The 127,529-nt window shown below is 36.5% G+C and overlaps 1 protein-coding gene across 4 annotated transcripts; it reads left to right on the forward strand.

Annotated features, from left to right (window-relative positions):
• Window positions 1-19,965: 19,965 nt before the first annotated feature.
• Window positions 19,966-75,061, forward strand: FAM222A (family with sequence similarity 222 member A). 4 transcript variants are annotated; one of them, XM_072415379.1, is made up of 3 exons: window positions 19,966-20,981; window positions 52,168-52,288; window positions 68,165-75,061. In XM_072415379.1, the coding sequence occupies exons 2-3, from the start codon at window positions 52,207-52,209 to the stop codon at window positions 69,406-69,408; spliced, it is 1,326 nt and encodes a 441-aa protein (XP_072271480.1). In that variant the 5' UTR covers window positions 19,966-20,981; window positions 52,168-52,206; the 3' UTR covers window positions 69,409-75,061. The 4 variants fall into 4 exon arrangements, with proteins under 4 accessions (XP_072271480.1, XP_072271481.1, XP_072271484.1 ...); XM_072415380.1 differs by having other exon boundaries at window positions 19,966-20,530; XM_072415383.1 differs by lacking the exon at window positions 19,966-20,981 and adding an exon at window positions 25,328-25,831.
• The last annotated feature ends 52,468 nt before the right edge of the window (window positions 75,062-127,529 follow it).

The raw sequence follows: 127,529 nt of genomic DNA on the forward strand, positions 1-127,529 counted from the left end.
AAGAGAGAGAACAATGAAGAAGGGACCCATAAGGAAAGGTACTTCAGGTGCTAAATTTGGGGACTGTCATTTCAGTCCCGAGACCCACTCTGTAGCAGATGCTTCTCTTGCTGAATGTCGATGAGTCTATCTTGGATACCAGAGGTTAGCTGTCAGCGCTGACAGTGATCTACTGCTACTGGATTTGAACTGCCTGTATCTGACACTCTGGTACCCTAATACTCTCTCTTACATGTTGAGTTACAATAAATTACCCCTGGACAAAAGATGTGTGAGCCCTTTTGATTTTTTATGCTACACTTCAAGGAAGAACCAGGCTGCAAAGTATTGACTGCTATGACACATATGTGAACAAAAATCATGACAAACACTTCTCCTCGCTACAACATCTTCAAATGGTCCTTTTCCAGGTTTGGGATCTTTGGCCATCTTGATGACACAAAGTTCATTTTTTTCTGGCAGCCAGGAATTGTACACTGAGCTGTGCATGTCCAGCTCCGTATGCATTATGGGGAAGACTACAAACAGACAGGTAAGTTTGTTTTATTTCAGAATGGATACAGCCTGTCCCTTCTGCAATAATGAACTGCATGTATTTTTTAGTATATTTCGGCTTTTAAAAAAGTGCTCTGCTACCTAAACTGATTCATTGTTTTAATGGCCTCCAAGCTAGTTGGATATTTACTTTAACCAAGCAAAAAATGGCGGCTCAGACAAATACTGCCAATACATTTATTAGCGAGGGAAATTGTAGCACTGAACCCTTCCACTGCCAATAGATAGTTTTTATTAATTGCACTGAACATGTAGTCATGTATGCAGTCAGGTTTTTGAGAGCCAGCAGCTCCCTGTAGGTTCTGGATAGTGTGTGGGACATCTGTGGATTTATGGCAGAAGGTGAGCATACATCATAGGAGAGACACAAGCACTTACACCCAGCATGAATCTTCATTACTGGTTACTGTGTAGAGAAAAGCTCCTCAGTCTGAGCACTTTGGGATCTCCATGGAAACGGTTCATCTTGTGCAATATTGGATGATGATAATGAGTCTGTCAAAAAGTTCTGTTCCCTTTTTCCCTTAAAACTATAAGTAACCCCTTCTTTTGAAGATATAATATTACTTGTTAGTTTTGAAGAGAAAAAAATGAAAGACTCTAAAGTCTGTCATTTAGTCAGCATGTCCGCTGCACTCTGTTCCATTATGTCCAAGGAGAACGCCAGGACACAGGAGTGAGTGCTAATAAAGTCTGTAATCAGAGTAAATGGGACTCTGAGAAACCTTGTTAAACAATAATATCTTTATCTGTTTTTTAAAATGACTATTTCACCGAAAAAAATCAATATAAAAATACTTGCCATGTACACCTACATGTCCCACCACCAGCTACTCAAACTTTGGCTTTCTTGCAGAGCAAAGCCTTTAAGGGCCATCAGATTAAATCACAAACTCTGGTATTTGAAGCAATAACTCTACTACTATAAAAATGTAATGCACCAAAATACGTCAATGCCAAAAAATGTTTTGGCACATTTATCCCTTAAACGTACTTAAAAAAACTATTATTTTGTAATATTTATACCCTCTATAAGTTTGTAACTTGTAACCATCCCAAAACTAATAGTTCCCAATGCTATAAAACAGGGGTCAGCAAACTTTTTTGGCTACAAGGCCATTTTGGGAGGTCAAAAAGGCACACTAGGCCGGACTCTCTCTCAAGTCTCGCGCTGATGGCTCCACCACCCAACAGGAACACCCCTGAAGGGAAATACTTCTCCTTCGCAATGCATACAGAGGGGAGGGAATGTCCCCTTACCCCGGAGGAGGAATTGTTAACGCCGGCCACGGTAAATAGGGAAGGAAGGCATAACAAGGAGGTTCAAGAGCCGCATGCTGCTCTGGAGCCGCTGGTTGCTGACCCCTGCCAGCCGGGATTAGGCCAGATCAACCAGGGGGACATTAGGCCGGAACAGACTACTGGCTAGGCCGTATCTGGCCTAAAGGCCGGAGTTTGCCTACCCCTGCTTTAAAATGTCAGCACAATATAAAATATATTTCAGCACCATAAAAAATGCTGTCTAATAAATGTTAACATTTTAATCACAATGAACTTGGCACCATTTTGAATACACTGCATTATGATAATAAGTAATAATAAACTAAATAGATGATATACTAAATACAATTTATTATATGTACGTTGTGGTGTTATGCAAAAAAAAAAAAAAAATAGAGCCTATTACAGCCTATTTATTTTAAATGGGGTAGCTATGGATTCTGATTGATTGCTTCATAGTTTTCTACTTTCTAAACATCACAAATGTATCCTGCAATTATCTACAAATTAGAAGAAAGGCTTACAAATCCTTTAGGTATGCAAACATGTGATCTTTAGTTAAATATTAATTGGTTCTTTTATCATTAAGTAGAAATCTTAATGAGTTAGCCAAACCCTGCTTTCTAATATTACACTCACAGGAAAGAAGTTTTCTACTCTCACATTTGAATTATACATCCTGCTCAATATTCTAAATCTTCTAAATTCGCTGTACACTGTAAGATACCATGTGTTTTTGTCAAGGCATTATCAAATAGAATATTGTTGTTCACAGCTATGTGATTGATGAGACTCTTGTTTTCTACTTCCTGGAACTGGGACCTTTTTATAGCTGACAAATAGTTAACAGTTAGGTTCAAACAGCTACTAGTGACAGCCATCTGGTACTAAAACTTCAACCTTACACTAGGGGCCTGTTTACATTGCTTTTTCTTTTTCCAGTAATGCATGTTTTATTGAAGATGCATTTTAATATGTGCTTAGTTAACATTTACTGTATTCTCAGCAGCTTTTTTTTTATTTTGCATGTGGGTGCCTTCACCTGTACAGACCCCCTCAAAAGAAGACATAATAGAAAAATAAAAACACAATGTGCATTTTATTCATCTACAACATGGAAAGTTTAATTTATAATCTTTTTCTAAGTTTGCATACTGACTGAACCGATACAAGAATTAAAAATGCAGTAAAACAGTAGGCAGTAACATATATAAAAAATGAGTATTACTACCAGCCCATAGGACCCCATGATAAGCAACCATAAATAAGGTTTGAACTTTTTTGCAAAAAGAGTTTATTGTTAAGTCCCAAGATTTTCGGTTTCATGATTTCAAGATGAAATTTGACTATACCTGTCCAAAGCACTGATACAGAACATTATTAATTGCTCAATATACTAACTCAACAGATGTGTAATATATTCCAACCGTAATAGCTAACATTATTTATATATACTGGTAAAATGTCACAGTATTATTAGCTCATAGATAAGATATATGTACTCATATATTGTTATATCTGCAGCACTCCCCATTCACAACAAAATCAAATAATCATATATACCATAAATTACAAGTGATAAATAAGTGATAATATGTAACAATCATAATTTTTTGGTATTACTATGGATGTTAAATATATCACATATGTATCACTTGGTATAGTAGTTTGATTTTGTTGTGGATATACTATAATAATATACAGTATAATTTTAGGATAGACAACTATTAACATTAACCTCTTTATGGCTGCAATCTGTAGATAAAAGTTTACAGCAAAACATTAGTCTTCACTCCACCTTTGAACTAGGAGAGGGCCCTTGTATGCACTATTCCTTTGGAGATTACACTGTCAGTGGCAGCTGTCCTTCCTAAACAAAGGATCAAGAACCCATCAGCATGATCAGTCATGTAATCACATGCCAAACAACCCAACATGGTGATCATATGCAGGCTAAAAGAACATTTATTGCACAAGGTTCACAGGGGCAGGGGCTACCATTTCTTTAATAGGGTAATAGAAGTAAAAACTTGATACATTTTTATTTCTATGTTACTATTACCAAAAACTAATATATTAGTATTAATAAATTAATTATTGTTTTAATAATATAAGCACTATGTTTTTAGCACAGTGTTCCCTAATAATCAGAATCCATCTTGTCCTAGTAAAACCTCAGAATAATCAATTCTGATTGGTAGCTATGGATTTTTGCACTTACCAAATAACCATTAAAAAAAAAAACTCTTTATAGAATGTGGCCTTGGGTGAAGTCCTAGTCATGGACAGTGCTTAACACATATGTACAAAACAGAACATGCTGCATACAACACAGCGCATTAAAACCTGAAACAAGCCGCAAGATATTTTAATAGATCATTGTACCCTCCAATGCTGAATAAGGAAAAAAAATAATGTACATTGGCTGGTGTGAACATAAAAACATGCAAATCAATGCAATGTGTTAATGCACTTTAACATAATGTGCTAAAAAAGCAAATTAACGCATGTCAACGCTAATGCATTTAGCATGCATCAATAAAATATGATATGGATCCAGCTCCAAGAGAATAGCAAAGAACTATTTGAGACAGCTTTTGTTGCAGCTTTTCTGAAGTTTCTCTTTAATAATGTTTTCTAGTGTTTACATTTTCTGAAAGTATTGACCCTTTAGGGATTTAGGGCCGGAACCATTTGGCCTACCTGCAAATATATTTTATAAGGGCTCATGTTGACATGCATTTCCTGCAACAGTAAAACCTGATTGAGCTGTGCACACGGCTGTTTCGAAGCTGCGTTTGATTTTCGATGAAGTTAATAAATGCAGCATGTCCCATACAGGATGCTATTTATTTCCAAATGAATTTACTATTCAAATGCAAATGGGTTTGATATCAAACACAAATGCATTTTAATAGCAAACAGCATTTGAAAAGAATCCTTGTGGATGCTTACCCAACAATAATAGGCTCTAGATTCTCCCTTAGAATAATAATGCAAAGAACCAAAATGGTGGTCGTTGCGGCTATATTTGACATTTACCTCCATGCAAGAACACTGACACATAGTGCAAAATTCCTTTTATGCTATTGTGGCTTTTTCTCCATTAAATGTACTACCAGGCAGATCAGCAACTAAAAGGTCTGTCCTTAATACCTTCCTGCAATGTTTTCATGAAAGAAATGTATGTTATTAAACAGTGAGTGCTATAAGACATTGAAAGTGGGAATAATCTTCCTGACTGCCTGAAGGCATATGTTGTTATAAATGATTACTGATGTCTGATTCCTCACAGAGATATATAATGAGAAAATGTGTTTGAAGTTACAGATCTTCCTAGATGCCAGTGGAAATGTAGGGTATGTTTTATCTCTCATTCCTCTGACTCTCTCCACATCCACATCTAGAAAGTGGTTAATAGTTCACCTCAGTTTCATATAGGTTTATTGAGTGCAGATATCTCAAACATCAATAAATTAAATTACACATGAAAGACTTACTATGGCAGTCATAATGTTTAATTACGGAATATATTTATTTTGCCACATGCTGATATTTTATAGGTCTGGAATATTAGTTTGTTTTATTAAATGTGATCACAACTAAAACCTGAGGTCTGTGTCCAATACACCCCACAGAGTGCATCAACACTGCTCTGGGATCATGGGAGGACACTTTTTTCCCCAGCTAATCCTGATACTTAAAACATAAACCCAGGGGTGCTATTGTGATCCCTCCTCTAAAGAGAAGAGCCACCCAGGTTCCCCCACCAACCTGGAGCATAATGCTCCTGACGAGGGCTAGGTACTAAGCCCACCCAGCCAAAGCTGTGTGAACCAAACTATACCTGCCTAGCTAGAACCAGGCAGGACCTGTTCTTTGCTGGCTGACAAAATCCTGCCCATTATGGAGGACACATGTTGGATCTTATTGGAGACCAAGTCCACCACTGAGCCTTGTCTGAGAGTAACAATCTGACTGTCCATTGTTAACCAGCACAAAGCAACTTAGTGCATTAGTACAAAATGTAAAAATGGTCAAATCCTTTATTTGGTATGGAGACCGAATATTAAGCACATAATGTAAAGCTCCACACAGTGTGTGTCAAAGGCTGCAACAAGTAAAATAGAGTCCATCTCACTGTCTTGTCCACCCCTTTTTTTTTATTAGATTTCAGAGGCTTGTGAGTATTACCAAGGGCAATTAATATACAAAAACAGTCTGCCTAGAAACGCCCAAAGTGACAGCCGTTCATCTACATAATTACAATATTTGCCTGACTCCTCTGCTTGCATCAGAGCCAGACAGAGGGCTCCTAAATGGAGAAATAAGGCAAGTTGCAGTATTGTTTTCTGGTGGTTGTGTACAGTACCCTGCCTGCCCTGTCGTACCAGCAAGGATTTTCCTGAATTGCACAAAGAAGGACAGTGACACAACTGCATGATATGCTATCAAAATGGAATGGTTTCATTAAAAAAAAAATCATTCCGATGAAGGATGGGGGAAATGGGGAAAGCAACTTATAAGAAGATTCAACTTTAAACATCAGGTATAGAAAAACATAGAAATAGAGAGACTGACCCCCCAGGCCAGGTTTCTTTCAGTCTACGCACTGCTGTAATTCCGAGTGTGAGTGCTCCAACATATATGAGAAGGATCACACTTTAAAAACTGTTGTGCAAATACTATTGACAGGAAACATAGCATGTGTAATATTTAATTTTGCCAATAGTTCCAGTTTCAGTCAAGACTTTCTAGTTTAACCCAATTAACTATACCTTGACCAAAAGCATTGGACCCAATCTGCTGTCATTAAGTACCTGTATCCAATCAGGAAAAACAAGTATGTATAACTTACTGATTGCAATGGTACACAAACAGCACATTCTCTGTTTACATAAATAAGAAACCACTACGAATTTATATCAAAATATATGTTTAAAAGTTGAGTGAAAATCACATTCATGCCAAATTACAATTAAAAATAAAACATAATAATAAATTATATTTGAACAAAAACCCACGCATGTAAGCTCTGTGGCTAATACCCTCCAACTACATTATAAGATTATGTTTGAAATAGCTGCTGAAATATCAAAGATGGAAACGTAATTTGTATCGAACTACGACTAAAAATATTACAAGCTCATATTACGTCAAAAAGACTTTTATCTCTTTGCCTGTTACTATTCAAGACACATAGGAAGTAATTGAATTAGAATGAAACATTACTAAACAAGATAAACCATCACTACAGATGTTCCTATAGACTGATCATGTTCTTGGCCATTTGAAAAAATGTGTAAGAAAGCAAATGAGAAGAGCCAACTGTCTAGTGAATTCAACATATCCCTCTCACGCTTACTTAAAAGGTTTTTAATGGAATAACTACTGTCATGCCAAAAAAAGACTGTCATCTCTGCAGGGGGTGGTTCATGGTGGAATGAAAGATGTATGCAATTAATTACATTAGATGAAGGATTTTGCATTTCAGATACAATGTCACTCACCTCTGTTCTGCTCCTGATGGTAGTATCTGAAGCTGGGGAAGGTAATATACTTTTAATTCTCCAAGATTGTAAGCTCTTCGGGCCCCTGTGTCACTGTCTGTATCTGTCTCTCGTTTGCAACTCCTTTTATGTACAGCGCTGTGTAATATGTTGGTGCTGTTTATTATTATTAATATTATTAATAAAAATAATTCTATGTTGCTCTACTCTGAATGGCAGAAGAAACAAAGAGGCAGCAGCTACTGAAGGAACACCTTAAGGGGGCATCTGCAAGAAGGAGGGTAAGATGTTGGGATCCATACAATATTTTTTTTACAAATAAACAAGCATTGAACACGGGGTGTACCCATGACAAAGGATTTGCATAGCCCCCTAGGTTTTCCCAAAGAATGAACAGCAGAGGTGCTGTAATAAACAACAATTTCACAATAGCATTATGAATAAAGGGTGAGAATAAGCCGCTACTTTAGGTTTTGTCTGGAATGCTGGTGTTGCACCCTGTACTGATTTAGTAAGACATTTAAAAGTGCTGGGTGCATTCCATTCAATCAATCTGTCGCTATGTTAGTGCTGCTCTGGTATTGCCTGTGCCTCTCATTACCCCACTGCCTTTTTTAACCTAATGTCTCCCAGGCCCTCAGTGATCCTAGTGGCTCCTATGACCCTGCTTCAGGTGCCATGCGGACTCCCATGGTGATCTTCATATCCCTGTGTTCTAATTGCTGCATCTCCAGTTACTGACTTCTTGTTGTATGTTATTTTGTTGACCTTTTGCTTGTTTCAGAGTTTGTGATCACTTGTACGTTTTGATAACTTGGTCTATGGTTGCCTTCTTTAGTGTGCCTATGAGCTGCAAGGTAGGAGCCTTTCACAGCAAACTCCATCACTCCTTGCAGGGTGCTCTGGAAAGCATTGGGAGCTCCATAGATTATAGCACATAGCACCCACACCCAGTAAAACCTGATTCCAGTTTATCCTTATCTCAGCACATGACACATCACTATTTTATATATTGAAAAATGACATTTTCATTAGCAGTACTTTTAACAGCAGAATCACCAATTAAGCAGTAATTGATTCCACTGAATATTTGCAAGTAGGTTTCTCTGATCCACAAAAAGTAACTCAATTTAATAATCCAAGTAAACATGATTTATGAATTGTATGATTTATCAGTAAATTTGACAAATTTGCACACACACTGTAAATCCATGAGAAATCAAAAATTATTTTGCAAATATGTTTGGTTTCAAAGTTATTTACTGATTTCAAATTTACATTTTTCCCAGCACATTCAAATCAACTTTCTGATGATTTTATTCTGTCAAAAGCAAGCTTCTAGTACATGAATACGTAATTTAGGAGGCCAAATCAAATATGTGTAGTGAGTGATTGACAATTAATGTTGCCATTTTTCTATGAGATGCAAATTGTAAATAACAAATATAACCTGAACAGTAGAAAGCAAAAAGATATTTACAAATAAGGTTAATAACCTTAATCAAGTAAATTTTTAAATTATGCTATTGATTTTGTACTAATCTAAGCTAATAATTATTAAAACTATATTTTCAATTAAAATATTATGTGGAGCCTTAACATGTGCAACAAATGCAACATAATTTTTTGCAGCCATCATGTTTTCTTCTGCAGCATGTCTGCTTTCAAATTATGGGTAAATGTTTAGGGTGTGTTTAAGTTTTTTTAAAAATATGCAATGTGCATATGTGAACAAACATATTCAGGCAGTTAACAGCTAACTTTATTTATTTATTAACATGTTTCTATACATATGATTTATATATTTTTTTATTACTTTTTAAAAAAATTATGCTTCTAAACAAATCCATTCAATAAAGCGGAATTATACTTAAAAAAAAAAAAATCACATTTACCTTTACTTCTGCAGAGCCCTCGACCTCTCTGGAGCTGTCTTCGATTCAGTCCTGCCCCGTCCTGTAATTTTCCTTCATCCTGGCGTGACAGTGCGTGCATGAGGATGACACTTTTTTCCAATTGCAGAGAAAAACCCTGAGATTGGGCATGGGGGGATACAACAGTCAGAAGCTTGCCATTCAGTCTTTAGTGCCACAGCCTTCTGTGGGCTTCATCACCAAGGCAGGGAAGATCTGGCTTAATCACCGGTAGACCGCAAGGGTTGCAGTTTAATAGACGCGTGGATGGGGGTATTTTATGGTAGGGGGGAGGCCTGGATAGAAGGCATCTGTACCAGCAGGCTGCATTTAGGGCACAGTAGACTTTGAGGGAAGTAGAGAGCACAGAGAGCACAGCCACCACAGCCAGTCAGGAGGTGGGTCAGCTCAGTCAGGAGCAACTAAAGGTTTAGCAGTGGTTGAGAAACACATTGTGCCTACTGTAACCCCCATGACCCCTATTGTCTTCTTGAGTCTCCTGAAAATTCTATGACCTCCAAGTGTCTTTGACCACTATGACTTTTAGTGTTTCCATGTGCCTCTCAAGATTTCTGTCACCTAGTGTTACCCCTAGTGCATCCTGTGATCTCCCTGACACCTTATGTTCCAACTGACCCTATGTGCTCCTACATACCTTCTTGCCACTTCACCAGTTACCAACTATGCCTTTTCCAAGCTATGCCTGCTTGCTGCCCATCCTGAACTCTTTGGCTTTGTCTGTTGTACTGGCACTTTGTTTTTATCTGAATATTCTAGTATTTCTGAGGAGGGTATTGGGTGGCAGTGGGTATTGTCCACAGTGAAACCAGTTATCCTTCATAGAGTGCTCAGAGGAACACAGGAGACTCCCCAAACATATCTGCTCTGGGAGAGATGATTCCCATTGACCAGGTGCTTGACAGTTTGATTGAACCATGTCTAAGTTTTTGCACTTATCTACTGATGTTAATTGGCTACTCTGACAGTTACTAAACACCTATGAAATAACTGAAGTCCTGGTGCTACATCAGCTTCATGAACTCTCAAGTAGGTTGGACCAGCTACCACTTCAGCAGCCAAGCCATTGAGACAGTATACAGTACATTCCAGTACAACATCCCACTGTGGTTTTAACACTACACCTGCCCTTATGCTTATTTCTCTAGGATTTCAAGTGGTGCCATGGTTTTATTAACCAGTGCCATATTCACTTTGAACTCTATTTACGGATCTTTTCATTGATCATGCTTAGGTGGCTTATGATGTCTTCCTGATGACCAGAGAAGTGTTTGGGCTCGTCCATGCTGGGATTGCAGCCTACTTAAGCCTTTTTAGGAAAAATTTAAGGAACGAGTTCATCCCTCCTCAATGGCTAGTGATCTGCTTTATCTTTGCCTTAAATCTTTAAATGCATAACACTTCCCGTGCTTTACCAGTTACTACCGACAAATTATTAACAAATACTTAGTGCTCGTTGCTCCCATCACCTCTTACACTGGTTCAGCTTCTTATTAGGGCAAGGCATAACTGTGCCTTCTATTTAAATAATAACAATTCTTTTTGAGGGTTTGAAGTTGCTGCTTGTCAAACTGGCTCTAGAGAAGTGACCATAACTTTTAGAGGGTTCCTTCTCATCTTAATTCACAATACTTACAAACCACTAAACATCTAAATCCTTGGTAAGTTCATCTGTTCCCTGTTTTTCTCTTGTTTCGATTTTACCATCACCTTTGAGTCCAGATCCACTAATTTTCCCCACCTTGGATTAAACCTCTCTCCAGCAATATTCTATTGACTTGGGTAAAACCCAGGTGCCACCTGAGATGAGAATAAACTCCTTTACTGTGCCGTTAACTCCAACCTATCTGAACATCCTGAAGTCACCAAGCTCACACATTCCTCCCCCACCATTATTGATGGATTGACCATTATGGATACCCACCGAGCTATGGACTCACTTTTCTATTTACTTCATTCGCTGATCTTGCAATCTCAGGTGGTGGCACTGGGTACTTGATAGGGCTCTGGGCTGGATTTTACAGAAGCTGGCTGTACAAAATAAAGGACTATACATATTTTCAGATGCAGCCTAATGCATGGAATAAACAGAATGCATAATTTGCAATGAGGTTTGTTCACATCAATGTTCTTTGTGTGTTGTGTAAAGGTCCTGCAGTTTCATTTTAGGTGCATTGATCTGTTTTATAATTTAGTCCAAGTGAATCAAATCAATGCAACAAGCATAATAAATTCATCTCTGGTTTGAACCCAGCCTAAGCATTTCATTTTTTTAGCCTTAAGAGACTACAATTGACTCATCCCTGTATTTCTGCTAATGTGTACTCCTGATATTATGATGCACTGGGTTCAGGAAATATCTTAAAATCTATATTTAAATGAGGCCAAATTTATGATATTTATCAACATAGCCTTAAGCACTTATGCTTTTGTATGCTTGACTCATGTGTTCTCCTCAAATGGCAAATGAACATTTTAGCTCATAACAGATCAGAAACATTATAATTTTATGGGACACCAAGTTGAATTTCTGTTTCTTTCAAGGCATATATTAAAGAACATCCCCTGCTATTCTAGAGCTGCTCCTAGGGCACCATAAGGGTCAGACAACATATTCACTGATTTCTGTCTTGTGACATGTCATCCCCGCATCAGCTCTGGGTCATGCAGGAGGCCTACAAAATAATTAAATGTTGACATACTGGGATTTTGGGGTGTAAAGACACTCTGGTATGATAAGTCCATGGGTTGACAACTGCAGGACTTGATTTATTAAAAAGAATCAAACTGCTCAGCCAGAGTGATTGTCCATTAAAAAGCAGATCGCAAAGAAGCACACATCCATTACTTAAAGGGGATGTGTCAGAAAAGAGTGCTTGGAGGTGCAGTAGTTCACTAATTAGATAAAGTGCAGGGTTTGGTTGAACCTGATGAGTAATGCTACAATGTAATGCAATATTTATTCTGGGCTCAGGCATTTTGAATAATTATCTGTAAAGCTTGGAGACAAAGTACTGCACAGAGCTCAGTACTATAAACTTTTAGCTTATGACTTTAGAGGTAGTGATTGAAATAGATGGCAATTTGTTTCTATTGCTTGTCAGTATCATATACCACTAGTGACACCCATACAAAAATGCTATTTCCTTGGCTGTCATGTTAATCTGGAATAATTATGTGAACATGGAGCTTTGACTTTATTTTGATTTTTTCTAATCTGTATACATATTCAAGGTTAGTGTTCTGTTCACAAAAGAAAGTCAGAGGCATTTAAGCAACTAGCATTTTCAGGAAGAGGTCAGCAATGTCTGAATGTGAACAAACTGTGCAGGTCATAATCATTTTGACCTGGCTTAGAACGCATTGTGACCTCTTTATTAAACACATTGCATATTGGGATAATGGATTCATCACATTCTAATAGCATATGTCCTTGTAAAGGCTATAGGAATAATTGCTAATATTCAAGGCAAAGCAAGAGTCTCAATTATAGAGTGACCACCAATAACCCCAACTGCACCTATCATGACTTTCCTATTTTCTGATGGTGCATTTTCTAGTTTTATTATTTGTTGCTGATCTTATCCCGACTTTGAACACTCTGCCCTTGGATACCTTGCCTGGCTGTTCGACTCCTTTGTATGACCTTTTACCTGCTCTTGTTGCCTTGACTTTGCTTGCTACCACTTGGCCCTGGCCTGGTGCATTGTCACTCCTTATCCTATGGAATAGCGTCTTGTTCTTGCCCGTATCTGGCTAAGTTCCTATTGACTGGGTCAGCTGGGTTAATTTTCAGGTGTAACAATGCAGTCCTTGCTGGAAAAATCCTTATTTGTCTGTCCCAAATGGAGTTGCCTTTTTTGCTGCAGAGTCTTAATTTGGGCTTATTATGCACTGAATGTCAAGCTTAAAGGGAATCTGTTACACACAAAAGATACCTTGGACATGCAGTGATTAAATAATTAGATATAGCAACATTTTGCCAAGCATGCCAGTGGTTTGATTATTGTTTGGATATAAGACAAAATTATCTTTGGGAGCAGCCCATGTTAAACAGTTATCAGCAGTGTCCAGGCAATGCCAGGCATTCTGAGTTCCTACAGCTTCCACATAGCTTTCTGCTTAGGTCTGAGGGTTTAAAAAATGGCACAGCAGCTGATTTCTTACTGCAGATTACTATAATGGCAGCATAAACTTGCAAATAAAAGTGCATTCCGTGGTATATCAGCCTGTGCTACAACTTTGGTATTTTGCTGTTTGTGAAATGTTCGCTTTTTTATACCTAACAGAGCCCTAGGGGTGAGGGATGCCTTAAAACTTGGATGAACAACCAAAATATATTATAGCCCTTTAAAATGTCCAAAAACATCTTTTTATGGCAGTAATTATATTACCAATATACTTGAAGTTAAAATCTAGCTAAATCATTTTTTTCTAAGTTTGAATAGGCTGTGAAAGTTAGAAACTATGTTTTTTTTATATACTGCTGTCTGTGTTCTCAGTGAGATTTCACCTGTTTCTAGTGTCCAGGCACAAGCAAGCAGAATTATTATTATTATTATTATTATTATTATTAATAAACAGTATTTATACAGCACAAACATATTATGCAGCATTGCACCTCCTCTATACACGAAAGGTTTAATTTACCAAGCTACTATACCAGAATAAGGATCCTTATATAAATTAAGGTAAATTGAGCCCTAATGCCAGCAATACAAATCTAGCAGATGTCCCAACCCTTACTTAATAAATAAAAAGCTTTTTGCCTGTCTAGGTTCCTATTAAACATGCTCTGTTTTCCACAATAAGCACAAATGCACCACAAAGTCCTGAACTAGAAAAATGTTACAGGTTTTCCTATATATTACTCCATTTTAAGATATTATTGGATAAGATTAAATATTTTAAGGACTTTTGTCAATGAGTTCTATTGTAAAATTGTTTTTTTCTAGGGGAAGTTGGTCTTTGGACTGGTTCTGTTGGTGTTTGCATTGACTTAAAGTGACCCTGCCAGGTCTTTTTTTTCATAAATCATGTTTCTTGTAAGAGAAAAGGTAGAATTGCCATTCAATTCATAGAGACTTGTTAGGGTCTTTTTTTTAAAGAAAACATTTAAATAAAGAAACACATCTTATTGCAATAGCATTTTCCGAGTTCCTTGATACAAGCACGCAGCAAGTAAAGTCAGAGTGATGTTAGAACTTGTCTTTTGTATATTTATACAAGGTTAGCTACATTTTAATTCGCATGGCAGACAGAAGCCAGCACTTTTAGAAGGATATGTTAATAAAGACAGCCTATATAATTCCTCAGTACTGTTTTTAAAAAAAATTAGGGAGAAGCTTACAAAACACCAAATAAATTCCCTGTGCCAGCACATATAATTTCCTAAAACTTATTATTGTTCAAAAATAGATTGAGACCTTCCCTCCACCCATGATATAACCAATATCCATCTTCATGGAAATCACAGGATACAGAGCTCCAAATTCTGATTAGTTCATTCATCATATATAACCAGACATGATGTACTGCACTGTTGAATACAGACAGCAATACTTGAGAAATCATACCTTATATCAAGCCTATCTTTATGAGATGGATTTTATTAATTAATTATAAATATGTCAGTGTGGTATTTCTAATTGTCATTTTCTGCAATTTCCTCTCATTCACCTTTATACATGAACAGTCTCACTTTCTACAAACAAATACATTTAAGGAGCTGCAATAGATGGGAATTTATATGTGAATAAGTAAAATGTATGAGTAAGTTCCAGAAATCCCCTTGTATAACTAGAAACATCTGTTCATACATCCCAAGTCCCATGTCAATTATTGAGACCCCTGGGAAATGTGCAGACATAGTGAGCCACTAGGATACAGACCTCCAGAGTATCTACAGCATCCCATGGGCCATAAACACAGAGATATGCTGAGCAGAGAAAAAAAACTAATCCGAAAACAGGCAATTTAAAATGCTATATAATTAGCTAGCTACGTGTTAATTACAGCAGTTAAACAACACATATAGCCATGTCATACATACATATGGCTGAGATAGATAAATGAATCGTTTTATACCTACCAATAAACCAAGGCACATGGTTGGAAAGCTCTATATAATAAACATAACATATTGTCCAAGGATACACTGACAAACTACTGTCATACTGATAAATCATCGCAGTGTACAGCTTGGCTGCTCCACTGACTGAAGCGTAAATAACATTTATTAATGGACCATTAAACCCAACATGCAACGTGTTCCAATATGTTCCGGGAACATTTAGAGGTATATATGTTGAAATTCCTTACCATTTTAATGGGAAATAGAAAAGATTTTCATCATTTCTTTTCCTAACTACCTTTAATATCATCAATACCTAAAGGAGGTAAAGACAACCTTTAAAAATAGCAACACATAACTGTAATAATTCTAATAACAATATTATGGCAATAATAAAAATAATGACAATACTAGAATGTCACTAGTAATATCAAATATGTTCCCACCAGAGAGTGTTAAGGTTAGGCTTGAGCATGATCAAGGCCTAAATGGGCAATTGCCCAGGGTCCCCACCTTCTCTAGGCCCCCAATTGATAAAAGGGGGTATGGGAGCCTGGAATGCTGTGGATTGCCGGCCCCCAATATTTGCCCAATGCCCATCCCTGAGCATGACAATCAGGCAACTAGCACGGTCTTAGTAGTCAGTCATGCCATACAACAATATATGTATATAAATATATACGGATGGTATATTGAGTACAAAGGGGTGAAGGTAGGTGTGCTAAGAATGATTAAAGAGATGGAAAACATTTAGATCATACCAAAGGTACGTAGAAAAATGTCCTAAAGTCAGGCCAACAGTTTTTATAACATTAGAATTCTAAAAATAATCATTGGTACACGGCTGATGAATAATATATTTCAAAAACTAAAGGGCTTGCGTTATGTTGACAGAGAAACATAAACTGGTAATGCAATTCACTGATTTTCTTCAATTAGACTTTTACAAAAAGTGACATCTGTCAGCCATGCTAATGGAAAATATAACATTAATGAAAATAACAGCCACATGTCCCCAGGTATTACATGTAACAGAAGCATTACATTATAAAGAATATAGAAAAACAATTAGAATATCAGTTTCTTGAACATCCACCAAAAGCTGGACATAGGATATAGAAATGACATGACGCTTGTTGCAATCTTTAATTCCATTCTGTAATTGACACAAACAGTTGCAATAGGGAACACTCAGAAAGATATATCATCCTCCATTGAAGTAGGTTAGAAATCACCATTGTTCTGCTGTGCTGATGTTTCATATGACACTTGTTATTGGGAACATACACAACAGACACTATAAAGAGGAAACATTTATTTTCAAGGCCTGTTTGGTTGGAGGTCATCAGTTTTCCTTCTGGATAATCTAAAAGATTGTCACACCATACAGAAAGATTGTGTAACATCCTCACATGCATGGAGAGCAATGAGGAATCACAGAACGTGGATTGCATAGTGGACATGCCGGTCAAGTGGATCATCAAACGGTCTGGTGTTTTTAAGCAGAAAGAACAACTCTCTTACAACAAATTTACAGTTACTGGGTAATGTCATTTTACTTTCAAAACTATTTGCCATTTGTATGCAGCTTCTATTGTGATCCAGGTACATACAGTAAGTCAGTGCACATTACTCGGTAGGTGTTTTTACCCTTCCCTACCGCAGTTATGCGCTTTTACTAAGCTGTCTCTAGCCTGCTGATTGTTCTAATTCAGCAGCACAGACACAATGAGCCTGATTTATTAAAGCTCTCCAAGGCTGGAGAGGATACACTTTCATCATTGGAGCTGGGTGATCCAACAAACCTGGAATAGATCTGGTCCAAGATTTGAAACATTTTCTAGCAAATAGGAAATTACTTCCAATCCAGGTTTGCTGGATCACCCAGCTTCACTGATAAAAGTGTACTCTCTCCAGCCTCAGAGAGCTTTATTAAAACAGGCCCAATGACCTGATGTATCAAAGTTTTCCAAAACTGGGGAAATTACACTATCATAGGAGAACCTGAGTGATCCAACAAACCTGGAAAGGATCTGGTCTAGAATTGAAAACATTTGCCAAATAATAGCCAATGTTTTTGAGAAATCCATTTCACGTTTACTGCATGGCCCATGTTCCTCTATTTTCACTAGTCTTGGAGAGCTTTAATAAATCAGGCCCTCTAGTAAAATCATCAGCTCTCAGTAGTAAAATCATGGTAATGTGCACTACGGCACAGCCTGAAATGCTTAGAGTGATGTCCTTCACTTCCTAAGTAGTCCTCAAAATGGGATTACAAGACAAATATATACATGTAGATTTGGGTAATTATACATGTAATATTTAAAAGGCACTGTCCCTCTGTCTTCAGACAGTTTTCTCTTGAGTGGTCAACATAAAAGCTTTTGGAGCCTCAGCTGTGACCCTTGGCATCACCAAGTGGCTGCACATAATATTGAATATATGTTCTATAATAATGCACTCTGTCGTCTCTGATAGAATAAAGAACAACAAATCCATCCTGGCACCTTACTATACAGCTGCAGAGCTAGTAATGAAGATTAGATTGTCAGCTCCTCTGGGGGACAGTTAGTGGCATGACTGTGGACTATGTAAAGCACTGCAGAAGATGTTGGCCCTATATAAATGCATGGATAAATAAATTACAGAACTTGGAGGAATGAGCAGTTGCTGTGCTTATCCAGTGGACAGGGAATCATCCAAGGAGAAAGAAAGAAAACAATATTACAGTAAATCATTCTATACAACGTATGTTCACAAATATAGCTAAACTCCTGGCGAATGGATGAATCCAGTTTTACTTACCAAACTCTTTGCATTTTTATTTGTATGTATCTCTATATGGATGTATGTAATACAGAAGGCTTTTAAGAAAGTGAAGTGAACTCTTCCAAAGGGACCATAGAGAATAAAAAAAATCCTATACTTTTTTTTTATTCAAAAACATGTTTTAGTTTATTTGAGATGTTCTGAGTAGAGGTAAAAAAAATGGAAAGAATCTGCGTCAGCTGGAATTTCGTCGGATTGGTTGACATCTGAAATCTGACCGGAATTTTCTAGTTGGGATTTGGATTTAAAAAGTTTTAAAATTCTCATTCTTGAAGTAAATCACAACAATTATTTTCTTAGCCGATTGTAGGAACCTTGGGGCAGTCTGAACCCATTTTCTTCTGTTTCATAGGTAGCTTGTGTATTACTGCAGCATCCTATCACTGTTTTGGAGAGCTTAAATACCAACTTCTGAACTGACCTTGGAATAAAACTATACAACCACCACTAGTCCTGAGAAAAGTTGAGTGGAAGTGTCAGAGCTCCTCCCTTGATCTCTTTGCATGGGCTTTGCATTCTATTGTATGATTTGCTTTAACAGACATGCATTGGACCTGATTTATTAAAGGCCTTCAAGGCTGGATATGGACTAATATGGGAAAACCTGTGTGATCCTAAAAAGCTGGAATAGATTTTTTTAAATTATTTGCTATTATTTGTCAAATGTTTTCAATCTTGGACCAGATCCAAACACGGTTTGCTGGATCATCCAGGGTCACCATTAGTAATCTATCTTCTCCAGTCTTGAGATCTTTAATAAATCAGGACAGTTGTAATTTAATCCATGCTCCAAAACCCTTCTATTGAAATGGAATATGTTGATTTGGCTCATCAACAGTAAATTTGAAACCTAGAACAAAAGAAACCACTGCATCATCAGATTGAGGATGTTTTCTTCTTTCAGGGTCATTTCACACCACAACAGTGTGCTGTAAAATAAATGCGTCTCAATGTATATAAAAAAAGCTACAGGCTACATTTACTGCATCACCCGCATGCTTGGTGTAGTTGCTTTGGGACACTCATCAATGATTTGGGTTTCAACCATTACTATTATGATTGGCTCTCCCATTTTCACCCCTCAAACATAAGCTAGGGAGAAAATAGAAAAGCCAGCCCCTGGTTATCATAATACAAGACCATTGGGTGTTTATTGTCAGTCTTGGGTCGCAGGAGAATCTTTTTTATTATGATTATTTTTTATTAAACAGGATTTATATAGCACCAACATATTATGCAGTGTTGTACAATAAAGTATAAATTATTATAATAATATAATATATATAATATATATATTAATATAAAATAAATTCTTTGTTGTAGAATGCAGGTCAGAATTTTATATTTAAAAAGGAGCAATTGTAGAAATAACTGTTGAAAACTAATGGAATATTGCGGTTTGAACACTTTTCATTCCCCCAGGTCCCCCCCCCCCCCCCCCCGCCCCCATCCACGTGGGCACAGGGTGTGAATATACGTGTGTGTCGGGGCAGAATATAGTTTTGCACCGTCTGACAGCCGCATGAGATCCTTGCGCAGCCTTCCCGTCCACAAGCTGGGATTTAAATTTTTCCGCGAAATAAACGCGTGGCTGCTCCTTCCTCCCAGGGGCTCCACTGGGACGCCGAGCGTATCACCCTGGTAACCGCCTTTCCCCGCCTCCCATTGGCCCGCCTGCCCGACACAGCCCTATATCATTGGCGGCCGCAGCAGAAGAGGCGCGGCGGGGGCGTGTCTCCCACAGAGGAGACAGAAGCATCGTTTCAGTTGCCTGTCAGTTCCCGACGTGCAGAGCAGCTGAGAAGATCCTTCATCCTGCATGCTGCACGGGCGCACAATCGTCCGGCTCATCCATCAATTCCTGCACGATCGGGGCATTTCTCTGGTGTCGGCGGGGAGATCCGGGAAATCGCCGTCAGCACTCCGCTCTGAATGTCTGGGGGAATCAAGCTGCTAGCAGGCATCCAAGAGCAAAGCCAAGGGGATCTAACACACAGGAGAGGATTAAGTGGATGTTGCAGGGTGCAGATCGTTCTTATGCAGTGCTGAAGCCCAGGAAGGAGGAGGGGGTCAGTGCACATCCTACGCTCCTGCCTATGTCGGCGATATTCCTGGATTAGCGCTCGTCTGTGGCTCTCTTCTCTCTGGAAATCTATAGCTCATCTATTTTGTTCTTTCTGCTGCCCAATAAATTGCTGTGGAGTTTACAAGAATGATAACAAAGACATTTTTCTTTCTTGCCTGCTAATATTTAAATTCATTTTTCTATTGTTTTTTTTCCTGATTTTCTGCTGTCATCGTGATATGAAAACGCTGCCCCGGAGGCTTGAAAATAAATTGAATTTTCACTGGTAAGGAAAAAAAATAGAGATTAATAAGACACGGGGGCTTTCTGTGCAGAAACTGGAGTGCTCCTGGATTTTCCTACTGATCATTTGTACTGCTAATTGAAGAGTTCCTCACATCTGCCTGGAGATTGCATTTTACTTTAATTTTTATTTATGGTTTTATTTTCTGCTTGGATTAATGTTCCCAACTTTCATGTCAATGCACAAACAAGCCCTGACACTTCTACCCATGAATGGTATTTGAAGGCAATCTCCAAGCTCACCCCCTGTTTATGGTGATTTGCCATCTCAAGGCTTTTTGTTCTTCCTATTGGCTTTTGCTGGAAGATTAAGGGATTGGAAGGAGTATTTTTGAAGACCTTATGGCTTGGATTGAGTTTTAGAGTCCTGCATAGACTTTTTTTCTTTTCTGGATCAAAGGCACTAACAGCAGAAAAGAGCCTGGAGATTTATGGTAAATATTGTCAGGGGTTGGCTTTGCTGCTCTTTAAAATGCAGAATATTCCTAAAGTATATTTTCGGGGCAGAATACAGCAGATGGTGGATTTTCCTCCCAGCTATCTGGTTTTTCTGAATGCTGGTTTAAACTAGTTGCTTTATCTTAATCGTTACCCATCTGTGTATAATTAATGGAAATGTACATGTTTCCTCTTCTATTTCTGTTCTGAACTTTTCAAATGCAAATGGTACAGATTAAAGGTGTCTAGAAGAAGTGGCGAGAAGGCTGTGATATAAGGATTGCATGTTTGGGCAAGGCAGGGGGTCCTGTATGTGCTTTAATTATTATTAAACAGGATTTATATAGCGCCAACATATTACGCAGCGCCGTACATTAAATAGGGGTGACACATTTATTATGCTTTTCTTTTAGGTAAGGAGATGTGTCAATTTCTGGTGCTCAAGTCCCAATCATGAAAATGTCATACAATCTTTAATGTGTTTTAGGCTTTTTTTTAATCTACAGCTTTCATTAATATAACATCCTGCCAAGAAGATCCTGTTTCAGTCACTTTGTTTTGGGGTGACTACACTCTAGTTCGTCTTCCAAACACTATCATGTGTTGTCACATGGCTCCTCAGTTATCTGCAAATGTCATGATCAGGATAAAAAAAGAAACAGTATAACAGAGAAAGGCAAAAACATGTTGATTGTTTGTTTGATACACAATACTTTAGCAAACTTATCATCCAGTCCTCGTTTACTTTAATAGTATTTGTCAAAGTTCTTTGTTGTAGATTATGATTGTTTGACATTTCTGATTTCTAAACAAATATGGTATGACATCTATGGGGCCAGATTTTATGGAAATACAGGTAAAAGTCTAGATCAAGGTTGCTGAAGGTAGCAGCTTCAGTTTTTATAAATAATCTCCTTTTGGCTGCACTGTGTTCAGTAATCTTTTGCACACAATCTAAAGCAGTGATGGGGGTAGTAGGTCATTAGGCCTTTGTCTGGTAGGATTTATTGCACAGCCTTGTCTGTAATCTTTTGCAAAACTCTTATGTTCCAGCAAGCAAATGTAAATATTTGCAGGGATATGTAGTGGTGCTTCTATATCGCTGCAGTCCCTGGTTTAGCTCTGATGGTAAGGTTACCCAAGACAATTTAATGTGACAGCCCTATAGTGTGTCTACAGTGGAAGTTGATATATGTGAACTTTGTTGCTAGCCCACAGGGTTTATCCAAGGAAGTTTTGTTCATAAAGCCAGCTGTGTTTAGGAAGGATAGAATTCGCCTCATTGCAGCTTATCTATTTGTATTTCTCATTTGGTTTGCCACTCCTGCATGCGGCTGAGGATACAATATTTTACAGTCTTCTGAATTATTACTGAATGGTTGTACTTTAAAGTATATGCGTGAGAAGGTATTTTTCCCTATCTGTGTCATAAAGTCGAGGGCATAAAGATGAGGCATGTGAGTGCCGGATAACAACATGACCCTTATGCAGGGTTTACAGAGTTTATTTTGCCTTGTTTCTTAGGTTTGTATTTTAGTGTTGATAATCTTGGACTTTAACCTTTGGTATTTTAAAGGTTTCCTGGTTTTCCCATAAACATTTACAGTGTTTTGCTGGTAGTAGTAGCCCTCAGAAAAATATTACTAAAAAATACCTGCACTTAAAGTTGAACCTTCCAGAAATCTAACCTTATTCACCCCCTCCTTCTTCTTCAATTCTATCTTCATAATCTGATCAAGAGGCCTACCAGCAGCTCAAGGCTCGCTGTAGCTGAGCCCATTGGACTACCTACTGCTGCTGTGCCTTGGCATTGGCAGCCAGAGAGAACCTGGAGCTGCAGGTAGGTCTACAGCCCACGTACATGTCTACGGTGGCAATGGGGGCATTTCCATGTCTATGGTGGCAATCAGATGCCCACAGGCTGACCTCTCCAAGGAAAACACTTTTTATAGGGTTGAAAATTTGAATCCGTTTACTATTACTTTTTCTCCTGGTATATAAAGATGCCTTTCCACCTTCCATGTCCACTGACATATACTTGTTAGGTCAACTATTTTACATTTATGGAGTGTTGTGCATTGTTCAGTCACATGTATGTATACAGGGAATTAGTGGAATAAAATTAGGGTGTCCTTGGCTACCCCTAAATAAACATTTCCTTTCCATAGTTAACTTCAGATGATGCTACTCAATAGATCAGGCAGTATTTATTGTCTAGTTGTGCTCCTCGTATATAGAACGTATTGAGGGGATCTGCAAAGTATAGATATAAATGATTCTATTCACAAATGTGTATTTTCCCACATTTATTTATTCAGCGTTTCCAATTTATACATCTTTTAGGCATATTGTTCACATCATTCCCATTCTCCCAAAGGATCTCACAATCTAATGTCCCTTAATTACTCCTTGACATAGTTATGAGATGAAGCCAGAAAAGCCACTTGTAGGTCTTTAAATTATAGAAAGATGCTAGATGTATGCTTAGTCATAGACTTGTACATCTGGAGTTTGTCAATTCTGCAAATAATATTTTGTATTGTTGCCAAGTCATTATTTTAACACCTAACTTCCATTCCTAAAAAAAAAAAACAAATAAAGTATTTTTTATTGGATTTTATTAAGCCACCTGGAACCTAGAAAGCTCTGGTATTTATTTTGTATACTTGTATTTCATGAAGATGAATGGTACCAGTAGGACTTTGTACTTGTATTGCCGTTTTAATCATTTTGCTTTTTCTAGTATCTTTCTGTCCCCTGATATATAAAATAGATCTTACCCTTCACATTGTGCTGACCATTATCCAGGTATTTTCATTTCCTTGCATTGTCTTACCTACCAGTAGATTTTTGTGATTGATGTCACCTTTTATTGACATAGTTCCTGCATTCATTCTGCGGGATGTGCATGGTATTCACACTTATCTTTACAAACAACACGAGTTCTGTGTACTTCAAATGTGACTTTGACCTTCCTTACAGATGTGTTTTCAGATAGTTGCTGCATATCAAACTTATTATATCAAAAGTCATACGAAATGCATACAGGTCATATGCAGCCCAGAAATATTACAAGTCTTCAGGTTTTGGGGGACAGTAATCAGTTTCACCATACAAAGCCTCTCACTAAACTATTTGTTTAATAAATGTAAATTTGTTGTTTTATTTTTAATAATGCATTGAAATTTGAAAATTAGGTGGTTAGTTTGTCTTCATTTGTGAGTGAACCTCAAACTGATAGAATTTTTTCACCAGTTACATATTGGGATGATGAGTTATTTTCCGCAGTGAACCACAGTAAATCCAATAATAAAATGTAAAAAAATCTAACATGGCATTATCATTTAAAATCATCATTTATATATTACGCGGTGGTTCTGTCACCTTCTGTTATGGGTAACACTATTCTGTTCCCCATGAGCTTTTAGAGGAGACAAGTGGTTGTTCTGGTGCTAAAAGAATCTCCTGCTGTTGTCACTTTCTGGAAGCCTCTCCCCAGCAATGACCTGCAGCCACCGCTGTACTATATGCATGTAACAAGCTGATGGAACATTGAGATGCAATAAAAGATAAAAGGGGTAAAAGCAGCAGGTTTTCCAAATAAATATTTACATGGTTATTAGACAGTGCTTCTAAAACACGTCACCTACTTAAGGTATAATCTCTATTGACTATAATAAAATCTGAATTGAGAAGAATAGGTTCACTCTACTGTGAGAACTTTTGTATGGGGTGTTCAGTGTTGTGGAAGGTAATGTATAATGGTATATATTCTAGCCCTATTGTTTTAGCTTGGGCCCATTCAGCTGTCAAGGGGTTACATTTTTTTTACATATCCTAGCACTCTTATTCTACTTTAGGCCTATCCAGCAGTGAATGGCTTAAACCACCTTTATATAAGTTGGTTTTCTTGTTCTACTTCAGCACCTATCTAGCTGTCAAGGGGGTTAAATTTTCTTTTTATATTCCCTTGTTTTAGTTTAGGCCTGCCCGTCATTGAATGAGTTAAACCCCCTTTGTACAGGTTGGTTTTCTTGTTCTAAGACAGGATCTATCTACCAATGGGTTAAATTATCTGTATACCGTATATTTTAGCTCTTGTTCTAGTTAAGGCCTGCCCAGTAGTGAATGGGTTAAACCCCCTTTATACAGGTTGTTTTTCTTTGTTCTAGTACAGGGTCTATCTATCTACCAATAGGTTTAATTCTTTATACAGTATATTCTAGCTAATGTTCTAATTAAGGTCTGCCCAGTGGTTAATGGGTTAAACCCCCTTTATACAGTTTTATTTTCTTGTTCTAGTTAGTGCATGACCTATCTGCCTGTCAATGGGTTGAATTATCTTTATACAGTAGATTCTAGCTCCCTTGTTCTAGTTTAAGCCTGCCCAGTGGTGAATGGGTTAAACCCATCTTTAAATAGCTGCTCCTGAAAAGGATTTTGAGTGAATTGTCCCATCATTGTGAACCTGGTGATAAATTCCTGGCTTTACTTTTACAACAGGAAACCTGGTAATTTTGTTTTATTGCTGTTTGGCTGCTAATAGCAATTGCTTCCCCTGCAAGAGAAAAGAAGAGATGAGATGGCAGCATATTTCAAAGGAGGAGAAGTACCATACCAAGAGGTCATCCTCTGAATGCAAAGGGCTAGGAGGCTCAGGGGAGATCTCAAAAAAGACTACTGTACAAAAAGATTAGTTGAGTAATTGCACAGCTTCCCGACAGAAGCCATGGAATAAAACTGGAAGAATGAAACAATAAGTGACTGTCAGGTGTGACGTACCCGACAACTGCGATGTGTCATACACAACTCAACAAAGCAGTTTGATGCCGGCCATGTAGTTAAGGTCAGTCATTGGCGGAAAGCGGAACGCCGCAATATACACAGTAGATATACACAAAGTTGTTTTTGTTGTTTTGGCTTTTAGTTTGATTTTCAGGTTTCACTGGATTGAGCATTTTCAACAATTAAAAAGTTTTATGCTATAAAAAGAAAATGCTTATTTCTGTGACTTCATGGTGTGAACAAGCTGTATTTATATATCCTAATGTAGGGAAAATGTTAAGGAATTTCTGACATCCTAACATTCTTAGATTTAAACTACTGTATGTGAATAGGCCGGGTAGAATGGGTTAGATGTATGTCCAAAATTTAATTTAATTTTTTTTATTTTTGGGTAGAGGCAATGGGCCTTCACCATCATAGTAGACCAGATAGATGCTGAATTGTGTAGCGTCTCTTAATTACAGTGAATGTGCAACAAGAAAAGTAATTGGTTAAGGGAGATTTTATGTGATTTCCTATTTAGTCCTAGCAGTAATGTTTCCGTCACTTTGGGACCTATTATAAAGAGGTGAATTTGACATTCATTAAACATTCTCTGGTGGAGAATCAGTACTGCCATTGAAACACATGAAGATTCACCACCAGGGAAAGTTTTAGTGGATGTCAGATTTAATGTTTTATAACTAGAACCCCTAGTATTGTGGGAATAACAGTTTCACCAGAAGGTAATTGAGAAATACCAACGAGTGAGAAACCGGGATTCAAGTCTTCCACATTCTTTTTTTGATGTTCAAGTTTTTTTTCCTTACTTTGTTCTGAAAACAGGATTGTAATTATTAGACAAGTTTTAATGCATTGGTGTAGGCTAAACCATTTCCCTTGGATAGAAAATGATTACATTATGTCCCTATGTACTTTTTTTTTTTTGCTAAACACTTTTTTATAAGCATTTTTTTATAAACTTTTTTATTGAAGGATACATCAAAGAAAAATTATAATAGCAATGCCACAGTCAGGGTTACAACAAATGAATTAATACAAAATATACAGATATTTAGAAAAAAAAAAAAATAGAAAGCAACAAGCAGGCAAGATAAGTAAACACTTTAGTTAAAAACATTTTTATTGTACTCATGAACTTTTTTTTATTTATTTTTAACTTTTGATACATATTTTACATTTTTATAAGCTGTATATGTATTGAAGCAGTATAGTCATCTATTTATTTATACATATACATATATACACATTGTACCAATGGGCTGTCTAAAAATAATGATCTGTATCAAGTTGGTAGCGTGTAGCAGTTTTTAGAATATTCTTACTGCCAGTTGTGTTTTGGGTCCACTTTAGTTTGAGGCACTGCTGTCCCTTTTTTCTTATTTTTTTATTCTTTTCATGCATCTGCAGTCCTTTAATCGAATTCTGTGCCTGCTTTAATAGGTATCAGTCCTTTCCACCTAATAGGTACCATGATGGGTTTAGTTTGTGTTTGTTTAGCTGGAGATTTAATGGGAACAGGCAGTTAGTAAGCATCTTGATGAGCATGCCTGCAGATGGGTCATTCCTTCTTTTGTCTGTCCTTGTTTTGCTTCTGAAGGTAGACACAATAAAACTCTGTTCTGCCTTTCAACCTCAAAACAGATAACAAGCCAGAGAGGAAATGAAAGGGCTTTAATGGCATATGGCCTATTAACCATTTCAAATCAAGTAGAAATTGAAAACTCTGCTTGAGGCTGCCTCCATTTACTCTGGCTTACAATATTATTTAGAAGTCTAGCTGTCAGAATTTTTTTGTGTGTGAGCAGAATATTAAGACAAGTGTTTGTGTGTATATATATAATATAAATGATATACAGTATAATATATATAATATATATATATATTATATATATATATATATATATAATATATATATATTTGATGTTTTAAGATTAAATAAATGCAGTGGCTCTGGCAGGTAGTTAAACAGCCATTTACCAGACCTTAGTATATCATATATAGAAAAAATATTTTTGTCTGTGTTTTGCGCTGTTTTAAGTAGTTTTATTTTGGTTGTTGCATTTTGTATTTGGGAAATGCATGGATGTGAGAAACATCTATAAGGTTCCGTGTCACTGCTGCACTTGATGCATTGACCTGCATTCTGCAATTCAAGTCAGTTGAAATACATTTCAAAAACATAATGCATCTGTGCAACAATCGTTCAGGCATATCTCATAGTTTGCACTAGCCTTCAAGCTATTATTTGGATCCAGCTGATGTTTACTACTAAAAGAAAAAGTTTGTTTAGAAATATTAAAATGAAATATCCAAGGAGATTAACATTTTTTTAAGAGTAGAATGAACAAATGGAAGATCTTTAATTCTGAAAATAATAAACTATAAATCCTTCCCTTTGCATTTTAAACTGAATATGAAATAATTAAGTAATTTATATTTGGGCTGCTTGTTGTTTTTGCATTCATACTGTTACTCCATAAAATAATTTCATAAACTGAACTATTGTTGCTTCATATTATACAGTTCTGTTTTGCTTGTTTATACAATCACATGTATGATATTGGTGATATATGATGATAAGATGCTCACTAATAAACATCTAGAACACATTGGCTCATTTTGCTCATAGCTTAGAGGGTTTTTTTTTTCTTCCCTGCGACTCAGCCTGGTTGTGCCTCTAATTTACCTGCAGACCAGGACTAAATGGCTACGATTTATCTATTGGAAGGGAGCTTAAGCCTGTTTGGCATGTGCATGGTTTACATTTAGCATTATGTACACGGTGTAGCTTTCTAAGAATCCAAGTGGTTTTCTGCGATAAGACTGATACAAGAATCCGGTATTCCGAAATATATACAAATCTGTTCAAAACTATTAATTCAGAATGTGTAGTGTTTAAGAGTCTCTTGAATAATTTATCATTGTGTGTATCCAGCTTTAGTTTTTAATTTGGACTAACTATCCTAAAACTATTGTTGGTAGAAGTGTCACATTGTGATACAAATATTTCTGCAGTAATGCACTTGTCTAACACTTTATTAGTCTTTTAGGTCGGGTTTAGTTCTGGCAGGCTGTGCAGTGTTTTATTGGAGCATTGCAAGTGTGTTGTCTTCAACACTTATGAAATGATCATTTATTATGAGTATGTGTGGTTTTTGTGTACCCTGTTATAGCAGCTACTTCGAAACTTGTCCATACTGAAAGACAAGGCACCGTGCCCAATTCAAACTAGATTTGTCAAATTTCAGCTCCGCATTTGTACTGGCAGACTGCAATCTTTTGGTGTCTGACAAGGATATCAATATATTTTTATAGAAATATTTTTATTTCACACATCACTCTCTAGGATCCAGAAAGCATCAGATGATGTCTGTAATAACAAATCATTAACACGTTTAGCTCGATCATAAGGTTTTTCTGTATGGCCTTTATAGGGACCTTGAACTTTGAGCTCCAGCTTTGATGATATATTGGCATTCTTGTTTGGGTAATGAGAATATCTAGGGATAAAGGCATGCAGGTATTTGTTCTGTCAAAGAATTAAGAAAAAATGTAAAACTTGTCAGTGCATTTACTGGCCTGTTGGTTTTAGTTTACACATGAAAGTTTATAAATTGATTATATTTGATATAAAATCCTAATTTTGTGGACATAATATACAAAATGCATTCTAAAAGTTCTGTAGAAACCAGGGCATGTATCAAGAGACTCTAATTAGTGGTGCTGATTTAGACTTTATGTTTTGTATTTCTCTGTAATTGGACTGTACTACTTAGTCCTAAAGTGCACCTGTCACTATTTAAATTAAACTTTACTGCATACTCTCTTCAGTAATGTTCCATGCTTCTGCATGATGGCCCAGCTGTTTCTGCAAGCCAGGTACCTGCAATATTTAAATTTTAGCTTTTACAAAAATCAGTCCAAAGGTTTGCCCCCACCTAATCTAACAATAAAGTGCAGGACCTTTGCTACAGATTGCAGTGTTGCGTTCTTCAGCTGTCACATTGGTAAAAAATTATACTCAATGCTTGGAGGCCCCGAGACAATCTGCAACTGTAGTCATATGGGTGGGTTGCAAGAGATTATTTTGATTTGCACTAGTGACAGGTGTTCTTTAACTGCCCATCCTGTTCTTTGCATCTATGGAGACATGTCACTGATCACTCCCTAAGTAAGCTTCAATTCCCATGATTATCAGCTGCAAGCTGGCAAGAGAAACATAGCAGAGAGGCAATTTGCAGACATCCTGTCTAGTGTCACCTTTTGCCTTTTATGATAATTAGGATTGTCCTACTTACTTTGCTGATTTTATGGTGGCAACCTTTTGTCTGGCTCTTTCCCCAGATCTTGATTAACTGCCTATTCTGATAGTTATATAGATGTCTCGCTTCCATCCTGTACCTTATTTAACAAATGGCTATTTCACATCTGTAGCCTTCTGCGTGCACTTCACCCCTCCCAGCTACTTACCAGCCCATGGCTGTACTATAGCACTTCTTTAGAAAAGTGCTTTTGCTGATGGCACTTTCCATGCACATCCTCTGCCGACCTTCCCCCCTTCTGTTATTCTTAAACTAGAGATTTCAGATCCTGAGCAAGTCAAGTGTTACCTTCTTCAATGTCTAACCTGACAGGAATGGCAGCTCTGTCGCATGCATATAGAATTCTTTCATTATTTTGTCACTGGGTGCAGGTTAACCTATTGCTGTTCAAAGTAAAACAAATGCCATTGATCTGTATTGTGGTCTATAGCATTTGCAGCTACATTTTAGGCCTTGCTGGTCAACACTTTATGTGTGGCAATGGTTGTAAAACCTTCAGTAAATAGTAATGATTTCCAGTTCATTTATGAACTGTTGGTCGTTCAAAAAAGTGATGGTTATATCAGCGGGTCATCCCTTTTAATAATGGGGCAAATGCAAGGCTAACAGTTATTTCCAGAGCTTTGTAGTCAGAATATATTCTTCTGGCAAACCAATTCCACAGCCCTGGTTATTTCTTTAGAAGTAATGTTGTTTTTCAAGTAATTAGAATGATCACCAGCTTTTTAAATGGACCCACTTAGAATGAAGCACAAACTGCTTGGATATTGTGCAGCACTTCTATAAAGAAGTATAAGTCAAATCATACTTTACGTCTTTTTTGTTGTCTTTTACCAAAAGAGTAGGCTTACTTTGTGTGAGATAGCTCTAAGCTCTTCTCACAAACGTCTCGAAAGTTTTATATCTCTTTGTAATTTCTCTTTTTAGTTGTCATGTAAATATCATCTGAAACTATTCACCCTCCCAGAAATTTCTCTTCTGTTTTAGTATGTCTACTAGTTTTGTCCAAAACTTTTGTACATAAGGTAAAGCCCGGCTTATGGATGTCCTCATTGACTTCCTGATTTACGTTAACTTTTTTGCAAATGTTGAAAATCTGAGGTTGGTTAGGGAAGTATGGTTCCTTCATTTATTATTATAATATGATTTTGTAAAAGAAGTGTAAACCCTAATGAGCTTGTCCCTGTGTATTTGCACATTGTTAAAGACAACTGTGGGATGACCGTTGTCCCATTTAGCCTTTCATTCAAAGTCTGTGGGGTATCGCCAACCATGGCTGCCTGAGGTTTCCCAACCATTTTTATATCATTTTTAGTATATTGCTTTTATAGGGATCTGTAGCATATTGCCCCTTACTTTCTATATAGACTGAACATGGACAATCACCACTGGACCTTGTTCATGTTTGGGGCTCCCCCTGAAGACTTAATCTACCCGCCTATACAATGGCTCCAGGTCAGTTTTAGGCTAGTTGTTTTTTACTCTTATCTCATTATAACTTACATTACCTGTTTGAAATTGTGCTATATATTGTCTCTTCTTCCTTGCTGTAAAATCTTTCACTTGGGTTTTCATCATTTAACCTTTGGTAAACAAGGTAAAGCTTTTTCATTATGCCAGAGTGATTTTGCTGCCTTTGATGTGGTTAGATTTCAGTTACTCAGTAGCTTTGTGACCTTAAGGCAAACCTCTTAATCTCTTTGAACCTGGGTCAAAATATTGTGTTTGTGAACTCTTCAGAAAAAGATTTACCCAAAATTATATATATAAAATACGCTTAATTTATTATATTTGTTTTAACTTAGGGACAAACAGGCATTACATTCTGTGGTTTGTTTTCCTTTCTTTCTAGTTGCATGGCTGTGTTGCTTTGTCCTATCATCTTATTAGAAGGAATTTGGAGCAGTAATACATTTTACTAAACTTCCAGGTATGCAACATCCTCCATCGGGTTCTGCATTCTGTTCATTGGCTGCACCTGGATGAATGAACTCCTTATGCATGCTCCGAAATTGTACAATGGTGTACATCGCACAGGAGATCCAGGACAGGGATATACTATTACACATCTGTATTTTAAGCATACATTTTTATTTTAAAGAAACCCTTTCACCAACATATCATTGCAGATGAAAAATAATATTTAAAAAACCTTTGGCATTTTTTTTCCTTTTCATAACAGATTATGTAGTTGCCAGGAGAGAAGAGAAGGGGAATAATATACAGTGTCATTTAAGTGTCTGTTTGGGCTGCTAATATCCCATCCAAGATGGCGGCACCCAGCATTGCTCTCCAGACTTTAGTATAGATATACAGTGGAGGCTTTTATAGGCAAATAATCTGCATAAACTTCATTAAATGCAAAAAATCCAATGGAATGCTTTTGTCTTGGATAGGGGGCCTTTTAAAGTATACAAGTAACTTGAGTGGTCCAGCCTGCTAGGATATTCCTTTACTAAGATGTATATTTAAACTTTGTATATGGGTAGAGTGATAAATGAAGCCTTATCTGGATAAAGTGACCCTGCTGATGGTGCTTTGTGAGTGTCAGACCTCCCTGCTTCTAGGGAGGGTACACTGTTTTACTGCTTTGGTTGCTAAGTTATACCAATCCATGGTTAATTAGCTTCAGCCCACTTGGCTGGTTGCAAGCAATTTAATTTTAAAGAGAGGCGTATAATTAATATTAAACCTTATACTGTTTACTGACTTATGAAAGTAGTGGAGGAGGTTGATACTCCGGAAATACTTGGGTTTCAGTAAAAATAAAACGCACACCAGCAAAACAAATACTTTCAGTTTATAGGTCAGAAAATTAAAGTTAAATTTTTTTTTCTTTGTTTAGCACAATATACCAAGTTGTAACCTTCCTCGCTTGTTCATGCAAACTATCTTGATAACTTACCAGTTAGCAAAGTTATATTGCATTGTCTCCTTTTTTCTCCTGTGATGTCAAAAAAATCATTGTAGATGTTTAAAGCAGAACTCCTCCAGTGAAATAAAAATCAAGAGACCCCATTACCCCCTCATTTATACACATCCGTAAATCCAGGCATCGTCTGGCTGGTCATGTGACATCTTTTAGGCTTGTTTTTTGGGGTGGCAGTGGCCAGTCTTCAATATTCTCATCAGTATTGTACTGTGAGTTCATGTAAACATGGTAGCACACCTTTAAATGTATGTCCATGACTCCTAGGCACAAAGGAATTGGGTGAAATTGACAGTGGCAATAATTTGGCCCAGAAGCATTAATAGACGGGCCTTACACATTTACATTGGTATTTTTAAATAAAATATGTCTTTAATTTTTTTGTATTCAGATCTGATGCCTGAAAAGTGCACAATAAAATTATCATTATCACAGCAGTATTTTTTTTTTTGGTCTGGATGTAGAAATTGGTCAGTTTTGCCATAGGAAGTCATTGTGTATGAAGGTTTTGTGATAGTCCACAAGCTGTCCCCATACCTAATTATAGGCTTTTTTTAAATCGTGTTTTACAAAGGGCCATGAACGTGTTTTGCAAGCATCCATAGTTTCACAAGATAAGTCATCATTACTTTCAAAGTCATTTTGGCCTTTCGTGTTTTGAAGTCTGGTTGTTTTCATTAAGCTAATTTTCTCCAGTCCTTGGTATCTACTTGGCGATTTATGCCTTGCCTTTTGTTAGATGCCCAGTGTGTGTATAATGTAAGAGATCCTCTGCCTAGTGAATGTATCCTAACTGCTCTAAAACATTCCCAGCAGGCTCTTGTCAGATACAGGTCATTAACTTTCTTTCATTGAGAGTTTGTTTACACGGCGGCAATAAACAGTATGTGCGCCGCTGCTCCCTAGAAATTCGGACGGATCGCACATAGATGGTCTTTTGAAAGCAAAACCCCCCCAACTATTGCATGGCAGTATATATACAAAAGAATATTAACCTTGTGTACAGTGTTGGGAAGAGAAAGGCCACCTATACAGCAAAGCGCTAGTGATACATGCTCTCATATATCAGGTTTATTTTATTTTCCATATTTATGTAGTGCCAAATTATGCAGAGATTTAGAGTACATTGAACCATTCATATCCGTTCCTGTCGCAGTGGAGTGTGCTATATAATGTCTCATCAGCAGTCACACACTCACTCATACCCTCTTGGGCCAGTTTTAGGTTGAGGGCAATTAATCAACCAGTGCTTTTTGTTTTTGATTAGGGAGGGGAGGGGGGAGCGATTGAAGGAAGCCCACACAAATACAGAATGAACATACAAGTGCCATAGAGAGGAATTCCTGGTGGGATTTGAACTCAAAACCTCACAGCTACAAAGCATCACTATGCCACCATGCTGTCTGGATTTTATTAGCCTTCGCTTCGGTCAGGCAGTATATTTGTTAAACTTGGTTGTTAAATTTGTTCATTCCCATGAAAAAGTGGGTGCATTGCACATTTGTGGGCACAGGCAAAATGATTTTGACAAGTGGCTCTAGGATTTTATGGGTGATATTTAACTTGGTCAGCGATATGCAAGTATACCCGGCAGAGCAAAAGGTACATTCATACTTTATATAGCGCCATTATATTACATAGTTCTTTACACACTCCATAGTCATGCCACTAACTCTTCCCTGGAGGGGCTCACTGTTTAATTTTCCTACCGTATTAACACATTCTAAGGTAATTGGCCTAACTGCATGTTTTTGGGGTGTTTTCATTTAGAAATACCACTTAAGATGAATTACATTTTGTTTACTTTTGCTTTATATCTGACTACAACCCTTCAATGGTCAATTTGGGTATAATGGGAGAGTAAACATCCCCTCTTTCTTGGATCTGACTTTATGTTAGCTGTTAATATTTTTAAATAAGTTACCCAAAACTTGCAGTTAAATTTGCAAGTGATTTATTTGAAACATTCTTTATTTATTTATTTTAGAGGGGTACAGAAAAGTAAACCGGGATGGGGAAGAATGAATGCATTATCAATAGAAAACAATCATACAACAATCAGAAATGGGCATACCTTGTAACTGCATAGAAAATGTAACCTGTAATTATAAAGTACACACAATACAATGAATCAAATAAACTGACATGTAAAGTAATAAATGAACCAAAAATAAAGGAAAGGGACAGGGAAGACAAACAGTGACAGTGGGCAACCGAGAGTAGGGGAAATGGCCGAGTAGGGGGAAATGGGCGTACAGTGTAAAGTTCCAGTGACCTGGTGGCAGGGGAAAGACAAAATAGAAAAGAAAAAAAATCCACACAAACTCCATAATTTTGAGCAGGGTCTAAGAGATAAAGTTATCTGCCTGGGTGGTTCATTTTGGATTTATATGTCTAAAAGCGGTACATTGTTTTTCATGAAAATTTATTTTACAGTATAATATAATAGTATGAGTATAATAAAGTTTGAAACACAAAATCATGTCAAAATAATAAATTAAAATAATTGACTTTAATAATAAATGTAATAGTAAACTTTGACATGCTTTTGTGTTTCAAAGTTTATTATACTCAATATAATATTTTACTGTAAAACGAATTTTCATGAAAGACAATGTATTGCTTTTAGACAAATTCAGTGTATTGGATTCAATACAGGTATTTTGTATTGAATGCAATACAAAATAATTTGGAACTCCTGGGGAACTTCAGTGCACTTGTCGGGAGACAGATCGAAGGAAGAGGACACGGTCAGAGGATTGCAGGAGCCTGGAGGACAACGGAAGAAGCTGATGGGACCAGATAGGTGTTTGTTTTTTTTTTTTACTTTTTTAACTACCCCAAATGTGATTTAGGGTTACCGCTGGGGAAGTTAATTGAAATAACTATGATTTTCATTAGATGGTATGAATTATGACCAATAAAACCATGTGTTGGCCACCTTTCTGCTGGTACCCCAAATGGAGAAGGTAAGGTCCTCCATATGGTAAATTTCATTAACTGTGTGTAGCCATAAGCAAATCATGGGTGGCTCCGGACTCTGCCAACATGTGGGTTTGCATGAGATTGCTGCTATAATCAGGTGTCTAACTACCGAGGTTTTGTACATTTTTAAGGGGAATAAGTTGTGTTGCAGGAGGAAAAAGGCAGGATCCTCTGGTATATGTTGGTCTGACATCTGTTGAACTATAGATCTGATGGTTGCCCAGCAGTCCCAGAAAATATGAGGAAGAGAGCCCAACTCTGTCTGACACCTCCAGCAGCGTTCTGACCCATTAGGAAGAATGCGGTGTAGCCTCTCGGGGGTACAATACCATCGCGAAACAACCTTATAGCGGGTTTTCTTGAAATCTGCTGCTTATGGATGCTTTGTGAGTCTAGGACAAGATATGTTCCGTTTGTTCTGTGGAGAATGTGAGACCTGTTGTTGTGTTTCTCAGGACCAGAGAAACGTGGGTATGTATTCACAACAGACAAGGCATGTCGGATTCCTCACCTATCCATACATAATTGCTCGAAAGGAGTTAGGGGTCTAAAATAAGTCGAGGCTGGGCGGAGTGTTTACAAAAAAATGGAAGAGTTGCAGGGATCTCCAAAAATCCAAGCACAATCCGCCTGTGTTATCGCATAGCTCTTTTCGCCTGTCCATCTGCCCCAGCTAATGAAGTGTTTTGCTCTGCAGATGCCTGTGGATAGTAAATCTCGGAAGCAAGTGATCTATTTTAAAGGAAAATCCCAAATTGGTTTTGCTGTTTTTTTTTTAAAAGGCCATGAAACCTAAAAGGACTGTTTACTAATAGGGCTGTCTGGGGGCAAAAGTGCAATTTTCCTGCTGATTTGGAGTTTTGGTTTATCTTTTGATCAGTTTTCTCATTTAGTACCAGCAGGTTCATGTATATAATAAACTCCTCAAAATCCAATTGACAGTGCTGCTTGCAGATGCAACCACTATTATTGTTGCCCATACTAAGTTTAAGAAAGTATTGTATATCTTTTTCTGGAGTTAGATTTTTTTTTCATGTTTTGTTTTTTAAATACATTTTATTTTGATTTTTTTTCAAACCAAATACATTGATTAAATAATGACACAAGCTTTAAAATAAACCAAAGATTATATAATTATGTGAAATGAGTTGCACTTTACACAGGACAGGTTTTGTTACAGTTGGTGAATTGTATCTCTGAAGTGCAGGTTCTTTTTGGCTAAGAACAGGTTAATTTGAAGTCCCCAGTGTACTATCTTCTAGATAAGCAGATGGCTCCTGTCTGCTGTCTCTGTATTAAAGCCAATCCATTGCATTGATTTACTTTCATTGCTTTGTGCAAATGTGGCTAGAGAGGTTACTGTAGGAGAGGTGGGTTTATAGTTTCACCAAGTGCCCAAGCCCAGAAATTGCCAGATGCTCCAGAAAACCTACACCACTGTGCTTTCACCATTGCATATTAGAATGCAATCTGTCAAAAACACTCTTTTCCTGTGTTTAATTTCAGAGCAAATGACTATAAAATTTCTAAAGCAACACAGGAAAGGTTTATTACATTTTAGAATTTTTTATACACTGTAACATTTTCATTAATATCTATCTTTGTGATTTGTGTTTAGACATGACATTACTATATAATATATATATTTATGTGAACATCCAAGCTTAATGAGACCTATAACATTGCTTGATTATAGTTGGTTAGACACCAGGTACCTGGGCCTAATTTTGTCTGTTCTTATTTGTCTTCACATTTTAATTTGTTATTGTTTCTGCCATCTTAATCTGAACGCAAGGCTGTTGAGTTCATCATGGAAACCCAAGTGGATCAGAAAGTTTCGGTTCACTTCCTACCAACAATATTGATTCTGACACCCTTACGCCAGCACTCCAACAAACAGTGCTGCACCTACCATATTGTATGCAAAAAGAATAAAGAGAAGTAAAATGAAGAGCTGATGAGCTGTCACAATACAAACTTGGAAGCTGCCATTACATACATTATTTTTAAGGTGGGGGATTCAAGGCTGTGATCTTTTTATATTGCTTGCTGCTTAGTGAGCTATTGTTCTGCTTGAAAGGCATATGCATCTACTACGTCAATTATAAACTAAGGATGAGTATGCAGCTCCATTGTATGCACCTGCAAAAACAAGCCATCAATGGTTTTATTAGTCAGAATAAAAAGTCGTTTAGGCATCCCCCTTGCAGAGCCTTGCTCATAAATGGATGGATGTATCTAAAGTCACACCATATGCAGTCATCTTTCTGTAAAAAACTTTGGTAGTAAGCAAATGAGAAGTGAAGAACAAAATGGAATGCAGCATAGGTAGCTGTGTAAGCTAGCGCCAAGTCTGATGGTGGTACTAAATCAAAATATTTTGATCATATAATTACATGCCATAGACTGGTATTTGCACAAGTCATGTGACTTTACGTCATATTGGCTGATGGCGGTATTTGCAGAGTGTTGGTATCACATTTGCAGCTGGTGGAACTTTTTGTCACTATGCATACACCCCAGGGCAGCTCTTGGAATCTTGGCATATATCGTGAGCACCAGGAAGGATAAACATTTCAAAAGGGGAAATCATGGCCAACTCTTGTATTGGAACTTTGGTATGTAAGGGGAAAAAGCTAATAACATAACTGTACAGTTACCATATATCATAGTCATACTCCACACCCCACTGAAATAAAATCAACTCCAGCATTATCATTTTGCTCTTCTTTAAAGCTAGGGGAAGGGTTAGAACCTCTGTTTATTGTCAATGTACTTTACCTCCCCTCCTGCCTATCTGATCCCATGACTGGTCAAGTATGGCTGAGCTCCTCAAGACAGTCCAAGAATAAAAAACTATTTCTCATCTATCTCACTCTACACAAAAATGAGAAGGCTGGCTATACCAATAACCTCTGAGATGACAAAGGAACTTTTTCTTACATATCCCTGTTGTAATGCGAGATGTAAAAATGAGCAGGTTCACGACTAATAAAAGTTAATTCTGTGTTTCGTAGTATTTTCTTACTTCAAATCCGGGTTCTTGACAAGTATTGACAAAATAAAAGATAGTGGTGTCACTGGAATATAGGACATCATTAGTAGATGTTAGGATTCACAAAGGAAGGTTCTTGATCTCTGTTGTGCCTGAGGCAGTACTTATGAGAAGTCATTCATGTACATTCTTTATATAATTTTTCTTGGCGTGAGGAAACCATAAAGAATACAGATTTTAAACCACAGTGCCATCTGTGATGCATTCAGTTTTGGTCTGTTCATTAAATTATTTCCAATTCCTTTTTCCATAAGCCCTGTACAAGTGAACCTCTAAATCCAGTACCCACATGAACTTCGTCCTACACACCCTCCTACATCCCTCACTTGTGACTATCATGCCAACCTCTCATGTCTCCCAAATGTCTGATTATAATATAATATATAATGGTTATATATAATATATAATGTATTGGTGACATAAGTCGTGCATTTATGCCATTTAGAGGTGGTACCCATCTTGTTTGAGCAGCAGTAAATGTACTTGCATGTTGCAGAAAGGTACAAAACTAAGAATTGGACTAGCAGAGAACTTGGCATTTATTTTTTGAGTCCTCATTGTCTGGGTATGTGACTTGAGATCATATGATTAATTGCAGCAGTGTGGCAAAAGAGGGTCTCATTGTAGCGCCAAAAAACCACGTCAGGACGTCATTCAAGCTCTTACATTGTTTTCCCCAGCCCCATGTAGCTGGGCGCACCACCCGGCACTTTTCAGTAACCATCCATCTGTTTTTGGGTGGTTAATAAAAAGTTGGGTCACAATATAGGGGTTGCCAACCCACCTACAACTTTCCCTCACCCAACTTAAAAATATACTGGGGAGAATACTGTTATACATTCACTGTAGGGTAGCTGTCCCATACAAACGAGCCCACTTTTAAACCCCCTTAGCAAGGGATATACTACTCATGCTACTAAATAATAATAAGTGTGCTCCCAAGCAAGTAAATGTGACTTCCACCACATAATAATATTATTCCATCAAAAAATATTTTTAAAATCTAAACTCATGGTCTATCACAAAAAAGTAATCTATATATATTTTCTGCAAAATTGCTAGCTGTATTTACCAGTAAAATCACATCAATTCTTTTTTTGGTCTTGTTAAAATAAAAGTGTATTGCAAGGATGGTTGTAAGGGGAAATCAAGCCATGAAACTTAGATGTGTTAATGTAGTCTTGCGTGTCATAAGAGGACTGGCGTAAATTGCTTTTTAGATTAACATTTAATTAATAATGAGGCCCGGCTAAGAGGCTTGTTCGTTTTTGTGCGTATAAATGGGCACAGGAATGTTAAACACAGCATCGCCAAGTACACTTCAAACCTTGCGGCTGCCGTCACAGAGAGCCGCTTAGCACTTGTATCTCCTGTCACCTGTTTATTTCAAAGGGCTTCTGGTGTATTTAGATGTAGAAATCCAAAGTCATAACCAGTCACTCGACTTTTCCCACAGCTAATTCACATGTGGTCCTATACTTTCATGTACATGATAGAACATATGGTGATCATTTCTGCCATAATACTCACAAACCTTCAACCTGTCACATTGCACCCTTCTAGTTTGAAGTTTTCCTGCTGTATAAGGCTGATATGGTAAATTAGACTTTAAAATAGAAAAATAAAAATATACTGACGTAACTGGTGGTAGCTGGAGAAGCTTTGACACTAAAAGTACAAATTTGTAACTGCCACTATGCTTGGACATCCGTTCCTACATGGGATCTGTGCTGAGATCAAATCAATGTTTTATTTATTTATAACAGCATTTTATTTATATATATATATATATATATATATAGTTTTATTATACAAAAATAGACTTCCTAAAAAAATAATGACCATCACTATAGCATGTTTTACCAGTGGTTCTTTTATAATAAATACACCAAAGCAATAGAAATGTCTTTGTTTTTGAGTGCAGAATATTCGAATATGTTATGTGCAAAGAGCAGCATTTTTGCTAGTTGGAATGTTCTGCCCAATACACTATTGTTCCCCGTGAATACAGCAGAAATAACTTCTTGCCTTAACTTTGCATGAAGTGTCTTATCAACAATATTTCAGCCTCGCGAAATGCCATCAGTCTACATAACTATGCATAATTCTTTTTACATTTTTTACAAGATTTTCTACTGTGTACAGTGGCCTTTTTGTGAGAATTTTTTTTCCTAACTTTAAAGCATAGGCTGACCAAATCTGATTTAAAGGTAACCTGGGGAGAATAAAAACCCTAGAAACAGCTCTGCATTATACCCAGGGAACACTAATGGGCACATTGGGTCATGCAGGGGGCAGATAAGGAGATGACAATCTGCATAGAGGATTTACCTAAATTGAAACCTTTTACATTACATGACTTGCCAGGTGGCCAAGATCCTGGTGCAAAAGAAAGTATTATGACAAACCTATTATTTTTTGTGCTTCTATTATGAACTTTAAAGATGAATAAGAGCTTGTTGGTAAAGTGTCAGTAAATCCAAAATGCAATTTTTCAGCAGAAGCTTCCAAATACAAACTTTGATTCTGTGCGCTATAATTTACTTATGAAAATTTTGCTGAATATTGTGAATACCTGGTGACCGTGCCAGGTGCTATCACTTCCTCCTTCAAGTTGGCAATGTTCTATGGGGTAACAGAATTTTTAGTGTCGGTGTCAGAGTTTTGGGCAAATGGTGTGGGTGACTCTTCCGAGGATCAGAAATGGTGAACTCCTTGCGGTCCTAACCAGCAGAGTTATGTATTGTATATTGTAGGCCAAGGAATTTTAAAACCTTGTAAATACCTGTTCAATTTTAATATAAATTCTGTCATTAAAGTCTAGCCATCAGTCTGTTTTTTTTAGAAAAAAACTCATACTTATGTGGCTACACAATGGGATCTCAGAGATACTACAAGTAGTATGTTGCTGGAAGGAAAGACAAACTTATTACCATGAGCTCGGAGGTCTTCCATTCCAGAGCCACTGCGCTCACGTGGCTACTAATCTTCAGTAGAAGAATATTATATCTGATTATTTCATAGCTACTAACACAAGCACTTTCACACCAGGGAAGGTGGATTTGGCCATTTCATTCTTTTTCCAGTAATGGAAGACTGTTAACTACTTGGGCACCCTAAATCCAGATTTAGCTGTAAATGAAAAGGTATTTTTTATATAATATGGTGGTGGCCCTTGATATAAATATATCTATGGAGAGCAGATCCAGGGGATCATTGTGCCATGTGTAGAGTGGGAATAGCCTGTACAGTATATAAAGCTCTAGAAGGTTTATCTGCAATGTAGAGGTTACAGCTGTCATATGTGAATAGCACTGAAATATTTCTCTATATATTGTGTTGTCATAAAATCTAATTTTCTTATATATGAAAGCAGAGGTCAGCACTTGATGTGATGGTATAAAAAAATAAGATGGGTAATAGCAGAAAGACACATAAAAAAACCTTTACTTAATCTAAACTCCCCAAAATATGTAATATTTTACAGCTTACCAATCCTTGGTATTTGGCCAATTGGCATGGTTGCCTAAATATGTAATTTGTTCTCTTGTCACATCCATTTTAGGATTCTTCCAGAGGTTCTTAATGGCACCCCTTATAACTAAAATTATTAATTGCCATTTCTATCACTATAAGAGATTTCTCCTCTCCTTCTATCTTTGTGACAACCCCTGCTGGGTAGGTGAGGGTAAATATCATCAATGACTGTTTTTACCCTCCCCCACATTGTTCCATTCTAGGGAGACAGAGTTTTGGGGTGACTACCGCTTTAAATAGTTCTACCTACAATCTTTAATTATATTGACCTGTTACTAATCATGAATTCTTTCACCTTACGAAGAACGCTCTGCCAACATATCTGATTGAGTAGAACATTAGGGACCCTTCATTTTTTGGAAGGACTTTTTTTCTGCTACATTTTTAATGACATTAATTTGGGCATGTAGAACATAAGGGAATATTAAAGCCCTCTATTCATTACCGGTAAAACCTGGATTTTAGCTAACCATTGGAAACTGAAAAGGCTATTGTAGCTCTGTAGCACAAGATAAACGTGAGGACAGAAAGGTTGTGTGTGTTTGACTGTCATTCTGGTGATCTGGCTACAATACTTTGTAAAACAGTGAATCAGACTTTCACTTGAATCACTGAAAATCTTCCAGGTCCATGTGTTTTGATGATCGTAAAGAATTCCCATGTCCGATTCCCTGTTTTATAAATAGACTCCTTTAAGTCACTGACCAAAAACAAGTATGCAGATCAAAAAAGTCATATAAATTCTAATTTGTATCTACTCCAAATCAGCAACTTTGAAAGTACTGAAAAGGGGGGGGGGGGGGGGGGGGGGAAGGGGGGGGTGTCATTAAAGCAAGGATACTAAGATTTTCAGAAGCCGCAGTGATGTCCCTCTATCTGACTTTACCGTAGTAATAAAGGCCAATGCCACTTTTAAAAAAAAATGTAATTTTAAGTAGGATTACAGTGAAAAAATCAATGCTGAAACTACTATGTATTACTTTTCCTCTTTTATGTTTGTACAGTCTCTTGAAATACCCTTTATTCCTTGATTTTATGGTTTTCCTATCCGCGAACATTTTTTTTTTATTTTTCTCCACACCGGTAAATTTGATTCTACAGTGACAACAAGCAAAATGATATGGTTTTTATTTTTGTCATGAGGAATTTTTATAAAAAAAGGGAAATAATTTTTTGCCAGTCCTATATTGCATTATCGGATCTATCAATAAGTTAGGAGTTGGACCTTTACTATAAGGGGATTCTGATGGTTCTGATTAGTTTAGAGAGGGAGATATTTGGTAATCTTCTGATCCTAACCTTCAAAAGTCAAGCCTCCAATCAAAACATTCCTTGAAAAATCTGCTCTTGTTCTCTAAGCAACGTCACGGAGTGAAAATAACGTGGAATTATTCAGGAAATATGCTCCACAGTTTTCTGTAAAAATGTTGGCAGCAAGCTTTTGAAACTACCACAATCTGTCCTTCCCACCTTGGCACACGGCCTTCTTCATTCTCAGTGGACTGCTGAGACGTTATGATTATATTTCACATAAGTAAGTCTTATTGAATAAATAATACCCTTATGTATTTTTAATTGAGGCTAGGCAAGTGGATAGAGTCAATGGAATTAAAAGGTTATGCTGCAGCTTGAGGTGAACCACACACTTTGTTTAAGTGAAGGGCAACCCGTTCTGTAACTTGTTAGAGGTACATTAGACAGGAAAAATGTTTTTCTAAAAACTGAAATCTACATTGGTTATGCAGCTGCTTTAGGTGTACAAGTGTAATTACAAATCTTGAAATGCCGGTCTCTTGGCGTGTTGACTTGGTGAAGACAATCTACAGCCACAGACCAACCTAGCTCATTGTAATCACAAAAACAAATTACAAATATCTAAATAATTAAGAAATTGAACATTTCTTTTCAGCCTGATGGGAAAAAAATAGTTTACATGTTCAGTTTTGGATTTGTTTCTTGGAAACTGTATGTGAGAGGTCAGTCAAGAATTGCCGTGGCTATAAATAAATAGATATGGGAATATTGTTGTGTTTTCTCACATTCAAAAATAATCATTTTGTAAACAAACAAATCTGTATTCTTCTAGTTATGGTTTAAAAACGTGACAAACTACATTTTATGTTCACATTCGCCTTCATTTCAAGAATTGGTCATATATGGATGCTTTTGCTGTAAAAAGTAATCATAGAGATTAGTAATACATCACCCAATAAAACAATTTTTAATTACTTTCACATAACTACATTTAGAGGACGTTAGTCATTGTCATGGGAGAAGGCCTTTGGTGTTTTTGATTTTTCTTAGCAAATCTAATTTGATCCCCTGAGAGAACAAACGTTTGCCCTGAAGTTGCCACCTCTAATTGATATATTATGCTTGTGCATACATTAAGTATATGTTTGTAAAAAGGAGAAAAAAACATTCTTGAGCATTTACCCTATGCCCATGTTCTGCTGTCTATACCATGGACATTGTCCAGCCCAATCTTTACATTATATATTTGCCATTAAGGTTCTCCCATAATGTTCACTTATCCACCCTCCTCCTCCACAGTTGTCTACTAAATCTTTTTTTTGTCTTTTGAAGATGTTCTCCAACATTTGCTGTACGTTTGTTTCACCCTCATAGTGGCTTTCAAAACTTTTCTTTACATTTAGTCAGTATTTTAGATTTTTGCTAAAAGTGTCACACCTTAACACCACACAAGCAGTAATAGTCCCACAACCTCTCCAAATCCGTAGAAGAACAAGTTTATGGATACAAGTACCCTGATTGGTGGGGCTCTTTTTTAAAATTTTCACCTAAATGCCTGTCGCAGACAACAATGATACAAAGTAGCTTTTAGGCTTAATGATTTTCCCCACTTGTTTTTCTTATAGAAATGTTCTGTAAATGTAAAACTGTTCTGAAAAGTCTTTGTCACATTACTGCTAATGTGTGTGTAATATATATATATATATATATATATATATATATATGTATTACAACTTGCCCAATTTCATAGTTGTTCTGGATTTAGGTATTGTACAAACCCGGCTTACAGAGCTAGATTCTGTAATATATAATCAACAGTTTACTAGCAAAATGGCTACAATATTTTAACTGAAACAAGTTACGAGTTCTCTTCTCCTGTTACCTTCTCTACTGCTGCAAGCTTTCCTTTACTGGTTTTTAGTTTTTTCTAAGTTTGATCAGTTTAGTCCCATTCATTAGTCTATTGTATGATCATATTGAAATGTGTGTATGTCTACCATTGCAGGTACTGCAATGAAGTTGTTACCAATTACTGGTAGCATAGCTGATTATAACAATAAAGAAAACTCCAAAATCAAATAGCCATAAGGGCTAAGCCATAAGTTGGTTTGAGTTTGCATGAATTATAGGAATATGGTCAGGATCATATTAACTAGTCACTAGTAACGATTGGGTAACTAATACTGCGTTCTTGTTGAACTCTCTCAGGACAGGACTTTACATCAGCTGTTGGGACGTGAGATGTACAATGTCCCAGTACTTAGCATTAAATTAGTCATCAGCACAAGGATTAATTTGGGATCAGTAGGGACCCATTTAGTACAATCTGCCACAGCTTTAAAGATAAGTACTGTACACAATTAGTATTTAACAGTTACACCATTGTCTGTATTGGAACACAGTAACACATATTTTTTTTTCTGTGCAGACCAATGAATTTTTATACAATCTTCATATTATATGTTTTAGTTACTGATTTTATTTAAAGAAAGCTTTCCAACTTGGTAACATTTTAATGGGAAAACACAATGCTTTATGTAAGTAACACAAGAAACTAATAGGTCATGCTCACTGGGTTTTGCAGTTCAGTCATCATACATAGCTGTAATTATGTTTTATAGCTGTGTGCGCATTGACCAGTTCTAGACATTGACTAGACTGCAATCTATTAATGGTTTTAAGAGATGTGTGAAAGATCAGCTTAAAGGCCAAATCCAGCCAAAATTGTTTTATTTGTGTTGCATAGCAAATCTAAAGGTTAGTTTCTTGTGTATTATTGTCTGTGACCCCATTGGGGATGTTTTGTCTTACATTCTGCCTTGGTGTCACCCAGACAAGAAAGGAGGTGAGCAGATGTCACCACGACAGTAGAACATAGACCGCAATAAAACCCTAACCGATTCTTCCTTTTTCTGGTTCATAAAAAAACTGCAACAAAAACAATTATTGTTTCCATTGAAAGATTTCCCACTGCTACCTGCCCCAGTTATACCTAATAATGCTACTTAATAGTGAACCTTTTTGATCTTATTTTAAGTGTACTACTATCTGAAAGAGCTGAATAAACAACCCAACTACAGGAGCATGAAGATTTTTTTTTCTCCAAGCAAGTAGTCATCTTTACTTTTTTTTACAAATATTAGCAGTAGTAGTTTTTAGCAGATTAATGTTCTAATAAGGAATCTTGCTCTGTTGACGCTATCCCAAACTAGCACTCTTCTGTGTATAACATCCAATCACCGGACTAAGCATGGTGGATGTGTGGAGAAGGGTCATTGTGCCCTATACTGGTTCTGTAGCTTCCTTGCTGTTGTACTGGGATCCAGCACACCTAAGTAATGGATTGTAAAGGGCCACATACACAAAGATCTATCGGGAGCAAAGTTGTCTGGGTATGAGAAGTACCTCGGGGTGTAGATGATCTACATTCAGACATCTCTATTCAGTCCCAAAGAGGCCACATACACTTGAGGTAGGCCCCTAGAACTTAAACCCTGTTCATTGCTCGATGGTCAGACTTGCCCATTATTATATGATGACTGAATGGCAGTAAATAGTTTAAAGAAATTATGTAGGTGTCAACACCCTAGAATAAAATATAACAAGTGTATTAATTTGGTATTTTCTTCTGTTAAGAATTTTTTTTGTATCATTCAGGGGACTGCAAAATGGGGGTAAAAAATCACAAAATGTGAAATGTTATGTCTAAGGATTGTGATTATTCTATGTGCGTCGGAGATCAAAGATGCTTTCAAATCTGCAGTCATGTGATTAGTGGCGGTGCCCTGTGTGCTCTTGTTTCCCTGTGATGTTCTCTCCCTCCCCCCTGTGGCTCTTCCTCTCTATTCTTCCCAGTCCCTCCCCCACTCTACCCCATCAACTGCAGATTTAGTTATGCATAGACAACTGTAGCAGAAAATCTAATTTGATGATTAGCAGAACTGCCAGGATCACTTCATGTCAAGAGATGCTATCTCTCTGCTTTCTCACTGATTAATCCCTCTCACAAAACAGCTGCAATGAACTTGCCCCTAAGGGCTGATTGTAGCCATCAATGTATCCTCACCGTGTCCCAGCTATTGAGCTTTACTAAATCAGGCAAAATGAAAGCATATCCTCTGCATTGCATGTCCGGTGTAACCTCCACACTTCAATGCAGCAGGATAACCTTTATTCGGGACACTTCGAGCTAATCCAGCTAATAAACTCCATAAGCGTTTCCCAGAAGCACAGCCACAAATGCAAAGTATTGCACTTTTTCCAGATCGGATAGAAGCAGCATGTGATGGTCTCATAAAGAGTACCTGTTACATACCACTTTCTACACTCAACCAAAGTGCCACTGGTAACTGGTGTCGGACAAGTTATAAAGAACCTCATTTAAAAATCAGTGAAAAAAAAATATCTGCTGCAGTTTTGCAGTAATGGGAATCAAATGAGATGGAATCAACGTTATATTTCCTTATTCAAATATTTTAGTATCTATATGACTATAGCATAATTATCTCTACTTAACTGCACAAACAATAGAGTTCTGTTTTTCCTTTTAGTTTCTTTTTCTTCTTCTTTTCATTTTTTTATTTGTTTGCATAACCTATTTTTTATGAGAGCCCAGCAGTTGTCTACAGAGGGTACTATGATTATTTATTTCTATGCGAGTGGCTGCATCCCTATTATGAACTGGTTGGGAAAACAGAATGCCTATGCGTATATATGCTTGTTTAGGGAGATGGAAGGAAACTTGTCTACCATTAAATAAAAGGGCAGCAGCCTGGAGGCAGGTTTACATTTGTGTCTGGGTTAGAAGTTGATCATTTATTTGGTTTGTATGTACAGTCTGCCTGTTTATATGTCTTTAAGCTTCCATATGCTATGCGTGATTGTCCATAGTAACCAGCTTGCCATTTTATTTAATTTGGACATAATCTGCTTACTGTGGGTTTGCCTTTATTATTTACAATTTTAATAGTCTAAAAGCTAAAATTTGTTTTTGTGTACTTTTATGGAATTCCTTGTTTAGACTATTTTGTGTAGAGAATGGTTTCCGTTAAAAATGTCCTTTTTTCACATTATAGGTTTTGGTACTAAAATTAAGAAAGGGAGAAAAAGGTCTGTCTCATCAGGTGCTTTGCTAAACAGACATAACATGATCAGGGTGGTTTTATGTCTTTAAGAAGCCTGAGGCAGAATTTTATAGTTCCCACCAGCATATAAAAAGAAGGGAAAAGCTCTTGGTCTGCACTCTTGCTGATTGGCTTCACACTGTGCTCTCTCATGCAGTCATTGCCTCCTCCACTTGTACTGCCATACAACACCATTCTAATAATCGGTGACACACTGTACTCTATGGAGTGACTGGAATAGCCAAGCAGGAGTAGACTGGGTTGAAATGGTGAGGTGTGAGTAGCAAATGGAGAAATACTCAATTTGAAGGAGTGGGCACACAAGTTTCACCAGGGTGTATAATCCCATATCTTGCCAACACCAGAATTACTAATATATAATTCTGTTCTATATCATGGACGTTGTCCCTTTAGAATCAGGGTTATTAAAGATGGAACAGTGATGGAGCAAAAACTTGCTGGGCCACCAAGTCAAGGAGTAATTCCATAAAAGGTAGTTTGGGGATTGATTCTGAGTGATTGTGCCACTGGCAATTTTCTGCAAACAAAAAGAAAGGCCAGCTAGTGTTACATTTCCCCTAAAGTTATCAAGAGCTCTGTAGTGCACTGGTCTGTGTGATTGTAAAATGAACAATTTTAGTGCAGGTTTTCAGCCCCAAATTCGCCATGCAGTGATCTGCTGGGGTATTCATAGACCAAGGTACCACAGACCAGTTTTTCATACTTTTTGCTTACTACAAGGCCATGGTTACTGAATGTTGCATTGTTATCCAGGTACAAATAGGATAGGAATCAATACTGGCAAACATGTAATTATATTGCGTTTAATTATATTTAATTATTCATTTAATTTATATTTAAATTTCATGATTTCTTTAATACATACAAAACTGCATTCATAGTTTTGCAAATCAGGCTCGGGTTCGGCTTTATTAATATTGGTTCTTTGAATTACTGCACATCAGAGTCCATACGGGTTTAACTGCTGTGTAACAGATTGACATTGTCTTTCTACCTTTGGCCGATAGATCGGATCCAGTTGACAAATTTTTCCAGATAACAAACATGCACATGCATTAATTAAAAAAAGTGAATGAAAAGAAACAAATGAACAGTGCTTTAGAAAACATACAGAAGCTCCTCCATTTGCCTTTGAGAGGGAGCGGGAGGACAGATGGAATTTAGACAGGCGTTTAGAGTAATTACTCTGTAACGAGGATTTTGTTGTGAAATTAGTATCTTAAGGAGGTGGTGCAGATATCTTTCAAAGGATGAATACCTCATTAAGAATCTGAATAAAGAAAAAAGGGAAGTGACGGTTTACAATTGGAGCTTGGCAGACACCTGCCTGGTTTTAAATAACAGCTTTGTCCTTCGGCTTTTAAAACTTGTATCAGTTTTGCTGAACTGCTTTGTTTAAGCGATACAAATCGCTTGTGTTTTGCATAGTGTAGAGAGTATGTAATTCTAAAAATGAATGTTGCAGTGGAATTAACGCTTCTGCTTGCAAGCCGACATTACTGGAGAACACGCAATCGTGTTTTTGCTAGCTGGCCTTGAAAATACTTGACCTGCAAACCGATGATTTAACTGGTAGGATCTGCCAGACCAATGCAGATGGCTTCCATTTTACACATTTAATTAATTTACTTGTCAGTGTAATGTTCTTTTGACAGATTTGATATAAAGTAAATGTATTGTATCTTAAGTCCTTGTTCCATCCAGGCTTTTATATGTTGCAAGAAGCTGTTCAAGAAAAGTTGGCCATAAACTGCCAGATGTCTCTCCTTGCCCGGGGAGATATCTGCTTATCGTCCCTAGCTTGAACACCCGCCATTGTTTCTTCTATGACTTCACAAATTGATTAAAGCTGCTTATACATTGTTATTACTTCCTTTTTTCCCCCCATAAAGACGTTAGAAAATTAGCTAGGTTGTCCAAAGGTTTCCTTTTTTGATGAGCAAGAGGACTCCCCTCTTCAAGAAGCCTGATGAAATCTAGCCTTGTATGGCATTTTCCTTTACTGTCCCTGATGGAAGCTTACCTATGCAGTGTTGTCTTAACTTTAGCTTCAAGGATTCAGATAAGAACTTCTGGCTTTACTCTGATTCCCATGATCTGTAAAATTGTTCTAGGTCAGCGACTTAGAAAGTATTAAAGACAGGTCAGTGTAACCGCCAGGGACCTTGAAGACCACAGCAGTGGCCAGCACATCATTTCTCATGATAGAATTAATTGAATATGTGACCCACAGAGAAGGTTGGTCCAAACAAAGTGTAGAAAAAACAAAGCCCTCCTCAAAAAAAAAAGTTTACAATTATTTTACAATTTGTCATGAATGAATGCACAAAGAAAGGAAAAATACATGCAGAGGAGGATTGTGTGTTGGAATCTGCCAGCACTTTTCATGCCCTCATTGACCTTTCATATAGATGATCTACTGATCTCTGTGAAAGTGGTGAACCATGTGAAAGTGGCTGACCATGTGAAAGTGGTGAACTCCTTTAGCTCTAATGAGAATGAAGGAGTGTGTGTCTACAAATGTTATTGCAAAGTTTACTTTTTGTAGAGCTTCACACACATTTTACGTGGTACATTTTTTCGCCCAAAAGTGTGTTTTATAAACATATTTATTCTGGTTCCCCCACCCCCCTTTTTTGTTTTTTTAGACCTCAATAGATATTATTCTCACCAGATGACCAGAATAGGGATTTGTACACAGAAACGCCCTAATAATGAAAACAAGACCTTTCTGCTTCTTTACTCATAATTTCTGACACCATTTTATCTTCTTACTGTTGAAATATAAATTTGGTGCAAACATCAGGAACAAACGGCAGGAGAAAGTCGGGGTATGCAGAGTTTTCTGGAAGTTTGTTTCCTGTGAAGATAAGGAGGAGGGCTGCCAAATAAGGCAGGAGCTAAAATAAATCTTCAAGATGTGATCTGCCTGGGCTCCTTGTCATCAGGAAGCCCTTGCGATATGATTGTTTTTTTATTTATCTTCATATTGTAACTTTCTGCACATCCTATTGAATTCATGTTGTGGGGTCACCAATGGGACTTTGCATTGTATACCATTAAAATCTCAGTATTCACTTTTTCTGTTCCTATGTATGCTTGTTGCTATAAAGCTTATGCCCAGATAAGCAGCGTTGTCTTACTAATGTTAATAATGTTTTCTTGCAGTGCGGCCATCTGCCTAGCTGACCATAAGTCTTTGTAACTATGTTGGCGTGTCTTCAAAGAACCCAGAATCCTCCAGTAAAGCACCTTGCATGTGCAAACAAGGGGCTGGAACCTCGAAAGTGTAAGTATGACAAACAGAATTGTTAATGGTTTTAGTTTTATTCATTTTAATTTGTTTTTTTTTTTTCAACAATGGTTTTGTATTTGCCGTATAGGTTTCAGATGTTGCGTCTAAGACATATCTAATATTATAATGACTACATAGGTTGGTAAAATTATACTCCTTTAAAACTGTAGCTGTAAAGTTGTATTGTGTTCATCATTATAAACAAGTAAACCAGGCTTAGGTTTATAGTATCAAACATAGCAATGCAGACAGTTGTTACATTCAGCAATGCTTGATGGGTTTTGTCAGGAGACGGTCCATGAGGTGCTTGATAACAGCTTGCAAAGTTGGCAATGTACGCACTGAAACACACAAGGTAGAGGCGCAGGTATTGGCAGAGCCAGCTAGTGATCTGAAACTGAAACCGTAAAATGCGCACGTCTGTGAATCCCAGGGAGGTCAAGAGGAAAATGGATATAGATGTGCTGTTACGCTATAGGTTTATCTTGGTGACTCAGAAGATAAGGAAAGGTAATTGCATAGATGCAGGGATCATGCTATTACATATGACCTTATAGCATTTGCAAGGTTATAGAAAAAATCCAGAGCCCTGCTTTTAACTTAATTTTTCCATAATCCTCTTCCTGCTTATTCTGAAAGTGCTTTGTATGATTTATCAATTGCAAGTATTGCAGCACCTCTTCTTATGTGATGTGTCATAAGCCATTCTGCCTCATTGAACATTCTGACAATCATTGGGCTTTGATTTCTATGTATGATCTTTAATCATATACTGTATATAAATTGGAACAGGTGGGAGGGGGTTAGTATATCTTTTGAGGTTTTTATAATGATCAGTGACCTCATATCCTACTTTGTGTCACCAGCAGATAAAATGAGAATAACAGGTGTCACCAAGATAGGAAGAAGGAAAATTATTTTTATTGCTCATTGTGTCCTCTCTGCAAAGATTTTAAGACCTAAAGTGTATTGATTTAACAACAAACCAGTTGCACATGCCCAGTGTCAAGAGACAAATGGTACAATACTTATAAAGAGAAAACTGGAGGATACTTATCACCTAATTTGCAGACATAATAAAAAAATAATGAATGATGAATCTGGCTGTGTTTTAGTCAATAAAACATTGACTTGGTCTAATCCTTTTAACAAAAAAGCAATATATTTCCGCATACCTGTTCTTCGATTTGGTAGCTGCTTTATTTAGTCTTCTATCTTCAGGAGTCTGTGTTTTTACCTGGTGATACTTCAGTAACCCTGCTTCTCCTGTGACCCATAGAATGTCACCTACCCCCCACTTATCTCTGTTTCTTGTCTACATGCCATCATTATATTCTTTCCAGGGAAAACAAGGGACGGTCAGTGTTCTGCCCAGGCATTTTTTAAAGCCGGGTGGGAAGAAATTATAGGTGGGTGGCAGGCCTTGTATTGTGACCAAACTCTTCTGTAACCACCCAAAAACAGCCGGGTGGTTACTGAAAAGTGCCGGGTGGAGCACCCGGCTAAAACGGACCGGGGAGAACACTGACGGTGCCAATTTTGTTTTTAGGACTACTTTTCACCCCATACAAGTTTATGGGAATGCAAAAGCAGATCAGCTCAACTATGCCTGCAATAAACTGAATGATTTAGAAGATTTTCAACTTGATGTCCAAAGCATGTGGAATTTACCTGTCAACACAAACTCCAATACTGCTGGCTAGACTCAGAACTGTCCCACATGCTGTGTGCCAGGCATTTAGGAGATGTAGTCCTTAGTCAATAGAAACTGACATCCCAACAGCTACCACTGCAAAGTACGTAAGAAAAGTTGTTTCACAGTACCAGAAAAAGCTAAAGTAAAAAAAAAATAATCTAGGGACCTAAAGAGGGAGATATGAACATTACAGTTGTTCATTACCAGGCTATACACATATAGTACTTGTTAAAAACCTGCTGTTTTTGACACCACAGCAGGACAGCCAGATAAGCAGCATTTACAAATCCGGTGGTTGCCGGAGCCCTTTAAATCTGCAGTTCTGGGTATATATTTAGTAGTACTCAAAAAGGCTAACCTTGTATTTTGCTTTCCAATCGAGCAGATACTTAGGAGTGCTGTCAGCTGTGCGGTGGCTTAGCTAGCTCTGTGTAGCACTGAGACTTTCAGCTGTAACAGCCTTCTATTTCCAGTGGCACCAGCTCTGAGAGAGATATGACAGGGTCTGATAAGGCCCTTTCAGTCATTTCAATAGGACTCTATTTTAATACTGCTTCCTTTGTCTAAATTCTGGGTGATTTCACTCCTTATCCTACTCCTTTCATTACGTGTTCCTTTTAACTGCTTGCATGCCAAATAGGGTGGTACAGCAGCAATACAATATGCTTTATTGTGTTAATGTTAAATTTGGTGTTGGTGAGTTTCTTTGTACTGTGAAAATAAACTATGGCATTGTCTGCTTGCTCTCACATTTGGTAAGATAAAGCATTGCTCTGGTTTAGCTGTCTGTTCTGTGGAATGAATATTAGTACTCAGGTCAATCTGGGTTTACAACACAGATTAACCAGATAGTAAAAGAAGCTTGATAATAATGGCCATTCATCACATGTCTGATCATTACATCCATCACCAGCTAGACACAGGCGTCTGTTGATGAAGGTTAAACCGTTTGAACTTTTTTCTGTTTTAGTTTACAGCGATGCTTTGTGATTTAATGTAGAATGCATTGTGCTAACTAGATGGAGCGCAAAGTTTTCAAGTGGATTGTACCTAAATATCTGATGTCTACGGTGAATGATACTTTTTTTATATTTCACATATAGGACCACTCACAATAACACTCACTCTCTCTTTGTAACAAACGTTTATGTTCCTAGCAGCTGTTGTCTTCCACTCATTTTCTGCAGCATGTGTTCAACATAATCTTAAATACCTGAGATATTAAGGTGGCCATTGGTGAAAGTCATATGTTACCCTCTTACCGGTTTCCTATGGGATCTATTGGTTGGAGGGTTCTGTTTTGTATTCACATAGACTGTTTTATATTGTACAACAGCTGAACAGCCACAGTGAATTACTTTAATTGCTTTCAGTCTGATTACCAGTACAATATATCTGTGGATTTATTATGCACTGGACAGTTTCACATCCGCTTTATATTCCTGAAAAACATTGAATATTCAAAGATGCTGCAGTACAAGGGTAAAAATGAGCAAATATTTGTCATCAGTACCAGCAGTTTATTAAACATGAAAGGCCTTACCCCCATTCCTTATCCACTGGGAGAGCATTCCATACTCTTTGTATAAAAAAAGGATAAAGTAGAGGATTCCAATGTGGCCTCTGGCACTGCCATCATTCAACTCCAGAAAATAGATGTTTCTTTCCAGCTCTCATGTTTCCCAGCAAATGCTAATTTATTATTTTCTCTGCTAACTCTTTAGGTTTTTGATCTAAATCTAAACCGCCAATAACCCAATTAAAATTTCCATGCATGTGGTTGTGCAGGTTTAACCTCTCCACTCCCGGCTGAGCAAAGCACGCAATGCAGAGCAATAAACTTCCTTATCCATTCAGCTGAGTGCACAACAGAAGCTGTATTTAAATTATATATAAATCATCATCTGCAAATCCATGTGGCCAAATTCATTCCTGTATTGCTCAGTTCAGCAGAGAGGAGCGGCTTCTGTTTAATTAAATGTCACTTATGTACTGTATGCCTTTATCCCACTGCTGAGCTGGCCAGGGTTTTGTATATTGATGAATCAGGAAGCATCTGAAATCCAATATATTATAAAGATACAAAGTACAGCTCCAGCAGTTGGGAAATGTTATTTACATCTCCATATATTTTATTATGACTGCAGCACTGTAGCAAAATTATTTCTGTAGATGTGCCCAATTTAAGTGGCCTTGTTCATCGAGTTTCTGCGAAACGTATTTCAAGCCAAGTTTGGTCATAGCCATGGTTAAAAAAAGAAAAGGAAAAAAAAATCTGCCGTTTCAGGATGATTTGCGGAAAGTAGCATCCTGCCATTTGATTGCGCAGTGACAGGAGGAATCAGTATCAAATGTGAAAGGTGAAACACTGTTTGTGAAACAAGCAAGTTTTCGTCCTATTAACCCCTTTCTGGCCAGCGTGGCTCTAAAGCAAAGTCAGCGTTATAGCACCAGAGAAAGGAGCAGCGCTTCTGTCAGAAGGAGAAAAAGAATTCTCGCATTAAATGGATTGGAAGGGCCCTGCGGCTTGCCGGAGGCAGGTTTAAACCCCCCTCTGTACTGTCATTTAAGAGACAGATCTGCAAATATTCTCTCTATTAATATTTCATTTGTGTCTTAAAGATACAGGCCTCATTGTTGAATATAATTTGAAGGTGAGAGTTTGGCATGGGTGGCACAATTAACTGCTTCACTACTGGCTAATAAAATGAAGTGCCTTTAAATTAAAGTTCTCTCTTTGTTAATTAACCATTTTAACCAATTCAAATGATCTGCAGCTGAGTCCTTAATGAGCATATCACACAAGGTCTTTTATATGACAAAATTCTCATAATAGCTGCATCCGTTAAATGTGCAGTTCTTTTACATAAAACATTTACCTTTTTGTACATACATTTGTAATATGTTCTTATCTGTGGATTAAACTTTACACTAGAACCTTCTGTGGTTCTGTTACATAGAAAGAATAGTTGTACTATATTGTTCTAGTTTCTGCACCCAGTACATAAATTGATACTGGTCTACACAATGTTCAGTTCAATTGACTTGCTCAATATAAATATTGACCATTGAACCAAATTCCATTCTACCATACAGCGCAAATGATGTATGATTTAACAGGACAAAAAGGCACTCCTGCTCCAAATTTTAAGTGGCTTTGGAACAAATTAGTGTGGCTATCTCTGTTGCAAAAAAAAAGTTTGTACTTTAAACTATGTTTATTTTTTGTTGATACACCTACCATTTCCAAAGTACCTATTGGCTATCAGCAGAGTTTGGCAGCTGCGGTTCATTTTCTGGGAATTTATATTTGTGCACCGGAAAAGCTTAATTTTTGCTCCAGGAACACAAGGCCACAAAGGTCAGAGGGTTACGCCTGAGACGCAAGCAATTCAAATCAACATACAAAAGCTAAAAATTAACTGTCTGCTCAATGCCCTCCTGCGTTTTAGAGGAAGCGAGGCGGGACAGTGAACTGCTAAGTTTATTTAGCTATATTGTACAGATAATATCTGCAAGCTTGGGTTTATAATAACAGAAAGCCAAAGTTATGCAGAAAATGATGAGAAACTGCTTGTTCAGATGAAAACGTGCTTAATTTAAACTGCTCAGTAGGTCCCTACTTAACAATTTGGGCACCAGCCAAACAAAAGAATGAATGTGAAGACCTTGCCCAGTTGCAGAGATCTAGTTATATAAGGGTTAATAAAGCTTATAAGCAGTCAGTTGAGCTGCTCGCTTAGGATTTGTGTTGGCCTCTAGGACTATAACACGATATGACAAGCTGTGCTGTTGCACCAGTCAGGGCTAATAACGTGTCCTGCCTCGTTTGTGCTGAGCAGACGTATGCAAAATGATGTGTACACAGCCGGCTGCCTGGACCAGTTTAAAGGTGCAGTTCTAGTATTGGTCAGAAACTCCATCGTAGGTGCTGTTGCAAACTTTTTACCTACAAAGCACCTGCTAATATACTCATCTGATGCATCTGATCAGTTTTTTGTAAATGGCTACTAGACATATTATTCTACTTTTTATTTTTGTAATATCTATAATGGAAATGTTGTCTATCTGAACTAAAGATATAGAAGTAAATGTGTGCGTTACAAGCCCCCATAGGGAAATTGCCAACAGGGACATGAAAGCTTATTCTGGCCTTGTGCTTGGCTCACACATAATGCTAGTATCTTTCCATGAAGTAGAACAAGTGATCCTATCTTCTATAAATGAATTGCATTAAATTAACCTTTCCGCTTGCAAATCCTTATCAAGTGTCAGCCTGGTTGAAAATCGTTAACTTGAACCGAATTAATGTTTTGTTTGGTTGACCGATCATTTTCAAGCAATAGATCATTTAAGGTGATCTAGACTATAATCAATCTTCATTTAACCTTGTGTATAGGCAGTAATAAATGACAGTTATAGTTGACCTGTAAACAAGGAAATAAAGAAAAATAAAGATACCCTTGTAACAGGTCCCCCAATACAATTCAGCCATGGGTCACACTTACCACTGCAAATGACAACCTGGGGGATGATGAATTAGGTTATATATTTATTTCTTGCTGAAACCCTTCCCACATATCAGAACTTCAAACAGTGAAAGAAAGCTCTGGCTGCTTACAGAGTGAGGAAATAGGTAAGTATATTGGCTTATTTATCACGCCCAGTTAAAACGACAATACCTTTAACATAAAATATTCTTTGTAGTAAGGTTACAATCACATATACCTCAATATACATTCTGTATGTATATGTTTACATATACTTTTTCAATAATATAAACTTTTTAAAAGTTTAGTGGTTCTTGTATTTGTAGCCCATATAGAAGAATCATCTATTTTGTGGGGTAAACATGGTGCTATAAAAGTCAAAATGACACAACTAGTCCTTAATAAGCCAGTTCGGATCTCGGATTAGAACTTTTGTACCTCATACCAACTCTGTCTAGTAAAGCCTTACCCAGCTAAAATCTCCTAAAAGAGAATTTAAGACTTAATTTTGTACTTTTTTTACAATTCCATGTTTGTTTTAATAAATTAGTACATTCTTTGTTTTATAAATCGGCATGCAATACATGACAATGGATAGACAGAGCACTATAGGTTAGGTAATAGAACAGTAAAACACACCGGATTGGTCTCTTTTTCAGTCTTTCCCTAAATCTTTGTACTGTGTACGCTGATAAAATGTGACATCACATTCTGTAAATATCACCTTGATCCATAGATTACTCTAAGCAGGATTCTGTTAGCCATAAAACGCAATAAGGAACATACCGCTTTATTTATTGGATTACTTTATACGACTTTCTCATACGCATTTCATATTTACTTAGGAATATATTTTTGAAATTTTCATTTTAAATCCTAACTAAATGAAAGTGTACAAACTAACTTGCATTCAGCTTTAAATATCTAGCACACACAGAGACAGACTTTATTTAAAGAGACTGTTGCTCTAATCAATCTCCAAATAAGCAATCTCCCTGCAAAGAGGACAGTAAATACTTACTGCCCCTGTGCTATTCTAATAACAAAAACGGGGGTCCTGGGAGTTCTTAGTGTTACATTTGCTGTAGTATTTACAGTCCTGATTGATGTTGCTTTTAAATACATGTAGCTTTTTTGTTACAGTAGTGCCAAAGTGTCCTTTTGTTCAATTTCCTGAAAGAAGCACTTGATGATTTCGGAGTTCTCTTGTTACATTGCATTTATATTTTTAAAAATTTGACTATAGGGATCCCGCAGCGTTCATATTTACATATTCTTTTCAGCGCTGTAATGTTTTTATATATATTGGCACATTATTGCTTTATTTTGTTTACTTCCATTACCAACTTCTTTTCTTGGAATCCTCTCAGAGAGGCCTTGTCAGAAGTCATTATAAGGAGCGGAGGATCCTGGGTTTTATGTGTATGAATATTTGCTACTCCTTTCACTGCTTTATTTAATTTCCTCTGTGATATGTACTGTGCTGGGTCACAGTGACTTTGATGTTCTGTTACCTCTAGTATTTGGTGTTCCTTTAATACTCCAGGCTGCAATAGCTCACTAGGAGAATGAATAGATTTTTATTTCTGCTGCACTAATCATTACTGGAACTTCGCCTTAAAAAATTAACTTGCTGGGAATTATTTACTAAAGGGAGTGCTGATGGATGGATGGACATTAGACAAAATAGGTATTCGTAAAAATATCTTATTGATTATATTATTCAGCGCTAATATACATAGTGTGCTGAAGGGTTTGTAAAGAAGAGAACCAGAAACAACCAATCAAAAGTATTCTTTTGGTGTACTTTTTTGTTCATTACTTAGATTTAGCAGGTCAAACATAGGCTAATAATAAACATAGAGGCACAGTTATTTTTTCACTTGTAATTCTGTGAATTCTGTGAGAACTGGAAAGCACAGTTGGTGACCACTCAGGACTAGAGAGAGGAGAACACTGGGTTTCCGAGTGATACATATCTGTAAATACACACAACTGCTTGTATATCCTATTCAAAATGAATTTTTGTAGACAGATTATTAAATTATAGATTGCTTGGGTGTAATACCGATACAGCACAAAAACAATTGTTCTGTTTTTTATCTGAACACCTGAGCTGTATACCCATTCTGGGTGGGTGCTTTAGAAGGTATTAAAGACAAAGGAACAGAACACCAACCAGGTGATAAGCAATTTTAGAACTAGGTCATCCATGGCAGCTTACAAAATCCCTCAGTATAGGTCCTAACTTTTTACAAACATATTTTATGCATGTGCAAAACTTTTAGCTTTAAACCACATTCCTAAAGTTCATTCCAGTTTTGGGATATTAAACATAGATCCAAATGGGAGAAAGGACAGTTGCTTTAAACAAACAGTTTGCATTTTTGTCACCATGAATGACCCATAACCTACGCAGATTTACTATACTATGAAGTTAAAGGTACATTTTTTAATGATTTGTCGGTATTGCATTTAGGAATTTCTTTGGGTTGAGTCTCTCTTGTATGTTTATTACCCTAACACTCCTGATTTCATATGTTTAAGTTTAATTTTCTTTTTGTATCTTGTACCTTCATACTTCTGTAATAAAGATGTTTAAAAGTAATAGTAAATAAGCTGCTAGCAATTTTCAGAAGGCAATTAAGCTGTTTAGAAATAGGGCGGTAGTATCGCCACTGCTGTTAAACAACGATCGCAAGCTCATCTAAGATATGGGTTAAGATTTGTCAGCTGATCACCACTTTTATGAATAGGTTAATATAAATTCAGCAGAAATTATGATTTTTACTGAATATCCGCATGACCGCCATTTTAAACAAGCTTCTCAGATTTTGTTTGCCTGAAAAGTCATTCCAGAAAACCTGGCTGGACTGGGGGTGGTTGGATGTTGGATTAAAAGTAAAAGTTCTCATTTCAGGGGAATGAGTTATTTAAAAAAAAAAAAGTTGTAAGCGTCAACATAGAGGTGAACAAGGCCTCCATGTGCCAGAGGTGTAATCCCCACTAGTGTTATGCAGGAAGCCTGGTAATGTTTTGGTAGGAGTCCAAATCGGTGTATATATTCCCTTTTTAGTATTTTTATCACACTGCAAGGCTCAGTTGAGAGATTTTTTTATTCAAATTTTGCAAATGTCACACAGCTAATTAGTGTCACATAAATAGAGTTGCTGCCAAGGACAGCCATTACATAATGAAGGACAATGCAGACAGTGTGTGGTAAAATTACCAGAATCCTATCAATTGAACTACACAGCAATGTTTGTTCATGTTGAGAAGTGGAATTGTGAGGAAGCTGTGTGAAAATAGAAAACATAATCAATGGATCTTGTTTCTAATGACCTTTATCAACATTACTAGTATTTATTGCTTGTGTTGTGGCAAAAATGTCACATTACGCTCAATGTTATCCAAAGGGAGTTTATTTTCTCCTGAAGGGATGAAAAGGTAAACTTATATATCAAGAGCTCATTAACAAATTTCTGTACTCATTTTCTGATCATTCCCATGGTGATTCTTTGTACAAGATGGCCTATTGTACGTTCTTGTATTTGGCTTTCTCCATCATACTTGTGTCCTCATGCGTCTTTTGCCTTACTTGTCTTGGTCAGCCATGCTTGGCCAACATTTATCCCTACAAAGTCACTGGTAACCACAAATATCACTAGTAACAGATGATTTAGCCCCTATCTCAAATGAAAAGAAAAAGAGTAGTGCCTTGGTATTACCTTTAATTACCCCAGCCCTATCCTCAAGCAATTACATTCATAGGCAGGGTCCTAAGAACTGATGATGTTTGACATGATCCAAGTATGTAAAGCCAGTGCCAGATATTGATTTTTCTGACGTGAACCATTTGTGTCGCATCTTACACAAGGATGGAACTTTTTGATGTGACAACATTTGGCTTGGTTCTCAACCTTAAGGCTAGTGTAAGCTGCTGATGCACAATGATTGCACATTGCTTGTTGTGATTCCACCTTGCATGGAATGAAGAGGTAAGAGTTGGGTCATATCACAGCCTGACTTCTATTTTTTTTCTTTTAATCTGGATGATCTGTATATTGCCTATTCAAACTACTGCGGAAATCAACTGCCACCAAAAAATGAAGAAAGAAAAAAAAAGAGAAGGGAATTCATGATGAAGCCACTTTTTTTCTCCAATCATGTGCTAGGAAATATGTATTTTTTGAATTGTCTTACTTATTGGTAAGTTATCAGAGGTTAACCGGGCTATGTAAACTTGGTAATCCATTTATAAATGAGCTCAAAGTGTTCAATATAAGTACAATATAGAAATTTTGCATACTGATTCTATTTTCCCCTTTACAATTCATCTTTAAACCATTAATCATAATACTTCACACATATTGGAGTTTGATTATGTAGAGGTTCACTTATAGAGCAGTGAATAAGACATTCATCAACAAATTCCCTTGTGGTGATATAGTTGCTGCCATTAATTGAGATATATGGATCCACCAAAGAATATTTTGGTATTTGGTAAAATGCCAAAATATTCTTTGGTGGAAATGCCATATATATATATATATATAGGGTCCTTTCCTCCTCCTGTGTCACTGTCAGTTTATACTTTTGTATGTCCCCAAAGTAATTTTTCATGTGCTAATTCCTCTGGTCCTTGAACTGTAAGTGACCTTTACTAAATGTCTGTTAAACAAAAGCGCTAAGTGTGCATGAAAAGTATGTTTCATTTTCCATGTTGGAAGATCTTATTACAGTTTCCATCAGCATAAAATTATATTCTGGGAACCCAGATTTAGGAGTTTAATATGGTGGTTAATAGAGGTTCCTGTTCCTGACACCTGTAACTGGATTTAATGGTGTGTGTACTGCAGCCCTTTGTGATTGCATTTTTTGCTGTCCAATTAGCATTTTTCTGGTGGGTTATCATTCATTTAAAGAGCTAACAGACTCCACTATGTTATTGTGGACTGTATTAATTAACAAAATATGTATATCTATAGAATACTGATCACATGGAAATATTTATTACATATTAAAATGAAGAGCATATTGGAGTCATCACCTTTGGCAACCAACTAGCTTTTCCAACCTTTTATACCAAAAGTTGATATTTTTTGCTAGTAGAGACAATTGTATTTGCTCCAGATATTTGCATGCAACTCTTAATCACATCTAAGTTTAGGAAGAACAGAAACCGTGGCATGCCTGATTTGTAGAGTCAGTTTGGCATTTGGGATATAAACATTTTTAAATATTCTACCAAAAAGGTAAATTTAATCTAACCAACTGAATAACTAGGCAAATCAGAATAGTTAAGGATTCTACATACATGCCTTTAAACAATAAAATTGTTGGAACATGATTTGCCATTATTCTATTTAGCTAATTTGTAGCTTGTATAATAAAAAAGAATAATTTTTAACTTCCCCTCTTATAAGGAAGTTTTTTTTTTCTTTACAAACCCTACAATTTCAATTCTGTAAAAACATAATCAATGAAGTAGATGGCCCATGCAGTTTAAGGTGTGTTAATAACCCCCATGTTTATACATCTGTTACAATGGAGAATGCACAGTTCAATTCTTCTTTTCATTCTTTGTGAATATAGAAGGATCTGTGATCTTCTTCTGCAGACAGCCCAGCAACTCCCATGTCTACACATAGATAATTATCAATGAAAATCCTACCTGAATTCCCGAAAATCCAGTTGTCTAAATTACTGCGTGTTGCTGTGTCTGTTTATGTTAAATTAAAATGCTTGTCTGGTGTATAAATTCTGCTTATTGCAGACATTTCACGTTTGCACTTTTTTTTTAAAGAAATTAAAGTGCACAACTACAAGATAATGTGGACCACATTTTAGCAGTCTACCAGTTAAAGCCAGTATGGTTGCCATACCTGATTAAGTGCAGACGGGTTTATGTCATTGCTCCCAAACTTTTATCATATTCAATCTACAGGGCACAACATTACCATGCAAAGAGATTTTAACAATTCACTCTGTGAATTTATTATTCCCTGGAAATTTAATAGAAATAGCAGGGTTAGAAAGTATTGTCTGGGTACAAAATCTGTTTTACAATTATGTGTAGTTATATATTTTTATAACACTCTGAATATGGAAACATTATAGAAATCAGTCTCCTATTTTTCTAAAACCTAATGCCTTTAACAGAACCAAACATTACTGACTGATAAAAGCTTGATGGAATGGCTTTAAAAAGTGCTAATTTTGTTGATCATCTGTAAAATTGCATGAACGAGCCTTTTTGGTCCATTATAAAAAATGCTGATTTTATTTCTCCATACAGAGTTGTGTGTATTTTGGAGAGGGGTTAAACAACCATGAAATTGTTTCTATAATGTGTTGTACATTCAATTTATTTTTCCTGAGTTAAAATTATGTTTGTGTTTTGTGGACTGCAGCCTCTTGAAACGTCAAATTACGAAACGAGTTTTATATCTTGGGTAAAGCGTGTATAACTAGTCTAATTTTGGTATCAAAGTTTTTATGTAAAAATTTTTTTTGGCAATTCTGCTTTTTGATTGGCTTGGCAGGGCATATTTTTGAAATTCACTCAAAAATAAATTTGTAACCCCTGGTAATCAATACAGATTTTTAGATTGGTTCTCATGGGAACAATAGAGACTTGAGGCCCTGGGTTAATTTTCCTTAATGTTGATTAATAATAACACCGGACAAGGGAGCTCTCAAGCCAAGGCCAGTGCAATGTCAGCTAAAACAGGGTTGATGGCCATAAGGTCAAGAAAAAGGACTATAGGTTATGGACTGTTTTCTTTCTCTGATAATATATATCTAGAAAAATGAATGGGTTTTCCTGCTTACGTGCATGCACGTGCACCCTTTCTTTTCATGTTCCAATATTATTTTGTTTAATAAATTTGTCATGAAAGTATATTTAAATCCTATATTTAAAGAATATGGCTAAAACTCCTGTCTACTTTTTTCTCCTCTCTATTCACATATGAAAGGTTTTCCTTACCTTCCAGTAGACCCAGCAGTAAATATATGAAAATAATTTGTGGGAAAGCCACTTTGGTCAGCCAAACATGTCACTATTGCAATTTTGGTACATTTTAAAAATTGTGGATTACAGTTCAGAGAATGAACAAAATGTTACAGGGGTTCTAGAAAACACTATGACCGGGTCAAGAAATATGGCGGGGATACACAAATCCCATATTGCTCATGCTCTGCTTCTTTAAGTCAGAAATGAAATATAAAATAGTATCTAATCTGTTAACATTTTTTTTTCACTGGGAACATTGATAAAAAAAATCTATGCAAAAAGAAACCGTATCTGTTGAAACCAATTAAATTGTTCTGCATCATCCTAAAAAATGTAAGGAAGTTGCAGTAAATAACATTGCTAGTTCCATAAATGTTTCTAGTCATCTCATAGAAGTCCAGGCAACCCATCAACAAATATGCTATAAAAAACCCACACAGACCTTTTCATTCTCATTTGTATTATAAGAAGTAGATAGGTATTCAGTTTGTTATACCTTGTGTCTCTGTATAAAATATGTGCCAATTAACTGATGCTTTGTGCTCATTGTGTGCTGTCGTACATCACATTTCAGCCGGAAATACATTAAACTCGCTCGTACAAGTTATTCTCCATGTAAAATAAAAAATATAAAATCAACCTTGCCAAATGCAAACCAATTTAATGTCAAATGGGGTAACTATCTGCTCATAGATTGGAAATTAAAAAGAGGTCTTATGTTTGGACAATTTGATTGTACGGCATGCTAGAAGATTTAATTGACTAATGCTAATAAAAGCAGTCTTTGTGTAGATGCCTCTCATCGTTTAATTATGTAACTTAATACTCCTAGATGATTAAAGTTGTGCCCTATTTGTTTTTGCTTGATAAAATTGCATTGCCTTTACTCATCATAATAAGTAACCGTGCTCTCACAAAATCATCTACAATCAAAAGTGATTCTAAAATAATCTGCAGTACAAAATAAAGGTAGTATTTAGCCTGTAGAGGTCTATGCAGATGAATATGCATCAAATAGAAATATTACAGATCATACGGTTATCCCTTTATCAATGGCAAATACCTGCTGCACTAATAGCTGATGAAGTAAGGGTTAAATTATAAACTGTAGATTTTTTTTCATTAATTATAGGGGATTTTTAGCGACAGCAGTTCAGTAATTTTTGTCTCCCCAAGTACTTTTGGGTGGAACCAAATGCCACAGTTCTAAGGCTTTTTTGTCTGTTAACAGAAGAATAGAGACAAATGTGTGCTGAACTGACAGCTCTTTCCTCCCCTGTCATTAAATTATTAACTGCCATCTCACAAAATATGGACTTTTTTTTTTCCTTTTTTTTTAGTAATCAGAAATGCTCTTTTCAAAGACATAAGACATTAGACATAATTTACTGCTATAATGCCACAAGAAACGTTCTACGTTTTGAAGATTTTTGTCAGGTTTTCATTCTTTCTCATTTTCTTTCTTAAAACTGGTGTGAAACATTTAATCTTTTTGGATAATAGAGGTTTTCAAGTGACTGCTTGGTGGTCATAGCTTTGTCTAGAACTCCCCTCTTTACCTCCATAATTTTTCGACCTGAATTTATAATGTTTTTCTACTTCTACAATGGTATGGTTTTTGCATGCTGCCTGGCCATTTAGGGTTAATTTTCATAATTTATTCATTCTAAGTTTAGAAAATGATCACATTCTTTGTCATTTCATTAGGTAGTTCAAAAATGAATATAGATGGTTCTGTTAGTGAAATCAGACTTCTATTTAGGTTTCATACAGATATTAGATTTTCATTGTCCGTTATCAATGTTTGTCATCAATTAGCTGTGATTAGCTGTTCTAGATAACCAAATAACCTACTGCTATGGAGAACTATTGTATTTCACCCTTCCAACTCATGCCCCCCCTCCATAGAACAGCAGTATCCAAGCACCATGTCCTTTTTGCAATGTCTTGTAAATCTGTCACCCAAAATTATCATGAATATTTATTTCCAGTAAAAAAAAATTGAGGGTCTGTACACAACTTTACAGTAGTGTGATCTGGTATGAGATTGGTTGCTCTGCTTCAGTGCTATCTAAATAAGCTCATAAATATAACAATCCACATCAAACGCATGCATTAAATTTGATCAACAGTAGACTCTCATGGGCCCGGGTGCTAAGGACAAGGAATTTCAGCTGGGTAGAATTTCTCTACTAGCTTATTATTTATAGTGCAAAGCTATTATTTGTACATTGGTCTCTGAGAACACTTATTAGTGGAATATCATAACATCCTGGTCTGCTCTGTTACTTATTTATTTTCCACACAGAATAACATGGCCCCTACTTTTCTTCTTCTCATTGTGCAAATGCTAGTTGCCAGGCTGACTCACTAGAGCCAGTAGTTTGTTACTTACCTAGAACAACTATGTACCCATGGTCTACTCAGTGGGTCATACAACAACCCAGAAACTAGCATTTTCAAAAGGTCAGCAATGGCGGCCCCTAAATATTTAACTTGGGAAAGATTTACTCTACCATGATCCTTTCCTATTTATGGGTTTCCTTCCTATAATTCTTCATGTTGAAAACTATATAGTACTGTTTTTAAATTTCTAATGAACTGTATATGTTTTAACTGAAAAAGCACAAAGCACAGTCATATTTATTTCTTGTTTGATTTTCCAGGTGAAACTGCCACACCAATGCAGACCACAAGATACCCAAGTCCTGCTGAACTAGATGCCTACGCTCAGAAAGTTGCAAATAACCCACTGACTATCAAAATCTTCCCCACCAACATCAGGGTCCCTCAGCACAAGCACCTAAATCGAACTGTAAATGGTTATGATACCACTGGCCAACGTTACAGTCCTTATCCAATACACACAAGTGGCTACCAAGGCCTACTTGCAATTGTTAAATCTACTAGTAAGAGTGTGGTGAAGAATGTAGAGGGCAAACGAACTAAGATTTCTACTGCACAGGTTGGTGTTGCTCCTTACTCCATGTCAAGCACTTTAACACAAGGCCAACCTTGCAATGGACAACTGAGTTATCTTTCAAATCAAAAGCAGTTGGATGCACCAGTGCCACCCAATGTAACGGTGGCAACATCAGTCATTCCTTTACCAGGTAGAAATTTAACACTACAACAGTCTAATCTGCCCTCCATTCAAAGCATCATTTACCAGATTAACCAACAGTGCCAGGCTCAGGCTTCTCACCAAGCTTGCCAGGGTGTGGTGGTTACTAATTCTAGTCCAGCTAAGCAGGGAATGACCAATGGCTTTACTGCAATGACCGGGGGCACTGTGGCTTATACGGGCACTGTCTTGCAAGACTGTAGGGGAGGTGCTGAGCTGGCATTAGGATCTGCCCCAGTGGTAGCGAAACCTGGATCCTATCAGGATGGCATGGACTACCTAATTTGGCAACAAAAGCAGCAACAGCAGCAACTGAGGATATACAGTGGAGGCAGTGGTGGAGGCGGAGCAGTCAGCAAGTCGCCAGAAGTGTGCCCTGGAGTATCTCGTCCTTATACACTTGCTAGTGCCGTTGAAAAAGTCAGCTCTTCTCCATTGAACTGTGTTGGCATGCATGGCAATTTTTCAGTGGGGCAATACTTTGCTCCTCCATGGAACAGTATCTTGGTCACACCCAATAGTGACTGTTACAATCCCCAGGAACTTGCTAATGGTCACAGGGATTTGGGAATACATCCATCAGATGGACTAACCAGCATCCCCAGCAAGACCCTTTGCAATACCTCTATCCTTAGCAGTAGTCTTCAGTCTTTGGAGTATCTTATCAATGACATTCACCCACCTTGTATTAAGGAGCAGATGCTTGGCAAGGGTTATGAAACAGTATCGGTGCCAAGGCTTCTTGATCATCAGCATGCCCACATCCGCCTGCCCATTTACAGATAAAACTCTTGCTTTTTATGTAATGGTGGCCAACACTGGTTGTAATCTGTAAACTAGATTATGCTACTTAGCCCTAAGAAGGTATGTTTGTGAGTGCAGTGAGGGCAGAGGTGGTTTTCGGAGACACCCACTGCTCTCCAGCTAAAATGCATAGCATTGCAGGTCATTCCCAACCAAGAATGGTTGTCTCTTCCCTTCTTGCGCTTTATGTTTATGGCAAGTTAAAGGAAGAGAATGGCTCTATCAACACAGGTTTTTTATTGCTATGTCTTAGACAGCAACAGAGAAAGAGCTACTGGCTGTACCGTCTTGTCCCCCCCCACAATTTTTTAATTGCTTACTTCTGTAATTTTCTAGTTTCCATATACAAACTCTGTGTCTGAATGCAAATTTCTCACCACTGTGGCAGAAAATGAAGGCAGTAGGTTAAGTATTTATTTATGTTATATGTGATACTTTTTTCTTGTTTTTTCTTTTCAAAATTTTTTTTTTTTTTTTGTTTATTGAGCCCTTCATTTTAAAGTATACTGGTTTCATTTTGAAAACGTTATTTAGGGTTGCCCGATCAAATTAGGAAATCTGTATCCCCCAAAAAATCATTCAAGTTTTGTTTTAGATCTAGGCTTTGGGTTTTGTATATATTTTTTACCATGAAGAATCATTTTTGATTTAAATACTACAACAAAAGTTGTATTTAATGTTTAAATTATTATTTCATCTTCATTGTATTTTTTTTATATTTATCTCTCTACCAAATCTACTGCTGTGTTTTAATCTACATTGATGCAGAATGATGCTTCATAACCCATTATAATGATGTTCATTATCACTGAAATAACAATTCATAGGATTCTGTGAAAATGTGGCATGTTCTGAACTCATGTCATGATTTAGGGGTCTTTAGACAGTAATCTCATATTTTAGCAAATATGACTATTCATTCAAGTCAGACAAAATATATTTGCAATCTCTGTTCATGGTTACTTTGTGGTAAAATCTTACATACCAAATAATAACAATGTAAAGGGTTAGCTGTAAAATCGGCAAGTATTGTAATTCAAAGGACCACAAGCCAAAAATACAAGTTGCCTTATATGAATAAACTGGAAACATTCACAAACACATGTGCAAATTTTTGTTAGGTTAGCGTAGATTGATTTGAGCTGGGACAATCTAGGTACTAGAATTTTTTAAATTTGCTTTCTTTATTTATCTTGAAAACCAATTACATAATGTCCTTTCCTATAGATTGCTATTAAATTATTTTTAGGGCTTCCCCACACTAGATGTGTTGCCACACACATTGCTCTAAATTGCATATACAAAAATGCATTAAAATCTATTGGTGGGAAAAGTGGTTTACTCCTAGTTTCTGGTTTGTATTTTACTATTTACGGCCACACTTTTTGCCATGTTTGGCAAGTTTATTTGACTTTAATTTGAATTTTGGTAAACATCCCATATTTGTTTGTGAATGTTACATGCTACTTAGAAATTGAACAAACTTGTATTTTAGCTCAGGTGGTATCTTTTCGAAAGCTAAGTATACAGGAAATTGTTGTAGAATTCTTCAGATCTCGCAGAAGGGACCATCGTGCCTTGAAAGTAAAAGTTCAATAGACCTTTTCCTGTATAGTTTGCCTAAAACTAATTTTGTTATTTGGATTTGCATGGGTTTTTACAATTTACCTTTTAAACATCCCTCAAAATCACATTACCATATTGGTAAAAGGGTAAAAATAATTCCTTAGTATGCCTATTACAGTAAAATATACTACAAGTAATACATGGCCTATACATAGTTTTTGTTTTCTTCCCCCACGCCTACATTTTTTTCAGTTCTTGATGACTTTTACCAGTTTCAGTGGACCATTTAGCCGAAAACAGTCCTTTTTTTTAGTGGTTTCAAAATTTTGCTAAAGGGTTTAGTTCTTTTTGGCGATGGTTACTGAAACCTACATTTCTAAAATGTAAAACTACATTGTGAATCCATTCTTTCTCTTTTTCATTTTTCTTATTAATATTTTTTCAAAATGAAGTAAAAATTATTTTTATTATTACCTTTCCTGTTTCCAAGGGCACAGAATAAAGTATTTCCTTACCAAACTTAGTTGGTACTGATAGGGGCCTGCACAACACACCTGATCCCCATATAGCCTCTGCACAATCAGGAGCCAGGGTCTAGTCTAGTCATTGGTTGTTCCCCTATGGTGAGTTTACCAAACAATTATAGGACACCTGGCGTAAGAGAGGATCAGACCCAGGGCATATTTAATATTTAATAAATGTTTGCCTTTAGGGGAGAAAATAGATCACATTTACCCTAGTAACTTGGGAAAATAATAAGCTAGTCCTGGTTTTCTTTACTAAATTATTTCTTTATTCTGAAACTGGTAACAATAGGTTAGATTGTACGTTTCAAACTTTCAGAAGACCTAATTGATTTGGCTCCCCCTATTCAGTCTCTTTGTTTCTCCACAATGCATTCAGCTCTCTTTGGTGATAAACTGTTTCATTTATGGAAACCAGAGATTATTCCTTTATTATGACCTTTTTTTTTTCTGTGGTGTTTTTGCCCAGTAAATGTAAGCATTACACTCAAACACATGCTTACACAAGTTTGTGCTAAGGATATCAATGAGTGTTTAAGCTTCATTGTTGCTGCTATTAACAGCTGAATACACTGCTCTTCTACTCAAACACAATAATAAATATATATATTATTCAAAAAAATCTATATAATCATGCCAGTGTTGCTTTACTGGATAAAATAAATTAGTTCTTGCTACTCTGTCAAAAAGGTTAGCAAAAAAAGAATTAAAAAAAATATGGTAAACGTGAATTTTCTTTTCTTTTAGGCCATAACTTGCACTAGTAAAAAAAATGTAGATCAGAAAAGAGAATGCAGGAGGTTATTTAAAGTAAATAAAAATAATAAAATAAAATACTTGAAAACTTGAATATAATTTTTGTAGTGTAATATTATTGTTTAATTTACATGTTGGCTGCTAAATAAAAAAAAAAAGAAAAAGTGAGAACATTTCTTCATACTTCATGCTCTTTTTGCTTAAACACAAATCTGCAAGAATTAGTTTGTCACTTCTGCCATCTAAAACAAAGTTTAATTGATTTCTATTCTGGACTGAATATTTCAAATTCATATTGGGCCAGGAATGCCTAGAAATTTGTTGTTGGGTGTGCAATCTGTAACCTTAGATTACATTTATCAAATGTTTTTTTGGTGTCATTTGACAAGGCTTAGGGTAAAAATTGTACCCATGTAATATGTTCCAAATATACAATCTGTTATTTTACAGTCTGTAATTTAGTTAATAACCACTGCTAGGAAAGCATAATTTTATTGTAACATCTGTGTTCATTGGCACAAGTGTGATCCAGGGGATATATGTGAAAAGAACTCCTAACAAAGCCACCTTTTAATGTATATTTCCCAAAATTACTGAGGGTCAGGAGAAATGCATTTTTTAATCTTGAACCTGATTTGGGCATTGCTGTGAACAATGCATTAAAAAACTATGATATTGGTTAGTTTGAACAATTACACTCGCCTACAGCTTTTTTCCCCTCAAAATACTCCAGGAACTTTACTTATAATTTTCTTTATTTGAGCCCAGGTCCTACATGCCCACTGAAATGCCTGGCCTTTAGCTTGTGACTTTGTTTAATAACCTGTTGGACCAGTAGAAAAACCTGAAAAGTGGTGGGCTGAATGTCAAAATGCCCACTAATCTTAGTATATACTTGAATTGGTGTGCTTGGTTTAAAGGTTCCTGGGGTACTTTGGGTGTGGAATGTAGACCTCTATCCAGGAAACAGAAGATGATTACAGGTTTATTTTATTATAAACATCATAGGGACTTTTAGAACCATAGTTATTGTAATGGGAAAGAAATACAAACCTATTGCCACCCATAACTTTTTTTTCTAGATAGTCGGAATGGTTTTCACCTTTTTTAGGTTTACATTTATCTGAGTCCGTTTATAGACATTTTGAAAAATCCTCTAAACTACAGGACACATTTATGTTTTACTCCTTTTGCTCTCTTAATTAGTGCCTACAAAGAAAACCTGTTTTTGTGATTATAACACATGACAATTCAGTTTTTCTAGCCCATATGAATGTATGCATTTAGGATTAATTCACCGAATGCAAAGAAATAATGTGTCACCTATGCTTTTATATGCTAAACCCCACATTAATACTTAGGATAAAACCATATTAGTTTTCCAAGATTCACTGATATGGCTTTGTACATGAGCCATTAAAGCAAAGCTCCAATAATAACAAAAAAAAGAAATACCCTCACAATGGAGGTTCCTCCACTCTGTTGAATGCTAATTTAAAACCTTTGCATTCTAGGGAGAATAAAACAAATTATACTTTGTATCTTGCTTGTCTGTTGGTTGGTGCACTTCTCTTCTGTGTGATGCCCCCGCCTGAGTTAGGCTTTAATCACATTTTTCTTTCATTAAAGGGTATTGTTAACATACATTTTGGCACATTTAATGCAAAATACTCTTACTACTGCAGATACTGTAAGCAAGCACTTGTACATTTATGTAACCAATAATTATGATCAAGTAGAGTACCTAGTGTTTGACATTACCAAGGGGACTTCCAGATCAATATTAAGCTAGCCATACACTGTGCAAGGTTTTCAAACGATTAGTCAAATCGATCAAATCATTTCTATTTATGATCATATTTTGATAGTTGATGATCGATAAGTGGACAGAATGTTGATCAAAAATTTTTTTTTCAATTGGTAACAGTCATATTAAAACAACTTTTGTCTTATAACATTGATATTCTGATTAGATATATTGGTAATGTATCGTAGTTCAGATTACCCAACTAGTGAATCGTACATAGAATGCGTAATCAATGCATTCCTAGCATTTCCCTTTTTGTACAAAAAAACTAAAGGATGTAAAAAAATATATAGAAATAAAATATACATATTTTCATTGTTTTTCCAACCTGTGCAGTGTTGCTATCCTCAGATGTAACTGGTGGGGACAGTATGCAGATGGTCATTACTTGTTAGGAACATGTCTGCCATAAACACTATAATTCCTTCTAACGGCACTGCATCCCCTGATTTACTATGTTGGGTGTCAATAAAGATTAACCAGTAAAAGAATTTGAAAGTTTTTTTTTCTGTCCTCCCTATTGGTATAATAACTTGTCATCATCTTAACAGCCCCTACCACCCAACTTTTTTGTTTCAATTAGTGTAAGCTATGCTCCCATCTACAGCTTATTCTATAAAGAAGTTAATATATTTTAACATCCACAGCTTTGCCTATTTCTTTCCAATTACATATTATCATTTTTTTCCTATAAACTAGTCTCCAGTAATGGTTGCTAATTAAAATGCACACCAACCAGCTTTTTAATTTTTTTTCTCTTAAGAAGGTAATATTGAAAAGTCTCAAATTTAGCAATACATTATTCCCATTTACCCACACTGAAGAAGAATCCAATTATATTGAAGGTTTGCTCTCTCCTGCATACAGGCCACTGTGAATTCTGCAGTCTGCACTACAATTGTTTTGGTAATCAAAAGCTAAAAACATGGACATGTACCTTCTGATATTGCTTTCCCAGAGTAAAACTGAAATATTATTTGAACTTTTGTCTCCAGTCTGTTTCATTTCAATTTTCTGTATTTATTGTACAGTTTATTAAAAGTGCAATTTATCTATTGAAATGATAAGCGATGTTTATTTGGAAATATATTAGTTTGGGGGCTTTGAAAAAGCAATGTGGTAGATAACATAAATCCCAACATGAAGCATTTCCTGCCTTGAACAAGCCACTCTGGGACATCCTTGGAATTGTAAAAAGGCTTATTTATATGGATAATTAAATAGGTTGCCTTTATTTGTAAATATCTCGAATAACTGTGCATACATAATAAAGATAGAGGTTTTCGAAAAAAACAGAATTCTGATTTACTTTTCCTTAACCAGCAAACCAACAACAACAATTTGAAGCAACTTTTTTCACCCACAATAAATGATTGACCTGTATACCTTTTGGATTCCCCCCGAGGTCAGAATCGTGTGTTCCCATATTTTTCTTTTGTTGTGGGGAGGGGTACTCACTAATAGCATAATAAAAAAAAGTACAAAAGGATAAGGTTGGAAGCCTTGGAGCCTGTACCTTTCAAACACAAGTCAATTATATAGCAGTTTCTATCTATAAATTCATCCTGACAACTTTACTTTAGCTTTGCTACAACAGCACAGTTTATTCAAAATTACAATAATGTCAACATGTCAAAAGTACACTCCAGCCTGGACAATGAACAAGTAAAATACTGATAAGGTCTCTTCTTCTGTTAGCATATTTCTGTGATTTCTGCAGGATTTGGTTAACTCCAATTGCTGCCCAGCTATCTTCCAATCTAAACCTAAGCTAAGAACCTGCGTACCATACCATACCTCAATAAATATGGATTAGTGTGAGTATAGATGGGCAACTTTTTCTACATTTAAGCTGAAGGCAGAACAAACAAGGCGCTGTTTCATCTACTTGCGATTTGTAATAAAAAGTGAAGCTAAACCCACTTTAAACTTCTGAGACACAGGTAGGTGGTTAATTGCAAGGGACAAACAATGTGCTCTTACCTACCTATCCAGGTGCTGTACCGTCAGCCCAGCTCAAAAATGGTTACCAAGAAACCCTGGTAATCCTGACTTCCTTTGCGTGTGCTGGGAATGAATGAACTCCTGTGTGCCTGTGGGAGTTACATCTTCCCAGCATGGTCAATCAAGATGGCCAAAGATTGTCTTCTGTAGGTAGAGGAGAGAAAAGATTTCCGGGGCCCTGTGATGGAACAGTATTAGATAAGTAGACACTGGTCTGTTCAACTTTACTGTTTTCTTTGTCTAGGTCACACTTATCAATCCTCCTATTAGCGTACACTTTGTTAGAGCATGAGCACTTGTACACATTTTTTTTGTTTTACATTATAATGAATAATAATTCATTGATGACATGCAGGCATTTCCTTTTTCCCCAGCTATCTGTGCTATGCATCCTTTATCCCATACCCTACATTTTTTTCATGTATTCACCTTGCATTCACTCCCCTCCTCCATTTCACTAAACATATTGGGCTGTGGGCCTCAAGATGAGACCTCAGTATTAAATCCTGCTTACACCTTAGTGAGAAATAATAAGACTTCAATCTGTTAACAGGAAACTAAAAGACGTGAGAACTCCTCTAGCTGCAAAGCTACAAAATGGCGTTTTCAATGTGAAAAGTTCAGTTACAAAGGTCATAATTTACATTAATCAACATGATTGCTATAAAAATTTGCATTGTTAAATTTGGGGTTTAATTAGACTTTAAACAAAAAATCTGTTTCATAATGTGAATCTTGAGTAAAATCATATCTTTCTAAAACTGTAAAGCTTTGTGTAAAGTTTTAAAAATGCATAAATGAATATAAAGGTGTTCACACGTTTCAGATTGACCATGTCTGCAAGAAAAAAATGACATGGACATGTTTCTATCACTTTTATGATTGGGACAGTTAATAAACTGGTTGGACACATTCGATTGTTTCCAACATTCTTGTAACATACAAAGGTCATATTAGATGTGTTTCTCCATTTTTTCAATAGCAGATGCAAAAATGCAATAAATAAAAAAGATAGAACATTGATATTGTATGTGACACACTTAAGAAAGACATTTTTCACCAAAGAACATTATGTAAAGCTGCCCTAGGAAGTTATATTGAGAAACTTGTGGCCACATTTGCTAGTTCTATTTAATAGAAGAACTGGTGCATGTAACAAAACTATTTTAATTAATGGATTTGGTGGAACCTGAATCTTTCCTACATGTATATTTTTCCCCTTTACGTCTGTATCAGAACATGACAGAACGTGATGCCTCAGTAAGCTCAGACAACATTTATGAAGAGAACTTTCTAGGACTGAAAAACCCACAGAATGAAAAATCTCTTCAGCTGCTGACTTTTTGATATCCTTAACAATATAGGTAATCCAGAGTAATACTGACCTCGCCTGCACTAGCACAGCGAACAATAAAGAGGCCGGCATTAGTATAATTGTATTAAACTGCACACATACTCAATGCATCTATCACTCCAAGGCTTGTCTATCTCAGCTGCCTTAAAGAGAGGAGCATATGGTGTGTCATTACCAAGGCCTGGGGCCTTGCACAAAATAAAGCTTAACACTAAGAAAGACAAACAGATGTATTTGAAGGTTCTCTGCTCATTAGAGGCAATGCTTTATCTTAGAAGGAATTAGTTTAGAATTGTTTTTATTCAGTCTCCAAGCTTCTCATAGGAAGGCAATTTGTTGCTGTTAATAAAGTCTGTAAACCAGTAAAGAAGCAAAGAAAACTGCAGTCAGCACACTGTAAGTGCCAATGTATGAAATCGGACTTTATGTGTACAGTAAGGTATGGATCACTGTCTGTAACATAAGGAGAAACAATTTTTTTTTTATCTTAATCTTTTTAACTATAGCAAGCATTGCACTGAATAATAGCACTGAATCAATCAGAATCAATCAACTGAACTAAATCGATTAGATCAAGATCGGCCATAGGGAAAGTCTGACATTTGCCTGCAGAACCAGCTATCTTTTTGCATACGAGGGTGGGACAAGCTGATTTCGACTTCTTGGAATTTATCTATGACTTTTAACATAAATGTTCTTGGTTCCTAGTTCTGAATGAAGGTCATAATAAAACTTGGCAAAAATAAATAATACAATACAATAGCTGGCAGGCCAGAACTTTTTGATCTGGTTGCACGTCCCATTACAAAACCATGTGCATCCATGTGGGGTTGGTAACCTATTTTATTATACAGTATGTATATATCGCCAACATATTACACAGCGCTGTACATTAAATAGGGATTTGAAATGACAGATACAAACAAAGACATGGGAGGTGTAGATGAGCCTGCCCAGAAGAGCTTAATCTTTCCAAGAAGACCCACAAGATTAAGAAGTGTGTCTCAGAATTTGCACCCATGAGGACATTCCAATATATTCTAAAGATGTTCAGTAAGACAAAGTTCAGAACTTTGTGCAGGCTGATTCTTTAAACTTTGTTTTTTTGAAGTTGTGTGCACAGGGGCACAGTCATGCTGGAACAGCAGAGGGTTTTCCCTAAACTCTTGCCACAAGGTTAGACGTGTACATTTATCTAAAATATTGCAGTAGCATTACCAGTACTATCCCTAAGAAAACACTTAATCTCTATTATTGAGCAGTGCCTACATGCATGCAGTCATACAGTATAGGTGTAATAGGTGAACCTTAAAAAAAAGTCCAGCAATGCAACTGACATGTATACTGTTCATCAGCCAGCATTCTATGTAGTCCGGTTCAAATCATGACTGCTATAAACACTAATTGTATACAGAACTTTCTACGAAATGTAATGGGTAATAAAAAAACAAAAGACTAACAGTGTCTCTCATGCTAAAAAAAATATTATTTAAGCTCAGTGATTATAATAGCTTTTCTCAAACTTTGTGTCGACACAGTCCCACAATTTTACATAGCTATATTCTGTAAGGTACAGGCAAAGCCTTTCAGATAGCACATTTAGTGACTATGTAATGACATTATAAAATAATATTTGTATCACATGGGCAGTTTGTATGCTACCTGAAACTGGCATAGGCAGTGAGATCTGGCTAACCTTTGTTTAGGTTAACATCTCATCTAAATATTATTTCTGTGAATTGGTGATCTGTTTTTCTTATTTACTGTTAGTATAGAAATCAATGTGTCCTATATTATTCAACAGAAAATTCCACAACCTTGTCATCTGACTACAAAGCCATTGAATATATGATCTTGAGAAAAGTTGCATTAACTGATGCAGACATCAGATACAAAGATCTATGGCAAAATAGATATTTCCATGGCAATGAATCATTTTTGTCAATTGTATATTTTTTAAGTATAAAGGATTGTTACCTCCCCTCTGCTGAATAGGTAAGCATAGTCTTTTTGTAATTAAATCTTTTCAGCTGTAGAATGCTTATTTTTTGATGGAAAGCTTCTAACCTCTTATGTAGCTAGGGACATTGTTCTGTAAGCTTTATTAGGCCTTTGAAGGTTAGGTATAGACATGGTGGTGTGGATTAATACTTCAAACAGAAGTTTTTGCATGTATTTTTTATCTTCAAAAGGGTTAATCAGTCTTAAATACGGTTGCTTGCAAATTACCCTTTGTTCCACATTTCACATCTCGTTACTGCTGTTTTCTTAAACAGACGATTCAGTCTATTGAGAGTAAAAAAGGCTCAAACAAACAGATCCACTTTGCTGACGCTTGTGTTCATTTGAGGATCAAATTTAATCAGGAAGAGGTTTCGTTTCATCTGTTAACAATGTTTAAAATTTGTGGTAATTCTAGTTCTTGAAACTTTAATGTTTTATGTCTTTAAAATATATAAAAAGCATTTAATGTACAGCGCTGCGTAATATGTTGGCGCTATATAAATCCTGTTTATTAATAATAATAATAATATAAAAAGCAATGACATGGTGCATAAGAGCAGTATCATATACAAATAAGCATGTTAAAGTTTTAAACAACAGCCCTTGTAATACTATACCTACTTTTTAATTCTCTATCTGTTGTCACATGACAGTGAGGCCTCCCTACTGATTCCTTAATCCCTAGTCATATGGGTTTGTTTCCAGGGGCCTAAATGATGTCAAGGACAGAGGGGGATAACTTTGCATGTCCTTGGGCTGATGCTTGGGCTGGGCAGGGGGTGAGAGGGTGTATGGGGCTTTAGCAGTGTCCATTGGGTTACAATCCTCATTGTATAGTATAGAATAACGCTGGAATGGGGCTTGATGCGGGGCATGGCTTATCACCTACTGATCTGAGCGGCAGGAGGCTAAGCCATATGCTAATGCCATATGCAATACATATGTTTTAAGGTTTACATACATAAGATTTAAAAATTTGATAATGTTGGCAGATGTTTGTAGGCAAAAATAAAACCCCAGTTTTGTTTTGAACCAGGTTTACATATATGGGCTCTAATAGATATAAGGATGTGGTCTTTCTGCACTACTCATTTTTATTCTAAAATGTATAAAGAATTTATACATAATATTTATTGAGAATGCACATGCAATAATTCTTGCTTGGTGCTACGTTATCTGAATATATCAAAATATCACCTAGTATTTTTGCTTAGAACCAGATAACAGGCTTAGGAAATCTTTTTGTGCAATAACCTGTAAAAAAAACTATTGGGCTGTTGCATTCTTCTGTGTATGGCTAGGGGTAAATCATTATGCATATATATAGAAAACACACATAAATGTAAATACATACACACAAAAGGTCATAGATTATTAAATGTGCATATTCACAGTGGAGAGAAAATTATGTTTTGTATGTGTGCTAGCATACATTTTTATCAGTGCAGTGTTATTTGTACTATTATCTGAAGCCCTGCAGTTCTAATAAGATCAAGGTTAGCTGTTAGAATCTATCCTAATAAAGGCGTTTAATTAAAGAGGCATTATAATTCCCCTAAGCGGTTATACGCATGCATATCTCTGCTCTCAATCTTCAGAATTCTGTTAAAAGGCATTTATCAATTAACAAGACCTTGAGAAAGGTCCTTTTTGTGGGCAGCCATAGGGAGAGAATATAGCACACAAACTCTTGTTTATCTATTCTTATCCTACGGGACTCTAATCAGCTTTCTCTGACACTTCTCACATTCTTGTCAAGAAGGTTTTTTCCCCCTCTTTAATCAACATGTCAAGGACATTGTAAAAGACAAAACAAAAAAAACGACCTCTTTCAATACAGAAGTTTTGTTTAGGATAAACCATTCAAACTGAGCCTGGCAGGTATAAGAATGATGTCCTTGTGTAGAGTATATTCCATAATGAATACCATCTCATCATATGAATAGGTTGTATATTACATTATAGTATAATCTGGAAGTTTGCTAATATAAATACACTCTTCTGATTTCAAGATACCATGGCTACCTGTGCAAAGGTGTTTTATTCTAAGCAATTTCCAATTAAGGTATTTTTTTTTCTTAAAGCACTAGCCACTTCATAGTAATCATGTTTGCTGTGGCCGTCGCACATTTCTTTTGTCCAGGCAATAAAAATACAACCTTACTGTGCTCAGTTCAAGATTATAAGTGGTGCTGAATTTTCCATGATGGATCTGAGAACGGAAACACAGTATAAAATAGGGGTATCAAATTATTGGATAATAGTGGTGGATAGCTTTGACTCCTTTTTAAGCTATTTCAACCTTGTATCAGGACTCAGAATCTGAGAAATCTGAGCTAAATTTCAAGTTCATTTATCCCACACATATACCTTTCACTAAATGGTATAGCATAGGCTCAGCCAATCCAGCCTGTAGACGCTGACAGCCAATAAATAAATTAGAGCAAAGGAGGTGGTCAAGCCATGGCTGTGTCTCCATAATATTTTCTTGAATGCTAAGGTACTCCATCATATCACGCTGGAAAATGACATAATGTATGATGATTTTTGACAATATAAAGCACTTTTTGGTGGAAGTTCACAGTCAAACAAATAGCAACCACATCCCAACAAAAAAGCTTGCTTTGGTGATATGCACTAGAGAAAATCTCTTGTTTTGCAACATAATTGATTCATGAAATTATTTTAATTGATAACACATGAATAGATTTATGGAATGCTGCTAACTTAGTGTCCTTCTGATGAAGCCTACGGGTGAAACGCGTCAAGGACCTTTAAAAGTAAAATAAACAACATCATTGCAGTATCCTAGTCATTTATTGACAATTTGTATGTATAACAAATAATGTTTTCTATGTTTTTGTAACCATAAAAACAATAACTTGTAAATGTTTTTAAAATTTTAATTGTGAGTGTTACAAGTTTACAATCCTCAGCATACTTTTGCTACAAATAAATTAATAATTAACCAAATAAATAAACCTAAAATCTAAGCCATTTATATGTTTTTTTTGAATATGTGAATTCCAATCACTAGTTTCCAGACTAATTTTTTTCTAATTGGAAGTATACTGTTGTAGCAATGATTACTGTATTTTATAAACAAGTGTGACATTGGGATGATGGTTTGATATTTGTTTAACAATTATGGCATTTAGATAATGTTTTATTATCGATGGATGTTTTCTATTCATGTCTGTGACATTGAGATTGGTTTTTTTATTACTAACTGTGGAATTTGATGGGTGTTTTATGTTTTCATTATGGCATTGAGAATGTTTGTATAATTGTATTTACAGCTGTGCCATTGGAATGAGTATCCTTATTTTAAGTACCATAACGCCATTCGTTCTAGTAATGTCCTGTTTATAACTGCATACCCAAAGAATGTATTAGATTGAAAGAAAAGAATAATGGGGGTGTCCACTTCAGCTAGTCAGATTCTAGATTTTTATGTTTTAATGCATTTGAGAACTTGACATTAAGCATTAAAGTAGTATCTCTAGATTTCCCCTCTATTCATGTTCTAATAGAAATCTATATAATAGGTTGATAGAGAACCTGCTCCCTAGGCATTTCAAATAACTTTGAAAATTCTGTACTACAGTGGCTCTCACCAATTATTCTCGAATCATTCATTAAAGTTTAGTATTGACAATCAACAATCATAATATTTGATGATTGTTCTGTGATTGAAAACTATCAGGTCTGATGTCACCATTAAGTCTGGCATTTGTGACACAGCCTGGATTCATCATCACTTAAAATTTTGTTTGAATTTATTTTGTTTTTTTATGTGATCCTGCTGGGGAGATGGTTATGTGCTTTTTTTGTTTTGCCTATACAGGAAATAGAGGTTAAGGTTGTGTTCTTGTCTTTGTCCCTATTGGAATAAATGTACCGGTATATAATTGTAGGGGACATTAAAGATACTATATTAAATACTTTATTTGAAAAAGACAGTAAAAGAGTCTTTTATATTACTCTCCCTTATACACAGCCATGTTAATCAACACGTTCCACATTTGCTTCCTCGGGAGTCAGTGATACAAAAGAAAATCTTTAAATTAACCGCCTTGGTGGTATTCCTGAGTGTGGCTCTGGGTGAATTTTACATACCAAACGTGGTAACCTCGAGTGAGTAGGAAAAAAAAATCCTACCTGCTACCTTCGATCCAATGGCGTCCTTAGCAATCCCCGTCTGGCTTCTGCATCACATCCTCGGCTGGATCGATGTGATGCGTGAAGCGTCAGTACGCCGAGAGGTGTGGCTTGGCGGAAAATTAACCATTGATCACAGTGATAAAGTTATAAAAAAAATAAACCCAAATAAGTTTATTCAATTATTAAACCCTTGTTTGGACAAATTAAAAAAAAATTTTCATAAATTTGATTTTATTTATAAAATTATTTATAATTATTTATTATATTATAATTTATGATTTGTGTTTAAAACTTTATCTTACCCGGTAGTTATTCCTAAGAATTATTAAACAACAAATTTCCACACAAAACAATGTACCGCTTTTGACAAAAATACGGACATAATTATACCACATGGGGAGTTAAACAATCAATATATTCAAACACTATTCCCTTTAAGTGTGCATATTAACCCACACTGTGTTAAAATAACTAAATGAAACTGTGTCCCCATTACCTTCTGTTGTGACAAAAAGTAGGAAAAACCCTTACATGTGCTGAAACCCTGAAAGCTGTTAGACACATACATGTTGAACACATACATATATGCTGCAGATTTACAAGCACAATATAGAAAACATATAACTGTATATCAAAATGTTTAATTTTAACATAAAGGTCCCTTTAGTCCACATTGGCTTTAATTCTGTAACTGTACGTCTCTTCGTCATTATACAAAGACATTAGACTGAGCTCCTTCTGAAGTTAGGGTGATTGATCATTTCCAGATCACACGCCTATGCATGAAAAGTCCCTTGCCTGTGGATCTGACATATAATTTTAGATTTAAAATGAATGAATTTTAGATGTCCTGTAAAGCCTTTTGCATCTACACTTGCTGGCTCACAGTAATAAGTTGTACATTTCAGATGTTGCTGTACAACTTTAAAATAAAGCCAGAACATTTTAGGAAATACTACCAGAAGTAATTATGGCTTTTATTTTACAAAGTAGATAGTTGGATTGAACATTAGCAGAGCATAATCTACAAATTATGACTAAGTGATACAATGCAGACGAGGTTTAGTGGTCTGGAATGATAGAGGAAATAAAGATGTTTCAGGGAGAGAGCTGCAGTATAAATCTTTTATTTTACATATTGTGTTTGACGGCCTCTGCAGGCACAGATAATTCTTGGCTCTCTGCAGCCCGAGGAAGGGAAAGAAACACATTAGAATGTTGCAGGATCTTGCCATTTGGAAAGAGAATATAAAGCAGTATTATTTTGGAACGTGCTTCTACCTTTTAGTAAATAAAATGATGACGGATATATGACACAGTTCGGCAATATTATTATATAAAAAAAACTTCTTCCCATATAGCACATTGTACTTCACCAGATCTTACACTGGCAAATCAGAATGTGATACATTTGCAGTGGACTCAAGTTGAAAATCTAGGGAGCAAAACTGCAAGTCTATGCTTCTGCCATAAATCGGGGGAAAACTTTATTTAAATCTTTAAATTTACTTTATGAAGATAATCTGGTGGGGCTGGTCATGCCAATACAAACAATGCAAATTGGACAGATTGTGTTTCCCTATTGAAAATAATATCAATGTAAGGAAAAGCAGGTGAAATACAGCTACCTTGCCTAGGACCCTATTCTGCCCTAATCTGTCTCCAGTGCTGACCAAAAGTTTAAGCCACTAAAAGTTTAATTTTGTACAACTCCTAAACAAAAAGTATCATTGATGGCAGTGTGGTACAGAGCAATATGGCCATCACCTTTAAGTAATCTTGATCCTGACAAGGATAGAAATGTGGGACCTACCTTTGTAAGTGCACGTTTTGGGACTTTAGTTGTGATCATATTTTTATTAACTACTAGGTAATTGACCTATAATAGGCATGCAGCTTATACCTACAGTGAAGTAACATGACAACCTCCAAATACATGGAACTAGCAGATCCTAGAGGGCTTTCTTTGTGTTTTGGCATGATCTAGAGCAGGAGTGTCAAACTCAAATACACAGAGGGCTAAAAAAAAAACCTTAGACCAAGTCAGGGGCCAAACTTGAAATTTATTGAGGAAATTTACTACTTCATAAATAAATAACAAAAACAAACCCCTCTACACACACTTTAGGGTTGAAAAGACTCATTTCTATCTATCTATGCAGGCTGTGTGTTGTTCATCCTCTCACATCACAAGTTTGTCTGACACTAAATATTACACCATTTAGTCTCTAATGGATTGAAACAATCAGGCACAATTTGATCATTGCCTAGGCTTTGTGTCACATGATGGGTGTGGAGGAATAATGTCTATGTAAGGCATGTATTGAAAATAATTATGTGAGGTGGTAACGGGGGCAGGCTGGCCAGATGTAGTTCATTTTTTGAATTCTTTTGGGGCCATAAAAAGCCCTGAGGGCCAGATTTGGCCCGCGGGCCAGAGTTTGACACCCCTGATCTAGAGGAACTTAATTGTGACCACTGAGTCTCATGCGATAGTAGAGAGTGCCGAGCAATGTCAGACACGACATTATAAAGTTCTGTAATATAAAGTTCTGTTAGGTACACTTGCCTAAATACTGTGAGCCATCTGTTTGTATCTGTGTGAGTGTTCTCCATACACTTCAGTCACTACCCAATGCCCTATTACATCTGTCATATCCTTTTTTACACAGCCATAGAAGTCTGAAAACTCTGAACTCCAGCCCTATATACTTGTTCAGGCCAGGGTCAGAATTACATGCATTAGCCTTTCAAACCCATAACCTCACAAAACTTAGTAAGGAGTATTGCCATGTTAAAAAGTAAGGCAAGGGATGATTCCATTTGTCAGTGGCTGAATTTAGAAGTATAGCTCTTGTCATATATTATCATGTGCATGGATGGGGGAAAGTAGTTGCTGGTAAAGTACAGGTGGTATGATCCACAGTTTCCCTAGGGGAGTAGAGTCTGAGCACGCTGACCTTAATCTGAAAATGCCTAATGCCTGTCTGTGTCTGCCTCCAGTGATTATGAGTCTGACCCCAAGAAAGGATAATGTTAGTGTCAAAATTTTAAAATTCAATATTGGTTGCATTTTGGTGATTCGGATTGCAATAAAGCCAAAGATTCAGCATATTAGCCAAAAGCTAGCATTCCTAAAAAGGAAAGATTAACACTAGCAGCCTTATTTTTTAATTTCCTTTAGCATAATATATGTGTTCCTTTTCTTAAAAGTCTTGTTACACCCTAAACAGAGTTGAGTACTGTCTGTGATACTTTTCATTTATTTGCATTAATCACAAAAAAGTGTCATAGAATCAGATTAAGTTTGAATTCCAAGCGCCATTACCCACAGTGAGGATGGACAGATGTTGAATCCTATGAAGATGGATCTCATGTTTCTTAAGTATATATCAGGAGGATAAGCATTCTTATTGCTGCTTAAAACTATGTGCCATGCATCTCTGGGGGAAGGCTGAGTGTGTTTGACAGAGGGCAATAAAAGCAAGGCACTGCTCTAGAGTACTGAATTGGGATCAGTAAAGCAACCTGCTGCAAATGATTTAGAAAATTTATAGACTTGCTGCTGACAGATGTCTTGCTTGCCATCAAAAATAAACTCCTACCTATTTCTACATACCATGGTTTGCATTCTGTATTTGTAAATGAACAGTTATTTAAAGGTGGATTACTATTTTCTACAGTTTCAGGAAAAAATACCATTGCCCACACCAGAAAAATACCCTATTTTTGGCACAGTCTCCAACATTTTGATCCGATACCAAGTCCCCTTCCTGTTTTACCTGCCAAAAATAGGCCCATCCAGTTGTGGAATTACCACGGTGCATTTAAGTGAAAGAATCTTGCAACCTTCCTTGCATTAGCCAGTGATTGGACCATAAAGGAGCAACAACAGACTAATGAGGGAATCTCTCTTCTTTGATGCCCTTCTCTGATGTTTTGGAGATTGCTGTACAGTTTATTGTAATAACCAGATATTTTTTTTATTCAGGTATTTACAATGCTCACACTAAAAATATTTATTATTATTATGAGGGTTCATATTAACAGATGTTTCAGCCAAATACTTTGTTTTTTTTATGTTTTTGTTTTCTTGAACTGTGTCTAGCACAATACAAAGCAAGTCTACAGCCTCCGAACTGCCACAAGTAACTCTTAATTACAGTGAATAGGAATTTGCTGACCTGCAATTGAAAAACATTCCAAAGGCATGTGAAATTTAGATAAACAACGCCTGTTGACATGAATTAGGATGGACACTGGACATATGTGAAATTTTTACTGATCTGAGTAATGCTTAGGAGAAACACATTTTTATTATGCTGAAAACATTTCCTCAAATACCTACCATTGCATTAGCAAAAAGAGTTCCTTGGAAAATATTTTTTATAAAACACTCATGTGCAGGTAAAACTGGGCCATTTATGGACAGCTAAATGTCTCACCACGTATCACTATTGGGGAGTAATCTACTACATATGGTCACCATGAGTATTCACACCACTAATCACACTGCTATCTAGCTATAGGACAACTAGTAAAAGTGAATCTAGAAATGATCAACAGGTACAGGCATTACTGTCCAAAAAATTCTGTTCATGTAGTGTTTGGTATTTTATATACAAGCCTACATTTTATTTTCACATAGTGGGTCTGATTTATTAAAGTTATCCAAGGCTGGAGATGATATACTTTCATCAGTGAACCTGGGTGAACCAGCAAACTTTGCATGGATTTCTTCAAAGTAATTTTCTGTTTGTTTGAATCCTGGACTAAATCCATTCCAGGTTTCCTGGATCATCCAGCTTCACTGAAGAAAGTTTATCCTCTCCAGCCTTGGAGAGCTTTAATAAAACAGGTACAGTGTTTTTTTCAAATATAAATTTTGCCCAAATATATGATAAACATCAATTTGATGTTTTTGTCTGAGCAATTGAAAATATTGCAATTGTTGCTAAATTAAACTTTATTTTTACAAAGAGATTCAAAATTCACATTTCAAGTACTTTCAAGTGACTATGTCTGGGGATCTACTAACTCTTCAGACATTTCAGTTTCATTCTGACAATGGTTTTCATTGAAGTACTTTGTGCTTTTGTGTACAGATCAACTTTATCTTTTCTCTTTTTTCCTGCATTGTTATTCTTTTTCCTATTGGCAGTGAACTAAAGCGAAGTTAAGATGATCGGTGAGGTTGCAGTGTGAATATCACTTTCTCATGCAAGTGAATGAATGGAGACAGTAGTGAACAGTTCATTAATGGCCATTGCTAACCACTGTCACACAATAAAACTCTGGCTCAAAAAGGGGGGTGGATGATTAGCTAATAAAGTATTAACTGTTGGAAGCTGCCAAGGCATGCCTGACTAAACTTAGTCTTTTTGTTGTTTTTTTTATGTAGTTTCCCAGCTGCTTTCTAGGAATTTAAGAAAAAACGTGCAACTAATTCTATGCACAGGTAATATTACATGGGCTTGCAAAGGGAATAACATGGTTCACTTTAAATTAAAAAACCAAAATTCTACTATTTTACACTGTTCTATTTTGTAATAGGCTAGAAAGAAAACCCCATGCAACAATGTTAAAGCGATTTTTGGCTTTAGGTGGCTGTCTGGTACTAGCCACTAATTTTTGACTGACTTGTAATCTATTATGCAAAGCTGCAGAATGAGCACCCAAGAATGGACAAATACTCCCTGAAGGCAAGCTCAGTATACCATTTAGCTGGTGGCCTTATTGATTGATAGCAGCTCTGCCCTTTCTGTTGCCAGCCCCTTCCAGCCATTCTATGGTGAAGGTCACCCACTGGGGCCAACAGAATAGAACACCTACAGATAAGCTGCAGGATAAAAGCAAGAATGGAGTAGTGACTTCTTCTAAAGAAGTCCACCGATTAAATACAGTGGATTAAACATTAACATTGACACAGCTGTGCGCATTAAGAGGCAATATTCTTTAATTCAATGCATTAGTCTGTTTTACAAATCTGAGAAAATATGTAATTATATTTAATTTAGTTAAAAGAACAATTGCACAAAAGGCACTCTTGTAAAATCAGTCTGTTCCCGATGTTATGTATGAGGTAACACTTCAGATAGCACAGTTGTAGGCTGACTTGGCATGTCACTCATTGTTACTAAATTGATGAGGACATTGTGAAATACTTAGCAAAAGCTAATGTCACATTGAGAACAAAATTGCCAAGTCAGGACATTAAGTTTGGTACATGGCTGGAAAAAAATTACCCATTGAAAAAAGGACAGAGCAATTATGAAAAGTGCAGATGAACAGACCTGCTTTTTTTTTCTAAAATCAGAATTTTAGATTTTTTTTTTTAATTTGGAGTCTGGCCAAATATGGCTCGATGGGAGATATGAATGTGCATATGTTAGAGGGTAGCGAGATCGCTGCCTAAATTAATAAAATGACACACAGAGTAGCTTGAGTGAAAAAATTGATGCAGATGCACATAAAATGGTTTGTGACATGATATTACAAATAGGTGGTAAACTGTTTTCACATTCTTTGTATGCATTTGTAGCAATTTGAGTCATGTTTTTCATTTTACTTGCATGCACATTCAGTGGCTTATTTTATGTGGAGCATTGCCATTAGAGGTAATGTATTTTTCCACAACCTGTTTGTTGGTATTATAGACTTGTTGAGACTTATTTTGCATTTAAACTGGTTTCTATATCTGTTTTTACTATATGTAAAAATCTGGGATTTACAAATACATATAAAAAAATGTGCAATCTTGACACTGAATTCTTAGGATAATATTATCTAAATAGAGAGTAGAGCAGAACTTGTTTGCTGATTCTCTGTTTCTGATTGAGGGTCACTATAAAAAGAGAGGGAAAGAATAGAATGTGTCACTGTTCTGAATCATCTACTTTTTTGAGAAAATTGTTATTATTATTGATTATTAGACAGAGAAAAACAATGAGTTGGCTGCACATGAAAATACAATTTATTTATATGGAATATTTCATATTTGCCAGAAAAAATATTTTCTGCCTTGGCAAAAAAAAAAAAAAAGAAAACAGCCATCCCTCCTCTTTTATGGGTGGAGTAAACCAGTCATTGCAGTTCCATAAAAATTGCTATTGTTGTCCACTGTTTCAAAATACTAATTGCCTGGCTGTCTCTTGGCTTCAATGCTCCAAGTTAAGTTAATAGGCCAGAGCAAGTATTGAATAAGTGAAGTGAAGTCACAACTACTGATCTGTATTTTTGTTCCAGGTCAGTAGCTCAGAAAGTACTGAGACCAGAGAACAGGTACAACCAGGAGTTGGATAGAAAGATTAATATACATAAATATTAACATATAAAGACATAAGATATGACTATAGTAAGGACATTAGATTGTGAGCCCCTTTGAGGGACAGCTAGTGACATGAGTATGGATTTTGTAAAGCACTGCGTAATATGTTGGCACTATATAAATACTACTGTGTTTCCCTGAAAATAAGACCTACCCCGAAAGAAAGCCCTAGCATGCTAATCATGCAAGGGTGAAATATAAGCCCTCCCCCAAAAGTAAGCCCTGTGGTGGTCACATGGCACGCGGAGGGATACCAAGAGGAAGGAGAGAGCAGAGAGACCGAGCAGGAGATTTTTAAAGCATTGGAGCAAGGGGTGAAGAAATTGCAGGGTTAATTAACCTACGGTACTCTGGTGTGACACTACAACTAATAAGAGGTTGGTGGATTCTCTTTTTAAAGGGTCCTTGCTAGTATTTCATTCATTAGCAGCAATGCATATTTATTGATTGATTTTTTTTGTTTGCTTTTACTCAGATCTATATTGGTTACTCTTTGTGGTCAGCAAAGTTTTGGAAGTTTTGTTTCTGTGTCTGCATGTTACTCTCTGAGTCATGTGTTAATTGTCAGCACATTTTCTTGGTATGTTGCACTTGTTTGCTTATGAAGCTGTGTTTTATTAATTAATCTTTTTTGTCCATTCTTATTCATGACTTCTTGTATATAACAGAAAAAATCTGTGCTTTTGACAGGTCACAGGTAACACAGAGGTATCTTTCTATAGCATTGTAATATTGGTTACAGGTTTTGGTAAATACAGTTTTTTTTATACATAAATAAATGAGAAAAATGGCGGTCTGATTATGTCAGTATTTTAATTAATTAAATAATTTAAGTCAAAAGCGGTACATTGTACATTGCATGGAAATTTGTTGTTTAATATTGCAGGCCTGTAATTGTTGAAAGTAACTCCCGGGTATGATAAAGTTTGAAACACAAAGCATAAATTTTAATATAATAAATAATTATAAATAATGATTATAAAAAATAATAAAATAATATAATAACATTAAGTTTAATTTAATCAAAAACACTGAAATCTTTCCAAACAAGGGTGCAATATTATTGTTATATTAGTATTAATAAATTATGTATTTTTTGTATTTATTTTTGATCCCTTTAGTACTGTGATCAATTTCCCGCCAGGCCATGCTTCCCCAGCGTACCAACGCTTCATGCATCCCATTGATCACACCGGGGATGCGATGCCAGGGGACACAGAACCCTACTGGGCATCGCTGGAGGACGCCACTGGATCAAGGGGAGCAGGTAGGATCTTTACACTACTACCCCGAGTGTAGTTAGGGTTACTGCTTTTAATATATAAAATTAACCCCGAGCGACACATTTGGGAACACCGTCAGGGGGGTTAAAGCAGAACTAAACCCTTTTTCTAAAAAGATTGCAGTCGGACAGACCCCTACAATAAAATACTCTTACCTGCCTGATTGCAATTTTTTTAAATATACTCTCCTGTCTCCATTTTATTGTGGGAGCCATCCTCTTGCTTTTTCTCTTCCTGCTTTTAATCTTTGTCCATCTTAATTGGCTGGGTCAGGGTGAGGTAACTCCGATGCAGGTGGGCGGAAGTTCATTCAGTCCCAGTAGCAGCAGAGAAAACCAGGGTGCACAAGATATCCTGGTCTCCTGCACCTAAGAATTGCTGGGGTAGGAAAGTCTTAAAAGGCAGTTTTTAAGTTTTTTTTTTTTTTTTATTGTATGTTTGTTTAAAGTTTTTTCGTGTAGCTAGAAATGATTCTTTATGATAATTTCTAGTGATAATAGAATGAACAAGTGCTTTACACACAACACTGCTCAGGTCGGGGGTAGGACACAAGGGAAGCATCCCACTGCATCCTCCTCCATAGAAAATGACATCAGTTTTCTCTAATAGGACATTCACTTTAAGGCAACCTCAGTCATAGCAAATTGCAATGTTTTGCTCGCCTCTTTGTTGATGATGCAAAAATAAAATGAAAAAGGGTTGATATTCCTAGAGGTGCTTGAAATGTGAAATACTTTAAACAGATTTCTGTTGGAGGTAGTGAGTCCATCAATGATAGGTAAATTTAAACATGTTTGATAATATTAAGGAGCTGAACTCTGGTAGCTGTGTCATCAGAAAGGCTAGCAGAAGGCTAAAGACTAGTATTGTCTGTGATCTCTGCAGCTGATCTTTTTCTATTACTAATATACCATGTTATGTTACTCAAAGAAATTAAATACTAGAATTTCATCCCAATATCTAGCTCATCATTCTTTAACCCTGTTGCTGGTAGTTTGTTGTCAGGGTTGATATCTGATGGTTAGGAATGTAGGTACTTAAATATATTTAAATTTATATATACACCTCAAAGAAAGCTTTTTCCATAATCCATCCAAAGTTTCCATGTTTTCTAGGATAAAGTGTAATTTAGCCTATCCATTCACAGACACCATAATATTTTCCATAATAGTCGCCAAAGTTTTGCTTCTGGGCTATCCAAAATACGTTTAAAGCCTTCCAGAGATTAGGTATCCAGCTATCTGTTTTTTTTAAATCCAGACCTACAAACTTTCATTTCCTAAAAGCCAAGCCAAATCATTTTTTACCAGGGCAGTGATATCATACCATACAATATTTGGGAGTCCCAACCCAGTCTGTCCAGAATTTAATGAAACAGAATGAAACCATTTATTCTGCTTTTTCTTCCCCTCTGACAGAAACGTTTTATACCCTTATTTAATCTAGACACATCCACTGGATAATTTTAAGAGTCAGGGATTATATCAAGTATATCAGTCTTTATGGCATATTAGATTTTTATTAAACTTACTCGTCCACTTAGGGATAATGGTAGCCCTTCCCATCCCTTTCAGTAGTCTAAGAATAGAATCTCCAGCCGGAAGATAATTAGGATCATATATTTTATCACATTTGTTGGCAAAATGCAATCCCAGATATCAAAATCTCTATGTGCACTCCCTCCCAGGAGGGGTATAGCTGCTGCTTTTGTTTAACCACAGATATTTTTACTTTTCTGAATTTATATCCTGCAAGGATCCAAACCTTTTAACTGATATATATTTCTAAATAGACTCTATCTCCACTGCCAAATCTACAATTAGAAATCCCCTTTACAGAATGAAAGGCTTACTGATTTAGTTTCTACAAACACACCTACAAGAACAGTACTGCAAAATTAAATATCAAAGATGAAATTCACACCCCTCGCTAAACCTATTCAACCTCAGAAATCTAACTATTTAGAAATTCAACCATAAATTATAGGTCTGATACAGGTTCCCCTAACATCAGAGACAGTTGCACCTAAAGGGAATCCTGTCAAAGTTCCATTTATGGCCCCATTGCATAATCAAAGGCTTTCTAGTCAAGACGACCAATGTTTCCTTTTTGGGTACACAATGTTCCCAGGAGTACCATGGGAAAAATGATCAGTTACTACTACAAAAAAAAGTTTTATATTTCTAAATAGACTGGCAATAATCATGTTTAGTTTGCATGTATAAGACCTTACATTCCCAGTTTACTAATCTATGACAGTCATTATATTTTTTAGATCCTGATTCAAATATGTTTAGATGTTTTATGAAGTCATTAGGCAGTATTGACTTTAAAAGATTTAAATTAAAATTCCCTACTTTTTTTTTCTATACCATAAACTATTAACCTTAGCTAGCTTTAATATCTTAGTGATGATGTTATTTTTTTCCTTTTTACCAATTTAGAAGATAACTTTTATGATTTGCTACCATGTCTGGTCTATCTCGATAAATTCCTCTAGTTCTCTCACTATTTTGTATTTTTAAATATTTCTGTTATTTTTTAACATTAGCATATTTTTGCCCAAAGTAGATGTGTTATCATCTTCAAAAACCTGCACAGACATTATTGTAGTAAACTAAAAATTATACTTGTATAATTAATTTGTATATTCATTATGATAAAAATGTCCCAAAGGTAACTTGTAAAAAAGTGAACATTTCATCTAGACTTCTTACCTTCACTCTTGATCTGAAACTACAAAACCCATTGAGCTGTGGTCTGAATAAATTCTGATGTTGATTTATTTTCATGGTAATTTTATTAACCAGAAAATGTCCTAACACTAAAATATATTCTATCGTGAAACGATTTTCTTAGATTTTGAATAACATTTGAAATTATTTTCCTCCCTGTAATAAATCCTCTATTGATCAAATAAATCTAGTTGGATTTAACCTATGATATAACTGATGCATTCTTCATTTCATTCTGTCTCTGCTTTGAATGAACTTCTTACATTTTCTAAAAACCCCTGACTTTTATTGAAATGTGGCACTAAGATTAAATCAGTTTTCTTAGTACCTACATCTTCTGAACCAGATAGCTATAGAACTTTAAATTCAACTTATTGGGTGCATATACTGAATGGCCAACAGCCTTTGTAGTATTGGTAACCAATTCTTCTAATCAGTGATACTTCTCTCTTTTAATGTAAATGTGAGATAATTTAGAAGTCACCAAACCATCCCTTTTAGTTTTTCTAGCTTTTTTGACTCAGAAAATATGTTTTTGTAGGCACAAATGTCATACAGATTACAAAGTTACAAATGCAAATCTTTAATTGCTGCATGAGATAATATTCTTTTGTCTTCTTAAAGGTTTGTCTACAAGAAAAATAGCTAAATTCCATCCTACCACTCCCCCCTACTGCTCATCATCCGGGAATAAAAATTCTTCCAGTCATCACACCCTTGAAATAACTAGCCCTTGCCCAGTCTCCCTGCTCAACTTATATTATATATTAGTAAATCAGTTGTTCTTCTCAGTCAAACACTTGCAAAATGTAGCAAATTGTTTCCTTTTTGCTAGCCACATATTTATCTATCATTGAATGATCTTAGAACAATAAAAATTGGAATATGCAATATATTGCCCCTGATTCATCAAGCAGAATCGGATTATCGGTCGCGCATTCGTATTAGCGATCCGGAATCGTACGCGGACGCGCTATTCAGCAACGGAAAAAGCTTGCGCACGGAGCCGCGCTTATCCGACAGCTTTTTACTGGCGATCTTGCATTAAAAGTCACTGTTCCCCTCTATTGTGAAGGCTGGAATCCGGCTGGTAGTGAGGCGAGTGTACGCGCACACTCGAGTCCGGACCGCGGTAATCCGCGATCGCTGGCCGCACGTACTTTCGCGCTTCCAGCGAGCGCGGATTTCATTGATGAATCAGGGGCATTATGTGAAAATAGTACTTATGTTTAGTATTTTTATAACACCCCATACAACTTTACTGGCATATTTAAGCAAGTTTTTCAAAGAATTTTGTTATTTTCACTTTTAGTTTGAAGCTGCATAAAAGACCCTCTCCCTTTTTTGCCTTTTTTTCACAGTTGTGCTTCATGTTCCATTTTTTCAGTAGTTTGGCCATTGGCCCTAAAAAATCCAATGGTATTTATCTAAGTTTTGTTTTCCTGAATTTTAAGCAAGGATTGCCAAACCCTTGGAAAAGCACCCATCATTTAGTTAGGAGTTAGGAGTGGTAATGTTTATAATTAAGGTTAGTCTTCAATATCAAATGTTTACAGATTATTTTTTCGGTATCATATTTCAAACACTTTAAGATATACTTTCTATCTTTTCTGTAGAGAAGATTCCACATTCAGGTGGAGCCATTTCAGATGATAACAAAAATAGGTTTCCAGTAATTTAGCTTTACATCTTTGCTGGCAGTTCCTTTGTGGTGAATGAAATGGGTAACTACATCCATTGATCATCACATCTTGAGACAGACTTGAAACAAGTGCTTGAAAAAAGAACATTTTGTTTGACACATACTAGAAAATGATTGAAGAGATTGACATTTTTTTCTTATCCTAAAATACAGAAAGAAATGCCATAACACAGAATAATTTACACATACTATGAACACTGTAATATGTTTCCCATAGGGATTGATGACTCTTAATTGCTTTTCACAAATAAAATGATGCACTTAGATTACTAGTTTTTGGCACTGCTGTATGTCAGAAAGTAGTAAAGAAAGCAAAAGAAGATAATGCAACCGCAATGGGGCCCATAGGCATGAATGTCCCAGTACTGGCCATGCAATGATTTATGAAAGTATATGGAAACAATAATATATATGCCATTTAGTCACCTCTATCTAGTAGTTGAAAAAGCTGACTATTTCCATAGAAGGATTATAATGGCTCTTGAAAAGCCAATATGTCGTGGAAGTCTAGATACGTATGCGTAGTTTCGTTCTATGGAGAGGGGAGTGGGGAGGATGAGTAGGAGGTGCTTACTTTGTCCTCGGTTGGAAACAGTCATCAGAATTATTCACTAAGCAACATTAGGGCCAACTGTAAAGACTACATACTTTTATTATACAAGAATATGGAGAATATATGTATATAAATTTACAGAGACATTTACATATATATATATGGCTTCCTTCATAATTATATTTTATAACAATACAAAAAAACACAATTTTCCAAGTATGATATTATTTTAAATGAACCAAACCCTATTTACCAGTACGTATTTGTATTCTTTATAACCTTTAATCATTATAGGTCTTTTTTTTACATTAAAAAGCAGTCAAATGGGTATTTAGCAAAAGTCACAAGGCTGACCAAAAATTCATTTATTTATGTTTATTTATTTTCCCTTTGTTGTTGTTTAATTGTATAATTATGTATCATCTTGTAACAAAACCAAAGAAAGGAAAAATGAGGAAATCAATACAAATCCGTTTTGTATACCAAGGTAAATGGCAGGAAATGTATTCATGTAGGTATACTTTCACAATGCATTATTGATGTCTTTCCTTTAGATTTATTTACTGTTTCCATCCTGTGATGGTTTATGTAAATTTCCATTATCACAATAACAAACAATCAAGGTTAAAAAAAACATAATTTCGCTGTATACTTTAAATGCTACCTCTGAAAATAAAAGCTTGTACACTGTAGCATAGTAATGTGAATTCACAATGGGGTGTAACATGATGGATTTTCCTTGAAGATAGAGGAGGCTGAGATCTAAATGTACTCTGGAGCCGCAGTATTCTATATGACATGCGTGTAATCATCTATGGGGAGGTCAGAAATTGTTTACAGTTGACATGCTACATTTATATTTAACATTTAATATTTAAGTGTTGGCAAAACCATTGTAAAATCACAAACATAAAAAATGTTACCATATTAAACATTTAATGGGGTGATATAAATCTCAGCATTGAGAAACTAGATAGAATCAGCCAATAGTAACATTAAAGGAAGCTCTGGGCCTCGTGTTACCCAAATAGGGATGATTTATTCCAATTTCTTCTTCAACTGTGAGGTGTCCCATATGGAAGGGGTTCATACAACTAATCCTAGTGGATGTGCACCTTCCTTTTTCAGCTATGAAATGTCCCATATGGGAGTGGATTTACCCAAAACATCCTAGTGGCTGGGCACTTTCCTTCTTCAGCTCCGAGGTGTCCTAGATGGGGGTGCTTTACACAAATAATTCTAGTGGATGTGCACCTTCCTTCTTCTGCTATCAGATGTCCCAAATGGGGGTGCTTTACATAAAGAATCCTAGTGGACCCATCTTTTTCAGCTATGCGGTATCTCAGATGGCGATGGTTTATGCAAAGAATCCCAGTGGACTGGCACCCTCCTCTTTTTTAGGTATGAGATGTTCCAGATTGGAAAACGTTAACCAAAGAATTTTAGTGACTGAGCCTACTCTTTCTTCAACTATGAGGTCTCTGAGATGGCAAAGGTTTACACAAACAATCACAGTGGACCTTTCCCCTCATCTTCAGCTATGATGTGTCTCAACTGGACCTAATTTACACATCATTGTATGGTAACCCCCTTTGTCCAGCTATGAGGTATAAATAAATATAAAGCCACACAGCCTCTATGGGGACCCAACATGCTGGAATTAAGCCATTTGCTGTTAACCCCCTTAATATTGTATTACATATCCAAGCAGCTGTAGGCTTTGGCAAGAAAAAACAATGTTTATAATCTGAGCAACTGTACCATGGTATTGCCAAGTAGGCTCCTTCCTCTAAACACAGCTAAATGCTTAAAGTCAAGTGTTGAAGATGCAGCGTAGATGAAACCAAACTAAATTTTGTAAAAAGATGAATATACTCCATCAAATAGTTTATAGAAGCATTTATAATTTAAATATTTAATTAATCGATTAATATAATATAGTGGCAATATTAATGATTATTATTATTATTATTATTATTATTATTATTAATAATAACAATAATAATAACAATCATAATAATATTAATATTAATGTTATATATAAAGCACCAACATATTACTCAGTCTTACATTTATGAAATGAGAATGATACAACGCTGGCTCCTAGCTTACAGCTTGTGTAATATGTGAGCTAATGTGATCTTTAAAACAGACCTACCACTGGGAGAACTTAAAAGCTGTCATTGCTGAAAACATTGTAAAGAATGATAATTGCCTGGATGTGGAGCTGATCTTTTGGTTCATAAATATGAAACAAGAATGCAAATAACTATGTGACAATTATCTGAACACCTGAACTGTGTACCCGTTCTGGGTCAGTAATTTAGAATGTAACATAAGCAGAGGATCAGATCACCAGGCCAGAAAACCAGGCATTCAGTAATTTTTGGAACCAGGTCAGCAATGGCATCTTAAACAGACTCTCAGTAAAAGGTCCACTTTAACCTTATTACTCAAGTGAAAAAGTGTGGCCCTAAAATGCTCCAGTTATAGTCAGGAGAACACTTTCTCAAAGCTGTCTGCTGACTTTTTGAGAGTAAATTCTCAACATGGTGAAAATTAGCCTAATATTTGAGAAAACAAATCTTAAGTTATAAAAATAAACCTAACATAACTTGTTGATGGCATTTACAGATTCCCTGGCTGGCCTTTTGCAAATGCATCACTAGCTGTGTTTTTTTGCATTTTTAGAATCTGTCAATAACTCATTTAGTGAATGGAGTCTAATATCAACAACCAATCCATTCACTGAATAAGTCATGAATGAGCATGCTGGTACTGGCCCTTGCTCTACCAATCTGGATTCTGCTATATAGAGGACAACAGGTCACTTGGCAAATCATAATAGCTTCTTTACACTATCTGCTTTTGAAAAATTTTTCATTATATTTTAATGGATATGGAAATGCATTAATCAATGTATGTTATACCCGCATTCATATGGATGAAGACAATAAGGTTTCAAAAATATTCTCACAGCAGCATCTTGGGGAGAATGAAATGTTATCAGTCCTGATGATTATGTCAGCAGAGGAGCAGATTATTACTTTAGTTTTATCCATGGTAAGTTTTTGGCAGCATGAGGGAAGACAAAGCAAGCAGTGACAAGAGCAGACACATCTATATGAGTACCATCTATATAAAAATCATATTAAAACCTAGAGTGGTGTACAAAACAATCATTAGAAGAGCAGAGTCCTCAGACCACAGCCTAGTGGTACCCTAATGCAGAATAAGTCCTATGCTTCTGTTCATTAGCATTATTTTCATCATAATGCATCATTGCATCTTCTGTAGTTGAATATTCAAGCCATGCTGTGGCCAGATGGAGTGTACAACCTCCAACCCCATAATACATTGTATATATTTAAATCCAGATTACCAGGAGGTCAGCAAAACATTTCTGTAGTAGCAGCATATAATCATTTTAAAATTGATTATGTTTATATGTAGCCTGTCTTGATTCCTCCTTCTTATCCTCTTTAGCATTAACATGTTAATGAAATAAAAAAAAACCTTTTTGTTTTCAGTGCATACTTTAAGTAAACCTAAATTTACTTGGTGCTTCTCTATGCAATGTAGCCAGATCAAGGCATGTGGGGGGAGACGGGGTGTGAGACTGGCTCTATCTGCAGCTTCTAGCTTACATCGTGTAGAGAAATAAGAGAAAGCAATTTTAGTGCAGGAGAGGAACCTGTAAAACAGTGCAACACAGAAAGTAAGGCTGGAGTTTGTCTTTAAGGAAATCCCAATGGATATATGGCTAATAATTCTTACCACCTTTTGGTAATGCTAGGTGCCTGATACCCATGCTTACCGTCTAATGCACAGTTTGGCACAATTGCAGTAAGCAAACCAAATAATATGGAATATATATTATATGGATCATAGAATATTTCTGCAGTGCAGTTTGATGACTGCTACCCAAAGCTAATGGTTCAGCTTGACTCATAGCAGAAACATCTGAGACGGTCTCTGTCATCATACATTTTTTGTCTGTAGTTTTAAAAATGATAAACACAGTTTTCAATTTGAATACATATTCAGTAACCTCACCAGAATAGGAGGTTCACATTTGACCAAGTTTGTTTTTGCAAGTATGCATGTTGTCACCATTAATTGATTTTTGTTTTCCTCCAGTGTTTATACCCATGATTTCATTCTTTTAGTACTGTTTTTTTGCTAAAAAAGCACATGTTCTGTTCTTACTGACATCTTTCTATGTACAGTTCCAACAGTATAAATAAGCTAAAATTAAAAAAAGTAATAATTGAAACAAGAAACTATTTTTGGTGTAGCCTACGATAAAATGCATGCAACATTCACCTAAAGGTAACTAACTCCAGTGAATGAAGTTTCATCCTGTGGGCTTTCCCTTTAAAATTTTAGCCGCCAAAGTTCCCAAGGACATGACAGATGGATATAAAAGTCAGGCGTGCAATTACAGGGACAAGGTGACTGCTGATCCATGTATGATAAAGCCATCTGATCTGCCATAAATCCATCACACAATACAGCTCAGGATATCATTGTGTAGTTTGCTGTGAGATTCAGTATAAATTTAGGAAAACTGCCACCAGATAGGGCACAGTCATTGTGACCATACACATTGCTGCTGTTCTTCATGCTCATGAACAGCTCATAAAATGAATATGGTTAAAGGAAAGTTACTGCAGCATTCATGACCTCTTTTAAAGATTAGATATACATTTTGGTCTATATCTAATGATTACTACACACAAAATGAATGCATTGGCAGAGACTGGCGGAGACTAAGAATTAACCCAACCTATGCCAATATGCTGAAAATAAATACCCACAATGAAAGGATAGCATCCTTTTTTTATTGGTACTTCCGCTAGGATCCCCATGTCCCCCAGTTCTTTTTATGTGTCAGTCCATCCTTTCCCTGTATCAGGTGGGCCAGCATTTTTACCCCCAAACACACATAAAAACATTATAGCAGCATAGCATTCACTGCTTTCTAAGTGCAACGGTACTGGATATTCTCAAAGTTGTTCAGTATTATTAGTGTGTTCTTAGTCCTATAATGTTGTCACCATTGCATTTTATTGAGTCATTGACATTACTGTATGTATAACTACATATTAATATTAATATATTTTTCTCCCTCCTCTTCTTCTTATTGCTAAGATTCTTGGCAGGAGTTAAAAATCACAAAATACATTTCTGTATATAGATTTTCTGATCTGAGCCAGCTTGGTTTTGGCTAACCACAATGGAGAAGCACCTCTTCTTTCATACAAATCAAAGCAAAGTCTCTGCGTAACTTTTTCCTGCAACTGGGGACCTTGAAGTGACCCATTCATAATGCCTGGCCTTGGCTTTAAAGATCCCAAATGTTCCTCATTTGAAGGGATTGTCCTTTATTCCACTGGTCCGACTCTGTATCAACCTATATAAAATGTACTAATCTAACTACCAAAATGACTGCATAAATCAGTTTAAAATCCAGTATTAAAACAAAAGTAGATAACAAAAAATATGTACGTTTAACCATACAATTTGCTCTGTGGCCGTGTAATTAGGGGTTTAGCAGGGGTGTATTCTTCACACCCCTATCCCTCTTTGTAATTCATCTGCACATTTTGGGTATTTTTATAATACTCTAATTGCAGTGGCCATCAATGTTCAGGGAGTAAGAATCTATTTAACCTGTTTCAAACCTTAATCTTTCATTACTGGCTGTGTACTTTGTAGATGAATGATTTTTTTAACTATTTAAAGTATAAATATTGTAAACCCTAAAAAGACTTCTTCAACTTTAAGAAAACAACAAGTCCAGCAGAATGTTACTACTACTTGATATACAACGAGCTGAATAAATGAGTATCTTCACAGACATTTTGGGAGATTTGGGTGGGTGTCAAAATTACAGAAAGTAAGGAAAAATCTCCCCAGTTCTGAAAGTGTTAGCATCATACCATTTGTTGCCTGTGTGTCACAACATATGCACGCAATTGTAGTCCAGGCAGAGATTTCTTCCCCATTTCACTCCCTTAATGTGCACCAGGATGCTACATTCCAGTAACCACATTCTTATCCCCTGCTTGTCATCATTACATCAGTCAGTTCCCGTTCCCAAACCACTTCATCTGCTGATGGCTGACTATGGCTCTAGAGATCCTCAAATGTTTCCCGGCTTGGAGCCAGCTGTACTTTCATTGTTGTCATTTCTTGGCTGTGAGGTGTCTTTAGATTCTGTTATCACTTGATGGAGCCATCATGACACAAGCAATCAACAGAATTGCTTCCACAGCCAAACTATTGTAAGTCTTTGGATGGGTCATGCAGCATACTTGTCACACTTACCTCTTCCTTGCTAAAGCGCAGACGCCTCTCTTCTGTGCATGGGGGCAGTAGTGACCCTGGGCATGCCTGCTCTCCCAAGTTTTATCAGTTTCACCCATCCTGCAGGTCAATCAGGAAATAGCCTCTTAATCATCCCTGGCTATTTAGCTAGCTCAGACACAGCACTTGTGCAATGTGTCTCCACTAGTGCCGAGCCCCCTAGTTCTTCTGAACAGTTCCTGTACACCTGGTATTTAATTCAGTGCTTTTCCCTGTCCAGCGCCTGTGGTAACCCTTTGTTGCCCAGTCTGTTGTTTCTCAGCCAGTTCCCTTGTGCTGTTCCAGTGTTTTGCCGTTATCCCTGTGTCACCTGTGCCTCCTGTTGCTTCCTGTGTTTCCTGTGTCTGCGGTGGCCCCTGTGTCACTGGTCCCTGTTTCCTGGATCCCTGGTATTTGACCCTGGCTTAGTGATTTGGTACTGTGTATCTTCCTGCCCACTCTGGTGTGCCCAAGGACCTGAAACCTGGCATTAACCAGCAGCGCAACATCCTCACCACTGGAGGCTCTGGAGAATACCTAGTTACTACCTAGACTCTGCACCTTGCACATTCTCTGGAAGCCATAGCGCCCTCTTGTGACCCTGTCTCCTCGAGCGTGACAATACGAATGAATATTTATTGGTAAATTTACACATCTGATTGATTTGACGACCTGTTAGGTCTACCTTGTAACAATAAATCACAAGTCACCTGTCAGGTCACTACTGGTCTCATTTTATGTCATAAGGTTGCTGTGCTGTGGTCCTGCTTCCCACTCAACCTTGTATTCCTGTTTTTCATCATAAGTTTTTCTGCCAATTCCAAGTTTATGATTGTTCTAATAATTTTCCCTTTCCGTAGTGCTAGGGCACAATGAAAAAGTCACCCCAGTTCTTTGTTTATTTCCGCTTTGTTGTTGACCTTGCTGCTAGTCTGAGATACAAACGATTTATTTTGTCTTCATCATCATTGTCAACATCACTGTTAGGTCCAACACAAGATGCTACTCACAGACACAAAACAAATGAAGACTAAGATGACAGTGCCACTCATTGCAAACTGCATACATATGTTTTTTTTAGCTTTGTCAATGTGGTTTATGGAGACTTCTATTGAGTAAGCTTGGATACCAATAACATACTCTGTTCAAAAAAATGAAGGCAACACTGAAATCACACATCAGAGCCTGAAGTTGAAAATCTTTAGCAATATAAATTATGTTATTTGTTCAGAACAAAATGACAAAGTAATGGTCAATGAAAACCAAAATCAATTACCAACTTGAAGAAGTAAATTAAAATCAAAATAAAATACTGAAAAGCAAGAATGCAAGAATTCATCACAACTCATAATGTGGCTCAGTAGTGTGTATGACCTCACATGCATGTATACACTATATACAATATACGGCAATGTTTCTGATAAGATGGAAGATGGTGCCCTGAGGGGATCTCCTCCCAGACCAGGATCAGGGCACTAGTGAACTCCTTGACAGTCTATAGCACCACTTAGCAGGGTCAGATGCTATGATACATAATGTCCCAGAGCTTTATTGTTTTCAGGTCTGGGGAATGTGGGGACCAGTCCATGGCATCATCGTATTGCAATTACCAGTTCCAATGTCTAAGAATGGTCTTATTTGGGAGCCCGTTTGATTATTCAGTGTTTTTCTACACATAAATAATAGATGAAAGGCTTTACGTGTATGACAGATTGAGTCAGCTATCATGCTACTGAAAAACTGAATACCTTTGTCATCAAAAAAAATTTTTATATGTAGATTAAACATTAGGACAGGAAGATATCTTTGTGTGGCTGAAATTTTATCCACTCCAAACCCGATTCCTGACCTGACCAGTCATGGTTCTAACGTCCACCCTATCCATCCTATTACTTGAAGCCCTAGAAATCCCTCAGAGGACAATACATGGCATTCTCTCCTTCCAATATCCCCCTTCCTACACCATTGGTCAGTATCTGAAGAAAGCTATGATGTGGGAAGTCTCCTATAGGGTTATATTTAGAGACTTTTATTTCCAGGTACTATGTGGGTGACATCTGGATATATGAGTCCCAGATCCTATTCAAGCTATTGCGAGGTGGTCTGAAGCATGGACTTTTAGATTTCCCATTTGTAATATACACATATCAAAAATGTAGCAGAAGGAACTGAAAGTACAAACCAGATTTTTTGCAAAGTAGATATGGTTTCCTGGGACCCCAATAGTTACCGTTACTGTAACAGGAAGCTGTTATGTGATTCAGCTGATAAATAACTAAAAAGTCAGTTTAAGGTAAACTGCCCATTTCAGCATTGTAGGACAGTTTTTTCTTTTGCAATGTTTGCATTATTTGACTGTTGTTCTCTGTTATACTTTGTTGCTGTTTCTTTTGTTTACCTGGTGATCATTTGCTACTGAATTCCTCTAAGTCACACTGTCTTCTTTCTTTTTGGATATTTACAAAATCCTTTCCAAGCTTTTACTGCTTATACATGTTCATGTATTTAATCTCAATAACATGACCGATCTTGGTACTCACAGTTTTTTCTGGAATGCGCCACATCAGTGTGATATTTCCTCAATAAAGCACATATTTAGCAGTCTACCTCGAGAAATGGTCTCATTTTATACCACCATGTTGGAAACATATATCACAATTTCTGCTAAACACCACAAGATAAAAAAGTATTTTACTATATATTATTTAATTTTGTATTTTGCTTTCTGTTTGAAGACTGCTGCTGTTCTTGCTCAGGGTGACTGGTCTTGTATCCACCCCATCTTGTATTTCTTTTTATGTAGGCAGCCTGTAGTGTATGGGCCTGAACAGGCTATGTATGGCATGGTGATGCTATCACCACCTTTTTTACAAGATAATATTTTGAAAAGATATTTGGTGCACACAAAGAAGATTTTTGTTCCTGGAAAGAAAAGGAGAAGTTAGTGTTTTGGTTATTCAATATACCTTTTCCACAAAAGCAACAATTGTTAAGCAAATATCACTTTATGTCTCTTCAATTATTTAAAAGACATGTTATATAAAGAAAACATTTACCTGGCTTAAAAATGTAGAGATGTTTTGATCCCTAAATGTATTATATTACAATTCACTAGTTTTCCGAACCTATATTTTCTTTTTTGTTTTTGCTTACGTTGAGAGTAAGGCAGCACCTGGTTGTTATACATACTGAATATTCCAAGAGAGAGAGGTCAGTCTGCAATAATTACTGACTTTGTTTGTGTTAATCTTAAAGTTTTGCTTCCTTACACTTTGATCTCCATTCTATGTTCATTGTCCACATCATGTGAGTTTGTGGAAAGTTTGCTATCACCTTTGGTATCATGTTTGCAATCATTTGCTTAAATATTCAGCTTTTTATGTAAATTGCCAAATCTACTAAACATCCAGCAAACCAACGTGGATCAAGTGGCTGAATACCACACAATCTGGAAAATCAACTTGTCAAATCTACTAAAGGTCTATTCACTAAGTGAAGGTTCTCTTTGGTACAGGTAATGGTATAGCTACTGTAGCACTGGTTAGTTACAGTTAACATCCCTTTTCACACCATTTACATTTCACAGCAAAACTTGATATAAAACAAGTCCAGTCGATTGTGGCTACCCAATACTAGTTTTCTAGCAAACAATCGTATCAAGTGGCTAGTTGGTGTTACATTGCGTAAAGTCAACCCAGGAGCAAATAATGTACAAATCAGGCCATTCCTGTGAATTGCTAAATACACAAAAGATCAATCGATTTAACACTTGGGTCTAGTAGTTTGATGGCATAAGAGTATACGACATTCAAACACTGATGCTGTAACATAGTAATGCTAATCACAAACCACCCTGAACACCTCAGCTGATGTGGGTCCACCATGTATTTGATTGTTGTGAGTATTCCTTTTCATTGCTCTTTACACAGTTTTACAAAATAAACCCAATATAATAGGAAAAGTAAAATGTGTATGTGCAATTTATTGCATAGTGCAGGATGGTACAGATCCCAAGTATTTAGTGGTAAGTCTACAAAGAATCTAATAAAAGAAGGATCACAAGGGAAAGGTCATGTTTACCGACTAGCAGACAGAGTGAATGGTGGTCTTTTTTCCCCTATATTTTTGTACAAAGTGATGACATTCTTTGACAAGATATTGTCATTGCAGTGCATAAAAAAACATTTCAATCGATAAAATTAAGAAAAGTGGTACTACAAGTAAACACACTTCCCATATGTGCTGAAAAGCATTAAAAAAACATAATGTGTAAACAAGCTGCTACCCTTCAGTGTTCAGCTGCTAAACATGTGTCAGAAGTGCAGACATATCAAGCGTAGTTGTGTCTGGAATTAAAGGAATGTCAGACATGCTCTTTCACCATCATAAACACTCTAGATTCACAGATAATAAGTGCTGATGTTTCAGTTGTATATAGGCTGTAATTCTCTGACCTTCTGTCTCTACATCTGTTTGTGCTTCCGTTTGATTTGGGTGTTTCAGGAAATAAGAAGCAACGATTCTCCAAAATTTCTCGCATAGGAACCTATTGAGGCAATGCATACACCCACCCTCCCTTTATTAATGGTTGGACAATTATTGATTATTGTACAGCCTTTCACCAATGTAGTTCCCCAGACAAGTGGTTATGTTGTAAAGGCCTTGCACAAGTTAAGGCTGCTTACAGCACAAAGCTGCAGATCTGTCTTTTTTAATGAATTAGGCTGAGGTAACTGACATCAGCTTCACTTCCACAACATCAGTTATTAGTAAAGAATGTATAGGCAAGTGTTCTTGGATAAAGGGTTGCGAATACAAAATCACAGATATATGTTTCTGGTGCCGTACAGAGGCTTGTTACTAGTGGGACAAAGGTGTGGGGCCATCTCCAAATGGGGGCACAGAGAAAAGTAAAAACCTCCAACCCCTCATGTGATCCAAAGCTAGAAAAAAAGTTTTAGGTAAAGTATAGCACATACAGTAATGTGAATGCGTTGTCATACTATATCATTAGGCTAAATCACATTGGCGGTGAGGTTGCGGTGCGGTTACCACTTCCTCACGCCGGGGAACCGCTGCCTCTCGATGAGACACTACATTTAGCGTCTCCATGCAGCAGCCCTATAGGGAATGAATAGGGATGGTAGTGAGCGGTACTGCTGCCATTCTTTGCCACCCTTCTTATTGAACCAGTGCTGCCATGTGAGTGCTCAAGCAGCTGGCAAGGTCACAGAATCGCTTGACTCGAAACAGGTCTGAAGATTCCCTTAGAAAGGAAGAGGAAACAAACTTCTGCAGGTATAAAGTACAGGTACCTAGAGGAGTAGTAGTTTCCTAAACCTCTTTTTATGTCCAAGTAAAAGGCCATTTTGCTTGCAGAATGACAAGCAAAACTCCAACACTTTGGGGTGTTGTTGGAGTTTGCAGCTAAGCCCCCTACTTACACATTTCTTTTGGGCCTTCACTATCATGTAGTGAAATTCTGCACTATGAAGAAAAGCAGAAAGATGGTATGAAGAATACACATACTGATAAAATAAAACTATACTATACTTAAAAATAAAAACATAAACTTCTATTGCCAACTTTTTTTTGTCTGGCTTCCATGCTGACCCAATAGCTACAAAGAATTTGCCACATTTTGGCCCCTACATAAGAAAACTTTTTAAAACCTAAATGTTTTTTTTCAAAAATACTACTTATTTTGATGTTCCACAGAAAATTATTCAAAACCCCAAAACAAAGAAATAGATTGTGTGTATGAGGCCTAAGTATGGTTCTTAAAACATTCTGAATCCATAATATGCGTCTTTGACCTCAGAAAGTTGGATTCTGGGCAGTTGCTATGGGATACTACACTATACCCTCCTCATGCTGTTTATTTAATAAGCTGGTTTGCATTTATTTGCATTGGTAAAAAAAAAAAATAGAATGCCTTTGTGCCAGCAGCATTAACTTAGCTAAAGGCTTATTGATGTTATAAAGCAATCCTACATTAAAAAGCTTATTTTTGTTTAGCTTTTTTATTTTACTCTGTTTCCATTTCAAAATATTTTTATGTCCTTTTAACACCGAAATTGTGAAAATGATAATTGATCACCCTCAAGCTAAATGTCTTCATATATTTGCCAAGTTATTTCCAGTGCAAAAATGATGATGTTACTATTTTACTTGATGATGTGAAAATTAAATTCTTTGCTACTAATGATATCCCCTCTCTCCTCCGCAGTTACACCTCTTGTATGCAGCCAAAGCGCAAAAGAAGCAAATAATGAAATACATGGTGATCCCAGCATTAAAGGCTACAAAGTACAAGAAACTTTGGAAATATGAGAATAGTAATTGTATATCAATTATTATCTAATATATGTCATATCTGCATAATAAAAGAAAAAATGATTCTGTAATAATAAAAGAGTATCATAAAGATATGGGGTTTGTATTTTTGCAATCCCAAACATCTCCTGTTGATTGTATGTTGCAGTTCAATTCCCTAGGGAGTCACTGGCTCCACTTTGGGGAATAGAATTAAGATATGTACTTGCATGTCCTAGATTTTGCTGACACTCACATAACACAATATACTCTTTGTCCTACTTTACTCAGTTCCACCAGGCTAGATTTACAGTCCACATGTACAAGAGGTGCCTAGTTCCACTTAAAACCCTTGAGGATTATTATCCCTGTTGAGTTCAGCAAAGCTGCTTACCTTTCTGACAAGGTGGAGAGAGGATACAGTTGCCCTTCAGCAGTGGAAATCTTGCAACTTGGATTAAGTTTCATTAGTAGTTGCAAGAGTAACACTGTCTCTCTCTATGATCACAAGCGGCTGTCCGCCTTGGAAAACCAGTCTCCTGTAAAACCCCTTCTCAAGTATATGATACCATTCATGCAGCCAGTCCTATACTATCTTATGTTACATTCTTCTGTTCTCAGCTATTACTTTTTTAACACAATGACTTAAACTTGAAATAAAAATACAGTTATCTTACTTGACCATATTTATATAGTCTACCAGGTCTAAGCTATTGCAAAAAAAAACTAAAATATATCATCAGACAAATAGGGGGGCTGCTATAGCTAATTCAGGGTAAGTAATAAACTTCTAATATTTCTCCCATGACAGGGATCTTTATCTGTTTATCGTTATCTGTTTTATCATTCTTTCTGACGTCAGGCTAGCCTTGCTCGCAGCATGCTTGCTCAAGGTTGGTGAGTCAAACTATTAAAATCATAGACATCCACATTTTTATTTAATGACATGATTTGTAAATCCTAAACCTTTTCTTCCTAATAGACATTTTCAGCAGCCCAATCTGAAATATGCTGCTTCTGGTGATATGGTTTGGTACATTATTATTATTATTTTTATTATTATTATTAATAATAATAATAATAATAATAAACAGGGTTTATATAGTGCCAACATATTACGCTGCACATTAAATAGGGATACAAACCCTTCAGTAATAATGCTCATCAAACACTGGTTTCCAGAACTATTTTACTCCTATAACTGTGACAACCACTTTTTTAGTAGTCCTGAACATTTGGTAGATCAAATAAGTGATTCTGCAAACAGAAGTGGAGTTTTTAGGCTTCAGGTAAGGCATAAAGGTCAAAAGTTATATTCTGTAGGATGCTGAGCTATAAATCTAGCTCTTTTCAACACTAGATTCCCACAGTACAAAATAACAATAAAACATACCACATCACTTCAGAGATACCATGAATAAGCCAAGGTATAGCTGAATGTTCTGTAATAGGTTATATAAAACTAAAGAGGAAATACTGTACATATACATTGAGCACATATTTTGGGCTCTCTTCATAAAACAGGGAATCTTATATTCCCTCAACCATTCCTTCATGGGAATCTTCCTGGTCCATGTGTTTCAATGGCAGTAATTAATTGCCTGGAAGGAATGTCAGGGTCCCGGGCTTATAAATTATTTAAAATAAAATAATATGTGCTAGGTGTCATATTTGCAGAAAACTTGTCAGAGTTGATACCAGTCCAAAAAGGATTCAGGAGTGCAGATTAGCAGGTATTCTTTTCAATCAATGTTTTTCATATCAAATAATATAATACCAATTATATAACAAATATTAAATAAAACAAGACAATAATTTACAACAAAAAAGTTGAAAAACAGCATCTATGGTAAATTAGCTATTTTCTTCAGGGGTCCATTTAAGGTACTTTTGGAGTTAAGGAAGAGTGCACAGCACCAAAAGTACAGCTGAACTATTCGGTATAACCTATATCTATGTTTTTTCCTATGCACAATGATGGTAACAGTTTGGAAAGCACCAGACAAGGTTTTTATTTATTTTTTTGGTACAATTGGAAAATATTTAATCAATGAGTGGAGTTTCCTCAAACACAGGGAAGTGTTTTCAGATTTGTCCTATTTGGTGGGAGACTACCAAGCCTATGTAAGGGCATGATAATTCTTGATGATACGGCAGGATATATATTACTTTTGCCAAAAATTACGAATATTAAACTAGGTTGCATGAGGAGACATTTATTTTAGCTGTGTGCTCATGTTATACTGCATGCTGTACAGAAAAAAAGCTGCATTTCTCTGTATTCCATATCTCTTTTGCATTCTGTTATCTGCTACTTAAGCCTCTTATAGGCTTATCAGGGTATGGAAAAAGGTGAAATTTTAATCATTTTTATTAACAGTTAGCACCTCAGAGCCAAATGGGCAGTGAAAGGTTTTGTGTGAGATATGAGACAGCCCCAGTTACAATTTTGCTCCAGGGCTCCTGTGGGTGTTAGTTATGTCTCTGTCCTGAAGGCCGTGAGATTTTACTATGTAGTAATGTGAAAAGGCTGTGTTTTATTAAACTTGACTGCACTTTGAAAGGAAGAAAATAAAATCCTGTAAGCAAAGGTGTTTGTTTCTGTGAGAATTAGTGTCATGTATGAAAATGTTGTGTCTTACTGCCCAGGAGGTCAACACACAGGCCTACAGCAGGAACCGATCTGTGAATAAAATGTCTCAAAACATTTTATTCTCATCACAACTGTTCTACAGATCCTGTATATGGGCCCAAAATCAAAAGCATAGATAAATAGGTCAAAAGATGTTTAATAATTTGTCATTATCTTGCTAAGTCATTTTCTTTTTCCTTACTGTGGCTGGTGCAAAAAGATATACCCACAGATTAACAAGTTTGCCAATTTTACTGCTACGTAACGGGTTCACTTTAATGGCCCAGTAACATATTTACATTAATTGCTCCCTTTTCATCAACTCATACCTGCTCCCTCAGCTTTGTCCAGCTGACATAAGCTGTGCTTGGTGATTGGCTGCTCTGGCACCCTGTACAGTCCAATAGGGGCAGGGAGAGAATACCCAGCACTGTCTAAGCTACAAGTTGATAGATGGAGCTAACACACGGCTAGCTTGCCTTGCTTCCAGTTGCTAAATAGAGATACAAGGAGGAGAAGGGAAGGTAAATATGTGCACCTGGCGGGGCCGCCATAAGACCACATCGGTCCACTTAATGCCCACAGGCATAAATCTGCAGGGAGTTTGTACTTGAGCTGAAATTCTAGACAAGCCACTAATACCATTCACTTATACAACAGCCAAAGCCAGCAAAACCGGAATTGCATTTTAAAAGAGTTACACAGCAGTTCACCTATTTGCTCTAGTTAGAATATTTTGATTGCACACTATACTAGAATGGATCCCGTAGCCATCAGGGCGCTGGAAGGGCTTTGGACTTTGCAACAATCTGTGGATGTGTGTATCCATGTTTACCGTACTTGTCGTCCTGCAATAAATATGTAACAGTAGAATTTTATCCTGCAGAAAACTGTACATCAGCTTACATATAGGGAGGAATGCTGTGATTCATGACAGCAAGATAAAAGTTTATAAATAGTTCACAGTATAATTTCTTTTACTATCATATAAGTGAAAACTGGGCAGTGGGTGTTTGCATTGCATCTACAGTACTACAAATACAAAAATTGTATTAACGAGTGTGTGTCTCGGCTGCACAACACCACCCCATTATACAAATTTATTAGGTAAATAGCCAAACTGTAATATTTTTGGTAACGTTTTCCATTTCTCAGCCTGTGCTAGTTTCATAAATGTCCCTCATCTAATGCGATCAGTAATCATTGATTTACATTTACTTATATATTTTTTTTAAAACTGAAAAAGTGCACTTAGCTTTATAGATTGTGTTTCTAATATATGACCCATTTCATTTAGGACAAATTGCTCTGTTTTCGGCTGCATTAGCCTAGAATTAAATTAATTGGAATTAAACGATTTTACATCAACTACTTAATTTAGCCCAGGTTAATAGAAATGGGAATTAGAAAAATAAAGATTGGGTGGAAGGTAAGGGGCAGATTAAACTGTATCTGGGTAAAAAGAATCTCAGTTTAGTAGACACAGATGTAGCACACTGTTGTTACACAACTAGACATTTGAGCAGTGCTGTTACATACTTGTTCTTTTAAATGTGTTTTATAAAATTACTAAAATACAGCACTCCCAACACTTGAGGCAACCAATGAGCATCAAACGTAAATCTGAACTTTAGGCTGATATAAAAAGCACAAATAAATGCAGCTATGTATTTGTTAATAAATAATTAAGTGGTTTTCTATGCAATGAGTATTGGCATCTCCTATATGTAACTTGAAAATATCCGCCTGCAATCCCCCATTACAGCAGCACCTAAAGCAGAACTAAAGCTAAAAACGTAAAAATTCCTACCATAGTTGTGCATTAAACTGAAACACAAAAATACTAGGAAACCATCAAACGTGCTGACATAGAGAGCAAAGCAGAGAGATTATATAATTTGTACACTACTGCTTCTTCACTGTCCAATCACATTCTGGGGGGTCAGTAGATGACCCAAAAAAGATGACACCCCGTGCTTATGTGTGACAACATAAATACATATCTTTTTGCAGAAAAAACAGCTTCCACCCATGTGTTTTATATTTCTTTATGTATTTAGTTGTTTGCTTATTACCTCCTGTGACATCATTACTAGGCTCCTGGGAGCTTGGTTCCTATTGATGTATTCATGACCCTAAAGCTGCATCCCTAAAGAGCTGTTTCTCCATGTAGAGTGTCTGGGCAGGTCCCTGGGAGATAAGGCAGCTGTATTGTTTAGCTTGGTATGTATGTGTAGTAAAACAGAAGGGAACTGGGAACACATGGCTTGCTGTAGCCCAGCAGCCAGGGCTGACAACACTGGGGGCTATTTAATTTATTATCAGACCAAACAGAAAGTTAGGAGCACACAGCACCTGGCAGATCAATAGTTATAAAAAATATGCAAATTTTTTATATTTTGCCCTAACATACATTTGAACATGTTTAGAGGGAGTTTACATACTTTCTGTGCCATAGGCTATAGTCAGATTGGTAGTGAGATTTTGCAGAACTGTTGCTGTTCCTGCGTCCACATACCTCTGAACCGTTTCTTGTGGTGAGACCATATGAGTAGCACCTGACCCATGGCAACCCATAGAGAATGAATGGGGAAGCAGCAAATGGCTCAGTACTGGCTTCTGCCCTGTTTTAAAATGTTCAAATACTAATCTAAGTGTAAGGGTGGTACAGCTATAAACAAAGCTGCGGAGCAGCAACAAAAAGAACACAATGGGCTTGATTTATTAAATCTCTTTAGGTCGGGAGAAGATAGACAATCATGGTTGAACCAGGATGATCCAGCAATCCTGGAATGGATCTGGCTCGGGACTGAAAACAATTGCTACCAATAGCAAATGATTTTTAAGAAATCCAATTCAGGTTTGCTGAATCACCCTGTTTCTCTCATGACAATCTATCCTCCCCAGTTATGGAGAGCTTTATTAAATCAGACTCTATGTGTTCGAAAGCAGAATATAAACACACCTAAAGTCAGGCAGAGTTACAGGTACACTATCATTGAATATAAGGGCCCTAAAATGTACATCTTCATTCTTCCTTCAGTTTTTCTTTTTATTTTGGAGGGAAGATCTCAAAGAAGTGTCTAAAAAGAGGGACAAACAGATGTATACATGCAGAAAAAGAAAGGTTGTGAATAAACTCTGCAAAGCATTTACTTTTATCTGTATTTTTGATTTTCTAAAATATTATCACTATTACTAGAACTGAGCAGAAATATCCTCTATGTAAACAGACAATCAAACCATTCCCTCTTCTTGAAAACAATGCTTTTATTCTGCTTGTCATTTTGCAGTACAGATTTCTTTTCACTTCCTGTCCTGATGTCAGTATACAAATAGGAAGAAATCTCCCAGCAGGGACACAGACAGACAGAAAAAAATAAACCTTTGGCTCTAGCAAGCTTTACAATATTTAGCTTGTCCAGTTTTACTGATAAAACAAACAAGCAATGCTGCCCACAGAAGATTCAACCCCCTCGCTACACCAGACCTACCCACTACAATGTCAAAAATACATGCGGGACCAACATATAGAGATAAAGCTTTATTCTGCAGTAAAGAAGCCTTGATGCAATATGGTGCTGAACTAGAAGTAGTATCCTTCAGACTAAGCACCATAGCACAAAATGAGTCAGTGCTTCTTTTGCTGTTGGATTGTTCCAAATAAAGTCTACTGATTTATCTCTATTGATTCCAATACATGTATGTTATTGTTTATAAATAATGTTAGATTCGATTCAAGGGCTGCAATTCACCCCTTACATCACAGTGGCTCAGTGGTTAGCACTCTGGCCTTTGTGGGGCTAGGTCCCAGGTTTGCAATCCCAGCCAGGACACCATCTGCACGGAGTTTGCAGGTTCTCCTCGTGTCTGCGTGGGTTACCTCCAGGTACTCTAGTTTCCTCCCACATCTCAAAAACATGCAGTTAGGTTAATTGGCTTCCCCCTAAATTGACCTTAGACTACAATAATGACATATGACCATGGTAGGGACATTAGATTATGAGCTCCTTTGAGCTACAGTTAGTGACATGACTATGGACTTTGTACAGCGCTGCATAATATGATGGTGCTATATAAATACTGTGTAATAATATATCTAGATCCTTTTGGATTAACAGGTGAGAAAAGTGTTATTATAATGAGGGCAACATTTTACAGTCCTACTTTTACTATATTCGAAAGATCTGTTATATTCCCAGTATATATTTACTTACCTGTAATAATTTTTAGCTTTTTCTGTTCATTGTTTAGGTGTTAATGCAGTCTTCAACTTCTCTACCTGTTGGGTGTGATTATAAGGATGCAATGAATGTTTATTTATGGGTATGATTTGACGTGATGTGTCCCAATTTAGATCTTTCTTTATTTCATTATTGATAATACTGATTACAATCTCTGACCTAATATTTACATTCCAATTAGTTTCCATCTTGCATTGTTGGGAATCCTTACGCGAGCCAAGTTGGAGCCTCTTCACAGGATTTGGAAAGAGATGACAATTTGTTTCATCATTTTGATCCCATAGGCATGCTATAGGATCATCATTAGGGACAGTAGAAGAGGAATTCTTATAGGACTAATCAACATAAAACTACATTTTACAATGTCATCAAAGTGCCTAAAATAATTTTCCTCAATTTAGAACTAAGGGCAGTAGACGATGACAGAAAGGGATTAAGACAGCTCACCTGTGAACCTTATGTGTGAATCTTCCACCATCTGTCTCAACTGACTTGAAGCTAATCATCAATAGTAACTTTCAGCATTCTGGAAAGGATCTAGGTATAACCAGCAACTTTAATGTACTATACTATTACCACGCCACACACAAAAAACAATCACCTGTCTGGACTAGTACTATTCTTTATTCATAGATGAGAATAGGGGGACAGAGATCTTTAATCCTATCTAAACATGCTGCTTCTTTGTTTCCAGTCATTTGGATGTGTTCCTTTTTGGTTTGTTATATATGTCATTGAGGGCCCATTCACACTTGTATGATGTGTGATTCTGCATGACATTCCATCAGGTCTGTGTTTAATTGCAGTGCAATGAAATGTAAATGGCCCCAACACAGTGTAGAATAGAGAGCAATGCATAACATACTACAGTGCACCATTACACATATACCGTATCTTGTAGTGTGCTGCATTGCCGAAAATGGTCATGTAAGTTTTTTCATTGGTTGTGGCGCATTGATCATAATAAATGAGCTACCCTGATACAAAGTATGTACACTCTAATAAAACATTTAAGTGTGAATGGGTTCTGGGAGCATTTAGTTATATTTTAATTATATCTGTTGATCCTTTCAGTGATCCATTGGTGTCTTTTGCACAGTGCAATAGTATCATCAGCTCTGTACACTACCCCCATCTATGATATTTCAGAGATTAGAAGGAGAGTTGTGCTTAGTAGTCTCTACACACCTCTTGGGTGACAACTGAGTGACAATGAGTGAGAATTGTCACCATATGGCAAGAAGTGTGCTAATGGCAGTATCAGCAGGTAAAAATGAAGAAAAAAAATGACAAAAATGAGTACATCTATCACTTCTTTACAATATTTAATTTGCTGTCTATTATTTCCATAAACTTAAATTTAAAGTGAACTAAAATTATTATTTTTAAGGTTAAATGCATTCACTTAAACTTTCAAATACTCAAGGGTTGTTCTACATTTACAAGTGTAGATATCCTTGCAGAATTCTGCATTTGCCTCTGATATTGTTGGCAATGTGCCTTTAATAACTCACTCATGTAATGTTATTTTATTTAAAGCTGAGGGATCCATGAGGCATAGATTTAGCTAAGTCCAGTGACTGGGGAGGGGGTCACTTGTTGTAAAAGGCATGTCCATTCAGGATGACAAGCTGGCAGCCTCTAAGAAAGAGGTGACAATGGCTGTTTGATGTATTAGTGAGAATTACCATGTCTTTAGAGCTTAACTAATGCGAAATGTGCAATTTTCCTACTGTTTTCTGGTTGAATGCTCTGCAGTCTGGCTTAAACAATGGTATTGCTTACAGTCGACTTTAAAATGATATTTGATTTTTTCTACTGCCCCCAAGCTTGCCTGTGCCAGTACAGAAAGACTTTTGCTGGTGTGAGTGATCTAAAGGAAAAAAGAATATAAAGCTCTAGGACTGCTTAGTAATATTTGGTTAATGAGTGATGAATTCATAAAAGTGGGCAAGTATTTAACTTCTTTAAAGTAAAACTAGGTTCAAACTAGTGGTATTTTACTGCAGCGTTTGCCCCTGGGTGCCTACTGTCAAACACTAGCCATCTGAGAATGGTTATAGGCTGTCAGTGCTGGGCATTTGTATCAATTCAAATCCACAAAGGTGGCAGAACCACCCCTGACCACCACATGTATCGTCCAAAAAAATCTACAGCAATGTTGCCACCTCCTACGGCCTGTCCAATAAAGGATAATGAATGGACATATTCGGTCCAAAGTTAACATATTTTTTTACTATAAGTTTGTAGTAGTATAAATGCTCATTTCTGAAACCTGCTAGTCTGACTACTAGTCTAAAAAGAACAACACCAGTAAAATAAGTCTGTGAGTAAAAAACATTCAGAATATGAAAATGTGCATGTTTATATATAAGGAAGAGAGAAGAGCTGATGAAACTTTTGCTGGGGTAGACTGTGGTCACACAAAAGTTTCCAATGTTACAGCTGTCCAAGCACATGGAATCCTTATATTTCCTACTACAAACACATGCATGTTTATCTGCTCAGCAGACTGTCCTGACGTCAGCCTTATCTTACAAAAATTGAGAAATACTAGTAAATAATTCTAAAATCCAAAAAGCCTTAGCAGTAGTAATTAAATAGGCTTACATTTGTTTGCAAGGAAAGCTTTGTAGTTTGACCATAAAAAGATGTACAGGATATTGCACATTTAATCTGGTAAATGAATGACATCCAGCTCTGAATGTAAACTCTACAATCATCTACAGTCCACTAAGAGTTAAGAGCAGACAGGTGACTGGCAGGTTTCAGACAGAATTCCTCATGTGGCTCAGTTCACATGGATTAATTGGGCACGGCCCTTTTGATGTGGTCTAGCAACCAATCCGAAATCTCTGTTTGGCCCTCAGCGATGCTGCACATCTGTGGAATTCACATTGTGTAGCTCATGAGAGACTCAAAGTGTTAACACAAAGGTACATTGTTGTTCCAGCCTGGCAAATATTTAATCTGCACCTAAAACAATATTTTATGAGAGACAGTGTCCTGCTATAGAAACACAGAATTCGATTGTAGATAAGAGGCTCTTGGCCTGCTCAGCCTGGCCTTCTCTTACCTGCTGTAAAACATAAGACTTGTTTGATCTCTGAATTTCTTTCATGTGAAGATACTTAGAATTATATAAAGTGATTCCTGTACAGTTTTTTCCCTGCTGCATGGTAGTTGCTTTCCCCAAGTATACCAATCTCTGCTAATGTAACATCTACTCTGAAATTATACTATCCTCTGACTGCAAGGAAAGATTTATTATTATAGCATGTCTATTTTTCCAGTTTTCATTTGAGTCATGATTATAAAAGCCACGTTTATTTGCACACATTATTCTTCTGCATTGCTGGATATCAATACTCTCCTGCAGCAACACTGTAATCAAAGGTTGTATTATCATTCGACTGAGATAAATCTTACTATACTCATTATGCTTAAGCTGGCCAGAGACACAGATTTTTTTCCAGAAAATACAACAAAGATCTGAGCGTCTCATACAATAGTCTTTGTGTCTATGGATAATGAATATGTACATGTGAGGTGGATGAGTAAATGTCATTCCATTTAGAGACATTTCCCATGGTAAAGTTAAACGCCGGCTTTACCTTTAGTCCTAACAGGTATAAAGACTCTTTTTCTGTACTATAAAATTAATCTGATTTTACTGGACAAAGCTTCTTACAGTGTGCATTAGAAGCTGCAATAAGTCAAATAGAGTCCTCCTCATTTCCATCATCTTTTAGCCCTTTCCTCCCCAAATAAACTATCCCCGGTCTTCATTTTTTGGTTATTGGATTTATTTTTAGAATTTATGTTTATTTATTATTAATAATATTATTAACAAACCGGATTTATGTAGCGCCAACATATTATGCTGCGCTGTACATTAAATAGGGGATTCAAATAACAGACGAATACAGACAGTGACAGAGGAGCAGAGGACCCTGCCCTGAGGAGCTTACAATCTAGGAGTTATAAGTAATTTTATTAGCGTTTTCATGAGGACGGAAAGGAAGAGCCAGGGAAAGACAAAATATTAGCAGATTAACCTGTAGCTTTAAAATTCATTATGCTTCTCTAAAATATTTACTAAACCTGGTATATGCAAACCAAGACCAAAAGACATTTACACTTGTTAATATGAAAACAAGGCAAATGGATATATGTCAGACCGCACACAGTTTTCATTTACTGTATACAAGTAGTACAAAACCCAGATGTGCTTACTGCATTAGAAACATTTCAACTTGAGCTCCCAGTTGGACCTCTAGCATGTTTAAAGCATAATAAAATGAACTGCATACCTCTCTCTATAGGCCCTGAGGTGTGCATGTGTTGCATTTTAGGTTGTAAGGGTACATAAAGGGTTTCCTAAAGCTCAACTCCAGTTACAATAAAAATAATAAAAACCTAGCTCTATAGCAGAAAAAACAGTTTCCAATGGAATTCTCATTTCATCCTTAGCACTGTTCCATGTAGACTCACCACACTGGCTCTCCTCCAGGATAGGGTAGATCTTTGGAGATATGAAGGGTAGAAGGTGGTGTCTGTTTCTCTCTTGTATAGGCAGTTGATGACAAGGTGCCATATAACTGTAATTCAGGTTGCTCAAATACAAGAAAGCACGGCATCTGTGGCTGTGCCTCCCTCAGGGATCACTGAGTTGTGTTGGCATTCATCACTTTTTTTGCTTCGCTACAACGCCTTGTCTGAATGTGTTCTAATAGTGCTGAATACAATTTCATGGGAAAAGAGGACACAGAGGGGATACAGAGAGGTGGGTTGAGGTTAAAGGCATTTGTAGTGAGCGAGTACTGATAGTCTTGTAGTAAGTCAGACATAGCAAGAAAGGTGTGTGCTCTAAGATTTTGTGGGACCCATCCGAAGGACCATACCATAAGATGCTTACAAAGAAGTATTTGTCGAAGAATTTGTCGAAGAAATTCCTGCCATTCATGGCAGGATTGCTGCCTAGGGACCATTTACCTTTTTCTGTATCAGAATCCCTCGTAAAACCAAAGGTGCTATCCAGTAAACCTCCATAATAGGTATGCAGGGTGTCTTACTAAGAAAATTTACATCTTGTCCTAGCTGTCAATCTCAATTAGACTTATAGACTTTAAAATATGACATTGATTTATGCACGAATGCTCTCACAGCTAATTGAGAGTCACATTTTAAAAATCTGTATTCCCGATTTAACATGATTTTTGATTTACAGAAAGACTATATTTTGTAAAACCTTGGCATGCTCCCACATTTTCCCTTGACCTAAATTTTGGCAAATGTGGTGTCAGTATAATCAGGCAATTAAACAAGCATAACAATTCAATTCTAATAGGTTATTTTGGCAGTAACATCAAACACCACTAAACCCTTTACTCCATGTGTTACACTCTTCTGACCCCTGCTCTCTGTACATTACACACCACAAAACCATTCACTCTGTGTGTTACATGCTTCTGACCCCTGAACTCTGTACATTACATACCACTAAATCCTTCACTCTGTGTGTTACACACTTCTGACCCCTGCACTCTGTACATTATATACCAATAAACCCTTCACTGTGTGTTACACACTTCTGACCCCTGTACTCTGTACATTACATACCGCTAAACCCTTCACTCTGTGTGTTACGCGCTTCTGACCCCTGCATTTTGTATATTACATACCACTAAACCCTTCACTCTGTGTGTTACACGCCTCTGACCCCTGCACTCTGTACATTACATACCACTAAACCCTTCAATCTGTGTGTTACACACTTCTGATCCCTGCACTCTGTACATTACATGCCACTAAATCCTTCACTCTGTGTTACATGCTTCTGACCCCTACACTTTGTACATTGCATACCACTAAACCCTTCACTCTGTGTGTTACACGCCTCTGACCCCTGCACTCTGTACATTAGATACCACTAAACCTGTCACTCTCTGTGTTTTTACACACTTCTGACCCCTGCAACCTGTACATTGCATACCACTAAACCCTTCACTCTGTGTGTTACTCGCTTCTGAACCCTGCACTCTGTACTCTACATATCACTAAACCCTTCACTCTGTGTGTTACATGCTTCTGAGCTCTGAACTCTGTACATTACATACCACTTATTCCTTCACTCTGTGTGTTACGTGCTTCTGACCCCTGCACTCTATACAATACATACCGCTAAACCCTTCACTCTGTGTCTTACACGCTTCTGACCACTGCACTCTGTACATTACATACCACTAAACCCTGCACTCTGTACATTACATACCACTAAACCCTTCACTCTGTGTGTTACACACTTCTGACCCCTGCACTCTGTACATTACATACCACTAAACCTCTGACCCCTGCACTCTGTACATTACATACCACTAAACCCTTCACTCTGTGTGTTACACGTTGCTGACCCCTTAACTCGGTACATTACATATCACTAAACCCTTCACTCTGTGTGTTACACGCTTCTGACCCCTGCACTCTGTATATTACATAACACTAAACCCTTCACTCTCTGTGTTACATGTTGCTGACCCCTTAACTCTGTACATTACATATCACTAAACCCTTCGCTCTGTGTGTTACATGCTTCTGACCCCTGCATCCTGTACATTACATATCACTAAAACCTTCACTCTGTGTATTACACGCTTTTGACCCCTATAATATGCATTAGATACTATTGGCCTCTGCATTCTGAGTGTTACATACTACTAACTACCGCAAAGCAGGATGCATACTAGACTATGTAATCAAATAAAATAAAACTGACATGGCTATTCATTCCATTTACATCCTGTGCTGTAGACATAGGTATAGGTAAATCACAGCTTTTGGATAAAGCCTTTTTTTTCATTTGCTGGTATATTTAATATATCAATAATGAGTTAAAAAACAAACATATAAAATAAATGTTTAGAATGGCAGAAAATTCAATTCATGCTATTTCTTCTGATCAGCAAGTACCCAAGCTTCTTATCTGAATAAACATTTTATACACTTTCTGTAATAGGTTGGTTTTCATTCTATCCTGAAGGGTCCACAGTGCACTGACCTGAAACTTTTAAATTAATATCATATCATAAACATGTGTCTTCATAGTACATCAGCATGACCTGCCTACAAATCTTTGTTGGTTGAAACAGAGCATGTAGAGCAAATTACACCCAGGAGTACACAGGCTTTCTTAGCCTTTGATGTTTCTCCGCATAAATTTGGCACAAACATCTGTATTTTTTTCCTTCTTTCATTTTTGCTACAGGAGCTTTTGATATTTTACAGAATATGTTAGCAAAGTGGATAAACCACAACATTTATAGTTTTCACGGCATTTCAAATTGCTCACAGTCATTACAAAAATGCATATGCCTATTAGCAGTTTACATAAAAATAAAATGACATTATGTTCCATTTTGAGACTGCAAAATAATATCTATTCATTAAAATACCATCTTACATTTTAGGAGAGATCACTGCCAGATAATTTCAAACAATAACAATGCCTTCCGTGGGCTTAGAGGCGCAATGTGAGCGTTGTCAATAAAAGACTTTTAAAAACTAATTTTCTCACTTTGATTCAAATTAGCACCACAGATTAAGTCTTGAATTTATATCAGGAATATGCTTGATCCAGTGGGTGCTTTTTCATAAAACATGCATATCCACTTTCCAGCTTATGTTCAGAATAACATATTTTGTTAGGCACTAGTTTTATTCAATTCTCAGAATAGAGTTTGAAGAGAACCTGAACTCTAGAAGCTATGCCTAATGAAAAGTAAGCATGGGGTAACAATTTGTCACAAGTATTGTCTCTGGGTTCCTTGCAAATTGTCTTTTTTCCATTACTGACATGCCGCGCCTTTTTATGCTGTGGAGGTGGCTATGGTAATAGCAGCAGGACTTTAATTCCTCATCCCAGAGCTGTGCCCTGACTCACGGAGAAATAAAGCATTGTACCAGAGTTTTTTTTTGCCTTCCTATAGACCAACTATGTTTTATATCTGGGATATGTTTATTTTCCTAGTGGTTGGGACTTGATGGACATGTCTTTTTTCAACCTAACCTACTATGTAACAGCACTAGGAGTGCAGAAACTACACACAGAATGAGTAGAATGCTCTGCAGTTTTCTCTCCAGCAAGCCAAAGAGTAGCATAGTTGTGATCTTATGTAATCTGATTAGTCTATGATTCAGAGACATGAGTATCTTAACATGAACTTTAAAATAACTTGAATATTAAATTCTGAGTTGAAAACTAGGACTTTCCTGATGGATGTTTGAACAATGTATCGACCAATAATGTGGTATGTCAGTTTTTGCCTGTAAACCTCTTCAATATGAACAATATGACCAATACCAGAAAGATTCAGACTCAGGAGAAGAATTGCAAATGATAAAGTATTTTATAATTGTTTCTTTGGATTTTCAGTATCACTAAGGAATGTAACAATGAAAAACCAATATCAGACTTTTTTTTTCCCACTGACCATGGACATTGGCCTTTTTTATTTCTGTTGACTACCAACACTGGGTATTTTTCCTCACCCCGACCACCAATATTGGGTGTTTTTTGACCATTGATACCAGACATTGTATCTCCCTTGTGACCATCAATGCTCAAAGTTTTTTTTCTCCCATACATAGCAGCCATCACTTTCTCCTGCTAACAAGCAAGGGCGGTATGACACATACTACTAACCACCACACTCTATATATTGGGTAGTACATAACAAAGAAGGTACATTGTTTGTGCTTTCTGCAATAAAGGACCTGCCAGATTACAATTTTTAAAATGTTTTGGTTTCATTCCACTTAAAAAAAAAAAAAAACTTGTAATCTGCAACATATTCACGTTGTGCTTTTTGGTATGGATACACTTTAAGGCCAATGGTTCCAAAAGTACAGGCTGCACCTAATTACCAAGGGTGCAAAGGCAAGGGTTGCTACCCAAACAATCTATTTACTATCCATTAAAGTTCTACAGCCATGCTCCTCTCCCTTGTGCCCACATGCTGCCCATCAATTGGTCTAACATATCTAAGTAGTAGAGGAAAAGAACAGAGGCAATAATTCAGTACATGAACAAGCAAGCAATGGCCAGACTATAAGTCATTGAGGGTTAGCTAGTAGGATCTCCTAGCTGCTATTGGTGTGAATGCATGTAGTTGCAGGAAATGCAACAAAGGATAAAGCAGTGTATTTTGTAAAAGAAAAAAATACTGCATAGCACATACACAATATTACATTCTTTGTTATCTTACAAAATGGGTAACGTTTTCTGCTAAATATAATTACGCTTTAGAAATAGACTATGCTTTGTAGATAAATTAGAGTGTCAAAAATGAAACAAAATTAATTTATGTATTGTTTGACAAAAAAGTCACAGAACATGGTAAAAAACATGCAAGAATCTATTGACAAAGTAACCAAAAATAACAGCAGGCTTCTGGTTCACAAATAGTTTGCTTTTATCCCTAAATGTAAATGCTTGGTGTGTGATATATCTTAGGTCAAAGTATATAAAGAGGTTTTTTTATATACAATCATTCTCTTTGATCATTGCTCCATGGAATTTGCATTCTGACTTCCTAAAGATTTTGTTTGGGGCTCACAACCTCTAATCGGAGAACCTGGGTGGGGGTGACAGATTCCATCTCTGGGCTGTTCATAGTGTTAGACATGTCTGGCATGTAACTGGAACATGCTTTTCTGATGTCTCATACTAATACACTTTAGAAAAGTATGTTCTTTTTACATAAACACCTAAAATGTACTGCCCTTGTAATGCATTATTAAGTGTTGCATTATGGCAGCCCAATCATTTTTACAGATGTGCGTAATTGCACATAATACAGTGCACAGACACTTTTTTCGAGGCCTCTGCCCATTTCCGGATTCTATTTTCACAGGTGCTAAATCCCCCTAAAACTCAATGTTGCTAAGATCACATTTACAAATAAAGGATTCTAATATGATAAAACTGAATTTATTTATCATTATGTTTGCATACAGAGGTTAAGCTTAAACAGAGCCTTTGTACATTGATGAAACCATTTGTCCAAATAATCCCTTTACTTTACAGGAGGTTGGCTGTACAATTTGTAGTTGATTTGCAATTCATTGTACAATATGTAGTGTCACCTTATAAACTGTGCATCTAAAAAGTAAATAAAATAGATCAATATTATGGAAATAGGACAATGATGGAAAATAATAGTTTGCACTGCCACAGAACAAACAAGTAGATTGCCTCTCAGAGGTCTATATGGCAGATAAATGTACGGAATATGGCACTATAATTCAACAAATGATATTACTCGTCTACATACATAGATAGATAGATAGATAGATAGATAGATAGATAGATAGATAGATAGATAGATAGATAGATAGATATGGATAGATTTCTGGCCTTTACCAGTAGCAAATAAAAAATAAGTGTGAGATTTGCATGAGCATCAGCTGTACACAGCCACACACAGCGTTCATGTATATCACCTATATTTCATCTTCTTTTCCATTCCTAGTGTTTCTCTTTCCTCTCGCTACATTATTAAAGCAATAACCCACTTGCCGGTGACACATTGACCCAGAAAGATTCTCCAACCTCCTCATGCAGCTTGGGTGAAAATTGGCTTATAAATCATGAGTAAAACCATGTTTTTACTCTGCGCTGAAAACTATTTTGTATCCTCTTAACACCTTGAGTTCTGGAACACTTGGGTGGCTGTGATGTCCTGACTCAGATGAATCTGTTAATGTCTTCCAGCCACTGAACAC

Source organism: Pyxicephalus adspersus, chromosome 6, assembly GCF_032062135.1.
Source record: "Pyxicephalus adspersus chromosome 6, UCB_Pads_2.0, whole genome shotgun sequence".
Classification (NCBI taxonomy): Eukaryota; Metazoa; Chordata; class Amphibia; order Anura; family Pyxicephalidae; genus Pyxicephalus; species Pyxicephalus adspersus.

Bases quoted from the DNA above. Each gene is read 5' to 3' on its own strand.
- FAM222A (XM_072415379.1), top strand. From the start codon at position 52,207: ATGTTGGCGTGTCTTCAAAGAACCCAGAATCCTCCAGTAAAGCACCTT. The intron at 52,289-68,164 runs GTAAGTATGACA...TTGATTTTCCAG, and splicing joins GGGGCTGGAACCTCGAAAGT to GTGAAACTGCCACACCAATG.